Source organism: Hippoglossus hippoglossus, chromosome 12, assembly GCF_009819705.1.
Source record: "Hippoglossus hippoglossus isolate fHipHip1 chromosome 12, fHipHip1.pri, whole genome shotgun sequence".
Lineage (NCBI taxonomy): Eukaryota > Metazoa > Chordata > Actinopteri > Pleuronectiformes > Pleuronectidae > Hippoglossus > Hippoglossus hippoglossus.
In genome coordinates this window covers 7,051,809-7,191,109 of record NC_047162.1, presented here as the reverse complement: position 1 = coordinate 7,191,109, position 139,301 = coordinate 7,051,809, and the positions used below count along the sequence as shown (strand labels likewise).

At 41.7% G+C, this 139,301-nt stretch overlaps 1 protein-coding gene across 1 annotated transcript; it reads left to right on the top strand.

The window, feature by feature from the left end:
* The first annotated feature begins 71,993 nt into the window (after positions 1-71,993).
* On the top strand, positions 71,994-138,897 carry LOC117771558 (netrin-G2). Its single transcript, XM_034602056.1, has 8 exons — positions 71,994-73,277; positions 74,485-75,251; positions 87,621-88,264; positions 110,803-110,975; positions 113,117-113,146; positions 134,925-135,092; positions 136,720-136,854; positions 137,892-138,897. Exons 2-8 carry the CDS (start codon positions 75,030-75,032, stop codon positions 138,113-138,115), a joined length of 1,596 nt encoding a protein of 531 aa, XP_034457947.1. The 5' UTR covers positions 71,994-73,277; positions 74,485-75,029; the 3' UTR covers positions 138,116-138,897.
* Positions 138,898-139,301: the final 404 nt, after the last annotated feature.

Genomic DNA, 139,301 nt, shown 5'->3' with positions numbered 1-139,301 from the left:
AGAGCTGGAGAACGCATTGTATAGGAGAAGGAAAAACACATTCCCGTCTGCATTGCATCAAACATTCATAACCCGACCTGGCATAAGAGTAGAAACTCTTAAAAGGAAAAACATAAAACGCTACTAGAGGGTACACATACTGTTAATGCATGGAGGGGGGAAAAGTGTAACAGCTTTAAAATATTAACCTCTTTATAACGTTTTGATGGTTTAATCGCCAATCAATAGCATTGTGCAGCGGCAGTGGCGGGGTGGGAACAGGATGGTGGTGATGAAAAATGCATGAGGCTGGGGCTGAGGCGGGGGGCCAGAAAATTAAACCCTGCCCGCCACATTTGCTGAGTTGCAGCGGTGGAACTGGGATAAGTTTGAGTCGGGAGGTTTGTGTGTGTGTGTGTGTGTGTGTGTGTGTGTGTGTGTGTGTGTGTGTGTGTGTGTGTGTGTGTGTGTGTAGGGGTGTGGTTTTCCCTGTGGTGTGTTTTGCACCTGAGTGGAAGAAATAAAAAACACTCTGGCATTCTGCAGAACGCTATTGTTTTTCCCCCTGCAAACTTTAAAAGAAAGACAGTTTTGATTTAGCTCCTGTTTCATTTTATTCATCCATCCCATAAACAAATATAAAAATACTCAACAGAACAATACTCATCTATCGCTGAGGAGAGAAGCTGATGGGAGACACTGTCTCCTCTGCTCCACTGATGAGCTGAAACTTGGTCACAGTGCTGAAGGACCCCCGCTGGCAAACAAATGCAAACTGGGACCCTAAAAATCCTGTCTATTTTTAGTATACTTTTTATTCCTGTCTTGTGAGGACCTTGGCTTCCCCGGGTCATGAATGACTAAAGACCTCTGCTGTACAGAATAAATCGCCAAAATCATATTTACAGCTTGTTCCTCATGTGTGGTGTCTTTTAAAAAAATGCAAACTCAGTTAAAAACGAGAATGCAAATCTGTCAATTTAAAAAAGCAGGTTACCTTTATTGTTTTAACATTTAAATGTAATACTGTCCTACCCACGGATGGCTCACACTTATTAAATAACTCCCACACCTTCTCTGGTATGGTATAGTTCATACCATGAGGGCATACCTTTAATGAAAGTCATTATCTGTTATTGAAATAATATGACTTCCCTTTTTAAAAGTGACTCTGGTGGCTATAAGGCCCATTACCTGCAGCCTGTGCTGCCCCATCGTTTCCATTAAACACGTAGACTAGGGCCTCGTCTATAATACTGCAGATATATTTTTTGAAGGGATATTTTCCTCTCTGTTTTTTTTAAATACTGTGTCCACTTCACCTTGTGGAGGAGGCTCAGTGAGCACCTCCAGGTGAAGCAGGGGGAGGGGGCTGGAACAGCTGAGACTAGTTGGCCAATAAAGTCTCCATGGATTTAAAAGGCAGCAGCGGAGCTTCCAGAGGAGAGACACTGGCACACAGAGACACACGAGAGACACACGAGAGACACACGAGAGACAATGCTGAGCTGAGAAGCCGAGGTGCCAGCTGGAAGAGCTGGCAAGTTTAAGTTTAGGTTTGTGGAGATTTATGTTTGTTCCTGCTGTGTGGATTTAATAAAGATGCTGAAAACCGGTTTGTCTCTGGCTGTTGTGGTGAGACCCCAGTGGCAACAACTTAAACAAGCATTTTGGGCCAGTATGTGGCCTATCATCAAATCAAAGATCTATCAATCCATGATCCTACATCAACGATCGATCAAATACCACAGAAGAACGCTTTAGTTCAATTCATATTGTGCGAGGCCGATGCCTGTGAATGTTGGTCATGTGGTGCAGTGATGCTAAATTCAGACGCAAACTTGTAATTAGACCAAGCAGTGCTAACCAAACTGAGAGGAACCAGCCATTTAGTCGCCATTGTTGTTGTTGTTTGGTGCATGCTCATTACATAAAACAAAAGTCAGCATTCACAAAAAAGCTGTGAGTGTCAGGGTTTTTGAAAATCTGCACATTGGTAGGCGTTAGTAAAAAATCTCAATTCTAGTGACTTGTGGACAGGGCAGTCCTGCCTTGTAACCCATGACATGTCTCACTGTTAACCATCTTGTTACTTCCGAGCTGCAGTGCAGAGGCAGGCACGAGGCGCCGGAGAGCTGCTACACCCACATGCCTCTTGCCTCTCTGTCGGGTGCCGTGCCCCACTACGAGGCTGTGATCTCACCTGTCAGAGTGAATTTAGTGGCAGGTGAGCTCAGCCGGTGGCTACCTGCAGACTACAGCCTTGTTTTACGCTCCAGTTGGCTGTCTCCTGCTGAACATGATGCTGGAGAAAAATGGACAATGAACCACCACCCGCCTCTCCGAGTCTCTCCCTCCTCCTCCAGGCAGGATGGAGAAAGCATCCACTGGAGGAGGGTCAACGGTAGTGAGGGGCTGAAGAGAGACACTGGGAGGGATGGGAGAGGAAGAGGGGGGGGCATGTAACACTTTAGCTAGGGTTTCCTAGAAGTGATTTTATAAACTGACGGAACAGTGGGTGGCAAAGTTGCAATCTGACAGTGATGCAATTGTCCCTGCTGGTAATGTGTCTGACCCAGAGCATGCAAAATCTCTCAAAATTAATTCACGATCAACACTCTCAGAAAAGGGGAGAGGGGGGAGGAGCAGCTGAAGCTTCTGTGGCCTTGAACGGTCCATCAGCCAAGCGCATCTCTTTCTCTTTCATCCTGCCTGAAGTAAACTGGGCCCTGGCCTCGACACACACAAAAAACAAAATAGCTTTGTCATTGATCAGAGTACATCCTGGCAAACAGGCATAACAAAAATAGCATGGCCATTGATCTTGAACAGAAGACTGATCAATCTTTATTAGTTCTGAGCAAAAGGCTTGAAACAACAACAGAAAGAACAGCCACAGCAGCACTATGTTGACGAGGCTTCTGGAAAGTCTGATTCAGCGACGATCAAACGGCCTCCTCACATTCGTACTGTACACACTCGCAGCTCAGACAGAGTAGCCCGAGTAACCTCTTCACACACACACACACAGTGGGCCTGCGAGAGCATAGTCAGACGAGCAGACAGAAGCGAGCAGGGAAGTGTTATAGTCAGCAGGAACCGGCTGTGTTGAACAGCAACACCTGGCTTAAAGGATAACACTTCCCCTGATCTCCCTGTATCTACAGGGCCAGGCCAGCTGAATACACCATCTCATAACCACAGAGGGGGGGGGGGGTTACACACTGAAATAACAGCTGGCATCATTTCTCTGAAAGGAGATGGTACTAAAAAAACAGAAAAACAGTACATCAACACTTTCTATGATATAAGGTACCTGCAACAAAGAACTGGGGACCCATCTGCACATGATTACAAGCCGTCTGAATGACCCTTTTTTAAAAATCATGCACATACAGTGTTTACCTCAACATGTTTACTGACCTTAGTGGATATTGTGATACCTTGTACAAACTAGAGATATCAATACAAGCATCGGAAATGCCTCTGAAAAATGCAGAGTAACTACCCAAATCTATGTCCCTATCCAATACAACGTCCATCCATCTATCCATCAATCTATTCATCGTCTTCCTCCTAGCCACACTTTGCAGCTCTTCCTTGGGGATCCCGAGGTGTTCCCAGGCAATCCTTTCAGCAAGTCCTGGGTCTACCATGGGGTCTTCTCCTGGTTGGCCAGTAAACCTCCAACTGAACGTGCCCAGAGGAATTCTGACTAAATGCCTGAACCACCTCAACTGTCCCCTTTCGAAATTAACAAGCAGAGGTTCTACTCCACCGGAGAAAATTCATTCCAGCCACTTGTATTCGCAGCCTTGATCTTTCGGTCACTACACAGAGGTCATGACCAAAGGTAGGATTTAAACATAGATCGATGCTAGATCGAAAGCTTTGCCTTGCGGCTCAGCTCCTTCTTCACCTCAATGGTCTGGTACAATGTTACATTACTGCTGACACAGCACCAACCCACCTGTTAGTCTTGAGCTCTATCTTTAGATCACTTGTGAACAAGACCCCAAGATTCCACGTCATTTAACTTGATTTTAATTTAAGTAGAGATAGCTATAAATCTTTAATTGCCTTTCCTCCAAAACAGCAGTTGCGCTGTCCTGCCCCTGGTAAGTATTTTGTTTAGAGTGGTGAAGAGGAAGTGACTTCCAGGCTCGTAGCATTAGCCAGAGCTAGCTAAAAAGTATTATTTAAAGAAAGAAATTGATGGATAGATTTCTAAATTTGTTTCTTTCCAGTTATGGCATTCAAACTAGATACTAAAATAAGTTCTATGGCATTCATTCATGTATTTGTTTTCAAATTAACCAGGCCATGTAACAGTAATAGTTGATCACAACAGGGCCCTTACAGGTATGTAGAATACAGCTGTTAGAATACATCTTAAGGTTTACATTTTTTGAAATGCACTAGTATCAGATCTACTCAATATCGGTAGATATGCAAAGTCCAGGTATGGGAATCGGGAGGGGAAAAAAAGTCATCAGAACATCTAATGTAAAAACACCCATTAAAACACCACCAGCAGTTTTAGCTGCAGCTATGAGAAGTTTCTATAAGCACTCAGAGGAACTCATGAAATCATGTCTATCTCATTATAGATACAGGAAAACAATTATCTAAAAAAGCTGAAAGGGAGGAAAACCAAAGCAGTCTGGGAAAATGCACGACACCCCGAGGGCGAAGAGAAGAGCCGGGAAGTGACAAAGAGGCGGAGAGAGACAAGAAGAGGGAGGAGGGCGCTGCATTTAGTCTGCTTCCTCTCTAATGTATGGGAAGTTTTGGCGGCAGAAATAAGGGAGTGAGAGGCAGAGAAGGAGGGAAGGAGAGACGACTGGAGAGATAGCGCGAGGGGGAGTTAAGGGGGTAAACAAAAAACGTCTTTGATCGTGGCAGACAGATGTTGAAGAGAAGCTGTCTTTTCTGTGTAAAGACCCACCTGAGCTGGCAGGTAGCCGTGCCCAGATGGCTCTTTGTTCCAAACCCAGCACTAATGAGCGGATAGAGAGACGGATAAAGGAGGGGAGGGACTGTGGCGGGGGCACCGAGGAGGGGTGAGACATTTGAGGGTTGCATGATGGGGTGTTTTTCTGCTGGCACGGATACAGGAGTGTTAGTACTGATGTAGCGATTACATCTCATTTACAAGCCTCCACTGTCCTGTCTGGACAGCAGGCATCAAGCACCTGCGACTTGGAGGTGATGTCATCGACAGCCAATCACTCAGATGTGCAGCAGCGCACCGCAGTTTTGCATATTCATTACGAAATCCCATGCATCAATAGATCAATGGTGATGCATGCTTTCATATGCATACAAACCACAGAGGTGTATACTATACATCAATCACTCTGCAGAATAATCAAATAGCACAGTCCTCCCCCGGGGTCAGTGAAACCTGTGGATGTGGGGAAAGACAGTGACACTGCAGGTGTTATCTGCTTACATACACTTTGATGTGTGAGGGGGTGTGAGCAGAAAATATGTGTAAGTGTGCAGGTAGAAATCAAAGGAGGAGTGTGTGCAGTAGGACCACAAATATGAATCACAGAGATGATTTATTCAGGATGTTTAAGCTGAATGGTTGAAATATTAACTAGAATGAAGGTTAATGATTCTTCAACTATGATTTGCAGTTACTGATGATACCTGTCTTTTTTTTAAAAACACTTAACTCCTCACTTGAACAAAATAAATAGTTTTCTGTCTTTTCATTGTTGAAAACCAGAATATGAGACATTCTCTTTGGAATTCTGAAATGTACTTGAGAATATAGAGACTTGAATCAGCCTCTCTATTTGCATAATTTAAAACACAATATTGCATTAATGACACTGTTAAATGCAGCATCCACCAAGGAGCCAGGTGTGAGTAACCCAGTGGTCAACTGCACCATATTATGTTAAAATCAGCAAATTCTGTAGAGTGCAGGGTTTTATGTTTACTTTTGAATCATGTTGATTTGGCGTATTGAATTTTAAATCAAGAAAGCGTACCATGATGTGCAGTAAACGGAATATGGTGAACTGATGATATGCTGTGCTGTGATCTCATCCTATGTCACTCTATATTTAGGTGAGTGAGTATTTTCTTGTATTTAAAGAGTTATTGAGAAGTTCATAGGCTATCTTCGTGCACCTAACTTCTGTTTATTAAAGTAATGACATACACATCTGAGACCATGGTCTTAAACAAGGTTCATGTCAATGTTACATTGTTTACATTTAATCGAGTGTATTAAAGACTTTTATATGATATACATGTGTCTGACATTAGCATATTGTCATTTCAGCTAATGTTTTTTTTAAAAGTCTGCAGAGTAGTCTTTCCATTTGAACGGAGAAAACAAATGAAGCGTTCACTTTTTGTTGATTTCGGTGCCGCTGTAATATCATTATGGTATTTACTAGCCGCAAAATAAACGTCCTCGTCGTTCGAACTTATGGTTGGAGGTGAAGACTACAAGTGATCCTGATTGACGCTTCTTTTTCTTCCTCTATTGTTTAATGCTGTCTCAACTTCCTGAAACTCTCCGTAAAACAGTTTTAACACTGCAAACAAACCACTCACGCTGTGATGGGCCAGCTTTGTGAAGGTGAGGGAACTTCTCTAACTCTATCTAAAAATATTCCCCAAATTTAAAGGGTTACTGCATCAGGCTCCTCTCTATGGCGGTCACCTCTCCGAGCCTCCTTTCCTTCTGAACATTTGGACACTTTTACCTGTAGACGTGGTCAGATGAGACGTTCTACAACCTGGTTTGTTCCAAGCGAAGTGAACCCTGCACAGTGCACAGTAAGTCAACATTGCACCAAAACTGCAGAAGCACTTTGAATTCAGAAAACTTCCTACAAAATCTGCTAATATGCAAAACTGCAGCTGCGAACTATCCTGATAGAAGTCCTATTCTGACACCCCCTACGGTTTCTTATCCCTTCATCTGCAGTCAGTGGTAGGTATCAAAATATTCCTCCCTGCTGCTCACTAAAAGCTCTGCATGGTCAGAGAATTCTCCCGAGGCCTCTGAATATTTCTTATTTCGAGCAGTTTTGCAAATTAACGTTATGTTTTTTACCGTCATTAAAATGCAAAGACAATTTTGGCCCTTTTTTATCTTTTATCTTTAAGCGTATTGATATGTGTCTTTCAAGCAGTGAACCTAACTATGATAGAAGGGAAGTAGAACTGTTGAGTCAAACTGTATCAAACCACATCACACTGGCACAATCTAATCAAACTGACTTATTGGCTGCTTTTTTTTTTTTAGGTGCATTGAGTTGTTGATAGCGTATTAAGGTGTGTACAGATTCAGAATGAGTCTCGACAGAGAGACAGACAAAGAGTCAGGCAGAGAGACTCCTGATCAATAGCTCCTTAATGGTCATCTTTATGGCTGGACAATTGTCCTTTAGCAGCCTGGCGCTCGCTGCTCCTCTCTCCTGCACTTGGGACGTGGCGGTAGCCGGCCTGCCTCTCTGAAGGACATCCGGAGAGTTTCAAAGGCGATAACAAATCAAACTGTTCCCTGAATCTAATATCAAACAGGCCTAGTGTCAGCATTTATTAGAGAAATCAGATTCTCCCCCTCCTCCACCGCCCCGCCTCCCCCCTTCACTCTCCCACTTGCAGTATTCCAATGCACAGCGGCCCTTTGAAGTCGAAAGAATGCAGGATCGCAAATTACCCAGGAGACGTAGCTGATAGTCTTTGAAGCCCTCCTTTGATAGTGTTGTTTTCTCTGCACCCCCTGCATCTCTTTCCCTCTATCTCTCACTTGCTTTCTCCTTCTCTCCACACACAATGAAGCCTGCAAACATTAATCTGCACAATGGCGAGATTACACACTCATACTATGATACGTACACTCAGTCAGGGCAGTAACCATGACCTGCAGAAATGGACAGGAAGCGTTTTAAAGGAAAAACTTTGGGGAAAAAAACATTTTTGTTGTTTAGATTTATTTTTTTTATTTTACACCACAAGTATCGGACCACTTCCCATTGGGTTTCGCTTTGTTGTTGAAACAGGGATGAGATGGAGAGAAGCCTCTGGTTTAGATCCATTTGCCAGCTTGAGGATCACAGCACTGCTGAAGCTAACACTCTGGGCCTATGGCAGCGTTAGCTCCCTCTTTCCCCAAAGAATGACAGATGGAAAGTCCACGGGCATGATGTAAATTTCCCGTAGCCACAGTCTATTTACAACTTCCTTCAGGATCCTCTGCACAGATGTACATTGTCACAGAGCATTTCTGTTTATTGTGGTCTACTCTCACTGCACCTTCGGGGGAAAAAATGTAAAGGCACGCGTTATGTCTTTGTATGAGACAGCCTGAAAGCTAATGATTGGCTGTATCTCTTTAGGAGAACTGACAACAAGCTCCAATTTGTTAGATGGCTGGAATTTGGTTTAAGGCTGACATATTTTATTTTCAGCAAAGAAAGAAGAAAAAAACGCTTACTACTACAATATGTCTGTGGCCTTGCTGTGCCTTGCTGCTCTGATGTCGGGTTATTGAAACAAAACCAAATAACACAGCTGTTAACATCTCCTGCCTTTAACAGGGAGCCTAAAGCGCTCAGGATTGAATGCTGCACTTTGATTCCACTGTAGCTTTCTGCAAATCTTATTATAAAGTCAGTTAAAGAACGAGCCAACTAGAAAGGCACATACAGGACATCTGCCAAGGCTGATTGGCCACTTAAAGAAAAATTAAGAAAAAGGCCATGTTAAAGAAAGTGAAAAAAAACCTGGATCCGCCAGTTTTTTATTCCCATTCCCTCCAGAAAATGTCATGTAAATCTTATCTGTATTTTGAGTAATCTTGCTGACAGACGGCAATGAAAACATAACCTCCTTGCCAAAGTTAATTAGCTTGACATTTTGCGAGAAGCACTTCTTTGCTTTAAATCAGAAAACTGACACCACTCTCATGTCTGTGCCCTGCAGCATGAGGTGATTAGCTTAGCCTAAAGACTGCAGGGGGACACAAGCTATAGCCTGGTTCTCTCTGAAATTCACCAGCACATCCAACTAGTGTTTTCTATGTAAAAAAAAAAAAAAACTACAAACACAAATATTAATGTAAAAAAAATATATTTTATTCACTATAATTTGTTTTTGGTGAACAGTGGCCTAGTGTAGACTACAGGTTTGGGAACTTGGGACATTGACCAAAGTGAGGAGTCAAAGTACGTGATAATCTTTTTCGAAGATACAGTAGTTTCTGTCATTTTAGGTATAGTCACTACCTGTTCAAATGTAAATTTTTCCAGTAAGTTTGGTTTTAATTAGTTATTTGATACTGAGGCACAGTTGCTTGAGGGTATGTATCGATAGGACCTCGCTACCACACAGATAAATATGCAGGATTGCAGCGTTCATACCTGAACTGGATATTTTAGCTTTGTTTCTGGATAGGGAGGAAGTTGAGAAACATCGCAAATCTTTACACTCTATTATATGACCTCTGCAGCTTCACTAAAGTCTGGAGTTGACTTTACTTTACTTTACTGTTGATAATCAGTAAATCCCTTCAAACTTCAGACTGGAAACCTCACTTTCTTGTTTTCTATGTCTACACACGTCAAGTGGCATGTGGGCGCAGAAAGTAATCAGAGTTGTGTAAAGGCATCTTTGATGGAGCTGGTCTCAGTAACCAAAGTAAAGTAATGCACGATGTGACTATTTCTGTTGAGTAATTAGCTACATTTTTCAATTCGTAATATGTAATGAGCCAGTGATTACATTTATTTCACGTGCCCAACCTGTCAATGATCCTTTGATCTGACATCATGTAACAGGGACACCACTGTGAGGCAACAACGACAAAGCAAACACACACATACGGATGTTTTATCCACAAATTAAGGCACAGAGAGTCGACATCAACAAAAGTGTTGCTCAAAGCGATCGCCATGTTTATAGTGCAAATGAAAACGCCCACAGGTTGCTGGTTTCATGTGCAAAACAGCCCATTATTTCTGCTTGTGCTATTGACAGCTTCCCTCCCATGAGAAACAGTGGGATTACGTCTACTGTCCATCAGCGATATGTTGTAATCCAGTCGATACTTCCAAGGACACTCTGACCATCTATGTTCTAATCTCTGGCCTTTCAGTGGGCACTGCGGCGACTGGACTGTCATGACTCACTAACACACAACATTGACTCATTATGTAAATGCACATCGCGCTGAGGACACTTTTTTACTTGTGATTGATGTGAAGAGTTTTTTTTTTTTTGGGGGTAAAATGTCAAATTTGTTTTAAGTTTCCTCCCTTTTCAAGTCACAAGATCTAAAAGACGAGTAATAGTTCGAAGCACATATAAAACTGATGCCGCACTCCTCCTGTTCTTTACTTTTAATCACAGGGGAGTTCAGTGCATCATCTCCATAATCCAAGTGCAGATCAGTTCCTAAGAGATGATGCAACTGCTCTGAATTCCAGTGTAATGATAGCCCATTGTAGTTGAAATTCTTTCATTAATCTTAAATGGCCACTGCTTCATTAAAGACGTGCTGCTCGAGCACTCCTAAGTGGGCTCTTGTGTTTGACAGGTTCCACAAACTCCGCTGTAGTTTCTGAGTGGTGCTGAAGAACGGGATCGCCTTCCTACGAGCACGACATACACTTGAAGGGCGATAAGTCATGTGGCGACGATGACGGCAACACGGAGATGCACACGACTACGCAAGCATGCCCACTCTGTGTCTCACACTGGTTTGGAGGCACCGTGCACACACCCTCCCTGATGTAGAGCACTAGCTGCATCGCTCTGGTGGTTTGGGAGCCTCACGTCCACTTAGATAATTAACAGTGATCAAGGGTCGTCCTGCCTGTCATAGTTGCCTCATGTTACTGCCTGTTCAAAGGGACTCAAACTCACTGGCCTGAGCTGAAAGGAAAGCTACACACCGGCTCATATTCACATCCAATAAGCCCCAGTGTAAATGTGGGTATGGGTTTCTGAGGTGGGGGCTGTGATGTGACTTATTTAATATGAACAAGAGAAGATCAAGTGCCATCCACCCACATCCACAGAGAGCTTTGAAAGGGACCCGAAATATAAAGCACACTCAAACTGTGCCGTTCATTATAGAATAACTCAGTAAAACCTTATTTGAGATTATGAGCATTTAAGATTTAGATTATTTTGTAAAAAAACTAAACAAAATGAAACTGGATGCATTGCATATACTGTACACACACATGTTTGTAAAGCTATCTTAGTGAGGACACTCATTGGCATAATGCATTCCCTAGCCCCTTACCCTAACCCTAACCCTTAAATCAAGTCTTACCTCTCCAAACAGTCCATTAAAGGGGGGTCCTCACTCCGTGGGTTCTATTATATTAGGACTTTGCATTGACTACCATTCATTGTGGACAGCCTGACCCAAACCTTAACCATTTCATGTCTAACCCTCACCTAACCACTATTCAGATCTTATCTCTAACCTTAACAGGGACCTAGGAAATGATGTTTACACACATTACACACATTATTACAGACTTTATCAACAGATTTAAACGTACATAGGTGCACATGATCCTAGCCACGAATTAAAAACCTCCTGTACCAAAGACTCTGAGAAGCTGGTTATTATGGACGGCTGCTCTCTACCGTAGTGGAAGTGCAACCTGTCAACACCACGGTGGCTTTTAGCACGTCTCTGCTAATTCTCCAGGGGGGAGAAAGCAAACTGGAGAAAGAGAGTGAGGAAGGAAAGAAAGAAACATGTTCCACCACACTGTGAAGCCTACCACCACATCGTCCAGCCCTGCAAAACACCTACGGTTTGAAAGATGATTTATAGGTGGCGCTATAGGTTGGGGCTGGATGATTATAGTGTTGTAAAGTGGGCTGAGCCGCTGCTTCTGGTCGCCCTCAGAGTAACTTTACAACAACTCTCCTGGCGGATGTAACATATCATATAGGTTTATGTTATGACCACCAGTATAAATCGTCTAAAATTCCTTTCTGGGAAATCATGTTTTGTGTGTCACTCTCAGGTGGATGGACCTAAATACCAATGAGGTGTGGCTGCGATTGTAATGGGGAAGAATGAAAAAAAAACTACTGAATAATTGAGACAATAACCATCAGAATAACTGCAGTTAATTGCAGGCTTACACGTGTATTTATCTAGAGCTCTCTCAAAGAAAATCTGATGTCATGAGAGATGTAAAAGGTCAAAATGATAAAATATGTAGATTGGTTGATAGCAATACTATAGTCATTCATACAGACTGACATGATATTCATTAATGTAGCTATTCCCTTCTAAAGCAGACAAAAGTCTTCTCCCCTGGCTGGACCATGAAACGCTGCCTTTCCTGTTGAAAACAATGCCAGGAGCACGGCCGTGTGTCTCTCAAGGCTTCAGCAGTGCAGTAATGCATATTGCAAGCTCATAGAAAAACTGCACGGCACACACAGAGCGCAGCATCTTTTCATCTCCACATTATCAGTGTGAGACTGCTAATGAGAGCTGTTGCATGTGCCATGTAAGCCCATCAGTTTTATCCCCATTGAGCCCAGCGAGCACAAAGCCAGGTCTCTGCTACTATATGGGTCTCTTAAAAGACACGTGTGGGTGTGTGTGTGTGTGTGTGTGTGCGTGTGTGTGTGTAATTAGGGTTGAAGAAGAGGGATGGAGGGGTTAAACTGAACACTATGGAGAACTGCAGCATGTGGGAGAACGGATGAGGGAAGGCTTCTCTCTCTGCACAGTGATGCGTAGAAAACAGAGCCTGGATTCTTTTTCTTTTACCCCTTTCTTTCGCATTTCATCACCCTGGTGCTGTGGGCCGGGGAGGGAGGGGAGGACCCCTCTGTTGGGACAAAAGGAATCTAATCTTAAGGTTGAGGGGGTGGAATTAATAAACAGTGGAAATGGGAGAATAGATGAGGAAAACAAAGAAAGTTAATTGTCTCATGACCTTGTTTGCCTTTATTCACTTATGTAGCGAAAGTGTTTAAAGTCAGACTCTGGGTACTGACTACGTTCAAACCACAGACCCACCTTGGTGTTACTGTGCCAGGGTACAGGAGCCGGGGGGGGCATGTTCTGTATGCTTACTACACAAGCTGCACAGGGCCCTTCAAATTATGCAAGAACCCTAACTCCCCCTCATGTAAGTGAAGTAAGTTACAGTACAGGTTTGATGAGAGAATGAAGAGGAACTAATACTCTAGTCTCGAAAAACAAAATCCCACTAGTGAGATTGAAATGAAGGAACAGCAATCAGGTAACCTGTGGACAGAAACTGTAATGCTAACTTGATGCAGTAGCCCTCTGCAGTCTGCCGGGCTCGCTATCCGAGCTAGAGTTCAATTTTCAATTTGATTTGTATAGCTTTCTATACCAAATCACAACATACATCATCTCAAAGTACTTTACATAGTAAGGTCGAGACCGTACAATATTAGCAGAACCAGACTCCACAGTGTGGGCGCCCATCTGCCTCGACCCGATGAGATGAGGGGAGAGTAATGGGGGAGAGAGGAGAGAGAGACCAGGAACTGTTGAATAAATAATCTAAGTAAGTGATACTTATACATGAAATGTAAAATACTTATACATGAAAAAAACATTTTTTAATGAAACCCGCACCAGTTATTAGTGGTAGTAGTAGTAGTAGTAGTAGTAGTAGTAATACTACTACTATTACTACTACTGCTACTACTACTACTATTACTACTACTACTACTAATAAAAATAATAATAATGGTACCTTGGACAAAAGTTATACATTGCTTTATAATAAAAGCAATAAATGTATTAAATTAAATTCAAATTAAATTCAAAATATAAAATGTTAAAACACGAACAAAAGTTTGAACAGTAAGTTGGGCCCTACTGGAGGATCTCAGGCTCAAGGGGTTAGCAGATCACAGATACAGGCAGGAGCCTGACGTTCAAGGCTCTAACAAGCAGTAAAATCTCAAAATCAATTCTAAAACTCACAGGTAACCAGTGAAGGGCAGGAGGGATCGGTGTAAATGGTCAATTATCTTAGTACCTGGCAGCAGTGTTTTGTATAAATTGCACTCTTGTATGTTTTGCTTTGAAAGATGATGATAATAATGCTGAAAATTAATAAAAGGGTGTTAATAATAACATTAATACTACTAATACTACTACTACTACTACTAATAATAATAGTTGAGTCCTATGCTGGACAGCTCTGCAGTCAGAGATACCTGCAGAACAGGGAGAGTGTTAGCTTCAGGTCTCTGTTCTGTGACTTCGTGCTTGACAAAAAATAAAGTGAAATACAACTGTTCATTACATTTAACAAACACTGACGGCCAGCGGTGTTCATAAACCGCAGCGAGGAAAAGATAAGTGCATCCCACGTGAACATGTGTTCACACGTGCATGCTGCTTGCACAAAATGAAACTTCCCAGCAGACTCCGACCTCTGTGGGGACCAGTCTAGACAATATGAGCATGATGTCACTCCTCATAGCAAAACAAGACAATGATTCACTCTGGTCTCTTATTGAACTTTAGCTACAACTCTGGGCTAAAGTAAAAAAGCAAATGGTCTGATACTATTTATCAAATACTGATTTCCAATTCTGATTCTTGTCGGGGCATATTGTGCAGTACGGATGCACACCCCCTCAGTAAATAACCATCAAGTATTCGGCCAAACCATGAAGTAAGCTTAGACAGTACTGGAGAATGGATTATGGCTCACGAGGTCAGGACAGGTAGGACCCCTCGGCAGAGCTTTTTCTCGAAGCGGCCAGTGGGCTTCTGGCAAAAGCCTTCACAATACTTTGCTATTCCAAGCTGTACATGATATCAAATTTATTTTTAATATGACCATTTGTATAAAAAAAAAAGCCCAAATGGTCTACTTAATCTTCAGGCCTCAGGCTACATCAAGCAGAGTTTGAATGATTCGATATTTTATAAGCTTCTGTCTAGATAAATAATATGACCAGCACCAGTACCTACTCTATGTGTGAAGCTGACTATATCTCATTGTTGTTTGATGTGTTACTGCTTGTTGTATTTTCTCTCAAGACTGCCTCGTACTTCACTTCCTAAATTGTACTCTGAGTTGGGAGAAGACGGGTTTACCTCTGTGGTTTGCACACTCGGTTTGAACTGCACAGCTTCCTGAAAATATCTGCAGCTAAAGTTTTCTTGTATTAATGTTCCTGTTTCTCAGTCGTGTCTGAAAACGAGGCGCCTTCCTTTGGCACATTCTGAATAAATATTCAATCCATCAGATTTCATCTGAATAGAATCAAACTGTCAGAGGGACAGTGAGACATTAACATTAACTGTTATTGTCGACTGTTTGCACAGCACAAATAAAGTTTATTATACAAACTAAACTTCCTAAAGGAATTTGGGTTTGGCGAAAACAAAAAGACAAGAGCGAGTGACATTAAGTTATTACAGTAAAAAAAAAGCCTCTTCTTTCAGCATCTAAAACCTTAACCATTTTAGATAAGACCCCATTTAAAAACACATTCAGGAAAAAAAAAAATGTATTAAACTTTGGGTTCTTTTTAAGCTACAAACTTGATTATCCTATGTTACAGCAGCAGATTTTATTCTGCATCTAACGGTGGATTCACAAAACAATCTAGCAAAGGATGATGTTGAATATTTCTTTCCAGATGAAATCTTAAATATTTTATGGCCAAATGCCTCCAGTCTCCAGAGTAATACCTAAAGGGTAATTCCAGTCATTTTACACATAAATAGCAGCTTACTAATAATAAGGAGAAATACTCAGCATGTGAAAACGGTAAAACAAAGATTTATTTTGCACTGGAGTGCTTCAGTCAAGGCTATTTGGGTTTGACCAAATGTTTTTTTTTTACAGTGTTGTAAAAAGCCTAATGAAAATAGGACATTTAATCTAAACTAAATAGTGTCCATGGCATATGCACTACTTTTTGCAAACAATTCTACAATGTAATGCTTCACATTTGTTTTTACAGATATAAAAATTACCAGTTATGACTATTTGCTCCCAAATCTGTTTCTTGAAAGAACTCAAACTCAGATACAGAACATCAAATCTCTGAAGGCCGATTGCAAATATGCTTTAAAGGGATGTGAAATTTTGGTCAGAGGACTTTCTGTGTGGAGTTTGAATGTCCCCCCCCCCCCCTTTTCAGCGTGGGTTTTTTCCTCTGGGTCGGCTACTACAGTTTCCTCCCACAGTCCAAAGACATACAGATAACTGGAGACTCTAAATTGACCGGTTCTGGGTGAACCCTACCTCTCGCATGATGACAGCTGGAATTGACTCCAGCCCCCCTTGCGACCTTCAAAGAGTAAACGTTACAGATAATGGGATATGAGATAGTTTTGTTCCACTACGACGTACCAACTGTAGTTTTGCTTTATTGTGTCATAAATATGATCCAGATGACACCAAGAATCCCATGTTCCAATCAAAGTTATATGTGGTCTGTTATTGCCTTATATATTTTTATCTTTACTTTACATTGCTGTGTTTGCTTGCACTTTGTTGTGACTGCTTTGTGTAGGATTTGTGTGACTTTTCTAGTTTTTGTATGTGTTGCATTGGATTCTGTTGTGGTTAGAGTGCCAGAGTGTTCAAAACAGACACACCCCTGAGAGGAGAAAGCTATTGGGGGGGGCATGAGCCCTGCGACAGATTCATTAGCTAACAACCACAAACACCTGTGACAGTGGCATCGAACGGGCAGGCGGGACCACAGAGGACGACACTTATACCCGTCCAGGTGAGCGACACATAGTGTGTGCATTAATAATACAGAACCAGTAGCGTTGGGTACTGAAATCCAGTGCCAGTCAGGACCTACGTTAAAGACTTTCTCAGACTTCCCTGTTTTCTCAAAACCTGCTGCAGAATCTGATCATACAGTGATCATTAATGTGTTCAGTGGGTATATTCCACCATCCCATTTTCTACTTCCTACACTAGTCAGTTGTTCATGCTGTTTAACATTGATTATTGGGGTGATCAGAAGCTTTCCAAAGTTCCCGTCATCTGACTGACCTTGCTTTACTTTGTCGGTAACTTGTTATTCTAATAGAGACTGAGGTGTGTGAGGTGTGTGTGTGTGTGTGTGTGTGTGTGTGTGTGTGTGTGTGTGTGTGTGTGTGTGTGTGTGTGTGTGTGTGTGACATTAGTCTCTTAGCATTGGCAACTGACTGCTCGTGCAGCCACGATGGGGTTTGCATGCTAAAAGTAAAACAAAAAAAAAAGTTCCACCAAAGAGAAAGATCACTTTAAGATAAGATATGACACAGGCTATTAAAAGTGTGTGCAGCTCAGTCTGACAAGCTGAAGAGAGATATCCGCAGTACAACAGCTATCACAGGACTGCTGGACTGTGCAACTTGTTCTCAGCAGAGCAGGGGAATTGCAAACCAGGGACTGATATCGAGCCCACTGAAGAAGATGCAGAAGCAGTCATTCATATTTCATAAGCGGAGCCCCCTGTACCCCCCCCCCCCCCCATCCGTCCTCACACACACACACCTTTAACAGTTTCTTATTAAATTCTCAGCTGTCAAAGGCGAAACCCAAATCCTTAACACAAACACACGAACATACCCACATGCAATTATTCTCAAAATCCTGGCTGTGCGGTTACATGCTCACATGGAGAAAAGGCACAAACACGGCCTCTCTGTTCCTGTCCCTCCCCGAGACAGTGCCCACGACTTTAGACTCATTACTTTAGACAATGTTTTTAATGGAGGCTGGATCCTGGAACAACAAGGGTACAGAAGAGACTGAGATGAAGTAAGGGGGGGGGGGGAGAGGTGAGGGTAAACTTGTGTTTCTCAATTCACATCGCGCCCTCACTTAACTCTCCACCACAGACCTGACTCTAGTGAGGAAGTGAAGAAACGAACCGTGTGAAATGAAACATTTAAGCACAACAAGCTGACAGACGGGAGCCAGAAGGCCTCAGACGAAGACACAGCCCCACTCGGAGCTCCAGGTTTGTTTTCTACTCTGCCACCACAAGTGAATCAAACTTCCGGCTGACCAACCGCTGCTGTAACGCCGCAGACATTCGCCACCAGAGAGCGATTGAGCAAGGTAGACGCCTGGGATGTCATAACGACAATATTGCACCAGCAGAGTGCTAAATGACAGTGAGCTCACAGACACAGCGGTGGAAGTGGCGGACATGCGCTGATCAATGAGCGATCAATACGACCCTGCCAGGTAATCACAAACCGCGGTGATTAACAGCAACCAATCAATCGCTATTAACCCCTGCGTGTAGCACTTAAGCAGACAATCAGCGTCGATGTGCGCGATAAATGCCAGAAATTATTGGAGGCTGTTTAACATCCTTCTGTCTCTGTAAATGTCAACGAGCTAAAAGCTTAGATTTGCGATTCACTGTGTTTAACCCAACTCCCATGTCTGGCCCGACTGAGAACACATGATTGGAAAAGATTGGATTTTTACTTGCAGAAGTCTGTCCTTGTTGACCACGCTTCTCTGTCTGACATGTTTGCGTCGGCCTGATCAAAGTAGAAACGAGAGAAAAGACTGAACACTTGAAATAAAATATAAAGGGAGTGAATTTGACAGAAGACGAAACTGAATTTATATGGGGACACTGTCTTCACCCGACTGTTCCTTCCTTTACACCCTCACACTCCCGCACAAACATGTGAGCGCACACTGACACGCACACACACACACACACACACACACACACACACACACACACACACACACACACACACACTCACACTCGAGGGTGTGACACAGCTTCTTGCAACACACCAACCCCATATGGTTTCACATGTAATCCGGCAGAATCGAGGCACTGAGGATGAAATAACGTTTCTTTCGAGGAAAACTTGCCACGGATGAGAGACGTTTGGCTTGAACCTCTAAATCATTTCCTGCAATCACAGTCATCATCGGCTGTTTCCGTCTGTTTCGGCGCTGAAGAACCCAAACTCACTCTGACAGCTGTTGTTAACCTGGCAAAGTGATAAATGAGCGTGTTCAGATGCAAGCAAATCTGTAAAAGGCTGACGTTTATTGCAACTAATGAGGAATGAAAACACTTAATAGAGCTAGTTTGTGGGTGCACTGCTGACTGAGCGCCAGGAGAGGGAGCTGCTAGTGGGGAAGCCGGGGCCTGCAGCATCCAGACTCTGTAAAAAAAATAGGTCAGAGAAGTCTTTTCTCTCCCTCACACCTGACTGTGCCCCACGCTTGCTTCCTCTGCACGTACTTTTAAATCCAGTAACACAATAACACTCTTTGCTTTCTTTTTATTCTCTTTGCCCCACATCACTCCATCACATTTACTTTCCCCAAGCACTTTAGACGTGCCTCTCCCCTCCTCCATGCTCCCTTCCTTCTCCATTTCCCCCCTTCCTCCACCTTCTTGTACTAGTCTCTCCTGCCGGCCCCTCCCGCACTTTATTGCACGGCTCAGCACAACTCCCAAACTTCAGCCATCACACAACTCTGACGAATATTCTACACGACGAAGCACTCGAACTCTCACTTTGCCACACTACACTAACCTTGAGCTTGTGAAGGATGCTTAAGGCAGGATGGATGCATGTGTGTGTGTGTGTGTGTGTGTGTGTGTCTCTCTCTCTCCCCCTGTCTCTCTCTGTGTGCGTTTCATCAAATGCAGATCAATATCACTGCAAGGTCACTTTAAATTTCAATTAATAAGACAGTGAACATCCCAAGAGCCGTCGTCACCCCCTGGGGGGCAAAAACTCAACGTGACCCGGTCCCAGAGCACACGGGTGAAGAAACAACAGAGATATGGATACAAATCATAACTGTATTATTAACTGTATTATTAAGCACAAAGCCTGGTTTGGAGATGGGTTTGTCTAGAATGGATGTCTCACCAACTCCATGTTTTATTAACGGTTGTGGAGCAAGCCAGCAAAAGCATATTGTGTCTTGCGCCACCATCTGTGTGTATTTTTCTTTGCATGTGTCTGCGTACGACCAAATTTGTGTTAATGCGTGCGAGCAGCCACTTCTGTCAGGCACCGCGTTGGGCTCACTCAGGTCAGGTCGGTGCGTGAAACCTGCACCGGTTCAGATCATGAGAATAAAAGTTGGAAGGTAATTTTTTCGCTGTGTTGAATAAAACCAGGAATGTGCCACTTTTTGAACCTACACAAGGGGCTGCATTAAAATATGCATGTTGAGCCACCACTCAGTCTTAATATTTAAACCAGCCTGGAGGTGAGGCCCACTCCAACACAGCCTGACAGACGTGTGTACAAAACTCTGGCTGGCTCCCATATAAACTCGCTTTGCGCGCGCATACGCTCACACACACACGCGTGTAGCCGAGCTGTGCTTAAACAGCGACAAACAGACAAATAAATGCACAAGAAAATAAACACAAGCTGGTTCAGACGGAGCCATAGATAAATCCATAACATGCCCGACCCCAGATGGAGCAAATTCTTTTATTAGCTGCGTCTGAGCCACAGGGGCCGCCGGGAGGTCCGCGGCCGCTGGACTGTGGGGATGTGACTGGCGCTTGTTTGGAGCAGGGTGTGGATGTGGAGTGACGGAGGGAGAGAGAGAGGGAGAGAATGTGACCCACAGAGAACCAGGTGATCCGAGCGTTAATTACCGTCTGCTAATTACGAGAGGGATGCATCATTAAGCAGAGCGAGCCACCGGAGGGCTTGAGGACTCTCTGTATCTCCTGCACTCCTCTTCCCCACTCCGTCTTTTATTCCTGACCCCGATCTTCTGTCCCAATTAGCATTGCCCTGCAACACGCCACCCCCCCCCCCATGCCACCTTCCCTCCAAACTCCCTCCCCCTTCCCCTGTGTGTTTCCATCAACACTGCTGCAGCCGCTGTCTAAACACAGGCAGCACTGGCGGGACGCACCATGGGCTGTGGGCACCACACCTCCTCGAACACACACACACACTCAAACACACACACACACACACACACACACACAGAGCTATTAGAGGAGACAGTGCTAAAGAGGCCGAGTAGACACCTCTGTCTTCTTGCACAATGACTAATGTGGCGTCACAAGCTGTCAACCATGCCTCGCTGAGTCTTCCTTTCCTTTCCATCCTCCCTCCCTCATTGTCTTGGACTCTCTCCTTTCTCACATTTCTATTTGTAACATGATCCGATTCCCTCCCTCTACTATTTGAGTCACAATTTTTTTTGCTACTGAGTGAGAGCAAAGTGTGTGTGTGTGTGTGTGTGTGTTTCAAGGAAACAGCCTCCAACTGTTTCAAGATGAGATGCAGTAAAGGACAGGTTTGGCTGTTACGCAAATCTCCCCTCCAGCCCCTGGTCCCTCTCCTGTCCTCTGCCTCTCATCTTGCTGGAGAGACGTGTTCACTTCCCGGACCCCCTGGGGTTTGAGGTAAGACAGGATCAGCTGCCGAGGGGTCAGCTCTGAACCTTCCGCCAGCCAGACCATCTGGAACCCCACGATCACTCGGTCTGGGCCGCGGCTCCACCGTCGGCAAGGCGGCGAACGAACGTAGGTGGAGAGCGAGAGATGCAGATGAGAGGGACAACCGGCAAGAAGGGAAGGGAGATAATGAAGACGAGGCGGAGAGGAAAGTGAGAGAGAAAGACGGTAATAAATGAGAAATGATGGAGATGAAGGGAAATAAGGGAGGAGAGACTCGCTGTAACAAGACTGAGAGTAGTCTTTGTTGTAACATGAAGGAGATGGTCTTTGCCGAAGCGCTGATGACCAGGTTCACTGCAAATTATTTAGTGTGAATGTTTGTGAGTGTAATTCTATGTAGCACGCCATTTAGGTCTCCATTATTTAGTGCTAATCTTCATATCACCAGGAACAAGTGAGAGGAGCGGCCATATAGCACAGAGCGAGGTGTTAAGAGTGCGTATGTAAAACATTTAACTATAACCTAAACATAACTTCACATAGAAGCATAGGTATCTCTTGGATCATTTAGGATTGTAGAATTATTTGAGGGCCAACCAGTTAAATCTTTTACTTTTGTTCTTGGCAAAGTTTGTATCCTTCTATGTGACATGTGGGAGGCCGCTCAACCTCATCAGCCACTAGGAGATGGAAAGCAAAAAACTCAGATGTCAAACAAAGTCAAAAATATCCATCAACTGTTAATGAATTGATTCTAAATTGACCTAAATAAATGAAGCAATTCATATATCTACAGTTGTCTAATTTTTAAAATGAACCATTATTGAGGCCAGCGGCTGATTTGAAGTCATTCAGTCATTTCCACATTCGTCTTCAGGATTTGTAGCCAAAGTGCAAATTTGTAAAAGCCATTGTAATAAACAATGCAGTACAATAAACAATGGCTCACATTACTCACACAACGGGGAGTAAAGGAGGTGGATCACAGGGACAAACACAGATAATAAGGCTGTCACTTAACTCTGAAACATTTCGCAGCTTCATGGAACATTTCAGCGTCATTGTTTGGGTTTTACAGCCGGCAGGTGTTACTGGAGTGGTTGACTCTCACAGATCTCATCCGCGGTGCAGAAGGTGCAGAAGGTTGTGGGTGTTTTAATATTAAAAAGCTCTGAAACTCTACACTGCCAAACTGTATGTAAAGATGGACGACATGACAACCCTAAAAGTGACGCCAATTCATCTTGATAACCCCCTGGTGGCTGACTGCAGGACAGGTCATAAACCCCTTCCTCCTCCTTGTTAGCACATGGGACATAGAGCAAACTTACATGTTACATATATTTTCCCCAAAGATGGGTTTTCATTGATCACATTTATGTATGTGTAAGTGTTCATTTTTCCCGATATGTTTGTTTTTAGTTAGCTAATGAATGCTATAAAAATGCATTTAAACTTCACCATTGACAGCTGACACTGACTCACGATTGGTAGATCTTATCTATCAACAGGACCTCGATACTGCAGCTCCACTACACATTTATGATTGCACAGACTCAGTCCCCAAATGATGTAAAGCACAAGATGGCGGCACCCGTATCCAGATATTTGGCTTCATTTTTGTACAATGGGAGGAAGTGGCCACTTGTCATCCATCTCTATATAGAGTTTATATACAATGCCTGTAAAGTTAAAAAATAATCAGATATCGCAGATTTAAGTGGGCTGTATTATTTGAGAATATATTTTCAGTATATCTATTGTTAATAATACCGTGATAAAGTGAGGAAGCTGCTCAGATGAACAGTTACGTAACAATGTGAATAGAGAAAATAAGAAACCATTCATGGCTTATGTTACCGTCACTTACTGTCGGCCCCATCGTGTGTCTCTAATCTGACTCCAAACATCCGTAGCCACAGAGCACGTGTTAACTTGTGAATCCTATGTAATGTTGTTATCTTGGCAACCTACCAAGGAGCTGGCTCCCTCACCCGAGTGAAGGTATGTCATGTTAGCAGTGGTGAGGCATGCAAATTATTTATCTGGGACTGACACGGTCAAACAACAGAAAACCCATTAGCTCCCTTCAACAACACACTTCTTTGTGTCACATTCTACAGCAGCACTTCCATTCAAAGCAGGTTCATTTATTCAAATTCTAATCGAACACTGTAAACTACTATTTTACAGTTTGTTTCTTGTTTGTTTGTTTCGTTCTAATATTTTTTTTTGTTTTCTATTTCCTTGAAAAAAATAAAGAAGTTATCATCGAAATGCTAAAATCAAATCATAAATCATCATCAGAACCAAGAAGCTTCCCAGAGAGATAATACATTTTGTGTGTTTGAGGGAGAGAGATTGAAAGCAGCCAAAAATAAATACACTTGTAAACATGATGAAATGCCAAAATGACTTTCTGTTGCTCAAACAATACAACAAAACATAAACAGCATAAATGAGTTGTTGAAAAACAACTTGTGTCCACATTTCACAAGGAAGAGAGAACTAATGAAAGTGGGAAAAGAATAGAAGTAGAAGTAGTAGAAGTAACCAGCATCTGTATCGCGTGTGACTTCTGTCTAAATTGAGCCACATATCTGTTGTCACACAATAGGATATGAACATGATTTACACTGACAACAAAAATATAACACATTATGCACCTACAGGTCATTGCCAGATAACTTTGAAATGCAAAATACATAGTATCACTTTTGTCTGCCAAGTAAATACACAATGTTTGTTTTATTGCTGTAATACTTTAAATCAAACTGAATTACAGAGCTTTAATTTTGAAAAGTTGTGAACTTCTTAATTTTATTTCGATTGCTTAACAGACATATGAAAAAGAGGTTAAGAACAGACATATAACGATGGAACAGTCCAAAAAGTCACATCCAACACTTTTTTTGTGAGTTATATGAGATCGATACCGCACTCATGTCTGTACAGTAAACATGCAGCTGCCAGTAGCTTTGTTAGCTTAGCTTGGGACCGAATAGGAATAGAGAGAAAGAGCAAGCCTTCCCAAAGATAAAAAAATCCAAGCACTGGTATCTCTAAAGCACTTTAATTAACACGGTATATCTTGTTTGTTTAATCAGCACAAAACCCAAGTGTAAAAACGAAAGAAAGTGCCGGGAATTCCCTGCAGAGTTGATGAGACACACAGTGACTGCTGCAATTTATCTATGTTGTTGTTGCCTACATTGTTGCTTTGATTTAGGTTTCTGTCAGCGATTTGTGCTTCTGATGCAGTTTTACAGAGGTGAGCTGTCAATAAATACCAAATAAAAGTTACCCCCTGTGTTTATTGGTGGCAGTCGCACTGTAAGCTTATTGCCGGGGCAGTATAATTACAGTCTAAGTTGTGGCAGATCTTTAACTCGACAAACTGCTCTTTATGTCTTTACCTTCTAATGTTTAATCACCTTATGCACATAAAGTATTTATGTTGCATATACTGTACAATAAAATACCCACACAGCACGGCAAGTTTTACTAAACAATGATGTTAACACATTTATTTTATTGATTCATGAGGATGATGCCAAATTTTCAATGACGGAGCACTTTCAGTAGAGGACAGAACAAACTGGGAGTTGTTTGTGGATCTGAGAGTGAGTGAGGGGATCTGAACAGCCGCGGGGCGCAGGAGCAGCTGACCTGTTTACCTTTTCCTGCCCATAAACATCATGCCTCAATGCCACAGTTTTATATCTGGGTTTTAAACCATGCAGGATGATGCAGATCCATCCTTGTATGAAACATTTTTCTCATGACGTACAGGACGGTGTCGGCAGATGCTATGCTAATGGGTGTTCTGTAAATCACATGCTGATGCATAAATTAGACTGCAGCCCATGTTGATCAGGCTGAATCTGGGCTACACTGGAGCGAGGCGAGGAGTCGGTGTGTTCATACTGCAGAGGCTCCCGTCAGTGCAGGTCAGTCAAGGATGGCTCGATAGCAGGCTTAATATTGCAACAGAGAACATGAATAAAACAAACCTGATACCAACAGTACCACTCCCTCCATCCATTACTTACAACAGCAGGATATCAGAGCAGTCTACTGGCCGGAAAAACCAGACACCCCTACAGCCGAGGCACTCGTTAGTCCCAGCAAGTTGGGATGCACGTCATGTAAACGCAATGACTTGATGTAGATATCTTAAACAGAGCTGTCAATCAGCGGCAGTCCTTGACCCTGGTTGGTTGATGAGGGTCCTCTCGAGGGCCGTGCTACCAAAGCCGTCCCGGGCCGTTTCGACAGTCGGCTGTCACTGTCGCACTCATCAGCAGCGCCTGCACCATTACAACTAATGAACAGCTGGAACATCAGATGAATGGCGTTGACAGATTAACCGTGCTGAGGAGCACATTTCTAAGTAGCCGCAATTACATTCGGATCAACTGTCAAAATAGTCAAAAGAGTCAGGAGAGCGGCGACGAGAGCAATCAGTGATTTATGTGGTTCGTTTTTTGCAGTTGCATACTCTATATCTTTATCCTGTGCTCATATATCTTTGTGCCGTGTGTGGGTAGATGGAGCGAGAGCAGACGCACAGATCCGGTGATGGACAAATGTTGACAGCATGCCGGGCGTCAGTTTCCTCCGTCACTCTGTCTTCATTTCATCTCACTCCTCCGAACACACTGCGTTAAATCAATGTGCATCAAGCCTACTCATGCTAAATGACACACGAACATTATAAATCTGTCTGATTCTAGGAAACCGCTCTCATTTCTGTAATTACAGTGTTCATAAGTGCTCTATAATCATAGTTTATTGAGATGTAAGCAAGTGGCTAAAGAACTGATCTGTAATGTGTGAGCGAGGAGCAGCTTTTAATAAATAGACCCATTGACTGTTTGAGCTCGATTATAACCAACATTACTAACCAGAATCCTCTTATTAAACCATTATGTCACAGTCTCTTCCCCTTACTTGTCCTCTCACCTGACTCACTTCCTTTTAATATGCAACTCCCTCTGTCACCAATGTCCTTGTTGGTGTGTGTATGTGTGTGTGTGTGAGTGAAGTGTCAGCATTTTATCAGGAATCGTTCAGCCGATGGCCTGTCACCCCACCTTAAGGACGCGGTGAGGAGAGGCGAGGCCCACCTTTGCCACGGCTGACATTTTAATTTGTCACTGCTGGCCGTCCTGTTTCCGTCAATAGTACATCAATGCATCAGAACAAACGCCATGGGACACAAGGGGATTTCTGGGTTCGATACTATTGATACACACTTCTGATTAAGGCTTTGCTGCTGCAGCTGCAGAGGTAACTTGCTGGGGTCTATGGTCCTCAAATACGACACAGACAGGTGTGGAGAGGAGAGGAGAGGAGAGGAGAGGAGAGGAGAGGAGAGGAGAGGACAACAGATCTCACAAGAGGAGATAATAGAAAGGTCAAATCTTCAAACATAAATCTCTGTTAGAGCCCAGGCATGTGAGGTCATTAGGAGGCCAGCAAGAGAATTACAACTGTTTCCCAAAGCAATGCTTCATTTTAGCAGAACGTTTTCATATTTCAGCACGCTCCACTCTTTTAAATTCATGGACACTTAACCAGTCTCAGCGCTGTGCATCTGTGATGCCGTGATTCACCTGACGCCATTTAACACACAGTTCAAAAGGGCAAAGTTCAAATAATTTATTCTAATGAGGTAATTATTTCTCTGTCTTTGAGGGGGGAAAAAATGGAATTATTTTTTGCTGCCGAAACAACTGCCTGCAAAACAGAAGCAGTTTGGTTCGTTGAACAGTGATTTTTATAGTTAATGGCAGAATTTAAAGAATTCAAATTCAAGGATCTATTTTGGATGGATGGACAGAAAGTGTCTACTGCAACACTAACGGATCGCTGAGGCACAAAGGTATTTTAGGCTAAATGCTAACATCAGCATGTTAACATGCTCACATAACATTGCAAACATGCTGATGTGCTGATCCTAGTTGAGCACGTCAGCACGCTAACGGTTGAGAATTATCCTTAAACCCAGTTTGGAGAAATGTCATTATCTTGCATATTTGATCAATTGATGGCCAATAATAACCAATAATAAATCGTTTTTAAAGCACAAAACATTTCATAAACCACCAATGTTAACTTCATTGTGATATTCTCGGAAAAATCTAAAAGAATACCCAAGAATAAAGTTATAAGATTCGTCCTTCAGTTACCATAAATGGCTGACCCAAATTTTAGTCCAAAATGGACCAAGTAAAACATCAGCATTACCCTGCATATAAAAAGATATCATTTAATTAATGAATTAGAACATTTTAATTACTGATTAAGTGCTTCAATCATTTAAGTCAAGTGAAAGTCCCATTTAAGTTACAGGTTCCTAAATGTAGAGAGTCAGTGATTTTCTCTGTTTGATATCAATCTACATTAAATATATTTGGGTTTTTACTGTTTTACTGCTGAATAAAGGCTTTGTTCTGAGTGCAGGTTAGTGTCCCAAAACTGAATCTGATCTCCTCCATTCTGATTGGGACACTTCCATATGTGCTCCTAAAGCAGATACAGTTCTGTTTTATTACAATGTAACATCAGTCTGAACCATAGACTGTTTATCAAGATTAACGATGCATCTTCACTTCCTTCTGTTATACAAAAGCAAGGCCAAAATATCCTGGATACAAGCCACGGTATCGAGGTCCCATCGATACATGCTCTCAACCAATCACGATTCAGTCTCAGCTGATTCTCAGCTCTCTGAATCATGTAAATAAAAGCAAACCCTTCTGGAAAAATGAACAAACATATATCAGTGTGATAAGAACTGTCCTGTGTGATTCCCATGTCCCATCCACCAACATGGAGGTGGGTTTATGACCTATAGTGCAGCCAGCCACCAGGTGGCAATCGAGACGATTTGGCTTCACTTTTAGAGTGCAGGGCCATCGTCCATCTTTATATACAGTCAATGGTATGAACAGTAACATTGGAATTCATAGAATTCAGACTTTTATGTCACACTAGATAGATTCCCACAATTCTGTCACACCACAATACGCTCTGGGCTCCACACAAACCTCCACAGCAGCCATTGCTCCACAAAAAGCCATAACAAAAAATTTGGCTCTGTTTCTCCTCATCCTTGTTATCATCTGCTCAGCAATTTGCTGACTTCGACTGCACATCAGCTAATAAATTAAACAGTAAATGCTGACTCCAGTGGCCTCCACGTTAACTTCCGTACAACAGAGTGCTGCGTGTGACGTCTTTGTTTTCCTCTTATGCGCATGAGGGTCAGTTCAGGATAATGACCAGTTCACACTGGAATCAGAAGTCGGCCACGTTTAAAAAATAATGGGAACAGACAAAAAAAAAGACTCTGAGTAGTAAATCTGAACTCAGCAGAGAGGTTTGCAGTGTGAACGCAGCCAATGAGAGGATGTGTAAAAAGTCCTATATTTCTGTATGAACTCTCTTGCTTCTCCCAACATGCAGTCACTCCACTTTACACAGAAGTACAAACACGTACACTCATTTATACACCTTTTCCCTAGCTAGGACGGTCATTAAGCCCTCACAGTGGCGTCCGTCAGCGTGGCTGAGACACCTTTCCCAGACGTCAATAAAGGTTTGGCACACCTTGGCCCACGGTGCCCTCTGAGACCCCGCCACTGTCCTGCACGTGTCAGCAGAAACAGAAGCCACTGTGTCAGGCTGCTGTTCCCTCCGTCGCTGCCTCCCCTACAAAGTGCTCCATCCATCGCTCGCTCCGTCCGGTCCCAGGGGCGGCAGGTCAATCCTAATTGTATGCTAATCAGGGCATTGCGCACGTCTCTCTAACTGCTGACAATCGATGGGTGACATCAAGGTATTGTAGCCAATGCAAAAGAGAGCCTCCGGAGTAAACAAGGGGGACAGGATATGGATGCAGAAATGCCTGTCAGCCTGCCTGACTTTGGCCCCTACTCTGAATAATGTATTCACATAATCTTAACTGATAGATCTTTCACTTTGTGGCCTTATGCATGAAGAGTTTCACCTTCTGTTTACTCGCCTGTTTCAGGATGAACTTGAACTTGACCCATGTTATAAATCCACTACATGAAAAACCAGATTATTTTTGGGAGTCTCTTTCATGATTAGACTCTTATCATCAATAAAAACGACTTTGTCATGATGCAGTATTTGAATGATTGTGCAGTTTCCCATCCACTGCTCCGCTGTAGCGTCGCTCCATCTCCCTCTGTTCTCTCACCTCTTCTCTCTCTTCTCTCAGACCCATTATGACTCTCCTCCATGGTTTTGATAAATCTGTTCAGACTTCCAGTTAAACCAAAACTGGCAGTTCTAAATGAATGAAACATGGATCAGCAGAGATGACACAGAATCTGATCTGAATCTGATGAATAAATCCCTCAATATGGGATGTGGATTTGTAATAAGCCACTCTGTATGGGCGTAAGTGTTTGCGTGCGCATGTAAGTGTCTGTGCATGTGTTATTGCTTACGCGAGAGCATAAAATTGCAAATGTGTTTTTTCGTGTGTCAGTGACAAGAGCACGCACAAGCTCAGCAACTGCAGTGCAAATTTCTTTGGACTGTATTGATGACCTTCAAGCTTTTACAAATCTTAATAACTTTTTGCAAAGACACAACCTGTAATTTGGGGAAAAAGATTAAGAGAAAATACAACAGATAAACCACAGTTTTATCATATCAGTCAGTTACAATAACATCATACTGACTAAAGTAAGGCTACTGTGCTATTCAATAATTGTATCATTGATCAATCTGCCAATTATTTTCTTTGATCAATTGTCGGGAACTATTTCTGTTTGAAAAATTTGATAATTATTCATAAAAGTTTACAATATTTTTCTGTCTGGTTGTTGGAGTGCAAACTTCACTAAAGCTAATAAAGAGCAGGGCGGAGCTGGTTACGTTAACCTGAACCTTACATAGTATATAAGACTGGTTCCCAAATAGTGCTCCAATAGTGCAACTTCGGAACTTTTTAAATTAAATGAAATTAAATGAAATCACCATCTTAAGGAACCTGTAAGGTCGAACCGTAAAAATATTATAGAAAAACACAACAGCATCCACATTAAAGAAATGCTTGGTGACAGTGGAGAGAAAAAACATGAAGAACCCTCCAACATAACCAGACCCAGTGGGGGCAGTCATCTGCCTCGCCTGGTGGGTGAGAGGGGAGAGACATGGGGGAGAGAAAAGAGAGGAACAGGAACTGTTGAATTTAAGACTGGCTGTTAAATGACAATGATAATAGTGATACTTATAAATGCTCTGTGTTGTAAGATTAAAAAATAAAGGATTTTGTGAAGATGGATGATGTGCAAAGTTTGACATGGCTGTTTACGTATGAAACACATAAATTAGTCAGTTATCTGGAGAAAGCCTGGTGGTTAATATCATAGATATAATAGTTCTGTATTCATTTAATTTAGATTTTTCTTTTTCCCAGTATGTATGTATGTATGTATGTATGTATGTATGTATGTATGTATGTATGTATGTGTGTGTGTATGTGTGTATGTATGTATGTATGTATGAAATTATTTATTTGTTATTCAATTTAATTATTTACTTATCTATCTATCTATGTTTTGTACATGTAATACTGAAGGAAGATGTATAATGTGTTTGTAAATACGGGGTGTCTTGTCATCCCGACAAGGGGAGGGCCAAATGCATTGGCGTGACACATAAATAAATAAAAACGTATGTATGAAACAGCAATAAAAGCAGGCCCTAAATGAAGGCACCTAAAATGTTCCATGGCACAGAGAGAGCAGTGAACACTTTGGGTCATAATCTTACAGTTTGCCTTTTAGAAAAGTTTGATGAACCTGTCCTTGAGTCTTTTGTAATATCACCTTGTCCCCAGGTCTCACTCAGAAAGTAACTCAGTGAAGGTGGGTATAATCTTATTCTAACCTACAGGAATGATCGCCAACACTATGAAAGTGAGAGCTGAGCTGTCCAGACACAGTCTTCCAAAGAACATTCTATGTCCTTTCATCAAACTTTGACTCCATTTCCCTACCATCTTTTCCATTCCTCACACATCTCCCATCCCACACGATTAACCTCGCAAATCCCTTCCCATCGCCCCCTCCTCTCTCCTCCTCCTTCCTTGCATCTGTCTTTCCCGTCATGTATCCACCTTCATCTCCCCTGACAAGTCCCATTGTTCTCTACCTCCTCTACTTCCCTTGCTATGTCTCTCTCTCTCTCTCTCTCCCCTCATCCTGTCCCTGAGAGGCCTCCCAATATCGGGGTCAGTGTAATCCAGCCATTGGTAATCTCCAGCTTAATCCTTTCAATCTCTCACGATTAAACACAAAAAGATGTCCGAACAAGAGCTGGAAAATTACGGCCCGTTGCGCAACAGGCTCCGCGGTTGCTTTGGGAGGAGAGTGGAGGGGGGGCGGGGGGAGCGGGAAAAGAAAGACGGGAGAGAAGTGACAAAGCAGAGAAAAGTTTTATCTAGTGGGGTTAATGCCAATATTTGTACACCAGCACATCTGCTCAAACCCGTGTGTAAACACCTTCAACTTCTGCTCGTCTCCCCAGAATTGGAGAGTTTACTGTTTGAGTCTGAGCCTTGTTGGGGCAACAGAAGGTCAGCTGAGGTAATGGGATTGAGTGGGAAGCAGCACGTCTCTATTTCAGCGTCCTCCAGGAGGAGAACAGGGTACTGTGAGGTTAACAATGCAGAGATCTTCACCATCACTCACTAGTCTTTCATATACTGTGTTCAACAACAACAGTTCATACCCATTGGCAGGCAGAATTGCGTGGTTATAACACGGCTATTAAGGAACCAATCCAAAAGCTGATGGTGGAATTATTCATAATATTTTGCAGTTACAGCAAAAAATGTGTCTGTTAATACTTTCAAGATATAATATGTAACAATTCTCCATTAAAATGTCTAAAAACGATTAAACCTACATTATATATGTTGTTGACTTGTGACCTTACATTATCCAAAATGTTTCCAATAATGTACGAGAGAAATCAATTCAATCAGACTACACAGGATGCTCAACTTTGGTCGCCTTTTAACTGCCTCATATCTGCTTTGTCTGTGCTTTAGAGACGTATGCAAACAGCCTATGAGAAACACTTCTAGCCAGTTCGCATTTTTTTCCTTCCACTGTGTATTGGGCACTTTAAATAGATCACGATAATTCATCACCGTTTGCTGTGCGTTCTCTCGCCTGAGCTCGCCCACTATAGCGCTAATGCACGGGGGACCCAAGCAACCCAAGAAGGTTATGGGACAAGAAATAATCGAAAAGACAATGACTCCAAACTAGGTCTTTTGTTCCTCACAAAATACCTAGTTTGGAATACAAACAACTCAGGATAAAACAGAGGAGCCATACATGTAGAAGACAAGAATAAAGATTTCAACTTGGAAAGAACATGAAGTTCGAGAGCTTTTGGTTTTATGAGGCTGGTGCCTTAATGTACTGTGAACAAAAACTTTGTTGTTTTCGCAGCAGAGTTTGTACATTATGTCCTGCCTCAGGAATGCTGCACCGCCCCCTAACCCTCTGCAGGGACCTTCGTGTTGTTGTGAAAGCATCTGGCCGCAGAACCTCCTACTGCGATCTTCATGTATGAAAGGCAAAGATCAGATCATCATGAGACTCTCTTTGTGTCAAGGACCTCTGTGTAGTGAAAACAACAGTTCTAGTTGCACAGACACATCAGAGATCTTGTCTAAACTCAAGCGTCACCCTTGAAGGATAAAACAGGGCCAAACTTTTTGTAGTTGCAAGTACAGATAGAAAAGCTCCCCAAAGTGAGGGCCTGCTGTCATCCGGCAGGTACAAACAAGGTCATAAACCTAAACTGCATGAACACAAACTGTCACACACAGTCAAACTCAGCCACGGTGGTCATGTGTGTGCCGCTGCTGCAGAGATGGCGGTGGGCCAGACCACATGTGTTCTGGAGCTGGGTGAATCTGGACCCTGAAGGCGAAACCCAGGCAACACGATGTGCTCTTGTTAAGAACGCCTGGATTCCCTGCTGACAGGGGCATGGCAGAACCGACCCGACACTGCCACTCTGGATCGATTCCGCAAGGACAAAGCAGCTGCTTTGAGAGAGAGAGAGAGAGATGGAAATGGCCCCCGTGATTGGCCCACTGGTGACTTCCGACCACAGGACTAGCGAGGGAGGTGACCTTGTTTGTCTCTGGATTCCAGCAGCAGCAGCTCTGATCTCTGTGAGCTTTCTGCCTCACACGTACACAAAGGAAGTGAGTGGGATTCTGCTCATTTGTTATAATATACAATCAAATCAAAGAGACACAAAGAGCCATAAGAATTAGAAACAAAACCACAGCAAAGAACTGACGAATGCACTTTTCATTGAATCAAAAGAAATAACATTAAAAGATCTGCTGACTTCAAAACTGCTCAAATAATGTACAGAGCAAAACATGTAATTACCTAAAAAATTCTTTCAAATAAATAAACATGACTTGTGGAGCAGTTATCAAGTAAATCAATTAATAAATATTAAATCAATTAATTAATATTAATATTAAAGATAATATATTGTACAGACATGGGATATTTCTTCCTAAATGGATATGTTGGACACTGGTGGCAGATAGTTGAGTTCTCATATTAATCACTAAGCTTATAGAGCAAAAAATGGTGGGTAGGTCTAGAAAAGTTAATAATTTCTTTGTACTTTACTTTTCTTTCTATTATTTGAATTATTCACTGGGCTTTTGATATGACTGCTGATACTTTAAAACATTTATTTAAACATGTTCTGAATAAATAAAGGATTAAATGAGGCTGTTGTTATTCTGTACTATGAGCAAAAGCCATGATAACACAAAAAACGTCCATGGGCCGGCGATTAAAGGGACACGAATGAGTGACACTGTTCCACTTGGTCTTTATGATGCTGAACATCGGAGCTGTTGTTTGTTTTGAATCATACACACATTGTTCTGTTGTCGTAACGACTCACCTGAGAACCAAATGTGCAGTTATTGGCTGCTGAAATTAGTCCCTGACAAGTGCGCTGGCTTTAGAAATGTTTGCGGAAAATAACAGAGCCTCGCTGTTTTTACATTTTAATATTTAGCCTCATTAAAAACTGTAATAACATGTGGGATAAAATGATTTCAAACAAGCCAGTTGTGATATAACCTCAGGGCTATAGCCGCTGTGCCGCCAGCTTTAATGTAATCTCATATAAAAAAGCTTCTTTCATCAGTCTTTCGTGTGTCTGAGGTTTTCTACCCATATTATTAATATCAATTAGTATCTACAACTGACTTGTTAGTGAACTACGAACTGCAGCTCAATGAAAATGTACAATCCATGCACCTACACATTATTTTAATGTCATCTTTCTAGCTTCTTACCTCTGCTGTCAATAAAATGTCTACAATGTTCAACTCTCATCCAGCGGATTCCTTTTAAAGGATAGCTTCACAATTTACCGATTCACTGGTGACCTTTCCTGGGTGTACCACATCTCTCGCCCAATGTCAGCTCCGACCCCCTGGGTAACAGTGGCTAACGGTTTACGTCCATTATTTTCAATTCCTTATTATGAGTTTTATTTAGTTTGTTTATATTATATAGTTTATATTGACATTCAGGTGAGTTAGCATAAATTAATTGCTCTGTTATAAACCCTTGTGCCTAAGTGAACCAAACAATCTCTCTCTATTTGATCAAATGATATGGTCGTACAGCAAAATACTGAGGAGATTATTTGGAAATAAACGTGAGGACGGCCAATGTTCGATTAAGCGAAGCCGGATAACTGAAACATTTTCTGGGTATGTTGAACTCACTTCACAGTGCAGGCCTCTGTAAATGGACCTGTAAAATGAAGTGTTACTGAAGACTGAAACAGTTAAAATTTGTGATACTATAATTTGCAATCACCTTGGGCTTTGGGCTGTTTAAATGACACGCACTTGACCTATAGAAAATGGTATCCATTAAAGGCTGCTAAAAACAGAAATATTACATTAACATTGTATTCCACGGCTGGTTTTTGGTCGTTTAAATGTCAGTGTGATCCGACCGGGGAGTTCTGGTTTCACTTCAACTCTTGTTTTAGAGACAGGCTAAGGCATTGTTGGTTAAAAATTCAGAGTGTAGGACATTTCCTGCCAAAAAACAACAACATGTCTGTCCATAAACTGTGTCCTTGTTAGTCTGGATAACGCAACTGACTGTGAATAGTTTTCCCAGAGACTGTTTCTTCATAGACAGTAGTTCCAGTGACAACTGTTCACTGTGTAAATGTCCTTGTTACTCTGGGAGCCACAGAGACACTGTTTCTTGGAAGTGACATAGCTGTCTGTTTTTTTTTTAAATGTATTCAATGCTGCAAAGAGAATAACTAGCCCTCTAACACATACATGCACATAAAGAAACACGCAGTGTAGCTGTTAGACTACAGTGCTGGTGTAAAAATCTCATTTGTCTCACCCTCACTGTCACCACACTGACACAAATACACACCAGCCCACGTCCACCTTCTCAGCAAACAAACAAACACTGCCTAATTAGATGGTCGCCGATGATTCTGGGCATTTGTCTCACAGCCCTAATAGGGAAAAGTTATGGCGAGGGGCAGATGACAAACCGTAAGACTTCCGCTTCTCGTCTTTCACACACTTATGAGAATCCGATACCACTGGAGCAGCACTGGCCCTCTTCCCTTCCTCCGCTCAGCACTCCATCCACAGGCATAGGGGAGCAGCAGTATGGGGAGAAGAGGAGGAGTGTGTGCAGCGTCAAGACAAACATAAAGAGATGGAAAAGGGTTAGTTGGTGCAGCAGAGAGCAGAGAAGGGAAAGCGTGGGGAGCCCGGGGGGGTGGCGAGCAGCGTGCAGGAGCGAGGAGGGAGACAAAGTTTTTTTTTTTTTGGGGAGACATGATTTAAAGTGAAATTGATAGAAGTGTTTGAGATGAGAAGATGAGTTTAAAAGAGTGAACGAGAGAGTGGAGGAGAGTCAGAGGAGGAATAGAAAACAGCTGGCTTAGAGGAATGCGGCGGAGAAGGAGAAAAAACCCCTCATGTGAAGACGAACCTGCATAATTCATGTTCTGCTCCTTTTAGAAATAGCAGCTTCATCAGGACAGGGCTGCTTGACTGTAGCAATGCAGCGTGTGTGATCGAGAGAGAGAGAGAGAGAGAGAGAGAGAGAGAGAGAGAGAGAGAGAGAGTGTGTTGCGCTGAAATCTGCTAGTAGTGGCATGTTTGTTAGTTGCGCGCTTCTCTGTGTGCTGTACTTTTCACCATGCGTGTGTATTTTAACGTGCATTTGCGTGTGTGTGTGCGAGCGAGTGTTTAAAGTGGAGCTTTGCGCCTTCACCTTGCTCTGCTCTTCACCCTCACTCTCCCTGACTGCACTCTACAAGGCCATTAGAGCTCCCTGAGGCCCACGGAGGCTGCTCGTCTCTGTGTCTGCTTTCATGTGTCAGTGAGTGTGCTCAAAAGTGTATATGTGTATCCGTGTGTGTGTGTGTCAACCCCGCAAAGGGTGCATGGTAAAGGTGAACCACATGTATGTTTTCTCAAGCCACTATCAATGGATGTATGTGGCCATGCAGACCATGTGTACCTTCATGCTTCTGCTGTCATTATCAGAAAGTGGACAAAGACACGTTTCTGTGTGAGAATCGTTAATGTGTGTGTGTGTGTGTGTGTGTGTGTGTGTGTGTGTGTCTGTGTGTGTGTGTGTGTGTGTATGAGCATACAGTATGAGCCTGTGTGTGAGAAACTACTCCAGCAGCAGTTTGTGTGTGTGCAGCTGCAAACAAGCCTTGGTAGGGTTGCGAAGGGGCTCAGCAGGAAGTGCTGGTCTGATCAAAAGATTCCCGGGTCTCCGAAATACACAACTTGGGCTCTACCACTGTTGACTGCGAGATTAGTATGCCGAGAACAAACATCACCACACAAATAGACGGATAAAACAACATTCTTAAGAAGAGTCGGCGCTCCCACCCACTCTTCTCACAACCAATATGTTAAAATGTGACAGTGTTGTTACAGCCCTTCAAAGAGAGACAAAAGGCAGAAACAGAGGGAGAGAAGAAGAGACACATCTTCTCTGCTAGAGGAACCAGTGCATTAGTCACAATAGTTATCTTAGATTTATTGTACGACGAATATCATCAGTGGAAATATTGGGAGAATATTTTTACGAACAGATAGAATAACATTCAGTAATTTACACAAAAAGCAAGAATAAACACAACTCAATTGTGTAATTACTGCATGAACCCTAGTGTAAATGAACCACTACAAGGAAACTTATAAGGCACTCAGAGAGCACATACCTACACCGAGGCCCAACAGTCCCCATATTTAAATTTAATAGATAAAAAAAATTATTTGGATCTGCACCAATTTGCACACATTCATAACCACCAGTCCCTTAAAAATGCCTGATTTGTTTGACTAAGAAAGTGAAAAAAAAAAAATCCTGCATCCTCCCTCGGATCCGGATCCACACCAACGTTTAATTGGTTGTTTCCTGACACATACTACATCCCTCCAACGTTTGACAGGAAGACAAAAGAGAACCATAACCTCATTGGCGGAGGTAAATATGACAAGTGAGAGGTTCTTCAATGCTTTACTTGACAGAAAGCAAGTGAGAAACTTATGAGCCATTAACCAGAAAGAAACTCAGAGAAGTTTAACAATGTCAAAGAAAGTGAAAAGAAAATCCTGGATCCGCCCATTTATCTGGAGCCACTCTTAAATGAATATGCTTCTTCCTTTGGTCACGCCCTCCACAAAAGGCCATGGATATCGGTTCAGTTTTTTATGTAATCCTGCTAACCAACAAACAAGAAGGGCCCAACAGTCCCCTTATGAAACTACATTTTAAATCACAAGATCCAGAATTTCATTTGGCTCTACATCTACATCAAATTTCGCCATATTTAAATTTTTTCTTTGACAAAAATGTTGAAGATCTCCCAATGTTAAAGACAGTGAAGAAAAAATCCTGGATCTGCCATCTGAATCGTATCAGCTACGAAAGTAAATATGTTGACTGTACCCCACCCTTCCACCAAGTTTCAAGAAAATTTGTTTGGTCGTTTTCGCGTAATTCTGCTGACAGAAACAATTAAAGTAAACAATTACCTCCTTGGCAGAGGTAATTGTTAACTCAACATCCAGTCTGCAGCTGTAATAAGTTGATAATATGAGGATTGTGCTCCATGCTGCTCTGCATCACTTTTCTGAAACGTAAAAGGTTGAAATACTGTTAGAAATGTGTCTTCCTGATTCATTTGAAAGGGAAATACACCTAAATCAAAATCACATCAATAGTAATGAGTACTACTGTGTAAAAAAAACATGGTATAATGTTTTCTGTAGCTCTGGAGGAGCTTCGTCGAGTCATCACTACTGAAGGAAGGGTGATATCATCTCAGTTCGGACATGGAGACGGAAAAAGCTGCTGTCGATTGCATTATGGGGTTTGTGGAATCCAGTGTTTTTAGACATTGATCCAGACTAAAGGGATAAAAATCAAGACACGTTTGGCCTCTAGTGTTTCGATTTGATTCTTTTTTAAAAGAAAATCTGTCCCACAGGTTTATCCTTTTAAAATAAACGCTCTGGCCTTGGTAACGCTGCTTTAGGTGTGTTCTGGTTATGTTCTAGACTCAGTCTTTACAAAACCTTGACAAATTGTACATTTTGAAAGCCTTGATAAGTCTTTATCAGTGCAAAAATATTTCCGGGATCTTCATGTCACTGCAACAGCTGTTGACACAGAACTGGTTCAGACCCGTGGCTATGGCTTTTGTTTTCCACATAAAAGGTGCTAGCGTCTCTTTTGATAATGCAACTCGGAAAAAAGGAGGCAAAAAAAACATTCTGCCTTGTTTGTGCATCTGTAACTTTAGATCCTGTATCTTGTTACCTCGACTGTATATAAAGATGGACAATATGGCAACTTTTCAAAACCAGTGCAGTATGGGTCATAAATCCCACCTGCTCCACGTTATTGCATAAACTAAAAACTAAAAAGTGAAAGTGAACTGACTCGACTAACTGTCTTGGTCGAGCTTGTATATCGACGGGACCTACGGCTCCATCTCTCGATTCACTACTTCACAGACTCTGGCTCCAAATGTGCAAGATGGCAGCATTTGTATCCAGGATATTACAGCTTCCTTTCAGATTGTAGGAGGAAGTGGAGACTTGTCGTCTATCTTAATAAATGGTCTATGTGCTGTATAATCATTCTGACTGGGTGGTTTTAATATTTTCATATCACGGTTATGACTGCTTTCAAATGTGTTGAGGAATGGTCACCACATTTCAGTTGTTTACAAATAGTTAATGGCAAATGGTATTATCTTTATAGAGAATTATTAAATTGATATTTATATATCTCGATTTATTACATCCATTAAAAGTAAAAACCTCTATTTAAAGCATGCCTTATTATAGGGGTTGGGAATGTTCTACCTCTGTGTCATTTGTTGGCCGTGATTTTATCCAGCACACAAGGTAGTACATACATATATATAAAAAAGAGCAAGTAAGATATAAGAACAATTCTAAGAAATACTTTTGTTCTGTGAAAGAAAATAACTTAAAACAGTAGACTGACATGTCCTCCAAGCTGGTCCCATCTGGCTGAATGCCAGAGAGGGTCAAGGTCAGGGGGAATGCAACCCATATGTAGCAGCTACATGTCATTGTGGATGACTGAAAAGAAAAGAAGAGTAGAAGCTGGATGCTGTGCTCTCTAAGAGAAATGAAGTGTTGAAGTGACAGATGAGCCAGTGTGTCGCATGTGCAGGGCCACACTTGTGTAGTGATGGAAGAAGCCAATCTTAACTGGATGAATGCCAAGTACAAACTGTTTTTTGGAAGATGTTAACGCTCTTCAGTGAAATTTTGGCGTTCAACAAGCAGCTTTCAGTAGAAGATATTGTGACAGACATAATGACTAGGGCTGTAACTATACTAGAATTCCACTGGTTCGGTTTGGACCTTCGTTTTACAGCCACAGTTCGGCTGTTTTTTTTTTGTAGGGGTGTAATGGATGTGTCAGAAAAAGCTTCAACTTTAGAGACAAGGCATCTGCCCCTGAGCGGCGACAACACACTTTTGTCGAGGTAAAACAGACGATATTCTCCGACCTCGAGACTCATTGCTCTGAAGAAACTAGTCACTTCTTTGTTGGTTCAGATTACATGGGGTTGTGATTGAATTGGAGTATGATTGGACACACATACGCACACACGCAACAGGCGAAATAAAACCGTGGACGTCTTGACCGCAAATTCGTTTTTGCTTCGAGATTCGTTTTAGTCCTAATAATGACAAATGGGCTGATAGCTTAAGAGGATAAAACCCTATTCAGTGTAAAAGAGCCTTGTTGCTGCTGTGGAGCTGCTAGAGGAAGTAGTCTCTAAATCATCGAAACGAGCCATTGTGGAGTAGATGACTGATATAGCACAAGCTTTTGGAAAAAACACTTGAGGATATTGCAAGAAATTTCCAGTTCTTTACTTGACCAAGGATGAAACAACTGACCAACAAATATCGTCAAACTAGTAATTTGTGTGGCATCTGATCGTTTCACACACTGTACGTACGCCCTGAGGTCTTTTCCATTCTGAGGATGCACTAAGGTTTGTATCTCTGAGACAACAACCTGCTGTGAGCACTTCTTGTCAAAACTGACTTTACCAGACATGCTCAGACTGACCAGCCCATTCCTGGAAAACCAGCTATGAGTAGCATCATCATCATTACCATGTGCCATCAGACGCATTGGCAAAGGTACATGTAAGCAGTTCCAGGCATTACATTAGAGGTTGGTGTGAAATATGTGTTCAATAATTTAGTATGGCCCTTGAAGGGTGTTAGGAAAATTGAAAGGGCCCTTAATATGAAAGCGCTCACCACCCCTGCCTTATTAAAAAGTGTTATCTCTATTTATATATTACATTCCCATTTACTGTGCCATAGCAATCAATCAGGAATTCATAGGTTAAAAAATATGTCCCTTTGCGTTTAAAAGATTTAAAGATTTTTATTTTTAGATTCACATATGTATATTTGAAGAGTTATCAGTCTCTTAAGTCATGTTAAAATGTATTTTGAAGTTCAGATGAAGCAAATATGAGACCCGAGCAGTCTGAACTTTGGAAGACACCAACTGGATTTGACAGATTTAAATTATGACGGGTTCATACCAGCTGTGGCTGAAAGCAGGGATGCATTTTACCACAGTAAAAGGACTGTGGACTTTTTTTCCCCATATCTCTTACACTGAAATCACATTAAAATCAGATCTCATTAGCCATGACCATATCCACCATTACCAAGGTCCGGGTCCCTCTATTTTTACTGAGTGCGTATAATTACATCAATGCTTGTGTGTGACAGGGTGGAGTGATGGATCTTACAGCTACTACAAAATCTTTTTCTTCCAACTCAGTTCATGTAAAAGGTTAAAAATGCATGTTAAAATGAGATAACCCTATAGATCTTTATTGTCATTGCAATATTATCCTCTGGTAACATTTGCATATAAATATGAATTGACCCCTTTGTACCTTCCTCACTGACACAGACAAAAATGAATAAAACGCATCAATCAAAGCCCAGGTTTGGGAAGCAAGAGATGATGAGACTGAGAGAAAAAGCAAGAGAGAAAGTGATGAAGATGAGAAAGGAGCAGCAGATGTCCCCAAGATAGGATTAGCATCATGTCCCTCTGCTGTTCGACTCAAACAAAAACAGACTTGATCACATTCTAAAGTAGGCCTGCTCACCACAGAGATACATTATGTTCCTTCTACAGCTTCAATTTAACAACAACACAAAGCTAGCATAATTAGAGTGGCATAGTGGTATTAATAAGTAAATATATTATTTCGAGATACATTTCCATGAATCCCATTGACGTGATTTTTAAGGTGCAGTTGGAAATATTCCGAAAATTGTCACTATGATTTGATGGAAGTAAATGAGGCATCAACCTCTAACATTGCTAAATCACCACTCAGAGCCTGGAGAAGTGTCAATCACTGGTGGTTATGATCATGCATTTTCAGTCTCTGTGTTGTTTTTTGTGGCCTCCTCTGTAGCTATGGTTACGTGTGAACTGCAGCCTGCTCTGCGGTGCTGGGCTTTGAAAACAGTTTTGGAAATCAGTGGAAAGATGGGGAGAAGCATAGATGTTGTATTCATTCAAATTTGCTCTCGCTCTCCTTCTCTTTTATGTTTGCAAACCTACCGACTGCAGCTTTAAAGCCTTCGTTATCCAACTTTTGCCCTTCAAACTTTTGGCATGCCCCAACCTCCCCGGTAAGCGCTTTTGGAAGATGAGAAAGGTCTGCACACCAGTTGATACTCCCACAAACTTTTAATTTGACCTCCCACGAATGTAATTATTCAAGCACAGGCCCTTTTTCAGACAAAGATGAAAGCAGAGACACACATACCTGCACCAAGACATCACCATGACAGACCAGGTTACAAAGTTTGGTGTGTGCTTTTCTATACTTTCAGGAGCATGGTTTTTGGACCACAGTATTTCTAACACCCTGTGTATGTTCATGTCTTGAGGGCCAATCACTGGTCTCCACGTTGTTTTTGGTGACATAGGGCTTGGAAGTTTCTCACTTTCCAAACAATGTTTGCCCTCCAAACTTTTTTCTTTTGTTTGTTTTTGAAATTTAATAAAACCCTGAATGTCATGAGAGCCAGTATGGAACAGGGGGAATAATAGCTCAATCAAACAACTCTGTCGATGTACATATTTGCATTTCACTATTTTAGAGAAACCTCCTTGATTCCCATACTCACATCAACATCCTGCATGTGTCCCACTGCCTATCCGAAAACGCCATTAAAATATCAGCTTGGTCTCTTTTAAACCACCGCCAGTCAGCACAGCTACGTTCTAAAGCCCACCCCAGGGTTTTAAATATGTATCTTTAAGGTTGTTTTGGTTTCAATGTTGTTCAACAGAGTGACTTGATGAGGAGTGCTTGTCGGTTCCCTTCCTATTACTCTGGATTATGGTTGGCCCGAATGCCTTCATTAGGCTGGACCTTTGAATATTGATCTGAACATGGATTATAGGATATTTACCACTCTTACCCTCTAACCTGTGTAAAATCCCCACATGCTTTCATGCTGCAGTAAGTGCAGTGGGGGTCATGGGAGAACACAGGGAGACCCTCCTCTGGGTGAGTATGCAACGCCCATAAAAATCAACTCAAGTCCGCCACTAAACAAGCAGCTTTTTGATTCTCACTAATTATGAAATGGTTAAACATTCTATGCGTGTTTCCCTCCTGCGCTCGAGTTGAGCCGCCGTACAGCTGCACTCATCCACCAGCCCTCAGATGAGGCTCGTCAATTAGAGCACAGGCCGAAGCGCGGCATGTTAATTCGCGGTAAAATATTCCTCCTCTAGCGCTAATTAGGTGCTAGCTGTGGTTCGAGGAGCACCGTTCGCCAAGCGAGAGCAGTCTGTGCTGCATAGCAGTCCCACGGTATCATTTGGCTGACCAAAGCAGCCGCGATAACAGGGAATTATTTTAATTAACCGGTGCCGCCTTCTGCAGCTAATGAGCCTAGTTAAAACGAACCCAACATCTTGCTGCAGCATGCATGTTTCCGGATCCAGAACCGCAGATCATATACTCAAAAAACAAAATGTGCGGATAAATAAATTACAAGGTGAATAAATAAGAAGAGCACATGCATAGATAAATAAGCATGGTACTTTAAATACAGTGTACACAACTGGCACCGATCTGTACAAGGCACAAGGGTGTCAGGGGAATGTCGCACAGTGGAAGTGCATGTGTGTATTTGTGTGTGAGCAAGTGAGCGATAGTGTGAAGTTTAGAGATGACGTCAATGACATACAGGGAGTGACAGTGTCTTTGGCTCCTGGAGTCACCCAGGATACAGAATGATGAATTTCCCTCGTGAATGTGGGTGAAGGAGACGTTTTTCTTTTTTTTCTTCTCTTCTTCCCTCTCTTCCGACTGAGTCAGAGTGAGAAAAGAGGAAGTTTGAAACTCTGCCCAGTCTTGTGGATGGATCAGCAGAGGAGGGGGACAAAAAAAAAAAGAAGAAACAAGTTGGCCCTCATTGTGGTTATTACTCTTCAGTTGTGCAACAGCGACATTTGCCCCAGTCTGATGCACATTCATCTCTACCTCCGAAGCACCTGCATTCTCAGAACTGCTGGCTACGGATATCGCAGCTTCACCTACAAAAATACCTCAGTCACACTCAGATGACACTTGTTTAATTACCAGGGTGTGCTGCATATGGAAAGGGGGACCGGTTGTAGTACAGTAGGGAGAGATGTTAACAAAGCTGCCAAGCTGGCAAGAGCAGAGACCTGCAGTAATCACACTGTGACAGCGCGTTTCAGTGTGTGTGCATTCGGTGAGGTGGCAGCTCATGTGCAAAAACCTGCGATGCTTTGTAATTCCATATGTCTGGGGATGAGGCCTGGGCATCGAGGAGAGCTGACCCAGGAGACCAGGCAGTGTCACTGGGATGAGGTAATCACCATCAGGGCCCCGAGTGCGGTGAACTAGACTCTGAACTAACAGCTCTGAGACAATCTGCACCACCCGCATGTCCCCCCCACAGGCCAACTGCCGATATCTGGAAATCAGTGACCCCGGCTCGCCACGAAACGCCGCTGTAACTGCGCGGTGGCTCTCATTACCCCGTACGTGGGAGCCGAAACGCTAAATTAGTCAGCGTGGCACATTCATTAGCCCGCTCGAATTTACCTCCTCGAACCTGCTAATCTGCAACACTATACTTCATCTGCACATCACACGTCTTACCATCATCTAAAAGCGAGCGATGCCGGCGGTGGCAGCAGTCAAGGTCATTTGATGAGAGCTGGAGGTGTATGTGATGTGAATTCGCTCACCGGATTGATTCCTCCCGTACGTCCTAATGATCAAACCCTGGCGGATTTAGAGGATAGTCAGACCCCTTAATGAGAGTGTGGAGGATACAAGTGTACAAGGAAATGAGATACTGTAGGTACACACGGTTACAGTAGAGAGGGCCAAATGAGAGGCTGTTTCAGGGTTTGAACTGCAGATCATGTTCGCAGTGAGAGAGGAATAACCCAAATCATCTTATTAATATAAATTTTATAAGCTTGCACTGGGAACTCTTACAGCTCCCTGTTTTTAAGATGCCGCGTGTGTTGCATAAGCATTTTCATTTTAATAGTGTTTGCAGGGAAATCCTAAATACTGGAAGTGATGGGATGAGAAAAAAGAAAAAAAAATGCTACTTTACAACTACTTCAACATCTAAAATAATAATAATAATAAAAGAATAAAGGATGGAGTTTCACAAAGTTCACACAAATGAAAAACACATTCCTCACTTTTTGTTTCATTTCCTAGGTTTTAAAATGTATGTCTTTAGTATTTCTACGGCACCCCAATAAAACCGAGGTGAACACAAGTTCACTTGTGACGCTCCGTGTCATATAAAACACTTCTTAAAAAATCAGCAGCAACATCTTCATCCAGAGAAAATGTCCTGATTAGTCTAATTAATGTATAATTAATTATGTGGCTTCTAACTTCTGTGTTTTCTACCAAAGAAATAGTCCTTAAATGAAAACTGCTACTGCAACTGCATCCCTGTTTGTGCTCCTTGAAAATGAGACTCTCTGTATTTCATAAGAAAAATAAGAGAAAAGTAAAAGATATTTTAGTTTAGGGGGTCTTGGGAACCACTAATCGAGATTATGCACATCACTAATAAAATATTGTTTATTTGTGAGAGGATACCTGCATCAATGGTTATGTTCGTTATTGTGGGCATTCCCTACAGTTTACAGATGGACCCCCATCTCCATATTAGTTGAATTAGATGAACTGATATGAAATGTTTCTCCAGGTTATGCTGCTAAACACACATGTGTTGCAGTGAGGGAGACAAAAGCATTATTTGAATTGAAAACAGTCTTTCTAACTTGAAGGCACAGTGATTTTATCCAACCACCAGCCTTTCACTTCTGCTAAGGAGGTTATGTTTGTTTGCTTTTCTGTCTGTTATTGCAGGATTATGCAACAACTACTAGATGGATGTAAGGAAACTTGGTAAAAGGATGCGCTGTGGGTACATTTCGGTGCAGATCCAGGATTTCTTTTCACTTTCTTTAACATTGCAAGACAGGAAGATTTCATGGATTTTGATGAAAAAACCTGGCATGTTTAGGGACTAATATTTTTGAGTGTGCAATTTGATGTATATGCAAATCAAAATACAGATCTAGTGAATTTAAAAGTGTTTTCATGTGGGGACTGATACTCTCTTTGTACCATTACATGATCTGCTGTGATCTCATGGAGCCCTGTGATGGTTAAGGCAGGCAGGGAAGTCATAAGCTGTTTTCAGACATGAAAATTGGGTCTGGACATTTTCCGGAGTTTGCATTTCACATATGTAGAATGCAGCAGGATTGATGACGTATAAACTCACTATCAGGTGTATCCATGACCTATCTGTCACAGTTGGTGCTTCATATAAACATCATTCAGTCTCCATACAACAATTCTGATCCCTGCATCTGCTGCCGGCCTCCAGACATGTAACTGCCTCCACTTTCACACCCTCCTTCATGTTAGCATTGAGCTGTACATGAATTCAGATTTTATTTTCTTCAACACGTTCATGACATTCAATGAATGTCGTGTATCTCAGGCTCTGTCAGGGATGAGGTTGTGATCTCAGGGACACACTGGCTCCTTCAGATTTGTTCCAGAGCCACAAACAAAAATTGTGTATCACTGCAATAAATGGTTAAAACTCTGACCTGATGGGTGTCCTGGTTGAACCGCTTTTATTAAACATTAAGTAAATGTTCCGTGATATATTTTTTTCATTAAAGGTGCTGTTCAATAGAATTAATAGAGGAGGAAGGAAAGGTAGCAATTAGGGTCGGCTCTGAGATGAGTTAGAAGAAAAGAAACAAAAGTAGACATTCAGAAAAAGTTGTTCAAATTACAGAAAAAGAGAGGGCAAAAAAGAGAGAGAGAGAATGGAGAGGGAAAAAAAGAACAAAGCCAAACAATCTTTAAGCATAAAGAATGGGGGCAGTGAGACGGAGGTCTGTGGTATTTCCTGGGTCTCAGCCCCATAAATCAGACTCCTCTGGATACGCGGACGTGGAGTGGTTTGTTGCCAGAAACTCATTTTGGATTTAAACACGTCTTTGCTCGCTATGATTGAGCAAGTGGACGCGTGTGTGTGACAGTACAACACGGCCTTAATTAGATCCCAAAACAACACCAAGCGGCGCTGGAATTAGTGCCTTTTCACACCGCCACCTTCCAGCCAACAGCCCCCCCCCCCCAAACCCCCACCCCTACGACCAGCTTTATTAAAACCTGGACACGAGGCAGAGTTGAAAAATGAGCTGAACTCAATCTGGGCTTTAGAAGGGACGCGGTGTGGGTGTAGTGTGCCGTGGAGGAGCAGAGGGAAATGACCTATGAAATACAGCCTTGTCTGTAAATACAATACAGCTCTTGTTGCAGACATGTAGGGTTGAGTGTGGGCTGCGCACACACACACGTGCACACACACTTGCACTCACACAATCCCACGCACACACATGCGCATGCCAAGCTTCGGAGCAATTACGTGGTCAGTATTTCATGGCAGAGATGGAAGCTGACAGGGTGCTGTTTAATAACAAAGTCTTCGCCCGAGACAAAAGCCGCCTCAGCGCAGCAACGCTCCGATTCGCCAGATTACAACGGAGCAAACAGTTAGCCCCGCACAAAATAATGAAGGACTCATGAAAATGATACATTTTAAATAAGGTAAATCAACACAATCTCCCGGTGTCTGCAGCCAACTCACACAGTGGGCCTACCAGAAGACAGCGCTCGGAGAAGTAAAGCAAACACTGTGCTGCTTCTTATCAAAGGGCTCCTGCTGCCTCGGACCGGTTTTAATGAGGAATTAGCAGTAACAGATAAACAAACAAATTCTGACTTTACTATTCACTCTCGTCTTGCAGTGCTCCGCCATGATCCTCGTCCTCCCTGCCCATCAAAGCCCTGAGCAGATCTGAGTGATGGGAGCTTTCTTCACTGTGAACTCTTATTGGCTTGATGCACATCGTGTATTTGCTGTGTTCTCCTTGATTTATTTTTTTCTTTGGGGGGGGGGTTACAATACTTTCCTTGTTTGACTGACCAACTTATTAGTTGTGGCTCACGGAGCAGCAGGGAGTATGTGTTGCTTTGCTGGTTCATTAGCAGTAGAGCAGGACTGCAGCTAAAAGGGGAGACCGATGCATAAAGGGACACACACACACACACACACACACACACACACACACACACACACACACACACACACACACACACACACACACACACACACACACACAAACTAAATGAGTGTGGGTGGGTCACCGCTGACTTTTGTCCTGGCCTCGCTCCACAGATGATTAAAGCCAGTGGTGACAGAGAGGGACATGTGCGTGCAAAAGCAGACACAAACATACAAGTGAGCATGCACGCACACACAAAAACACACACACACACATACACACACACCACACACACAAGCGAATAAACTGCTTTTGATCAGCTTTCAGGGGAAAGTTGGTCCACGGAAATGCCTCACAAACACTGACACTGGCAGAACATGTGCTGCTGTCGCTCAGATCACTGGTGCTCTGCAGAGTTCAATTTGAGACAACAGATTAACATATTAAATTGAAACCTGAAGCTAATCTGCTGGCTGTTATTTTTTTTTTCCGCTCTTGTCCTCTCCCCATCTTTCTCTCTCTCATTAGTCGGGCACATCCGCTCTCCTGCAACCCTTAGAGCCAAAGAAAGGAAAAGAGAGCCTGCGGCAAAGTGACCTTCTAGGGATGGAAGGGGGCCAGGGGGAATTCTCTGACACCAATGATCTCCACCAAGTTCAGTCTCAGCTCAGACAAAACTCTGATCTGATGCAGCCATCGGTGATTGGCAGGGGAGATGGAGTGAATTTTAAGCACTGTTCCTGTGCAAGGGGGGATCATTTGACTACAAACTGACACGTCTGGTGATGGCTGTTGGCAAATTAACCCTTGAAGAAATGTCATGACGAGAGATCTGAGGTGAAGAAAGATCTGACGTTTGATTAAAGGTGAAGGATGCACACGGGAGAGGGCGGATCAAAAAACTTGGCTTCCTATAGTTTCTGTGTACAAAATGATGAGATTTACTGACCTCGAGACTCGAGCTCGACGAGAACTGGCCGGTGGCAGCATAATTAAAGATTGCTGTTTGTGTTTTTCCTCGTTCTCACCACTGCAGCTATATCAAATTATGTGACCATAGCGCTCTGTGACACTTGAGAGACCTCCAGCGCCCCAGTATCACCGCTATAGACCCTGTCAGTGTCAGCGCTTCTGCACACAGCATTGCTCAGCACTGTCATATAACCTGCAGTCCACCACTTCTGTTTGTGCAGTCTCACATCTGCGTACCAAAGGTAAATAAATACAGACAGACAGAAATTAAACTCTACCAAGATCTTGCTGAATTAGACTTATATAAAAATGGACGTAGACTCTGGGTCTGAAAAATGAAGCCAATACAGAAGTCCCTGAAAGTTGTATTCCCTCCGATGAGCAACAGAGAGCAACTCCACTGATTTATAAAAGTTTCTATATATTTATAGTATGCATAGGGCCGTGGACACAGTGTGATTGACAGCTCGTACCGTGCAATGGGTGCAGGTTGCAGTGTAGATGGGCGTGCAGTTTCATCAAGTTCTCGGTCAGGCTCACATTACATGGTTATATCTTTTTTCAAAACAGCAAGATGGCGCTGACCAAAATGCCAAACATAAGGTTTCAAAACTGCAAACCAACGGGCGATGTACCGGTGGCCTGCCGAAATGTAACTTTGGCCACTAGGTGTCTCTAAATCAAAACAAAAACAATTTGTGATGACATTGTGAAACGGCGTGGGATCATGGGAGTTCTCTTCACTATACTTTCAATATAGGTGTTGAAAGTCTACCTGACCCGACTTCGGCGCAAATCATTCTAACGGATGACGTAATGTGTTCAAGTTGTATTTACGTTACGCAATGAATAATCGTGATCCATCACCAATACCAACAGTGTGAGGAAAAACAGCCGACTGGCGAGCAGCTTGTTTTTCTTTCGTCATATGGTATTTGTCACGGAGGTTATAGCAGAGACAGGCAAATCCCCAAGTAAAGCACATATGTTATTAAAATGTAACCAAAATGAAACATCCTGTTCCCTTGAACAATATTGGGTATTATTCTGGGTTTGAACATTGTTTCAAAACGTTTCAATAATGTAAGAACCCAAGTCGACAAACTAGATAAATCATCATTGATCATTTTTGGATCTTTTAGACCTTTTTAATGAAGAATTACATTATATATCTAAACCCTACAGATAACATTGATTGACCAGGTTCTCATAGCAACAAGGATATTTCAGTACTTTTGATATTGTTGACTCCTATCTATGCTAAATGTTATTGACATCAGACATCTATTAAAATGCAATTTTAGGCTTCTGTAATTATACAGCAAATAATAATTCAAATGAAACCTGCTCAATGTTAATGTCTCAAATATGCTGCCTCTCTGTAGTGGCACAATTTCAAATTGCATGCAGGTAAAGCCACAAGCCTCCACAATGGAACTATTCTTTTTTGCAGCTCCAGCACCAGATGCTACTACAGCCTCACCGGCCTTGTAAGAAAATAAGGCCAAAACTGAGGGCTGGAAGGTTTCTGAAGGAGCCCGGCAGATTGAATGAGAGGGAGACAGCATTTGTAAATGAATGAAAGTCTCATGGCTCAAATCATTATTGAAGTATTTCACTGGAAAGGGAAAAAAGAATGAATGATTGATGGATATAAAACAGATTATTAATTAATAAGAAAGTAACTGCAGCACAAGTATATAAGTAAAATACTAGGTCAAATAACAAATATTTTGTGATAAGCGTAAAGAATATCAGAATATTGTAAAACAATATAATGTAAAACAAATTATAACATTCAGGCAGGCAGCAGATAAAAACAGAACTGTGAGGGTCCTAACTGAACGTTTGAATGCTTCCTTCCTGCTGGCAGGTATAGATTAATTCTAATGAAGTATCCATTATGAAGCTTGGTGTTATTTTGAAAACAGCAACCAAAATAAATATACAACAAAAACAATAAGTATATGTGTTTCGGATAGCACAAGCCTGTCATGGTGTGTAATCTGTCATGGCTCAGCGACTGTTTCATAGAGTTTCAAAAGCCACACCTGGACCCAGAATCCGTCTGAAGGTGATCGCCTTGGCCTTGCTTTTCTCTTGTACCAGGTTTTCTTATGAAGGAAGGAACATTTTGTTGTTGGAACACAAGAGAGAGACACAGAAGGCAATACAGCATGTCCCCCTTCCTGCTAGCCTGAGCATGTGTATTTAAGAAATAAACAAATAAACAAAAACTGGCCTGAAAATATGATTAATACTAAATATCTGCACTAGAAAACAAGCTGCTAGTCAGCACTAACGTCAACACCTCTCATGTCTTCCCCAGTTCCCCCTTTTTACTTGGCGGGAGAAATCTCTACAGGATTTCTGTGTTCCCCTCTCAGCGTGTTTGGTTTGAATCAAAGTCTCATTTCTTAAAACACACTGCCAGGCTGTGTAAGACAAGCCAAAGATTCAGGCACTGTGACTGGACGTCTGCTGGTCGGGTCCGAGGACCAGTGGTTATGTGAGCCGGCACAGAGTTGACCATCGATCTGAGCAGAGGTCTGTTTAAACAGTTCTGTTCCTGCAGAGTTCTGCCCACAGTGAGGGTCATGTTTGGTGCAGAGGCAGGTCATGTACAGTCCTCTTGTCTGTGAGAGACTCAGCCTGATTATACGCTGTAACATGGGCCCTTATGCATGTGTATGTATCTGTGGTGTGTGTATGTGAGTGTGTGAAGGAGCAGGGGGGAAACCGGATGGGTGAGGGGGTGCAGGGATGTGCTTGATGTCTTTATTCTGTCGTCTCACTAGGGGGGAATAAAGCAGGTGCTTACACGGCTCAGCACTTCCCTGTGACTGTGCCAGCGCCAGGAGCAACCACACATCCAGTGTTAATCACCGTGTTCTCTGCCATTTCACTCACAAGCATGCCCGTGAAAACACACACACACACACACACGCACAATGAAAAGTACAGACACACTCAGGGCACCCCAACTGCCTGCAGGGAAATAGGGGGCTAATCCGACAGTGATCTAGTGACTCTGGAGAGAAACCCTGTGCACAGAAGAATGTCGCTGGCTTAGCAAGCAAGGGGGGGGGGGGATCTCTTTGTGTGTGTGTGTATGTGTGTGTGTGTGTGTGTGTGCCCTAGACTACAATTCAGGATTTTTTTTAACTAAACCAGTTGATTGAGAGAGCTTTCCTCACCGAGAACAAAATTACTCTCCAGAATTTAATCTCACCGCAGTTAAAAAGGTTTTGTTTCCTTTAGGTTATTTTATAGGGTTATGTTATATTAAGACAGAGAGTGGGCATGTATTGTTTTTGATGGTGAAATTAGCCCCAAAAACAAAATAGACTCTCTATCGCATTGATATTCTGTAGGGAATAGAAACCTATTGAGGAACTCTATTGATTTAAGTTCCATGACAAAAATTCCCTTCTCAGGTGGAAGGATCAGGAACATTCAGGGGTGGGACTCATAAAGTGCTGCAGCATTTTCTGCACATTGTTATACATCCAGGATTCTTAGAAACAAGAAACTACAAACACCTTTTGCCTGTAGTTTAATAGTGAGGATTGTCTTCAGAAAGACCAAGTTTTGTTGTCCTTTTTCGGTTTATATTTTGTCATCACACTGTATTGTCACAACTGTTGGACACAACTGTTTCCAGAGCTAAGGACCTGCTGTGGACATGCAGTTGACAATAAGCTGGAAGAAGGTTTATTCCTTGAAGTTTCCTGGACAGTGATAAGCATAGTTATGCTTTGCAGGTAATAGTTAACTCCTATCCTGGTTTTGCTTATAAGTAAGGCAATTTGCTAATCATAAATAAATATAAAAAATGTATATAAAGCACAGTTGAAGTTAATGGGAGTGAAATGTACTTTTGTCACAAACCACAGCACTGGGAACCTTTAAATGTTGATGTAATGATGCTGCTAGATGAAAAATCTGCAGCAAACTACCATGCAATCCATCCATTGATGATCAGAATATTTAAATATTTCAAGACCGAAAAAGAAGAAACATCGTCATGGTGACGTATAGTATGAGGATACGGCCTCTGGAGAACATGGATATCTGTACAAACGTTTGATGGATTTATCCAATAGTTGTTGTAACATTTCCGTCTGGTGGTAGATAGACCAACAGTACCAAAGAGACAAACTGCAAAGCTAAAAATGTCAGCTTGTTCAGCCTCTGCAAGCTATCTAGGGAGGTAGGCATGTAATAACACATATTTTCAACACGGCCATATTCACATTTTCAACACAACACATAGTTCAACACTCCCTCATAAAAAGCAGCCCTGCATGATGTGTGATTTTGCCCATGCTCATTATTTCCTGGTGTGGGTGTGTTTCTGTATTTACTCCAGTCACATGATTACCGGCAAAGAAAACTGTAATAACCACAGAGTCGAAGGAGGGTGGTGGTGGTGGTGTGTGGGGGGGGGGGGGGATCAGGCACAATCAAACAAAATAGAAACAGACAAAGAATATGAATATTAACCACATGCAGAAAAATAAGAAGGTTAGCAAGTGATAAAAAGATGGCAGAAAGGATGAAGCAGAGAGCTGGAGAGAGTTAAAGCGAGCAAACAGTAAAAACTCTCCTGGGAAGGATCTGTTCTTCCCACACATATCGCGTGATGAAGGAGAACAAATGTTCCCAGGCCCACAAGTCACATAACAAAGATCGGACTGTGCCAAAGCTCCATGGATTCCTCTGAGCCTCTACTGTTAGAGCACAATTCCCATAAGACGCCATGAGTACGAGCATAGATCAGTCGCTAAACCTTCAGAAAATATGTCTCCTCTTTCTTAAGTCTAATGCTCACTGGTTTTGGCGGGAGGCTGTTACACACTTACGATGAACTCAAGCCATATTGTGGCTTTGGTTCAGACCAAAATACCTCAACATCTATGGATAGAATACCCTTAAATTTGGCCCATTCATATTCCCCAGAGGATGAATCCTACTGACACTGGTGAAAGGTTTTCCCGAGACCCACCAGCAATAGCATCAATGATTAAAAAAGTCTTATTCTTTAGTATGATTGCAATGGCACTCAAGTTCATGTTCCACTCATGATGAGTTGAAATCAAGTTGGGAATTCTTCAATTGGCATCTAGCACCATCAAGTCTGAAAGTCAGTGAATTCAATACTTTCATTTATGACAATGCAAAAGGAGATGCCCTCCTGGAGACTATCTCCTAATGAATAACTTTTGGAGATGATCGTGCAAGGGGGATAACACGCATCTGGAACCCTGCCTGTCTGCAGAGGATTGTAAAAAACTTTATGGATGTTTTAATGAGTTTCAACGGATGTTGTTTGCTTGGCCCCCTAGTGTAAAGGTTGCAAAAAGTCGAGAGGAGCTGATGTGGGAAAACACAGACGCAAATATGAAAAACAAAACGATACATAAAACAAAACAAAAAGAAAACAAATATCGTAACATGATAAAGCACACACGTAGAAGATGTCAAGAGTGTTACATGTATATATACACACACAATATAAGCATTGAAGGGTATGGATTGCTCATCTGATGCTTTTCATTCTTTTTGTTAGTTTTTCAAAAACACAACAAAAAAAGTCATATTTGAGTAACATTTACATATTAATATAATCTTATTACAGAATCATTCCTAAATGCATTGCTAAGATACACTCACCAAACTATTCATAATATCCATACACTGGTTTATTCATGCAATTATCTAAAAAGACAATTATGTGGCAGCAGTGCAATGCATAAAATCATGCAGATACAGTCAGTCAGTTAATGTTCATATCAAACATCAGACCAGGAGATAACTTTGATCTCAGTGACTTCGCCCGTGGTGTGATTGTTGGTGACAGACAGGCTGCTTTGAGTATTTTTGAAACTGTTCAGATCTCCTGGGATTTTCACACGTAGCAGTCCCTAGAGTTTTTAAATCAGAAAGGTGTGAAAAACAAAAAAACATCCAGTGAGCGACAGTTCTGTGGACGAAACGCTTTATTGACAAGCACGATCAGCGGAGAATGTGTAGACTGGTTGGAACTGACAGAAAGACTCAGGTAGCACGACCACTCTGTAACTGTGGTGAGTAGAAAAGCATCTCCGAATGCACAACACAATGAACCTTGAGGCGGACGAGCTGCAACCTTCAGTCTTTGGCTCCAACAGCAGAAGATCATGTAGGTTTCCACTCCTGTCAACCACTAACAGACATGCGAGGCTCCAGTGGCGGTGGTGTCATTTTGGACCTCATTATAATAATAAATCATGGTTTGATTGCCACAGCCTGTCTTAGTAGTGTTGCCGTGCATCCCTTCATTGCCACAATTTACCAATCTGCTAATGGCTACTTCCAGGATGAGAACACAGCATGTAACAAAGTAAAAGTCAGTTCAAGCACAGCAAAGTCATCTCTGGTTACATGAACACGATAGTTCAGTGTGTTTCAATGGCCTGCCCAGTCACCAGATCCAATACAACACCTTCGGGATGTGATAGAACAGGTTATTCACAGCATGAATGTGCTGCTGAGGAATCTGCAGAAATGAGGTGATGCAAAAGTGTTGCTCTGAATCTCAAAGGAAAGTGTCCAATATCTTGTGGAATCCACAGGAGCAAAAGCGAGAACCTTCATGGTGTTCTTAACAAAGTGTTTGGTAAGTTCATAACTTTGTTATTAAGTTGTTTTAGAGTTATTTTCCAGTTCCTTTTCAGCAGAAAACAGTGACATTAACTAAAGTTTAAACAAATTAATTGCTGATTTTCAGTTTAATGTTAATGAGCAGCCTAATAAATAATTAGTCTTATAATAAACAGATATGGTAACGTGTTATATTCATGATGTGAGTAGATTTTGTTAAAACAGCTGGACTTTAATCTATCATATGTTGTCACCGCTTTGAATTCATGAGGCGTAAGGAGCAGTCTCTAACAGAACTGCCTTTGAAACATTACAGTAACCAACCATATCATGAATACTAATATCCAATGTGCACATTTTTATTACACGCTACACTGTGCTCCAAAGCTAATTTGATTTGATCGGCCATTTGAAAAAAAAAAAAGATAATCCTTTATAGTAATAATCTAAATGTAGAAGGTAAAGGAAAGGAAATATTTATTTAAAAAAATAATCAACTATTTAAAAAACAATATTCAATTTTCTCTCTGCATGTCATCTAGAACTTGGAGTTGCGTATTAATAGATCATTACATTTGCATTTAAGTAACAGATTACACACAATGTGCACAGCAAAGCCAAGGAGAGCAAGTTTCCGCAGAAGTATTTGCATGCACCATTCAGCAGATTTACATGATCTTCTCATTATTGCATTAGTCGCTGGATTCAGACCAGAGTGTGGATACACGCGAGCTCGTGAGAAGATGACAGACCGGATGTGACTTTTTACACTGCACATGTTAGTAATCAGGGGAAACTGGCAACAATTATGTGTGTCAGGGTCAGAGTAACACAAACTCAGTGCAGCTTACATTAACTGTATCGGGCCTGGGTCTGATTCAGACAGAAAAAACTGAGATCCTGTTGGGTTTGGGGAGTTTTCTCTCAGGCTTCGTCGGGTTCGGACAGAATAAAGCTGCCCGAGACGTTCTCCAATCCAGACACAAGAGTCAAAGGTACAGTTGTCAAGTGGAAAGACGGACAGCAGGTACAGAGACAGGGCAGCAGCAACAGGGAAAATATTTGGGGAACTAATTGGAGATGAGGTTGAGATGAGGAGCAGCTGCAAAGGCGAGCGGCAGGTCACAGCCGATCACAGGTGTGAAGGACAGAGGTGTGCACCGAGGGCATCTGGTGGACAGGTGAGGAACAACCCGGACAGACAAATGCAGGCAGCAAAAGCCAGAAGCCACAGAGAGGACATATCAGCTGTGACCACAACACTCATCCTTAAAAAAGAAAACTTTTATTATGGGATCATTAAACTGTACAATACAACAATAACTGAACTCACATGTTGGCAGAGGTCACAAAAAACCCACAGAAGATGAATATCTCTCTATTTTTATAATTTTTTTTCCATTTAGACTGAAAACAGACAAAATATTAACTTTCGAAAAGTGACACTAGCACACTGGGCGGATAACAGCCACCCTAACCTTGCTGACATTTAAAGGCTCATATGCTCGTAACCTTCAAACATGGGGGGTTCAAAAAGCCCAGGGAACTTGAGCACAGAGCGACAGAAGTGACACGACATGGAAATGCTTATCAAATATGCGGTCTCCCTTGACGACCAAAAAACCAAGTCATTTAAATGTGTAGGTGAGACATTATAAGGACAGCATGGAAGTTAGATATAGGAGGAAAAGAAGAGCATCGGGGAGCTGCAGACTGTTTTGGAATATGGAAAGTAAATCCCAGGAAGAAATTTCTTTTTCTTTTTTTTTTTTCACGAAGACCGATTAAAGAAACGCTGAATGAGAGATGGAGAGCGCTGGTGGAACAGATGGTATCCCAGATGGAACATCAGGACTTCAACCTCTAGCTAGTGCGACTTCGCTTATCTTAACTTTTCAAGCACATCTTCTTTACGAACGCTAAATTTCATACATTACAGATGAAGAGACAAAACTGTACTGATATTGACTTTTAAAAATTAGAGAACATTATAAAGAGTTTTTCTCTTCACTTTAACAGTGTGTGCATCCATTCAGAGAAATCAATCTAGTACTTCAGGACAGACCGATTGCGTCACAGTCGCGCGACTACGCTGTGGCATTTTGAAGACTCCTTCAAATGCGGCCGAAGAATGCGGCCTTCTATCCCAGAAAAATGAAGGCTCCAAAGGGTGGATCCGTAACGGCCCAACCTATCCCAGGATTCACTGCGCTTCAATGATAAATCCTTTTTCAAAGAGGTAATCGCGCTGGCAAGTATCACGCTTCAACTCAACCAAACAGCTAATGGTAGGTCATGTTTAAAATACCAAAAGGCATTAAATCTTCCTCGTTGTGTTCAATTTCAGCCGACACCGATCATGAAAAGCCTCTTTGGACCAGGCCGTCTCATTTTGGTTTGGCCTTCACGATCCATGCGGCCCACAAAGACTGCCTGCTCCGTATGCCTGATAGGCCGCGTCCTCTGAAGGAAACTAAACTGAGACACAGCTAAGATGTCTAGATAAAAACAAATCTGATGGGTTCCAGAAAGCCAGTGGGAATGAGGCAGCACTATGACCTCATGGGTATGTGGTTTCACTCTCCTTTTAGTTGTGCAGGTCTCACAACAACCGTATTGATCGCGTTTACATTAATGGGCGTGTGGAGAGTTGCAGAGGACAGGTCTTTGCCTCAGTCCTGGGATCACGCAGATAGAAGAAGGCTAATCTCCGGCCAGACCTCCGCCCACTGCCTGCCTCGTTCCCACCCAGAGTGGACATGAGAGGCACACCTACCAACACCTACCTCCTCTGCCCCATCACCTCAAATAAGTATGCGGTGGGAAAAATAGTCGATACTGGCACCAGTAAGCCTCAAAGTAGACACGGCACAGACTGAACTAATAAAGAAATAGAACGGAAAAAGTCAAGATACACGTGTGGGGAAGCGAACGTGCTGCACATGACATGCATACGTCCTGGACCACACACACACACACACACACATGCATTTTCATTCAGAGAGAAACACTGCACAAGCTCTGACAAGCGATCACCCCGACAGACAGACTGAAGGATGCACCAGGCATGAAGGAAATCTCCCAGTTATGGTGGAGCAGAAAAAATAATTGCATGAGAATCAATGTTCTTTGTCTGGGTCTAATAAGGGAGATATCAGAGAGTGGGAGAAGCGATGCTTTTTAAATCCTGCAAACCTTTGGTCTGCTCTGAAGTCATACCGTGTGCAGCTACTGTAGGGTGCAGGATCTGATGATAATGAACAGCTTTCATCACACGCGGCCACTGGTGGCACTGGGCCCCAGTTGAGCTGCTGTTGATGTATGTTCACACAGACGTTTAAAGGCTTTTGATGCCGGAGGGAAAAAAGGAGGCAAAAGGCCACAAACCATGACAGGGTTGGGCCTAATGAAGTCAAAAACACATCACATGTAACAAAACCTGTATAAAATAAGGGAATCGTGAGTCGCACTGAACATTTCCTCTTGATCTCTGTGGTTTTAATGGGCTTGAATTATGGAACTGTAGTAATAACAACAATTAATTGCGACCTTTACTTTAGAGAAAACAAACACAAATACTTAATATTACTTTGACAATTTGAAAATGTAATAATTCTTTGCCATTTCGGGGCAAGTACTTAATACAAAATTGACACATTATAACATAAAAAAAAGGTTTATCTGTACATCCAACATAAACAGAACTTAATTAGCACATTGACGGTTAGCTCAATGCCTCACTGTGTTCACCAGCTAGTTGCCAGTATACACAGAGCTTTTTATTTAGCTGAAAACAATCATAAGAGCATTAAGAGTAAACCAAACATTCTGAGTCCAAAACCAAGTGCAAAACTAGATGGTCATTTTCTGTGGGTTTGTCACTATGAGCAACAACTTTCACATTAAAGTTGATTTTACAAACTGCTGATACAAAAACATTTGTAGTGCAGCTTTAATAATTTGCATGTATCAAAAATGGTAATGCAGTTTTTTTATACATAAAAATAAAAATAAACAAAAGAGAAAGTGACTTGACTGGTGACACCGTTCATGTTTTCATTAATGGGAGAGACAGAGAAAATGTATGTGGTATTTCTAGACTAGGAATGAATAATGTACTGATAATATGGTACTGGTAATGAACTGAAACAGATGGTCGTAATGGAGTGGAGGAGGAAAAGCCAATAAGAAAACAGAGCAGGGTGGGTTAAAGTAAAATTAGCAAAAAGTCAAACCAGGAATTCAAGCCATGGGCGGCGACAAACTCAGTCAAGTAGGCTCGTGACAGTTTCTCTTTCGGGCTAGAGAGGCGGCTGTCAGGTGAGGTTGAAGCTTTTTAAAGATAATGTTATATTATGATTTCTTATTCCTGTTATTTGTTTGTTTTTTTTATACAAATTTTTACTCTGTTAGGCTTTAAAGTTAACACGACCCAAATTGCAAACCATATGAAGGCGGGTAAGGTGCAGAAAAATAATAATAGGTTTTTGTTTTATCAATGACGGTAATGTTGAGAAAACATATTCTTCTTTGATGGCACATAGCTATATATTATATAATCAGTTATTATATAAGTGTCATATATACTTTTATTGTTATACTGTTATATTGTTTCTTGAGTTAAAGTTTTACTGTCACTTAAAAATTGCACCAAGACAACATATTTGTTTTTTTGACATTTTTGTGTATTCTCTCTTAAATTGTTTCCTTTGTGTGTTACTGGTTGTGTTGTTTTGTTGAATGAAACCATATTATAATGCTTTCACTATAAGCAAGGATAGTATTACAGGATATGATGCAAACACACACACGCACACACACGTAGAAATATAATATAGTATAATATAATATAAATAGATTCCTCGAGCCTCGTATCCATTTCCCCCATATCGCAGAGGCTGACCCATGACCTGTTGGATGTAGACCTTCCAAAGACATAAGCCTCATTACCCAGGCTCCTCTCTGGCAGAGCTGGGTCTTATTTGCCCTCGAGGAAGGACAGAAATAAACAAAGATCACTGCTGATTGAGTGATGGAAACAAAACCCTGCTGCAGTGAAAGGTTACAGTGGACGTCATTCCATTCTGTACCCAATGGCTTTCAATCATAAAAAACTCAAAATGACGCTCACCTGTGACATTGTCTCGATTATGAAAGAAAAGTTACATATTCCATAGGAAAGTTCAGTTGGAAATATTTACTGCTGGTAAGTTGAAATTTACAAAACAGTTGTAGTAGTGTAGCAAAATCTAAACACCCACGTTTTCCAGCAACGACTATGTATCGCATCAGTTTTCTTCCATGTAAACAAAATCCTATTCCCCCAAAAATATGACATATGTTTGAATTGAATTGACAATGATGTCAGCTGCAGGGTTTTTGACTCTAGCACAAAATGAGGAGGTTTGGGTGGAACAGCTGTGTAAGGAAAAAATGTTGTTCATTTCACATCAGTCAACGTTGGTTTCATTACAGCAATCATTCCCAAAGTTAGCCACATGGTTACTACTGTAACAATGACGACAAAGGCCCCCCAACCATAACGATGAAATAACTTTTAGAACCTGATCGATATATTGGTTGGCCAATAATATTGGCCGATAAAAGTCTTTCACAGACACATCGGTATTGTCAATATGGTCCGATATGAAAAGTTTTCTTTTACAGAAAAAACAATGCAGAAAAGATTTGGATAGACGTTTACATTTTAAGTGCAAATTCAGGTTTTATATATTTTGGCTGTATTTGTGTCTTCTTCTCATTGTTCAGGTCAAACTGTAAAATATCAAGCATCATTTATATTTCTTTTCCACAATGGTTTCATAACTACATTTAAGCAATCATTTCCATTTTCTTTTTCAGCCGACATATCGGTAAATGTCAGTGTCAGTGTCAGCATCAGCCTCTAAAAATACCCAGCAATACTACTAATTTTAACCTAAACAATGATCTTGCCCTTCAACCATCTTTTTCAATTATTTTCTGTCGCTAAACCTACATAAGCTTTAACCACAGCAGTGTAACTTCAGAGAAAGTTTTAATGTTTGAAATTGTGATTTGGAAAGACTTTGGAATGAGCTGACAAATCAGAGAGTCATATCTGAAAATGCATGTACAGTATGTGTTGCCCTGGACGGAGAAGAACAATTATGTATTTGGTGATAAATCTGGAGGCCTTGTTTGGTTTTCTGTCTGGATATCAGGAGTTATGTTTTGGTGGTTTCAAGCTCTGGTGAAGAACTGAAGAATCTGTAAAATATAAAATATACTGTAAAACGTAAAACAGGACATCATGAGACCTCTACGAGTGTCTTTCACTCTACAATGTCACCATCAGCGAAATGGATAGGCTCTATACGTAGATAGATGAATGAGCAGCGTTCACGAGCGACGTAGAGGGGTCAGCGGGGCGGAAGAACTTCTAGGTGGGACGAGGGCGAGGTTGTGTGAGCAAATCAATGAGACGAAAAGCTGGTATCGATCCAGCTGGATTTATCTCCACCAATGTCAACAAGGAGCGCCAGCCTGAAGAAGAGACTGAGCCCTGTTTGCCCTCGGAGCAGCAGGATAAATCTCATTCTCTCCTCTACAGCTCATTTAATGAAGGATATAATGGTGTGAGCAGGCTGAACTACTGTTAGCGGAGCGTTGTGGCAAATAGACAGTAAATCTTTCATCCTGCTCCAGACCTGGCTGTAATTTGCTGCTAAGTGAGTGAGATATAAATCTGAAATGTGGCCACGTTAGCACACGGCAAATAATTTGTTCGTCTTCGGTTATTTTGGCTTGTAACATTTAGTATTTCCAATAGCAGTTACATCCATGCTGAATGGAAAACAATATTACAGCAAAATCACTATCATGCTGAGTGATGAATAAAAATAAATGAAACAATAAACAACATAAAAAAGAAGGTCAATAAAAGTCGAAAGCGTTAAATCACATTCTCAACCACGACTTGCTTAGATAAAAAATAAAAGTCTCTACTAAGTCTCATTGTCCTGGTGGCTTATCAAGAAACAACCTAGTTGAGAAACTCTGCTTTAAAAGGGTCACTGCACTACTTTTATGTCAGAGTCAACTTTCTGAACTGAAGATACAATTCATCTTGAGAAAGCAGACAAATAAAATCTTCTGTGGCTCTTGAGAGGCTTTTCAAGTTTAAAAAACAATAAACCTGATAATGTTGCATCATGGGAAATCCACTGTGTATGATTCATGGCTCCTACGTCAGCACTAACAGTCAGGATATCTCTGCCTCTACTGCGTAGAGTTTCTGAATTTTTACCCTCCCTCTTTATTAAATTGCTGGAATACTCCTGTGGGTTAAGGTTGGAAATTGATTTTGTCTTTACTGACATTTTCCTTTGGATTTAACTCAGTGTGTCGATATGGATAATATGTGAACAGTCAATAGAGAAAACCTATAGACAGATACTTTCCACCTGAAGACAAAGTGTGCGATTGGGGAAGTCTGTGTCCCAGTTCCATGTTAGATTCTATGCTCCATCTGAGTCAGCAGTTTTACTAAGAAACACACTTTGAGTCTACTGTTGATGAACACTGTTGGAGTTGGAGAAAATGGAGGAGCTGTTAATACCTGAAAAATAATATAAATAAACTATGGATGGTGGTAAAATAGCTCATATTGCAGGAACAAGTCAAAAGAAATAACTATTAAATCTTTCACACAATTAAATTAAATTCAAAGCATCACTCCTAAGCAGCAGCTTGACTGATGGGAATTGTAGCCGGTTTTGCATAATTTCCAAAATGGATACAAATTTTGATCTTTTTTTGGACACAAACTGCAAAACGTTTAACCATGAATTAAATATATAGAAGTCCTCTGAAACAACATATAGAGGAGTGTTTCCTGAATTACTTCCTCCAATGGTGGACGGGGATAAACTGTTACAGACAAACTGCTAATAAATGGTGAAATATATGCTGTGAATAGTTGTTTAGTTCGAGGGTAAGAGTTATCCAGAATATAATACAGTATGAGACTATACTGCGGCCCACGTTCAACCCATAACAGATAAATCACATAACCTTTACGCCACTGATGCGTCCCAGGAAATTCGCAGTCCAATTGCATGCAGTGTAAATCATCTCATGTGACACCACTTAGCCAATCAGATCTGTGAATTCTCATGAGCCGAAGAGTGAGACGCCCACACATATTATTCTAATTAGAGTACTTATTTGTAATCCCTCCAGTTCAATGTGATTTGACAATCAGTTGTTGACTACACAGACGTTAAATAGCCGATCTGATATTTCAATATATATTTGACTAAATCATAATTAGACCTTAGGACGTTAGGAACCTTTGCTTGAGGACATGTTCTCTACCTGGACCTCTCTGTATTGTAATTGAATACCCCTGGTCTAGGGTTTACATTAAGCTCTAATTCCATTGAATTCCAATCCACTGATCAAAGCACTTTGGATTCCCTTTTGACTTGTTTGAAATTTACTTAAGTCAAATTAATTGAATGATTGAATGTAAGCCATGGTGCTATTTTATGGGAGGAGCGTCTCAACTGTATGTAGTCAGACACACTGTCAGTGAGTGAGTGAAGAAGTAAGTCGCCCAGTAAATGAGTATGAGTATGAGCAATTTAACAAGTGGTTGAATGAGTGAGAGATGGTGGAGAGTCAGTGAGTACATGACCGGATTTGAGTTTTGAAGCGAACATTATCTACTGAAGCCCCCAAAACTCTACACGGAGTAAATTTAAAACCTGCAATATGTTCCTACAAACACTACACTACAGGATATATGAAATATCAAGAGATGTCCTCAGAGACTCCTTGTAGACGAGAGGATATCAGTACAATAACAAACAGTTAAAGCCACTTTAAGAAGACTGTTCACATATGTAAACCAAACCCTCACTCCAAGAGCTATTGACTATAGTCTCACGAGAGAGAGGGGGGGAGAGGGTGAGTCAGTGAACGGGGGATTCTCACTCATTCCGCCGCTAGTCCAGAACGCTGGGGACAGCGAGCGCTGCTTTACACTTGAGAATGAGAAAGTGAATGACTAATTGATTTATCCATTGAGTAAGAGGGTGAGTGAGAGGTTGGCTTTGTTACCGTAACCTCAGTGGTGATAGACACTTTGCAGTGTTGAAGACTGGAGAGAAGTGTGTGTGTGTGTGTATGTGTGTGTGTGTGTGTGTGTGTGTGTGTGAAAGGCACCTCCAGTGCTTCGCATCGATCACTCGATCACACGGGGACGGCGAGGAGGTTCAGTCATGCAGCAGCCAACAAGCAGAAAAGAGGCCAGTAAACACCTGTGTACACACACACACACACACACACACACACACACACACACACACTCACCTTCCACACCCCACTCAACACTGCACATACTCATAAAATAGTCTAAACAATGCCTCTTTTGTATGATCAATCCCTCACACACACACACACACCCACACACAAAACACACACACAGCACAGCAGATTAGTGTCTCTGCAGCTGGCCCAGAGTGGGACAGGACACCGACGGCGCCCTCCGCAGATGCTGTTAAGACTCATCCATCCTTACCAAGTGACTCAAGTGTGATGTGGAGGGATGAGCCCTCGGGTGCTTTTGCTGCTCATTACAGCCTCTTTTGGATCGACAAACACAAAAAGAACAGAACTACAACAGAGAGGTGGGGGATATAAAGGAAAAATGTTTGTGGTGTTAATATTTTTCTTCATCCTTGGTAAAAAAAATAAAAGAGGTATGGTAAAAGGGTTTGTGGGAAGGAGGTGAAATGTCCCCGTGCTTCAGGGTCACTCCAAGGTTATTTCTGGTTCCCTGGTGGGCGAACACCTGATGGAAGTGAAAAGAGCATCACTCCCAAGGTAGGACCACTAACTAGGAGTTGCTAGGAGACCATGATTGGTATGTGTGTGTATACGCTTATGTGTGTGTGTGTGTGTCTATTCATTGTCTGGAGGACCCATCTGGTTGTTTAAAGAACAACATGTGTTCATAGTGACAGGTGTTCTGCTGTCTGAGGCTTTATGGACCAAAAATAGACCAAAATAAAAGCAAGAGATGTTGGAAATGAAGTCAACAATCAAAACTTCTTCTTTAAGAATATACTTTTGAAAATAATAACATGAAACAATTTCAAATATTTAAGCACACATTAAGGTTTGAATGTTTGTTCATCAGATGAACTCGAAAAAAATAACAAATAAAGTCGTAAGTTTATGAAAAGGAAGTTGTAAGTTTATGAGAAATAGTCTCTCAAATATGTTTCCTATTTTCTTGTAAAATAATGAGATTGGTGATCAATATTTTGGATCCAGAAGGAGAAGCTCCTTGCTTCTTATTTCCTAAACAAATGTTTTCTCTTTTTTCTTGTAATATTAAGAAATTATTATGGAAATCTCTGAATATTTAATATACCCCGCTGTACTTGTGAAATTGGGGCATATTTGAGAAAAACAAACAAGAAAGTAATTTAAATGAGTATAACACCAATTAACACAGAATTCCTATAATATTGTCAGACTCATAATGGAAAGTTGAATAAAAAGGATCAAAGTCAAGGCAGGAGGCATTTTTTCTTGTCAAAACCGGGCTATGGTCAGAGATTCAGGTGCGCTATGATAAAATAAAAAATGGCTGATCTAAGCTTGACCCGTTGCAGCAGAGATGAGGAGCAGACAACAGAGGTCTGCTCACATCACTTCTCTCTGAAGCTAGAGGTTTTGATTTAGTCAAGAGTTGGATGTATGTGTTGTATGAGATCAGCTACATCCAGGTAATGTGAAATGTTTTGTGCTCTGTCCCGTCACTGAATAAAAGGCCAATGCTATGAGTTAACATTTGTTCATTCATACAGAGCAGAGTTTTGCAGTGTAGGCTTCTTACTGTACCAAGATTACTGACCCTCTTTCTTTAACTTCCTTAATGGTGTAGTTGCACTCAACACAATCCGCAAGCATCCAAAAACACAAGCAATTAATCATATAATTGTTGTCCCCATATTGTATCTCCATTGATGCCGTAGCACAGACGTGTAGTTGTATTTTTAAGGAATCGCATTTCAGGAACAACAAAGCTCATATAGTGCAACCTCAAATCTTTTACACACAACAGCTGTATAGGTATGACGTAGCCCCTTAAGTAAGATCCAGTGTAACTCCGCAACCCAGTTTTCACTTTTTAAACTTGAAGTCTTATGTCAGTGACATCCCAGGAGGAAATTTATCAGACTTCATGCAGCTCCCTCTGGAGCCACAAAAGGATTTTATAAAACTTCTTTTTTCACAGACACAGCCGTGCTCCCTGAGACGTGTAAACAGATTTTGATGTTTATATCTGTTGGAATTACCCTGTAAATATGTCCATCACAGTGGATATACATTAAGGTCCTTTGAGCTAATGGCAGCCTCTGCGTTCAGTATTTGTGAAAGTCTTCTGAAAGCTAAAGGATATGGATGAAAAAGATGGAATGCAGCAGTGACACCGTAAATTGTGTGGGGGGGCAGTGTAGCCAAAAGTTCAAGCAATGACAATTTTTTTTTAACAGAGGGCAAAACTTTTTGAGGAGAGACTTTGCCAGTTTGACCACAACCTTTTACAACGTGGCCGATTTATGCCTCCTTCTTAAGAGGTACATTATCATAATCTCCTCCCCCGTTGCCATGTTTGTTGTTGTCAGAAACTCTGGACTCTGCACTGCCCTCTAGTGGATGTGGAAGCATGTGTGCGGTGCTTCTCTTTTCGTACGTAAGCACAGAATAAATGAGTCAGGTGTTTTTAGAGACATCAGCCTGTGTGTGGGTGTGTGTGTGTGTTAGTGTGTGTCTGCTATTACAGCCTGGTCATGTCGTCAGAGCACGTCACCATGGATAGATGTGAATTACATCTGATCATGCACAAACTTGTCTGGGGCGTTTCCAAAGTTCCCAACTGATTTATGCGGGAGCGTGACTCCCACACAGGTTGACTTTTGCATCATCCTTTTGGCAAATAGAGAGACAGAGTGAGGAGGAGAGAGGGGAGGATGAGGCCTGTCCTGAATCTTGTCCAAACTCTGCGGGGCTGCCACGATGAAGGGTATCTTTTTTATCAAGGTCTGCCAGCGAGGCTACTCTGACAGTTCTAGCCTCTGCAAAAATACAAACACAAAGAGAGTGAAAGGGAGGCAGACTATAGAGGAAGATGGAGTCTCAAGAGGAACAGAACAAAAAAATAGTCGTTGATTTTTGTCACTTACTGACACTCATTTTACACAACTTTTCAGATTCAGTGAGCTCTCCCCGGGAGGTCGAGTGATTCAAAGAGCAAGTTTCTATATAAACTGTTAAATATATTACAGAAATTATATAATATTCATATGTAACCAATTCAGAACGATGTAATTTTTTCAAAAGCACAATGACTAATTTTACACTGCCACCGAACTCAGCATGGTCAAATCACTAACACTGTTGCAAGAAATGAGTACAGCACTGGCCTGTGGTGCCACACACTGTAGTGAATACAACTCTATTTAGACAGGCTGTTCTATCGTTATTGATGCTCTTATTTATGGAGACATAATTGAATTCCAAAATATAATATCACTCATTCATCATGTTGAGGGTTGACATTTCTATCGAGTTATCGATGCACATTCAGGTGAATTCGGTAAAGTGTAAAATCATGTGCAAAATCATGTTTGATGTCAAAATTGTGTAGTTGGCTTAATACGATCTTGAGACACAGAACAGTATATGACAGAGGCTGCACAAAATAAAGTCTGTCTCCCTGCCTACACATGTAATCCTCACCCATTTGTGAAATAAATGTTTGGAGCTGAATCACTCCAAGTCACGTTTTGAGCGCCGCACACACTCTCATGACCAGCGCTGAGTCGGTGAGGATTTAAATCTGCCGTAAATCGCTCGTACTGAACAAGTGAGAGGAAGACGAGAGCACAGGAGAGTTTGATGTAGAAAGTGAAATCTGAAAATCAAATACTAAAGGTGAACTATACACTGGTTATTTTAGAAATGTTCTCAACCTCTGACAAAAGCAGTGTCGTTTGTTTTATCTTTGCCTCAGATGCCATGTGACACATTAGCAGGCCCATCCCCCCCCCCTCTGTTCCAGTGCAGTGTCGATTAAAGGCCTGTGTTATTCTATATCAAAGCCTGTTATAGCAGTGAATGCTGTATTTGTGATGCTCTATTGATCCCTGAGGGGGGAATTTGTCTTTCAGTCTGGCCCCACTCATGGTGGTGTGGAAACAAGGGGGGTCCTCTCGTCTCAGAGGCCTCTGCAGTACAAAAAGGGTTAAGAAGAGTCATCTCAAAGATGCGAAAAGGGAGGGAAGGCCCTGCAAGGACAAACTATCGATCCTCTCCTGGGTGCACCGCCACTGTTTCATACAGAGGTTCATAATTTCCTCTGAATCAAACATCTCTCTCTCTGCCCCACTTGTCTTTTGGCCTCTTTGTTCTTCTGTTGCCATAAAACCATACGAGAGGTGTGAATCATCTGAGCCAAGATGGTTGTCATTCACCTCTGAAGTGTGAATTACAGAGTCCCCACTCAGTGTGAGCTGATTATAGACATCTGTTCACGTGTTGGTGGTACAAGGGTGTTAGTCACTTCAGTGGTTTCCAAAAATAGGTGTGTGTGCGTGTGTGCGTGTGTGCGTGTGTGTGTGTGTGTGTGTGTGTGTGTGTGTGTGTGTGTGTGTGTGTGTTTGTGTGTCTTGGGGGGTTCAGGGTTCTTGAGGACTTGGAAGCAGATCCATAGCACCATTAATTAATCTCTCACCTCACATAAGCAACCAAGAGGTGAATCGGTTCGTAGACTGACGGAAAAATTAACAGGAAACTGATGCTTTGTTGAAGTCACGTTTCAAATAAAAACGCAAATTGTCTTAAATCATAATTAATTTAATATCTTTGGGTTTTGGGCTGTTGGTCAAGACAAAAGAAAGATAATTTATTTCAAACGTGGGGGGAGGGGAGGGGGGGGGGGGTGTTACACCCTAATTGAAAGGAAAGCGTGACAGATAGAAGAGGGAGCAAAGGGTCGCAAATCGAAATTGAACCTGCATCCACTGCAGAGGACTCACTCCTCAGTACATGGGGCACCTGCTCAACCAGGTGAGCAACTAGCTGCCCCTCAAAACAAGACAGTAAATTAAACAGTGATTTATTAATTGAAAAAACATTTTAAATAATTGTAAATTTTAGACCTAAAGTTGCCATGGAGACAGAGGTTGTGATGAGTATCAATCAATAATCTAAATAACTCACTAAAGTAACAAAAAGTTCCCTTTTGACCACTTCTCATAGTTTGTAACGACTTCACAGTATTTTTTTCTTCAACATTAAGGCCCAAATAAGTAAAATTATCATGGAATTAATGAGTAAAAAAATGTATTAAATAGTAGATACAACGATTTAATATTGCATTTGCAAAGTTAGGCTACTCACAAGAGACAATAAAGACTAAGTTGACAGCAGATTGTAAATCAGTGCCAAACTCTGTTTGAAAGCTTGAGGCCTGTTTCATCACTGACTGATTGGTGGGGTCGGGTTAGGTAAGTGCGCTTAATTGCATCTAACCACACCCCAAATGTGAGGTTGTGGTGCACTGACACATTGTGGGGTGGTCAAAACTTTTAGGCTAAGGCAGCAAGATTAGACCCCGAACCACAAGAGGTCAGCAAAAACTGTTCAGACTTTTCTGTTAAAGAAAATGAAGAAAGCTCTGTCCACAGCAACAGGAAATATTATGCCACATATATTATTAAGTGGTACTCAGTTCCTGTTGTTAAACTGACAGTATGGGTTAAATTGATGAAGCCACTTTTAATTTTGTTTTGCGATATTACTCTGTTAGCCTCCTGATAGCTAACAATTGCCTTGTCATCCCAAGCCATAATTGATTGGATACATTTTGTAACCACCTCGCCTTCAAGATGAGTTATATTAAAGGCGAAGGATGAAAAGATACATTTCAAAAAAAGAAAATTTTAGCATGCAACAAGAGATAAATGAATATTTGACACAAGCACATAGGATTGGAACTTCAAAACGTACTTTTCATTTCATCATGTTTTTAAAGATTATATATATATAAAAACAGCCTTGCGTACCAGAAGATGACTTTTCTTCTTTCCTGTAATGTACCTGGTGATCCCTTGACAGATCCTCCACCCCCAGGCAGGGAAGCACTGGATAACATGCATAATTTTGTTATGTTCTATATTTAACCATTCAAATTTTAGCAACAGAAACATGGTAAAACTGACTAAATATGGGGGAGTTTAACGTGAGGAGGAGCATGACCAGACTTGCAACCCTCGTTTTCCCTAAGAATATTGATTTGAGCAAGTTCTAAAATAATTCACCTACGTGCACATGTTGCAATATTTCCTGCGGTGCTGTAAACTGACCTGCTGCAGTTGATGCTGTCGCTAGTCACCTCAGGATGGAGACAGATTGGAGACAAAGAAAGTAGCGCTTTTTAGTTTTTGCAACAATCATATTTTTAGGATAACCGGTAATCATCTTGCGACCCTCCTCCTGACCTCTAGTTTGGGAGCGACTGATTTATGTGGCGACCTCTGTATGGGGAGTTAAAGATTCAGGACCATGGCAAGCACCACTCCGCTGCAGCATTACACAGCACTGCACTGACCCTGAGTAAGTGTGAACTATAGGCTATAATTAAACGGAAAGTTCAGATCCACTGATAATCCTGCATTATAATCCTACAGAAAATTACATAGAGTTTGCATATTCTTAAAAGGCCGAGGAAACCGTGCAGAAAAATATAAATACCCCCAAAATACATGTGTTATCTAATGTTAGAAAACATGTCGAGGTGATTCTATAGAAGGTAAATAAAGTAAAGTAGGATATTACATGACAAACACACAACAAATCCCAATACAGTATTACAGGAATGTGTGTTTTAATATAAAGTCGGTGTCCCAGAAAACCCCGCGAACAGCATGTTATTTTCTATGTCATTTATTTAATTACACATCTGGACATATTAAGGTCGAGAATGTAATAACACCGGGTCCCAGCTTTTTTTTTTTTTATCCCTTGCTGGTCCTTTAAAAGCCGAGCGGGCTGCAGAGCGGACCTGGCAGGGAACAGTTTGGAGCCGGAGCCGGAGCCGGAGCAGGGAAGTTGCACCGCCCCGGTCCAGGCAGGCAGCGGGACATGGAGCAGATAAAAGCTCAGATAGTGATTGAAAGTGATGGTAAAAGGATTTAGCCTCGGCATTAACAGGGAGAGAGGGAGGGAGAGAGGGTGAGAGGGAGAGAGGGAAAGAGATAGGGAGGGAGGGAGGGAGAGAGAGAGAGAGAGAGAGAGAGAGAGAGAGAGGAGGAGGGAGGAGGGAGGAGGAGGAGGAGAAGAAGGGAGGGTGATATTTTCCATAAAGCTTCTTTATTCCCTCTTTCTTTCTGCCCTTGAGCATCCCGGGTAAACCCGAGCTGGTAAAGTCGGGACAGTAGGAGGAGAGAGGGGGCAGAGGAGGGCGGGCACACGCGTTTTCCTCAAAGTCAATATTTGATACTTTTCCTACTCCTGGACGCTGGATTTCACTCCTCTTCCTCACCCGCCGCTTCGAGATCTAGGACACCGATCTGCGCAGCCATCCACGCTGCGATAGAGAGAAAAAAAAGAAGAAGAACAAGAAGAAAGAGAGAAAAGTATCCGGCAGAAAAACAAGAAGCAGCGAGCCTGGGCAGGGAGGCAGATACCGGGAGTAACAGTGAGGACCGCGAAGGGGGAACGAGTATTTACTGGACCAGTCGGAGAGAGGATCTTTCTGAGCAGAGAGAGGGAGAGAGAGGGAGAGAGAGAGAGAGAGGGAGGGAGGACGTGCACGGAGGCTCCATCGCCACACAAAGTGCTGAGCTGCCTCACGGATGCATGTGAGAAGTAAGTGCTTTATCTGATGTGATAAAAAACACCATGAGTGTGTGCTGAAGCTCCCTAAAGTTACAGGCGCAGTATCCGGAGCAGCAGCGTGATCAGGGCACTTTCAGCTGTATTTACACAGTTTCACATTAATGTGTGAATATATAATACATATTCTGTGAGTGATGCTGCGCGGTGGGATGCACTATACTGGGGGTGGGAGGGGGGGGAGACACCCCTACAAGAATGTCAGTGCCGGGGAACAGCTTTTGGCGACTTTACTTTGACAGTCCGCGCATGCAGGGTGGATGGCGTGGGACAGGTTGCGCAAGGACCTGGCTTCAGGGGATGACAGCCGGATTGTGATCAATGGATCCACGCGGCACAAAAATGTCACCCATATTTATTCATGTATTAATATATTCAGTTGAAATCGAATTATAATCTCAAAGTGAATAAATCTGGCGAGAACACATTTCCACTGCAGTTTTTTTAATTTTTTTTTGCTTAAAGTTTGTTATTAAATGAATGACAGTGTGCTGAAGTGAAACCGGACTTTAATTTGAATTCTTGAAACATTAATTATTTTATGCACACAATCGCATTTTAAGTGAATGGCTGTTAAACGTCTCTTCGGGGAGCCCATTTCTTCCTGTGCAATTATTATAAACACATCTGGAGCCTCCATCTCCAGCAACGTCAGAGCTACAGGAGCTGTTACAACTCCTGCACACACACACACACACACACCGGCAAAAAGCACGTGTTTTTACGCACAAGGTTATCCACACGGCGCTGCGCTTTTAGTGCGTTTTTTAAAGTGCAACTCTGAACTTTAAATGTAAAAAAATCACATCGCAGGTTTGATGTTGGCTTTAACTGAACGTGTCGTCTCTAAAGCCAACTGTCACACAGTCCCTTTTAAGTTCTGCGTGTGGTTAATGTGACGTTAACAAGCGCAATTTAGGCAACTGCATCACAGTGAAAGAGTTAGGAAAGCGACCCACCCATGCGCATGTATATTTGAAAGACTGGCATTCAACTTTTATTTATGCAAAAAGGGGGGAAACACCATGCAGGATCAAATTAATCTCAAATTGAGCTGTGAAAAAATATGACGGGTAAATTCTTCCATTTACAAGATGATTAAGGATCATGTGATGAATGCATGATGGTTCATTACGCGTCGCACTAACTCCCTGCTTCCCTTACATTTGTCCCCGTTTAGCCCCAGGACAATAACAGGAGCTCGGCCAGCCTAAAGCGTCCAATGGATATACATGAAGGAGCAGCGACCTCTCCTTCCTCCTGCCCGACCAGCACCGGCACCGTTTGCCCGCAGGACACCGCTCTCTGAGCCATGGATCAGCGCTGACGTCTCCCGCACAACTCCCTGCAACACTATGGTTAAAGCGTATGCCAAGATTAATCTCTGTAACATTATCCGCCTCTCCATCCACCGCCCATCCTCCACGGGAAGTCAGTCGTCAAATCAACAAAGTGTCCCTCTCTGGAGGCCGTCGATATTTATGAAGAGACACTGAGTGAAAGTTGCCGATACAGTGTCCCCCTGTCATTTAGGGAATTTATTAGTCTGGAGGCGAGTTGTGTCGATTTACCTGCGCCTCTCCATTCACACTGCAGCAGTATGGTGGTATAGGGATGTCCACCATTTCCTGATAATCACCACTCCATGCGCGTCACCTCTCCCCTGAGCTCCGTGGCCCCCTCACCCTGCGCCGGACCCCGCTCCAAGCGACCCCCCAGCCTGCCATGCTCCTCCAGGCCGCGTTGCTGCTGCTGCTGCTGCACTGCTTGGCCTCCACTCGTGGCCAGTACGATCTGTGCAAGTCCCTGGTGAGCACGGATGAGGGCTCAGTGTGGGAGCAATACGCGTGCCAGCCGAAATCCATGACCATGAAAGACTACATGCGCATCAAGGTGGATCCGCCCGGAATCACGTGTGGAAACCCGCCGGAGAGGTTCTGCACTCTGGTGAGTTCATGTCGGGTCTAAAACACCATTTATACTTTTATTATTAACTTTAAAAAATAGACAAACATGTTTGAAAGTGTAAAGAGTTGTAAACATGCTCCACACCTGCAGAGAACTTTTATTAAAATGCAGTTAAATTAGTTAAAGAGTGTAAACAGTAGAAACATAATAGGGTTTATTTTGGGGTTATGATCACAGCGTTATATTGTGACAATGTGAAAAGTAATGACACACAGATAAGATGGTCTAATTAAAGCCGGAGCAGGATTCACACTATAAAAGCTATAGGGATCTGAAAGGGATGGAGGAAGTGTAATGACTTGGCAGGGTCCTCGCCCCCTCAGAGAGGTCTGGAGGTGTTGTTTACATTAGCATGGACTTGGCATCCACGGGATCCGGTTTGATTTGCGCTTCTGGAGGACCTCACATTTCCTCTGGTAAAATGCATATAGCGGGACCTTTTTACTTCCAAGGACAGTGAAGGGTGAGCTGCAGGAAAACTCATTAAAATGTCTGGTACAGCAATATTTAACACACTTTAGCCTGCAGGCTAGTGCCCATCCCAGCTAATGTAGGTGTGATAATTTGAAAGAAGGGTTATAAAATCATTGTAATCCTAAAAAGACTGCAATTAAGTTTCACGCTGCCTCTCCTGCGGAAAGTTGTGTGTGTGACAGACAGGAAGTTCCTTCTCCCGACAGCCGCCCCGTCGACTCCCTGAGTTGGCCAGTACCAAAGGTGCTAGACCCACCTCAAGAGCCCTGAGTTAACATTTTACAAAAAGTGTTTCTAGAGTGTTAAGGCCTGTCTACATCACGTTATGTAATCAAGTCTGGATGGTAATTAGCTGTTTGCGCTGTGTGCCTGGAGATTTGTTACCTTCAGTCAGACTTTACAAACAACCCTCCGCCCGTGTCTCCCTCCCTTCCTCTTAACTGAGACTAATAAAAGTACTTGGGGTCACCTGACAGGAGCAGGAAAGGATATTGTGCTCCTTGGATACCTAATGGTTAATGATTTGTTTAATGTAGAGGTAGCGGAAACCACTGTCGTCTTGAGAAAGCTTCTCCGATGACTCCTCTTGAGAGGGGAGACGGACGGAGGCGAGGGAAAGAGAGAAGGGGGGTGGGTGGGTGAGTGAAGAGAGATGCTCGCTGCCATAACGTATTGACGTCTGCCCCCTAATGGCCCCGGCCTGGAAACTTCTATAACTATGTTTCTGAGTGAGCAATGATGAAATATTGATGGGCTCCTTAATGGTTCCTTCCTCACAAGGGTTGGCCAGCGTCGCTCCATCCCATGGATCCAGGGTGAGAGAGAGAGAGAGAGAGAGAGAGAGAGAGAGAGAGAGAGAGAGAGAGAGAGAGAGAGAGAGAGAGAGAGATATGGAGGGTGGGACAGGAAGGAGTCTAGTCTTAGTCAGCACTTTTTCGTCGGACGGGGTCTTTATAGAGGAAAGTTTAGGTTCTTCTCAGGTCATCTGTGGCTGCGGGGATTGAACCAGGCACCCTGCTGCACAGGGGATTTAGAAAGGGAAGAAGCTGTGAGATGAAAGTTTACTTAAGAAGCGACGGATGTCTGACTCAAAGTCCTTTATAATGAGAAAGCAGAGTAGGAGTCTCATTTAAAACTTCTTTAAGGTCCTTTCTCTACATGTAACAATCTGTGTTTCTAGATGTATCTAAGAGGAAATCTGCTGTTTGGGTTAAGAATCGCAGATCATCTACTGTATTATCTTCCTCTGAGCGTTAATCCATGTGTGCACACTTCAGCGGGGAATCAAGGCCATTGCGTCTCCTCTAACTCTTTCTTTTGGACACACGAGCCGGGTGGTGGCTGAGGGTTATTGGTATACAGATCATTTATTTTCAGGCAAGCAGGACTTTTTTCCCCCCTCTTCCTCTTGCCCCCGGATTTGGCAGCTTTACAGAAAAGCCGGTTTCTTATCTAATTGGTGTACATTTACATTCACTCACTCATTCAGCAATCCCACAAGTGAAGGGAAAGTCAGGGCACCGAAAAAAAGACTGCATCACCCAGTGCGCAGAGCTGCTCATCCTTAATAAGACTTGAGACATACTGCGGAAGATGCAAAATACCCCCCCCCCCCCCCCCTTCGCTCCCCTATGAGTGCTACAGTGCGTTCCTAAAAACTATGGAAGAATTTACTTTTGGGGGTTTTGACGTTGAGGCATACTGTAGCTTCCCCTGCTTACATTGGTTTACAGTTGTTTTTTGGTCTCTTCATCCCCACATGGATGCATTTTTTTTCTTTCTATTTATCACTCTTGTTCGCCTGGAATGCAGCATCGTGTCTCCACAGCCAAACAGGCCAGCATGTTGGCTTCTTTCAACATGACGGGCTTCCAGCATTTCGACAAAGATGCTACTGTCACTAGTGCTGTGCATGGAGCTTCAATAGTTTCTTTGTAGTTTCTCCTTATGATAGCTACTATGCAGCTTGCAGTTGAGGATGATGGAGTAAGGAGGGTTGAGGGGGGTGAGGCGGTCCGTTGCAGAGGGGGATAGCTAATGATGAAGGAGAGGTGAGGAAGATCCAAGCTTACCTAAGCAGAAAGATGAAAATCAGACCACAGTTCCACAGTAGTACACACTGTGTCGATATAAAAATGCTGCATTCAGAAAAGGCTGCACTGTTGTTTGCTATTTCATTTTTTTGTTTTTGAACCGAAACCTTCAATCAACAGTCTCCCTTGGGAGCGAGAACAGAGAGCAGCCGAATGCAAATGGGGGTGAGCATGTGTGTACAGGAATGTACAGTGTGCGGTGGCATGAACGGGGACCAGAAGGGGTGTGTGAAGCATGTGCACAGCGCACAGTAGTATGTCCAAGAAAGACAACTCAAACAAAACAAACACACCTTCCTGTTCCACAACACATTTTCCCATTTTAGAAGGTAGAAATCAGCCAGCTCTAAAAATAGACATGAGAAGAGAGAGAAGCCGCGCAGCAGCGGAAGGGGAGCATGCAGGAAGGGGAGGAAGATGGCAGCTGGTAGCGTGGATCAGTGCTTCCCAGACTGGGCCTATGGCCATACCTCATACTCCCCAGCTTGCACAGTGTAGTCCTGCCACATCCAACTAGCTTGCCCTGCTCAGCAGTGGGCCATCAAGGCCAGGCGAAAAGGGGCCACCCACACCCAGCAGTGGGTCATCCCTGATGCACCTCCCCGGGGTAAAAGAGGAGCCCAGGTGGCCAGTGTCCTAATAATACACCACTGGAGGTGAATCTGGTCACAGCACGAGCAGGTCTGATGGTGTAGGGCACAATTAACGAAGGGGACGGGGAGACAGAAACAGACAGCAAGAGTAAGGAGAGTGACAGAGAGAGTGACTGGCGAACAAGGGAGGTGGGGGAGGGTGTAATGATGTAATGGCATGGCTTGCTTCCCCATTAGGACACAGTTGAAAGTGATCAGAGAGTGTTTAGATGTGTTGGCAAAATGAGAGGGTAGTTATAAGTGAGATTTATCTCTGACTCAGGTGATACTAAGAGGGATTGGCTGCAGGAGCTTAGACAGCCCGAGGTGAACTCTTGTCTCAACAGTCAGGATCTCAGGACTGATGGCTGTTTGGCGACAACAGATCATATGTATACCGAAGCAACAGAGCCAGTATTTGTGTGTGGTCGTGGGTTTGCAACAGCGTAGGAGATAGACTGGCTCCATTACTTTGGCAACCTGGATGCATTAACAAAATTTGTGTCCCTTTTAACTAATCCTCATGACAAAATTCTGCTCAACACCTCTGTTGCAGAGATTTGGGAAAGGAAGACAAGGTCAAGTAGCCGCCTATAGCTTTCCAAAAGAAAACAGAATCCATCTCAAAGAGAAACAGAAAGTAGTCCCATGGCACTGCCTGTAGTTTGAGATTATTTCAGTTGAAGTGTTTAGAAAGCTGAGACTCGTGCTCTGGCACGATTTCAATGCTACACTATGTCCAGAACGATGTGTCAGGGCAAGGGGCATGATTCTCTCAAAGTACTCTCCAAAATACTTTTCTGCAAAGATTTCCATGGGAATACTTTCTGTGTTTACTTTCAGTCAGACTCAAAAGCAAATGTTTGAGATGATCTCTGTTAATTTAAAGTTTGTCGGAAATAGAGGACCTGTGCTCCTGCCCCCAACTGACATTCCTGCCAAAGTCTACATTACCCAAAAGAACCTCTAGAATGGAAACGGTGGGTAGAATGCATCACTTACAGGGAACATAACACATAAGTTAACCTTAAACATCTACTACACTTTTAAACACTTCAGAAACTCAATTAAAGAGAAAATGCACTGATTTTACACATCAGATTCTGTTTCTGGACTGCATATGACACAAAACTTGTATAGAGCTCTTTAACGCTGGACTCACATGTACGTGTTGTGTACCCTTGATGGTGGGTGTGCCTGACGCTGGCATCATCATCATGAGGACATCCTCAGGACACACAACATAGCTGGTTTTCATGCTAACATGCCATGCTAGCTGTCAATGCAATGCTAAAGAGAAGCTCACAGGAAATAAAATCCACAACTAGATGAACACACATCAGGTTAAGCAGCGTCTTTTGCCTCTTTATTAAAATGATTTGAATGGTTGATGATGTCACATGAGTCTGTGATGGTTACGTAAATTTAAAAAAACTTAAAAGCTGTTAAAAAAGGTTTGCTTATAGGATCTCTGTAGCCCATCCTTCATCACTATAAGCTACACTTATCACTAGTATCACAACATTGGAATTTCTGATTGAAGTGTTGATGGCCGAGTTACATCATGGGTAATGTAGGCAACAATAAATTTTAAAAAAAGGACAATCTCACTGACTCCCTTGTATGTAATAGGAGTGCAATGCCAAATCAGTAAATCACTCTTTAAGAAACAGAGAAAGAATAAAATAATATAAAGATCTCTGACGCACATTGCTTATCTCTCTCTTAAAGATGAAACTCAATTTACAGTTTGTCTGTCTTTCTTTTTCTTTATCTTCTCCACTGTGATTGGTTTGGATTTAATAACAGACATCAATAAAAGATAATAGCTTTTACCTGAATTCACCCCATCAGTCCACTTTAAAGGAAACAGTAACTCTGATATTTCGTATCGTACAGCGTACTGTATCTGGTGTAAATGTTACCTGAATTTTAAGATGAGTTCCAAATGTAACTTGTCCTGGTCTGACTGCGGAGATCTGAGCAGGACAACCCCCCGTTTCTGCTTTAAAGCAGCATGATTCTGTCCTCCTCTCTTCCTCCAGCAACATCATACATGATCACAGCAAACATTTACTTTTGCTTGCATGAACGCACACATAACAAAAAAACACCTACCCACACAAACACACACACCTAAGTCACATTTACAGTCGCCAACTGCTGTTTAGCACAGAGCAAGATATTTCACAGCAAGCGAAAAATTCAGTGTGTGAGGTAATTAAAATTAAAAGGCAGCTTTATGATTATAATCACACACACACACACACACACACACACACACACACACACACACACACACACACACACACACACACACACACACACACACACACGCGCCATCTTCACCGGATAACAAGAACCTCCAGTATGATGGAAAAACAGTCCAACAAAATAAAAGATTAACGTTATAAGTGAAAAAGCAATATCCCTTCCTCTTCTCCCTCTGTGGCCTTTTTAATGGTAAGGTCATTTCATTTGATGTTTCTCCAAAACAAAATAAATTGTGTTCTCTGAGTGTGTGTCCCTACCTTTATTCCCCTTGCTAGCAATATAACTTAGAAACTTATATAAGTGGAGGAAGAAATAAAGAGGAGAGAGAGGCCAAGACGGCGACTGGATTTTTTTTGGTTGGACGGACGGAAATGGTCATAAAAGCGAGGTGGGAAAGAGGAGAGGACGGGCAGAGCGGTTTTTCTCATGCTTTATTCCTGCCTAAATGCATAACGGCAGCTTTATACTTCCATAGGCAACCAGTAATGTTTTGTTATTGCCGGTGTGTTCAAAAACAGTGCAGTGCATTACTTCTTAAGTAATGTTTCTGTAAGATAAATTGTCGGGTCAGAGAGCTCACTCATTTTTTAGTCACAGCTTCACAATCAAAAGCGCCACGGAGGTAACTCAGAGATGAATCAGTGCTCGCAGCCGTAGCGCGAGGCCAACACGAGCACTTGAGAAGTTATTAATGGGTGTTTAAAATCGTATTGTTGTCCCGCGAGTGACAACAAGGAAGTAACTCATGTGCAGGGGGCATGATGGCGGCCGTTGTCGTGGAGACAGGATCCCAGCGAGGATAATTGCTGGAGGGGCTTAGCAGTGCAGGCCACCTGCCGCAGCAGTTGGCCCGGGATCTGTGTGTGTATGTGAGAGTGAGAGTGTGTGTATCCTGGAATAGATATACTGGACCGGGGCAGAGCGGTGGCAGGAGGACAGAGCAGGATAAGGAGGACAGAGCACACAAAGGGCTTAAACATAACCTTACGCGTAAGTCTCTCATGAGGGATAAAAATCCTCCAGCCTATATAACTATACAGTACATATCACCTCTATTGTAGCTAATCCTAAAGGGCTCGGGGAGGTCAGAGCAGATTTTGTCCCGACAAAGAGACAAGAACTATAAAAAAAACAACTATATTGATCCTTGATCCTTGTCTAGTTTTTGAATTCCTTTGAACATAAACACACAAATTCTTTCTCAAAATAATATTGGTAAGGCAGATTCCTGTAAATATCGTTAATGTGCCGTGATGCTGCAAACTTGTCATTATCAACCTTAGCAGTGCTAATCAAACAGAGACATTTTTGTTGTTGTTTCTGGCGCATGCGCATAAACCAAAGCAACAATCAAAATGCACAAAGTAAGCTGTGCACATGGATAACTGACGTTTTTTATTTTTTTATCTGCACTTTGGAAGGTGTCATTTTAGTGACTTTTGAAGGAAAGAAAAAGGTTTGTTATTTTGCTAAATACCTGTCTCAGTGTGGACGGCTTCAAACACACAAACACGCTTCCGGGAGCTATGCAGACTTTCCACTGTATCTGGAACAGTGTGCCAGTGAGATCATTTTAAATAGGATTTACAGGTTGAGGTTCATCCCAAGAACAACAGCGTACTAATCCACTCCTGTTTGTGTTTGTGTGTCTGGCCGGAGGTCAGGGGATGTCAGGACGTAGGGCAACAGAACCAGCGTGAGCTCTACTGTACGGCGCAGCTTTCAAATAAACAACATAAATAATAAATAATAACTATAACAAGTAACTAATTCTAATTATCCTTCTTGAATGCACTTCCTTATGAGCATTGTAGATTACAACCCTAAGTGGGTTTGTGCTGTCAGTGATCTCTATCTGAGGCAGAGCAAGGGAGATAATTGCGTTATCAGATAGAAGACAATGATGCTATGCCATTCCAGTGAGGAGTGAGACAGATTATCTGCAGTCTTTGGTAGAAAGATACCGTTGTTCCACTGCTGTGTCTTCACATGCATTTCAGACCTGCACGGTGTCTCCTGTGCCGTACAGCTTCCCTCAGCAAAGACTCAGTGTTTGCTTATGTTCGGAGTTTTCTTTTCCCCACTGCGCGTTGTCACCATAAATCAGATGATTTATAATCTCAGCCTTGCAGGATTGTAACTTTTGCTTTTGTTATTAGACCACTAGAGTGGGTTTGAGTGACTGCTCACTTTCCCTTGGTACAGTCCAATGACTCGATTCAAACGGCAGCGCTGTCGGCAGATGCAGCTTTTTGGCAACGGCAAAAGTGAGCGTCTCTGAAGAAGCGGTGACACATGATCGGAGCTCACACGGGCGCATCGATATGATGCAGTGTTGCTTTTACGTCAGAGCTCAGTTCATGAAGAAGGAAGTGATACTCGACCCTAAATCTCTTGTGTTGAACAATCAGCCTCTGCCGGCTTGAACGGTGGCTGTGGGAAGTTTGGTCACTGTGAATTCATGTTACTTATCGGATTCCAGTGGGAAGTATTTAAACATTCAAGGGACATTTTTCAAACCTCTTAATGACCCATTTCTCCATCTGTATGCGCAATATGTTACAAACGCTCATATCTCCATGCAAAATATGGCTAAATACACCATCTTCCATCCCAGTCCTAATGCATGAGCTCATTAGCAGGCATGTGTTGGTTTGCACATGTTGAAAAGCCCACCGCCTGCTGACTACATCAACCGGTTTCCATCAAGCACAGAACTACAAACTATTTACAGCCATCTTTAAAGCCAACAGGGGGTGAGTGTTTGATACTGGGTGGACTATCACTTAAAAGTCTTAATGATCTAATTCTGCTGAGCTGAACTAAAGCAGCTGCAACATTACAATACATTGCATTAATGTTGAGTAATGTATTTTATCTTTGTAGCTTGTATCGTAGTGATAAAAAAGTGGGCAAGCTAAATTCTTGCATCACTCATTTCTGTGAGCATGACGCTGCAAAAAACATTTATTTATTTATTACTACAATTTAGATCAATAACGTACCACTACCTATACATTAACACAAAATGTTGTGATATTATTATTTATTATTCAATGTCTGTAAGATGTGAGCACACACTCTCCAGGGTTTTCAAATGGTCATTCAATAATATGACAGTTGGTGATGAACAAATATGCCTCATTGAGAGTTTGGTAGCATGCTTTACTTTTACTGCATCGTAACTCTCTCAATGTGTACTGAGCAATGTTGACCTCAACTCTACAGTTGTACTAACAGGGATTTTGCTGCTGAGCCTTATTTACAAGAAACCAAACGTCTTTTCAGCTCCAATCGTATTTAATTCCTATTTGTTCAATTGTAACTCTGTCACATATGTTTTTGCAGAGTAATGAGTCATTCAGTCTACTAAACAATACGACAGATGTAAAGTAAATCACTGACTAAGTTTGCATATATGCTGACTATTGACCTTATACTGGATAAGACATCATTAAGATTATGATGTTTACACGAGTTCCTAATAGAATATTCCATTCCCTTTCCCATCTGTTCACATCAACATTATGTCCTACTACTTGTTTACACTCTAACCCCGGACATGCGTTGTCAAGCTGCCGTACGTCGATGTTGCAAAATGCTGTAAAACTCTAATTGGACGTTATAAGGTCATTAAAGACGTATACATGTCTACATAATGTGACTACGGTCGAAATACTCCACGTGTCTTAACTTGATTATTGCGTATTCCAAGTCTGACCTTATTCAGGTTAAAGTCATCAGAAATTGCTGTTTACATGGCAGTGTCTTATTCTTACTGCTGTCCTAATGTCGGAATATTGATGTCCATGTAAATGCGTCCATTGTCTTTCATTGGCCAGTCGCTCTCTGAGCATACACGTGATTAATCATGTCATTTGAGAGGTGATCTGAACGGGTACGCACACATAAATGAAGCATATTGTATAGCATTTATAAACATTTTCTAATAAAGAAAAAGATGAACCTGTAGAAACACAAATTGCAGACAAACTACTGTTCATTCCTTTGTCACATGCTGGCAGGACGTTAGAGCAAATATCTCATGTCACTGAGGCAAAGATATGAGTCATTATTTCTGCCTGTTTTGCCTCATACCCTCTTTGGTCCTTTGTTCCAAAATATTTAAATATCTTAAAATTCCTAAAAAATATTCTGTAGTGGCTGTTGTCAACAAAATTACCATTACACTACCTAAGAGTATTTCAAGACCAGCTGGTCACATTCTTAAACACTGCAGTTAGAAGTAGTGTAACACAAATGGCAAAAAAAATAATAAGAGGAACAAAACAAAGAAGAAAGGGGAAGAAGAAGAAGAGGAGGGAGAGGAGGTGGAGGTGCAAGAAAAAAGGCAAGATATTTATACTCTGCACTCCATCAAGAGCTTGTTAAGCAGAATGCAGTAAAATTCAGAAAGACTATTGGATTCTCAATAAATGAAATAAGAAGGATTAACATCAGCTATAAAATGTAATCAGTTATTGCAAGTGTGGAAAACAGGAGAGGAGGTTGGAAACACAATCGAGTAAAAATCCTACAGACATCAGCAGGCAATTCTCGAGCTATATAAAATCAATGTAATGTTTTCAGAGTAGTTTGTTTTTAAATATTCAACATATCAAGAAATAACAGCGTTGTGTAATTGAAACGATGGAGATGACAGCTCTGAGAGTTGTATTTTTGAGAAGTACCACAACAGTAAAATATAATGAAAGAAGCCAGTGGCTGCGAATGAGAAGGTGAATACTTGTGAAGATAATAAATTATGACCCCTCTGCTACAATGAATTACTGTGGGTAAATACTGGAGAAAATAGTAACACCCTTACCAGACTAATTAGTACATCCTGGGGTGATGATGAGCCTCCTGCATGTGATACAATCTAAACAATGTTAGAGCTGATTAAGCACCAGGAGAGATGACTGTGTGGATCTCTGGGATTTCTCTGTGTAAATATTTGACTTCTGTGGTGATGTGGATGTCAGACAGCTGGCTTACGACACTAAGCTACATCAATTTGACTGAAATGGCTGCAAAGGTCTCAACATGAAGAGCCATGGGAAACTGTGGAAATAGGATTTCTGGGATATGGAAATAAAAAAACGTATTTCTCCTAGAAATTACTACTTCTAAATACAGCTAATTTTCACCAGCAAACATGTTTTGAAGGGAATGTAATGTGGACAGGATTTCATTCTCCAGTAGTGGATGAAGTATTCAGACCCCTTATTTACTACAATGTAAAAATACTAATTAAAGGTTAAGGTTTTGAATTTAAAATTAGAGCAAGACTGACATCAGTGGGTCGATAAAAGTCAGACGATATGAGCCTTTCGCATACATATCAGGATCTGTGTTTATGTTTGCCAATACATTTTTTATTTTACAGAATAAACTATGCTTGCTATGCTGATTATTCTCATTTTTTGGTTTGTACAAAAATAATCAGAAGTCAGTGTCCAAAATGACACGTTCACTTTGCTTGCATAATAATATTATATATATAACCAAAAACACAATCTTTCCCTAACCTTAGACCAAACCTAGCTGCAGCTGGGGGGTCCGCATCCATCCCTCATCGCTGGCTTATCTGGTGCTTTGTACACTGAGCCAAACACCTCAATTCATTCACTCAAAAAACACAGACTCTGAACATTATCTGGCAATTGAGTATGTTTCTCACCACCACACAATTGGACAAAATAGTAATATATTCAAATAATTTCTTGGAGATAAGGTTAGAGGTACAGGACCTGACATTTTCATTGACATGCAAAGGTGGGAATCTGAAATAACAGACCGAATATGTCTTTTTGGAAGAAAAGGACAATGTGAGGCGTGAGATTCTCCGAACAGAGAGTGAAAGGCATCTCTTGGTGCAGGTGGAGCGAGGCCTCTAGCTCCCTGTGAGCCGTGAGAATAATCCCGTTGACTTCTGAGATGTGCAGAGAGGCCGTGGCTCGAAAGTCTTGGCATCACTAAAAGAGAGGGATCGATTCTCTGGAGTTAAAAGTGCAGCAACACTCTGCTGTCTATGCAAAGACAGTGATGATGCATGATCCTCTTGACCTTCACACTTCCTGTTGTGTTGTTTGGCAAGTTTCCTCCTGAGCTCTCTGTCCCTCGGTGCCCTTGTCCAGGAGTTGAAGGAACTTCTAATTCAGATACACAACGTCATTCATGAAAACAATATGGATATTTTTTGGGGGATAATCAGGCAGCAGAAAAAGAGCGTACCTTTTGAATCAAAGGATTACATGGAGGTGAACATCCCTACTAAACCTCAAACGAGATTTGTATCAGAAATTGTATTTCCTTAATTCAATATACTTTTCTTCTGCAAGACAAGTGGTAATTTGATGCACCATCAAAACATGTTATAAACTGGAATAATGAGGACATTAATGTGGTTTGCAGTTCATATTATTGGATTAAATAAAATTACCTTTACCTAACTAACAACAAGAAACCCCTAGGCAAGTTAATATTATGGCTTTGGAGTGTTTCTTGTTTCTGGGGCTCTGGGCTACGGTATAATGGAAGTGCCTTGGGTAGTCTGCGGTGTGCTCTGTGCCTAAATGTTACCTAAAGGCAACAGGACACAAACAAAATGCACCAAGTGAATGGGGAACCTGGGAGTTGAGACCCAAGCCAAACTTTGCCCACTGGCCTCTTAGCGGGTTAGTTTGTCCCTGAGTCTGTGACGTGTTAAGATATACGCTGTACATTATATACTCTGAGTTTCATTTGGAAACCTAAAAATATACCTTTTCATGTTTTTTGGTCTTTTCATTATTATGTATTGGTTACCATCATTGGATTCATCCTCAAACCCTGACAAATATCTCACTGCTCTGTGTCCATGTCTCTTTTAGGAGAATCCATACCTGTGCAGTGATGAGTGTGATGCCTCCAACCCAGATTTGGCTCATCCTCCTCAGCTGATGCAGGATCGTGAACGCAACGGCTTAATCACCTACTGGCAGACAGTCACATGGAGAAGCCACCCAGAGCCCCTGCTGGCTAACATCACTATGGCCTGGAACAAAACTCTGGAGCTCACAGACGACATACTGATCACCTTTGAGTACGGCCGTCCTACTATCATGACACTAGATAAGTCCATGGACCATGGACGCTCCTGGCAGCCCTACCAGTTCTTTGCTGACGACTGCCTGGATGCCTTCAACATGCCACCCAAACATGTGCGTGACCTCTCGCACGCCAACATCACACGGGTCATCTGTACTGAGCAGTACTCGCGCTGGGTCGGTTCCAAGAACGACAAGAATGTCAAGTTTGAGGTGCGGGCACGCTTTGCTGTGTTTGCCGGACTTCGGCTACAAAACATGGACAGTCTGTACACTCGCATGGAGAGTATGAAGGGATTGAAGGACTTCTTCACCTTCACCAACCTTAGGTTGAGGCTTCTCAGGCCTGCCCTCGGAGGCACCTATGTCCAGAGAGACAACCTGCTCAAGTACTTCTATGCCATCTCAAACATCGAGGTACCTGCCAGGTGAGGGTCAAAGCTGACTTGACACCAGATGCACATTTATAGATATCTTGATACATGTTCATGCCTTTAAAAGGAAACATATGATGCTTTTTTTGCTTTTCCTCTCAAGTTTTCTATGTATGTGAAAGGTCCGCAAAGTAAAAAAAAAAAGTCCACACTAGAGGGAGCTCCTCTCCCCCACAGAATACACTGCTCCTTAAGCTACGGAAACTTCTCGCCAATAGTCCGGCTGACATTACTGCATCACAATGGCAACATTTGCATAATGCAAACCTAGCGGCTAGTCTGGCTTGCCCCCTATCAAAGTCGGCCAACATTTCCTGCTCTGACAAAGGTTGACCAATCACAAGAGAGTGGGCCAGCTGTCCAGTCTGAGCAGACTGGTCTATATCAAGAGGAAGGGGTTAAAGAAACAGGCGCTAAAACCAAGCTTAGTCAAAGGCTTAAAAGAGGAGCTGCAGCGACGGACATTATGAAGTGATGCATTAAAGCATGTAAACCTTTTCAAGTAATAACCCAAATTAAAAGTATGAACCTGAATATATGTATAATATGTCTCCGTTAATAAAGGACATAATTCAAAATGGAACAATGCTAAATAATCTACAAGAAGGGTTTTATATGAATTTCAAAATAATTACCAAAGTAATTATTAATACCACCTGATTTACACTTAGATGAATATCCAAGATGAGTATTGGAAAAAATACTGAAGAAATGCTGACAATACACGAGCTGTATTATTCAGTCAAATGATAATAATACATCGGTTAAATCAACCTTGGTTTACTCTTAAAAACAAGACATCACCCTTCAGTCTCGGTAAATGTGGATCATTCCATTCTGAAAAGTTTGTTTTAGTGCAGAAGTAAAAAGGATTTTCACAGAGACTATTTCAGAAGGCTAGACACAGCCATGGGTACGTAATAAAAATATGTCCTGGATCGCAGCTCCAGTGATCCTTGATAGTCCAATTCTCTACACACACTTTACTCATTTCTAAAGTGAATTTTAAATTGCTAATCATTAAAATCTAATAACATAAATATATGCAAACAATTATATAAATAAACAATTATGTGTATTCTGTCGATGTTGCTGCACCTCGACAGCAGATCAGTAACATGAGCTATTTTTATAAGATTCTATCTTCTATCTTCTTGCCTGCATATGGTTGAATTTCACTTCTGCCTTTTATTGCACTTAAACATGACAGATAAAGCCACCTGGTGATGAACATACCCGCTGGTCTGACATTGATTCACACACACACACACACACACACACACACACACACACACACACACACACAGACACCCACACACACACACACACACTCTCGCAACTCGCCACTGTGATCTGAGGGCGTTTAAAATGACCCTCTCTCTCGCAGCATGGATCCTAGTCTGCCTTTCTCCGGCCTGTGAGGACAATGATTAATGACAGAAACATACGGCCTCGGTGGTCTTAACGTAAACCGCCATCCACACTCTTGCCAGGGGAGCCAGGAACCCTTACATGGCAACTTTGTGACAGTGAAGGATGCTCGGCCCGTCACGCGCCTGCTTAGCATCAACAAGCCATCTCTCCTACCTTTCAGAATTATTATTCCAATCAATACGGCAGGCTGACATTTGAATGGTATTTAACATTCTTGTTGGGATGGCCTGGAATAGGAGGAAGGAGGAGAAATGTGTGCATGCGTGCGTGTGTGTGCGTGAGAGAGAGAAAGAGAGAAAGAAAGGGCGGGTGAGAAGGGGAAAGTGAAAATGAGCGACTGTTTGAGCGGAGCGTTCAGCCGATGTGGGCGTTGTGTATGTGTGTGTGGAGTCAGGGTATGGGGGATGTTTGATGAAGTCCTGAGTGGATGCTGACACAGCACACACACACACACACGCACGCACGCACGCACGCACACGCAAGCCCTCTGGCACTGGGGAAAGGGCCTGCAGGTATTGATCACAGCTACTTTTCAGGCTGAGCACAGCATCAGAAGCACCTTTTATACAGAGATCCTGCTATATTGCCATTAAGAGGACTTGTTGTTAGTTAGTTCAGTTCATACTGACTGAACCAAACAAGTCGGCATATTGCCACCCAATTGATTTTAGTAAGCACGCCTGCATTCCAGAATCAGAAGCGTGACTTGTAACACAACGGCGTTTGTCACGCCATGCCGGCTCTCCTTTTTACTCAGATATTAATTCGACTCTGTTACCGCATCCGCTGCTGCAAAAAAGCCCCCCATTTCATGTTCATATCATTTATTCAGAGCAGAGAGAACAAAAGTGCATTCCCGCCACATCAGAACCTCCACCAACACCACAAAATGATCATCCATCCCTGATTTGAAATATATTTGTGCTTATGTCTTTGTATAGTCGTCCACAATTGCGGCAAATCTACGATTTTATCAAGCGATATTAGATCCCTGCTGTGTTGCTTTGCTTGAAAAACACCCTCTGCACCCCCTGCAGGGCTGGTGGCAGCTGGTGATAGTGTCAATATGTGCTAGATCTGGTAACAGAAGACCCATATTTAGCTCTGAGATGACTGAGGCCAGTCCATCTTCCGCCCCGGCCACCCTCACCTCCCGTAACATAATCACTAATCAATAAGTTATTCTGGGCAGCCAGCAGGAGTATTAGGTGATAGTGATGGGGGGTCCTCAACAGTACAGTACAATCAGGAGTGTCTGATGCTTACGGCTCGGAAATTGATTTTGGGGAGCGAGATGATTAGTCAATGTTCCCTGGACAAAAGGCTAAGCTATTTCATCTCATCTCATCTGGCCTTAGTAACATATTGGGATTTCCAATGCTTAAAATTTGAATAATGAATATTCCACTCTGCTGGTGCTCCAGCGGGGACAGCGCACTGAAATGGGTTTTATATGATCAAGACCGAGTGGCAGTGTACTGCAGGTCACCAAGGTAATGAGATATGCTGGTGTTATCGATGGAGAGAGGGTTGTAGTCACTTCCTGGTCATATTGTATGTCCCCAGACCTCTAGCTCTGGCTCTCCAGCTGAACCCAGTTAAAACTAATTATTATTAGTTAACTATACTTAATAACCTGAGCCCAGACAGAGACACAAGAGCAAGCCCTTTTTCCCATAATCGAATGTAAGATGTTAACTTTTGTGGGACTATCTCTTTAAACTGACGCTGCAGTGTCAGAGTGACTGGCGGGGCTCTAATAAGCTGGCGCAGGTATGCGGGAAGCCAGGTACTCAGGCCTAAATGCTGCTTTATCAATAAATACGTAACCTGATCAGGCCATTAAGTGCAAACGCAGGCAAGCTAGCTCTGACGGGAGGCAGGTTGTAAATTTAGATTTGTGGACGTGATGAAAACACTCAGCAAACTGGGTCTTGAAGTTTGGGATAGAGGGCGGCCAGAGGTGGAGCAAGGATTCAGAAGTGGGAAGGTCAAGAAGGGGGAGAGGAGGAAATGTCAAATTGTAAAGAGTCAATAGAATATCATCATATGATTCAGCATCACTCACTTTGTATTGCAAAGTTTCACCAAGGTTAACTGTAATGAGCTACAGTACCGAGTACAATATACACTCCAAGCCAAGGTGTTTTCGGTTCTAAAAAGCCTCAGGCCTTATGCTCATTTTACAGGCGATATTCAACTCTTAGATGGGGCCATTTCCATATCACTGATGTGCCATGTGAAAGTCATCTCCAGCCATCAAAGATAAAGTAGCAAAGCCTCAACTCTATCATCATTTACATCACTGAAATCATATTCACCAGGAAGCTTCTCTCATAAGCGCAGCTCTCAAATTCTACCCCATCCATTGGACCTCTATCTCTCCATCCCTTTTTCCTGTGTCCCCATCTGTCAGGCAACCTGCTGGACTGTGGTGTGGATTGTGTGGGGCCATGGCTCGCTTGTAGTATGGATTAGATGTGGGGTCACGGTGGAGGCCTTTTTAATGAAATAAGCAGCAGGTTGTACGGTGGGTCTTTATAATGGAATAAAGGAAAGGCTGTAAGCTCAGGAAGAGCCAACTAAGTGGATTAGGGCAAAGATGGAGGGGAGGAGATGGAGCAGGATGAGGAGAAGTCTGCATCGTTTTTCTCTCCTCGCTGGTAATCGCTGCAGTGTCGAGTCCTCTTTTCCCCAGACTTCTTAATTTGATTTGATTGGCTGATGGGGGAAGAATGACATTTAAGAGAAGTCAAATATGCAGTATCTTATTCCCCAGTCAGCTGAGTGAGGGGTGAAAAAAAAGGTCAGCACATATACAACATTATATCACTGTTGAAAAAAAATCGACTATACAAATGATAATTTTGAAAAGTCGTTTTGCATATAGGTTTCTGCTTATATGGAATAATTTCCACGCAAACTTTGGAGAAATAATATATATTAATAATAATTATTTGCTGCTATTTAGCTAATTGTTGTTATATTTCTTGAGGGATGAAGAAATAACAAATATAATTTGAAATCATATACAATATTTATTGGAAATAGTAACAAAACTATGAGTTTATAGTTTTGCTTGCAGGTCTGTGACGCTGTGCTTAGGCACAGTGATGGTTTGACTTCGATGCTAACATCAGCATGCTAACATGCTCACAATGCCAATGCTAATATATAATAAGCCTGGGAACAACATGAGATTTTCAGGTATTCAGACATAAACCAAAGTATTTGACACGTTGAACTTTTTGGTCTGATGACATTTAGAGGAAAATTTATATCAGCATAGTTAAAATTCATCCTGAGGGCAACATATAAATCTAACACAAATTTCACGTTTATCCGCCCAACACTTCACTCCAAACCACAAATGTCATCGTCATGGTTGCGCTAGAGGTAAAGTCACAGGAATGCTCAAGTCAATAGGATTCATCCTCTGGGAAAAGAGTATGTCTGTACCAAATTTTGTGCTAAATCATCAATTACGTTAAAACAAAACAATGTAGTGATTTAGTTCAGATGCCACTAAAACATAATTACATCTAATAGGCCTGGGCTTGTCTATAAGCTCTTGCTCCTACCAACAACTAATTATTTTCCAGTAGTGAAAATTAGTTAAGAGCAGACCTGGCAGAAAACAAGCTACATGAATGCTAATGATATTCAGAGGGTTTTTATATGGTCATGTTGTTTCATGTCTGCTTGACTCATTTATCCGTGTGTGTGTGTGTGTGTGTGTGTGTGTGTGTGTGTGTGTGTGTGTGTGTGTGTGTGTGTGTGTGTCTCTCAGTGCCATCCTGGCCCCCCGCTGACAGAGCTAATGTGCTGAGAGGTTTAAGCTCTCTGTCGTCTCACAGTCTGGAACAGACAGACACAGAAAACTCTGCCGGTGTTTATTAACATGTTGCAGCTAGCAGAGATAGGATGGAGTCAGTTTTTATGATCTCTTCCATGTTTCTGTAGGTTTTCTGTTTGTGGTTATATCATGAAAGCAACACAAGCAGCAGCAGTTCTTTGTAGTCCTCCATCAAATAGCAACATTTCTGCTGCAAATATTATTTAATATCAACTTTTCAAAAAAGCAGTTGATTTATTTTATGAGAAAATTTATGCGAAAAGCCAAGATAAATAAAAGATACATATTTCAAAGGAATCAATCTCTTTAGCCCAAAAAGTGTATATAAAGATGGACAACCCACTTTCCAGAAATTAAGATAGTAATACAAACGCAGCCATCAAACGCATTTGGAGTCAAAGTCTGTGCAGTCGCAATCGGAGGATGAAGCTGCGGTAGCAAGGTTCCGTAGATACACGTGCTTGACCATGGTCAATCATGACCTATCACCTCATTTTTATAGCATCAAATAACTAATTAAAAGAACAAACACTTGAGCAAACATCAATGTGGTAAGAACTACCTAAAAAGACAGAAACCATCTTTGAGAAAAATGTATTTGATGTGTTACTCGCTTTTTAAGTGTGGTCAATGTCCCTCCACTTACACGGAGGATTTATGACCTTTCTGCAGGATGTGGCCAACGAGGCACCTTTGCATCACTTATGGGGAGCAGTCATGTCGTCCATCTTCATAAACAGCCTATACTTTATGTGTGAATGCAAATTTGTTCTTTCTTTTTTGTATTTCAAGTGATAATTTACATTTTGGACTCTAATACTTAATATACATCTATCAACACTGGCCATGTGGCTTCATTTCATTTAAATGTGCCCAATATTTAGAAATCTAAACATAGTTTAAACCTAAAAAGTTTGGAAATGGATTTTGAGAATATGACGTTGTAGTGACCTTGGAATTACGTGGTCAGTTCTGGGTGACGACACAACAACAAATAGACTTAAGACCAATTTACAGATCTAATTGTACTCTGATCTGATCCTCGTGCTCTCTGCGTCTTTTCACACCTTGTGTTTTTCCTCAGAGATAGAATGTCCACAGAAAGATTGCATGTCAGTGTAGGGAGTAAATGGGGTGAAAGAATAGCTTAATGGGTAGTATGGGTTATACTTACTAAAACTTAGAAGCAAAGTAACCTGGCAGCTGTGATCTTTTAGCAAATACTTTTATTAAAAATGTATTAAAATATGACAAACCCCTGCTATGACTTGACCCACATCAACCAGGATAGTTGAATCCAATTTCAGCATTGCTAAATCATTAAAGGGGAAGTCCAATCATTTGACACACTGTCCCAGTGCTGTAACTTCCTGCCTGTATCATCGCCTGTTGGTCAGTGTTGTGGCGTCTGGTAAGCTTTTAAACGATTAAGCTATTAATTCACCTGGACTTCCTGGATTGCATTTCATTGTCTCACCGGAAACCTTAAACAACACACCACCACGGTTTTCAGTCTGAATCCTCTGTGGGTGACGTAGGTGCAAGGCTTTGACAGGAAAGATGAACCGATATCTCCGGTCCTGCTTAATCGTGTCTCACCGTTAAACGTCTTTTAACAGAACATGCAAAAAGAAGAAAATCCACCTCAACAGCTGAAACATAAAGCTAAACACTGATGGCCACACAAAATGAAACTGAAACACAATCATTCAAACTTGAAAATAACAAATCTTCAATAACCCTGATCAGCAATTACAGTTGATTAATTAGACCCTGAATGGCTTACATTGGCTTAATCTAACCGTTACAAAGGTTTATCGTTGTAGCAGAAGCATGAATGAGGATGACAGGGCAGATGGTGGAAAACCTCCGCGGCCTCGAGGCTTGTCCGTCTTCTCCACTGGAGAACGAGGAAGAACAGATGCCTCTCCTCTGCTCCACTTTTTTTAGAACCTTCAGTCGTTTTGTGTATTGATTATTCCTGTATGGGGTGACTTTGACTTTGGAAGCTGTCACCGCTATTTTTGAATTACACCAAAGTTTTCTTTTGTGTCCTTCGCAGAGTGAAGGTGAGATGATGGGAGGTATAAGCCTGGATCAGGGGGAGAGGGAGAGAAGGAAAAGAGGGAGGCAGATGATGGATTAACTCCTAGTTTCATGGGACTAGCAGTGGTGTGTGATTCTGTGATGAATGATGTGAGGTGCGATGCTCTGTAAATATTATGCTCCAGTTCACGTGGCCACCGCTGCGCAGAGTAACACGTATTCTCCATATTTTCCAGCCACGGTTGAAAACTTCCTCCTGTCTATTCTGTTTCATGAGGAAAACTACTTTGCACTTGAACGCTGTCACCGTTTCCCCCCCCTCATGAATGAAATATACAACCCATGCTTGATGTGTGATGAGAAAAACATAGATGCAATGGCTCCTGTGTTGTCATGTCGCATGGGCCCTCCCACCCCGCTCAGACTCCTCCCCTCTGAGTTATCTCCCTCCGAGGCAGCCGAGGCTCAGAAACAGATCACTTTTTAAATCATTCATGAGCACTCCCCAGAAAAGAAGGCCATGCAGAAAGCTGAGGGACCGCAATGAGGAATGTGTGATTGTTCCTCTCATATGCGATGATTTATGACACAATGGTTGTAACTGATTTGATAATCACAGTTTATTTCCCTTCAGAAGGGAGGAAAGTTAACGTCAGCGATTTCGCCTGTTTTCCTTTCATTCCCGTTCTTTTGTTTCACACGAACGCCTTTTTTTTCCTCCCATCCCCACCCTCTTCAATAGATTTTTCTTTTCTTCCTGCACTTTCCCACCCCTCATCTTACTCGTCCCATAAATATCCTTTTAAATTCGCAAATACAATAAAGAATTCTCCCCACTCGCGCCTGCACTGTGCCTTACCCAGCATCTGGTGAGAGGGGAATCTCTTGATACCGCAAGCGTGCTTTAAAGCTGAAAAGCATGCTGGGAATTGTAAGTGGGAGAACATGAGGTAGAGGGAGGGTGTCCTTGGAAAGATGGTTTGTTCTCAGTCAGGCACATCAATTAGCATAGCATTATTACAGGCATGGTGTGTTCAAAAGCACACCGGTGTCTTTACTGCGGCACTGTCATTACGAGCATGTAGTTGGGCACAGATAAACAACTCATCAGGTGGAGAGTGAATGAGAGAAAGAGAGACTGAGTCCATGTGTTTGTCGATTAGAAACACACCGTCTCACACTGTGATCAGTCAGTTTTTGATGTCACAGACTTTTACTCTAACTGCAGTGTCGTCCTGTAATGGGTGATGGAGAGATCTGCTAGTTTGGTGAAACTTTTCAATTTAACCTTCACTTGTGCTACGGAACAAGTAAGGAACCAATCTGGAAGTCCGAAGCCCCCTCATGATGTGATGGGCCAGGGTTTGAACTTCTCCATCTTTGTTTCATTCTTGACACAACTACAGTGTATTTCAGCCACTTCCTATATGAATGTTAGAAACCATTTCCAGAAGAGAAAATGGCGGCCGTCTTTTCACTCTTCCAGAATGTCTCAAAACTCAAACAAATCAGATGTTTGATGTGGTTGAACGACACCTTGTACGAACCATAGACCATGTATTTAAAGATGGACAGCTACCCAAAGTGAACACAAAGTGTCTTGATCGCCACCTGTTGTCTGTCAGCAGTATAGGTCATAAGCCCCACCTACTCCATGTCAACAGATGGGACATAGACTAAACTAAAACTTCAAAGTACATGTCAAATTATTTTATTGTTATTTTAGGTACAGTAGTTCTAATCACATTGATGTTTGTTTGGGTGTTCATTGTTCCAAAAGGTTTGGTTTTATTTAGTTATTTGATGCTATAAAAAACGTGTTAAAAGTCATGATTGACAGCTGAGACTGACTCGCAAATTGGTGAGGCGTCTGTATCTCGATACTGCGGCTCCGTCCCCTGATTGCTAACGTGCAGACTCTTTATCCAAATGACGTCGTCAGCATAAGATGGTTGCATTTGTATCCGGGACATTTTGGCTTCATTTCTGGTTAGTGAGATGACACAGAAATATGTTGTCCATCTATAAAAACTAGACTGTATTTTAATCACTTTCTAGATGAACGACACTCGAAACACTCTCCAGGAGAGACTGTTTAGAAATGCCATCTTTTCACAGCTGGTGTTTTACTCCATCTTCCAGTATTGCTGATTAAAACAATGACAAACAAATTAGATTTTGATGTTGTGAAGCTCTGTAAGAACTGGTTCGACCCTTACAACAATTTGATGGTCATTTTTTACATCATGCTGACATTTTATAGACCAAATGATTAATTGATTAATCAAAAAAATAATTGCCAGTTGGATTTTCAATCATGGGGTCAGTTTCACGCTGCATCTCAATGAGTCCATTGGGTTAAAGTCATACAAGGTTCACCACACTTGAAGGAGATAAAGATGTATGCATATAGTATTACAACAGTCCTTATGTATTTTAACTGGAGTGAATGAACATGATGGATCATTAAATGAATGAATTGCAGTCCTGCCCTTAGCCCTCCTTGACACACGTTTAAAGACGTGTTTAAAGACCTGAGCTTTACTAAATCTATTCAGTTTATAAAAATGTTGAGCTCCATCAATTTCAGCAGCTACATATTAAAGCACTGTCCACACTAATACAGATATTTTCCAAAAATCCCAAATGAACTTTTTCCTCTGTGTTTGGTCTCGTCCACATGCAAACAGTGTTTTAAGAAAGTAAAACAGAGATTTTGACAAAAGCCTAAAGTGCAGAAACGATGACGCCACAGTGAATGCCCACTGTTGCTTTGTGTAATGAGCTAGCGCCAGAAACAACACTGGCCACTATATACCAGGTTCTCTGCATTTGGTCATCACTTCTCTGTCTAATTACAAGTTTGCAGCTAAATGTATTATTACTGCACCACATTAGCAGTATTCAAGCCTTATATTACTTGGATCACAGTGTTCCTCTCTGGTATTTAATGGATCTTTGATAGAGACTTCATCGCTACCTCTTGGCCCAGCATGCTTGTTTGAGCACTTGTCGTTTTTGTGTTCTCGTCTAGATGGAGATAAGACGAAGGCCGAATGGACGGAGATTTAACAGAGGAGACAATTATCACTCAGAAAATTATCTGCAGTTGTGGAGAAGAGGCCTAAGAGGTCTTTTCATTAATGGCAAAATAATGCTGGCTATTTGTTATACAAGAGGATCCTTATGAGTCCAGATATGAATTTAATCGATAGAGATTATTAAGCAAAATATCATAATTACTGAATAAGCGGAGCAGTTTCAGTTGCAGCTCAGAGCACTGGTAAACACTGTCCTTTCTGTTTTTTTAACAAAGACCCCCAAGTTTAAGTCCTTGTACTAATTGTCTTGTTAACTGTGCGGGTGTGTTTTGAGGCTCCTCCTCCCCCTCTTCTCCTCTGTTCCTGTATCCTCACCTCTTCCTCTCCTCTCCTCCTCTGGCCCGGGGCCGGGGTAGCTCTCTTCTCGCTATGACTAATGATGTTCTTTCAGTCTCAAGGTTTTAGCAGGATAATTATATTAACCCTTGTCCTCTGGCTGATCCCAGCTCAGCTCCTCTTCCCCAGGCATCCTCCCCTTCACGGTCTCACTGGAATTAGATGCACACACACACACACACACAAACGTGTATACAGGAACTCACATTATAGATGTACACCAATGTGTGTTATGTATAAGCATGGGTGTCTATGTCTGTAGGTGTGTGGGCCTGTGCATGAGCAAGTTTTGGTGACTTTTAGGAGACTTTTCCTGAACAAGTTTATCCTCGCAATGAGAGGACATGCAGCTAAGAGAATGGGATCACATTAAATTGTGTTTGTGTGAAAAATGAAGGTGCATGGGTGAAGATGGGTGAAGGCCCGCGGGTGCGGCTTTGCAAATGTGTTGCCGTGTTAATTTATGATAGCATGTATTCACACATTGGAGGTTCAGAAGTGCGTTGTGTCTCTGAAGTTCATATGGCGGACATATTGTCTCAGGGAGAAGGGGTGTATTTGGTTCTGCGCACAACAAAAGTTTTTAATTTTAATACACACACACACACACACACACACACACACACACCCCACTATGGCCTCGGGGGGTGTGAAGACTCTGTGGGGGGGCCTCATAGCAGGAAGAACCTCCCACCAAACCCCATGACGTTCCAGAGTTTCTGTCTCTTCATCACTTTTTCATTCCTCCCTTCACCTCCCGTCTTCTTTCACATCTTAACAAAGAGGATGTATAATAAATAACCCCCCCCCACACACACACACACACACACACACACACACACACACACATCTTAACTAAGAGGATGTATAATAACACCCCCCCCTTCACATCTTAACTAAGACGACGTATAATAACCCCCCCCCTCAACTTGCACCCAATTTCCTCTCTCCCTAGGTGTTAGTCTGCACTGTAGTGTTCATTAAAACACATTGAGCAGCGGTAAGCACTCTGCGGGGAGGTTCCGCTCTAATATCCAGCACAGTTACACAGTGATCTCAGGACCGTCGGGGCTTTAGATGGAGAGAGGCCAGAAACTCTTTAGCAGGAAGGAGCCATAAGATGCCGTGACATGGCTGCATCCGTAAGAACGCCGTCAGCTGTTCTGCGTTTTCATGCTGCATCATACTGCATGAATATTACAATGCTGGCGTGCAGAGTCTTAAATTACCACCCGCCAGGTGTCAAATGCCGGTAAAATATGTCTTGTGTAGATGAATTAATAAGGGTCAGTCATCACAGTGGTCAGTGATGTTTGACAGTGCATCTATTTATGGGCGATAATATTCAGCATATGTTATTATATGTTTTTTTAGACGGATAAAGGCACATTTTTTTGCAGTTCCAAAGGCAAACAAGAGATAAAAACCTTTTATATGCAAATACATAGATTTAATTTTGTATTGTTGCATATGTCTGCATTGTATTTAATTAAGAAAAGAACATTTTCAGATTATCAGTAATAAATCAGAGATTTATATATTTGTTTATGCACTGACTTATTTTTTATGTTGTAGTTTCCAGCAGCTATAACTTGTAGATACAGATGTAGATAAGTGATAGATCGCAGGTGAGTTTGTGCCGAAACAAACTATATATTTGGGGCTCAGAACTTACACAAAGGCAAATATAAATCTACATCCAAAATGTATTAAAATTGACTCATCAAGTTAAGTCTAATTAAAGTAACAGATCCATTAGTTTAAAGTGTTATTAGAGCGGTTTATATTACAGATTTTATAAATTATAAAGTTATCAGGAAAGGTTAAACTTTTGTTGAAATGATCTCCAAGTAGAAATATAAAGTAAAATTGTATTGCCAGAGTGCAGTGTTTTTTGCTGCACGGTGCTTAATTTGTTATTTATATTTTGACAATGAATGAGCCAGCTGTGTTTTTCATGCAGTGCTAAACATGATCCTTATGATATTACACTTAATTGATAACATTACAAGACAATTACACACAGGCCAAAAAACTAACAATGACAAGGATATGTTATTATATTTTATTTCATATAAAAGGCAATGTTTTTGCAACCTTATTTTCAAACAGATAAAGGCACAAAAAAGTCTCAACTGTCTATAGTCCTGTGATGCTCACACAAGATGGAATCGTCCACACGTTGTCACTGTCAGTCGACGTACAAAGGATTATTTAAAAGTAAATCAGATGCACAATAAACCACAAATAAATCAACATAGAGCTACTTAGTTGCAGCTGATTTGTTTACTAATATAAACAGTAATATAATCAGTAATTAAAGGGACAGCAAATATTAAGAAGTCACACGATCTCAGCTAAATAAATACAGGGAACCATATCCCGAAGATGCTTAAAAACAAGACTTACAACTGGTTAGGTGAACGAGAAAGTTATTTACAAATCGTGTCTCATGCTCATACACAGAGTATCACTGGAAACAGCCAGGGTGACAAAATCCTTTGAAAGCTGCATATTAATCACCCCTGCAGTTTGAAAGGCCAGCAAAAACTGAAAATTTCACACAGCTGGCATGTAACCCACACCTGAACTGTTCCAGTATATAGATCTCTCTCTCTCTCTCTCTCATACACTCACACACACACAGTTTCTGCTGCACTCATGAGAACTGTCCTCTGAGGTCTGGACTGGAGAACAGGATGTGCCCAGGCTCTGATATTTAGTTATTTAGTCCTGTGCATACAGTACATACTTCAGAGAGCAGGTAGCCTAAAGTGGGCCCGACTATGTCTGCTGCTCTTAACACGACCCGATCCGACCAATCAGAGGGCTGCTCTTAGCTCTGAACGTCAGCACGCAATAGCCGGTGTCCTGTGTAAATAATTTACTCATACGCTTAGTCTCACACAGACTCTCTCTCTCTCTCTCTCCCGTTCTCTGTCTTTCTATCTCTAAATCCATCTCTCCATCTCATGCATGATCCCAAAACTAAAAGAAACAGTATTTAACACAGAGCAAACTGTGCTAATATAATGAATCATCCCACATGCACACCAGGGAGATCACACATCCACATGCACTGCATAGTAAAAACACACGCACACACTTTCTCTCTCTCACACACGCACACAACAAACACATGGTGTGGATTTCAAAGACGATCAAGGTCATTACTGCGCTTTGAATAATTTAAGATTTCTTTTTGGTGGACATTTAACAAAAAATTCACAGTATATATTTAGTGAGTGCATGTATTTGTGTGTGTATGTGTGTGTGCGTGTGATTGTGTGCTTGTGAGTGTGTGCATGTTACCAGTGTACGGACGACGGTTGATCTATGAGCCGTGCAGTTTAAAGTTGTTCTATTAGTGTAAAGTACAGTTTTACTGTCACTGCATAAATTTCAATCCAGAGGTGCAGTTAAATCAAAGCAGTTAAGTGTTAAACTTTGCATGTTAAAAGCAGTTGACAGTGAAAACCATGGTTACTGGAGGAGAGGGGAAACCTCCTGCACCGCTGCACTTGTCTGGGAGCCACATGACATGTAGCATGGCCACACATTTTAAACAACATCAATCTAATTTGTCCGTGGAAGGACAAGCACTTAAGACCAGTGTTTCCCATAGAATTGATTCAGTCTGTGGCGGCCGTGCAGGAACTGCACTTATATGTAGTTCGCTCTCACCTGCAAAAGAGGCCGAGTGACCGGTACACAGAATAGAGACTGAAAGAGAAGTTCTAGCGTGTGAGAGAACTGCAGAGAATGCCCCTCACAGCTAAGCACAGAGCTGCAGCAGAAACCATGAGGTTTCACGGTCCGCGTAGATGTTAAAAACTTTATGTGCGACAGCATGTGCGTGCAAGAGGGAGAGACCACGCGAGCATGACACAAAAGCACTGCAGACAGTTCTACAAGGAAGCAACGGAGGAAAAACACTATCGATGAGATTTCTTACAATTTAATTTATCCAATCCGTGACTAAAAACCATGATTATATCCGATCCTTGACTTTTGAGATCCATTGCACCGCTAGTGTATTTTAGATAAGATTGGAGAGCTCAAACACGCAGTCCCTCAGGCCTGTCCTCTCCTCCTTTAGATGCTCCAGTAATGTTTCCTTCCTGATGTGGATCTTGGGAGGGGCCCGAAAAAAAAGGAAAACTGGGAGATTTAAAATATTTGAGGGCTTTTAGCATTAACAACTATCATTAAATATGACAGATGAGTTTGGGTGGAGTGATCAGTTAAAAAAAAAGAAAATGTCATCATTACTGTTATTAATGTGAGAGTGAACTATCGGGGGCATGAAAAAGAAGCACAGTGTAATTCCTACTCACCACATGATTGCATGGGAGGTCAGTTATAGATTACCTGTTTAGTCTAGAGGGAGAGAGAGGGAGCGCACATGTGAGAGGGAGGATGGATGGTGGGTAGAAAAAAAAGAGAAGGTGAGGTGGGCTCGTGAGGAGAGGAGAGGGAACGTTTGAAGAGACTCTTGCTGCTCCGCTGCTACGGGAGGTTGCACTCGAGGAAAATCGATCCTCTCCCTTCAGAGAAAGAAATTTATGAAGCTGGAACATAAACGCAGTCATGTCCAATTAGCTGCTCTGAATTTACGAGGCGAGGCGAGGAGAGGAAGTGGGAGGGGATGTGGTGATAAAGACTTCAGCAGAAGCCAATAAGGCGTGCTGCTGATCAATGATCCCGGCATCACGCAACTCCCACTCCTCGCTTGGTCACTGCGCACCGTTATGCTTCCACAGAAAATAGTTCAATCGCCTAGTTAAAGTTACATCTTCTCCTTCTCCCTCATGGAAAACAAAGAATCTATGAATATGCGAATATATTTCATTTGAAAGTTTAGAGAGAAGACACAGGATTTCACCAACTTCATTAAAAAGTCCATTCTCAGTTTTAATGTGCTGGAGGCTCCGAGTTTCCACATCACACTTATGTAAGTTGAACACTTAGACTTTCAAAGTAGTTGCAACATCACAAAAACCCTGCTCATATTGAATGCGTGTTTAAATTTAGATTTAAGGTGAGCACAGGGAAATCCCCTTCAGCAGATGAATTTTAACACACCACCGAGTGTCGCACACTATACGAACAGTACTTTGAAAAAGCACTTCAAGAGGGCATGCTTTCAAAAATAAAAAATAAATAGATTTTATTTTTCAATAGAAAAAATTACATCATTAATTCTCCTCAGAACATTCGCACAGGTAGGTTGTTCCAGTTTATCTGCCTCAGTGTTTTCTGTCTACATATGATCCCAGACTGACTCCTGTGGGACTCTTGTGTTTGGAGATAGTTCTTTACGACTCTGGCTGTATATGTTTGAGGGGTGAATATGAATCTAAACATCTGAGGTGGCTACAACTTTTGCTGAGCACTGCACGTTAAACAGTTAACAGAACAGAGTAAAGTCTACATATGATATCATTAAGCAAAATATGTTTTTTTAAATGGACAGACAACAAATTACAATGGAAGACATTATTAAATGTTTTAAATCAAGTCTTCAATCAAAAAATCATATATTACAGAATTCACAAATACAAGGCTAACTGTAGGGTTATTGTATTGTATTATAGTTTCCTGTCCATCTCCAACTTTATCATCCCCGTGTCCAACAAGTTCTGTTTCTATTCAACCAATTTCTATACTAATTTAAATTTGAAAAGGGCAAATCTGTTAAACCATGCAACACGAGATCTCATGCATGGCAGCAAATTCAGTATTATTAAATGTTGTATAATAATGATTAGGCTCCTGCAGGTTAGGTTCAGGATGGCTTTTGTTGAAAGCCAGTTTGTGGAAACCTCACAGGGAGGGCTCTGTATGCAAACACCCATCTCTGGTGTCAAACTCCATGGACATCGCACACTCTACAATCCACCTCAGCCACCTCTCTATGTTTTTCTGTAAACATGGTCCAAGCAGCAATTAAGTTGTTCAACACTCATTGGGAAAATGAATGAGTTTTAAATCAAAGTAATTTCTAGGGGGCAGGGTAGATTTTATTCATCCCCAGCATGTGCACGCGGACCTGCATATCATCAGTCAGTCCTGGTTTGGGTGTTTTCTTTCTCTCTCTGACAAAAGCGCTGACACTCATTACCCATTAGGCTCTCACTCTAACTGTGACTTGTTTAGACTGGTTGTGTTCTTTGTGGTACCAAGAGAGCAAGTTGCTGTGAGGACCAAACGGGCCTTCTCAGTGATGGCTGATCGAACGCAGAGTGGGAAGAGGAGAGAGAGCTCCTCCTGGGTCAGAGCTGCATTGATGCATTCTGTCATCCCAGGTTAGAGCACGTCAGCGCAGACCCTCCTCCTGCTCCTCCTCCGAGCCTCACCACCGTAGTCAGCGAGGCAGCCAGACTGTCAGGGCTTTGACACAGCTGCCCTACTCCCTGCTGCACTGACTGCTCAGCCCCCCCACACTCTCCATGCCCCGCTATCTTCTCCTCCACCCGCTCCTCTCAAACACATGTCCACAACCCAATTTACGCAGCACACTCCTCGGTGAGCACTGGTGCAACGGGCAGTAGCTAAAGAGGTAAAAGGGGTAAAAGCTGCACAGATAAACAGAACGGGGAAAAACAGAGAGATGGAGAGATGGAGAGAGGAAGAGCAAAGGCAAAGATCGGAGGACTGGAACGGTTACACTAGATAGAATTTGGGAGCAAACCGAAAAAAAAATACAGGGGGAGGAGAGTGCAAAAGAGAAAATAAGAGAGAGGGAGTGATAGCTGTGTCCCCGGAGAGGAATAGAGGCATAGGCGTCGACTACCGTATAGAGACAGATAAAGCCCCATTAACTGCTGCTTCCAGCTGCTTTCTCAGGCTCTGCCACCACATGACTCCCCCTTGATGTTTGTTTATCTTTCTTCTTATTTATTCCCCTAATTGCTGCATCGCTGCTGTCTAAAACAGGCAATCGTGCTATCATTAAAGACACACTGCCGACATGACTTCACAGAGACAGGCTGCAGGGAGAACGGACAGACAGAGACACATAGTCGGCCGAGCCTCGACACCGAAACAGATATTTTATCTGCCGTTTAGATAATTGCCACGGGTCATTAGATCCAAAAGATGGCGAGAGCTTACAGACGTGTAGCTAACACATGTATGATGTTACTGTACAAGATCTTACATGTACCAGCAGTTTTTTCAAACACTTACTTTTATACCCAATGGATTTGTCTCATCTTTTGGAGGAAACTGGAATATTTTAGTGGCAACATCTTTTCTGTAAACACAAAATGACGTCTTGCTTCACTCAGAAGTCGTAAAAAGGTGTTCGTAGTGAAAGTTAAAAACCATGTTTATGAGTAAGTATAGAAAAACGGAAGGTGTTTCTGGTGAGGTTGACAAAGACCGCACTAGTTCTCCAACCTTGATCAAATGCTTGAGTTACTTAAACATTATCATAAAATCTTGCTTTATTTACTATAAGTGGATATTTTATCACAAGAAAAAGGAAGAATAAATAAAACACTGTCACTTAATGTTTTGAGCACTATTTTCCATGGGCAGTTTGCAAATGAAGCATGAGTTCTTTGAAAACTGTTGCTCATTTAGAAATAATCCTACCTTCCAAGAGACAGTGATGCTAAACTAAATCATTATTGGAGTAATGTTTTCCTCCGAACAGTATTTTAGAGGAAATGATAAACACTAATTGAACTTTTGCAATTCAGCTGGTGATTCACATCTGATCAGGAATGATTCATTAATAAATGATTAGTAAGCAGAATTCATCATAAGTGACAGAGATCAAAGTAAAGATTATGGCAGGGGCAAGGGTTAGAACTATCGCCTCACAGCAAGATGGTTCTTGGTTTGAATCCTGGTTGGGTCAGGGCCTTTCTGTGTGGAGTTTGCCTGTTCTCCCTGTGACTGCAGGAGTTTTGGTATTAGGTTATTAGAGACTTTACATTGTCCGTAGTTGTGAACGGTTGTTAGTCTCTGGAACTGCGCTACGCTGACGACCTTTCGTCCAACGTCTGATGGGATTGGCTCCAGCCAGTTTAACAGTCCTGTCTCGATTAACAATCTACTGTAAAGTCAATAATTAAAATAATAAGCCTTTGGTTTGTGTGGCTATGCTGTAAATTGTTGTTTACTGCCCGTAGCAGTCGACACAATGTCGCTTCCAGCAGAACTCTGGCACCTGTATCATGAAAACACACCTGCTGTTACCACAGGTGTTGCCAGTTCTGTAACCAGTGGTCAGGATTATATCTTTAAAAAGAGTTTTCTTGTAAACATATAATTTCGTTTGCATTCAGTGTTTTTCACGTAAACAGATTCTGTGTTTCTCTCAGGTATGACAAATGTGCTGAAGGCATGTCCTTCCTCATCAGTCATCTTTTCCTTTATTGTTGAAACACACATTGTTTACATCCATCTTAATTAGCCAGCAGTCTTAATCCTCACCGCGTTTGCTGCCACATAGCTGCCTGTCTTGGCACATTATCGCCACCTGTCTGTCAGTGGATCACTGTGAAATCATCGGGGAAACATGTTCCATGTCATTTGCACCCACTCATAAAAAAACATTTACGGTAACAGTCTGATAAACACAAGTATTGACCCATAATTACAGCAGCTAAATAAAACACACCTTGTGTGTGTGGTTTCTGATGCAGACTGGAATGTATTTGTATCCCTTATTTTCTTCCCTTTTCTGAGACTCTCTCTCTCGTGCTCTTCTTTGTCTCGCCCTTCTTTGCTCACCTTCTCTCATTTCATCCCTCTCGCTCTCTCCCTCTAAGTAAACAGACAGGGCTGTGATGGATCCAGCTGTCCCGTCTTAACTTCCTTCAGCTCAGAGCTGCTACTCCCACTTTGATGACTCTGCAGTGAATGCAGACATCTTGCACATTAACATATGATTGTGCCCATGTATTATTTGTGTGTGGTGGGACTGAGGAGAGGGATCGGGGAAAATCCCAGTGCAAGCTGTCACCCGAAAGAGAGAGAGCAAAAGAGGCATAGCACTTGAAAAGTCAGTGTCACATCAGTCATGTGGAAGGAGTGCAAGGCCAGAAAGTAGTCTTGGTCTTTGTGGGCTGTTCTGTGTGGCGGGAGTCGGAAAAAGCAGGTCAAGAGGATAAAGTGTCTGCAAAGATTCGACCGGCAAGACGGTGCAACTCAAAACTAATGATTAAAGTAGCCGAGGATTTAGTTAATATTAGCTCATTGATATTTCACTGTGGTGACTTTGAGATGCATCTAGACATGCAGGCTTTAATGTCAGGGTATCTCAGATAATTGACAAGAGGAAGGCCATTTCCTCTGCTAAGCTGCAGCCATTAGGCCTGCAAGACGCAAACTGCACTATACCTAGACAATCACTCTGTTCTTCAGTATTGATTTTAAACTACAACTTCTAGTCGCACTCAGCGGCGCTTCCACTTTTAAGATGAGACAGATAAGATTTATCACTGAAGATGCAGGAGATGAGAAGCAGTGATATGTTCAGCGCTGTCAGTCACTCAGCGCAGGCATTAGTCACCGGGCCTCTGCTTCCCTGATCTGTTGTCTGTCATCGGCGCTCTCAGAGAAATGCATCACAATCACACCGAAGCAGGAAAACATGCACGCTCACACACCTGTCTCATTTCGCACACACTCGCTCCCGCGAACGCACGCAGTTTTTTCTCCATGAAAAAGAGATGTTCAATTTCCCTCCTTGCTAAGTGGACAGCTCGTGTCCTTCAGGAAGAATGCAGGAAACAAGGCCTTGCCGGTATATGCATTCTCCCTGGCACATCCTGTCAGCTCGTCTGTGTGATCAGAGAGAAACGTGGGTAATTTATAGGACTGAGAGCAACAGTGTGATATCACACACAACTCACCGTGATCAACCGTCTCCATTTTTGTCCTGTGAAGATTACCGGGTGTTTCTTACTTCCAGCCATTGTTATTCTGTATGTAAAGTAAATGCTGTGAAAGTAGGGTTGCCGCTGACAGGCTGACAGCATAAACCAAAATAAAATTTAAAAAAGAGAAAAACTGATGAGAAAGCACAGATTAGTGTGAGGAAGGAAGATTGAAGCAGTCATCTCTCCAGAATACAGGGGCCATTCTTTGAATATTTGATGCAGACGGATAGCTGTTCACTCCAGTGGAACAAACTGGATTGGAGTCCAGTCGCTCATCTGGAAAAGGCTGTAATTTAAAGTCGTGGCTGCCGAGTGTCCTTAAGATCCTCATTTCCTTCCCGGCAGAACTCCAACCTCTGGATCAGCGCACCTGGGCCCTGCCCCCGTGTACTCAGATAGGTTTATGCATGCGAGGGAGCTAATACATAAACACACACTCAAAGGCACTTCATCTTCACAGGCAGTAATTGTAAACTAAAGTGGTAGCATTGGGTAGATAGCGAGTAAATGCGTTACCAAGAATCATGGACCCACAATATTTTTAGAGCGTGTGTTCATTTCTGTTTTTAGCAAACACCCTGCTGAGTGCTCTCCAGAATTATTTAGAAAGTGGAAACACAGATAGCAAAATTTGCATGTCCCTTATTTTCAAATGGATGAAAACTAAATAAAATATTAAACCAAAAAGATAAAAATGTACTTGTTGTGTAAGGATCATAAAACCCTGAAAATATAATGATAAAGCAACCAAGCAGCAACTAATGATTTGTTTTGTTATCAATTTATAGGTTGATTAATAGTTTCTATAAATGTATAAATTTAAAGTAATGGTGAAAGAAAATAATACAATTTCCTGGAGCTGAGGGTTTTATTCACTCACAGTCCAGAACCCAAATATATTTACTTTTCTATCATAGATGATGAAGAAACGCAGAAAACATCATCTTTGAAATAATCTTTGAATAGATTTTTAACATATATGATTTCTGCCAAACGACTGATCAGGTAATCAACAGCTTCAAATCTACATTTAGTCGATCAATTCTGTTGTCTATTTTCACATTTTGTAAAAACAGTTTGATTCATTGCTGTTACTCTACTCAGCCAGACTGTAAAGAGTAAAGCTTCCATCATCAAATGCCACGGAATCAGATGGACTGGCAACTGAACAAACTCCACACATCAAAGTAGAAATGGATGCTGAAGCTTTGCCAGGGACTTCAGAGAGAAATACGTTGGAGCCAAAGCAGACACTTAACACTGTAAACTTAACATTGTAACTGTGATATTTTGCTCAATATAAATGTGTTTCTAAGTGTGTTTCAACTCTCATGCATTATACAGCCATAACACTAATGCAATACTACATAAACGCAGATAAAGTACACTCACACGGGTACAAAGAAATCTACTGTCTACATTTTCTTTTAGTTATACATATGTAATTTACAGTTTCCGCTCAGTGAACAAAAATTACGTTCAATGCACTTTTTTCGTTATTATAAAATCTATAATCTTAATCTCGTTTTACATCTATTACCATCATGCAATTTACTCACAAGATGTATGATCCCTGTCTGAGTGTCAGACCTTCAATAGTCAATACTTGCAGTTGTTCTGACTCCCACCAGTCGGTTTGAGGCCTTTCGTATGAGAGGGGAAACATCTCAAAAACCTCTGGAAAGCCAAGTTACCTCAATGAAACACCTTCTGGATGACAGAGAATCTTCACTGATCTATTTGCTTTTGTCTTGTATAACAATTGCTCCTATATCGTGCATCTTTATGTGGGAAATGTGGGACACACCCACGTTTTTGTCACCTCACATGTGTTACCTTTCTTTTCTCCTCTGTTTTAAGGTGTAAGTGTAACCTCCATGCCTCCCTGTGCCTGCTGCAAGAAGGGAACCTCCAGTGCCAGTGTGAACACAACACCACAGGCCAGGACTGCCAGCGCTGCAAGAAGGGCTTCAAAGCCAAGTCCTGGAAGGCCGGTTCCTACCTGCCGGTGCCCAACGGAACCCCCAACACCTGTACGTACCCAGAATATATTCATCTGCTCCTACTGTGTTCATCCAACTCCTCAATCTGACTCACACACGGAAATACTGCTAAATCCTTTTCGACACATTCACTATGGGCTGCTTTACCTTTAAGTACAACATGTCTTTCAAACCAAAGACATGCTCTACACATTACAGATTTGAGGATGATTTATTCCACATGTCAAGGAAAAGTTTGACATTTTGAAAAACACTTTCTTGTTGATAAAGAGAAGTTTATAATACCACTCACATGTTTGTACGGTTGAAGCTCCAGCAAGCAGCTGGGTCGCTGAGCTTATCGCACAAAGACTGGGGACAGTGGAAAAGAGCTAGCCTGCTTTAGTTGCAATACAATCAAATTTGCCAGTGAACACCTCTACTGCTCCCTTCCAAATCTCAGTTCTTCCTGAGATTTCTGCTGCTTGTCTGGCAACTGCTTCGAGCCAAGAAATGAGAAACGATCTAGTAGATAATCCCACGGAAAACAGCAATTTGTGGTGCCTACGCTTTTATACAAATGAAACAAATGTGATATAATGCGTTAATTTATGAGCTTTATAGATGCTAGTGGGCAGGTTATCTCACTGTAAGAAAATCTAATGGTAACTTTAGAGCAACAGTGTCCATTTCCCCTAGTTTTCAGTCCTTGTGCTAAGCTAATCTTAACAGTTGCTCACATGGGAGTGGTATCAATCTTTTAACAAGTTTACGTAATCTATTGTTCATATAAAAATATTAATTAGTCCAGCCTCAAGAATGTGATAGGACATTATCAGCTGATGAAATCTGCAGAGTGATACATTGGTCGGGCTTTAGTTTGGACCCATTAGTCTTATTCTATTAGAGTATCTTGTTATTCAATGTTGGATCAGCAATAGCTCCAGTACCACAGTTCTGTGCTGATTGGAAGCTATAGAGTAAAGACTGGTCTAAATCATACTTTAGCTCCCTGCATGGGCAGTAAACTGGTCTGAGGGAGACACGTGACTCTGACAAGAGAAAAACTGTGATGGCCGTGAACAGTGGCATCATGATGAGCCAATGGGAACAACTTATTCTCACAGTGACAATGTTATTCATTTAATTATTCATATTCTCTTTAATCTATTATTCTACTCTAGTTTTTGTAAGTGTGACGAACTGAGTCTCTCTTGTGACTACAATAAAATTGTTTTTATTGATTTATTTAAAATCAGCGGTGACATCATATTTTTGTTTGGGATTTCTCATCACATTGAGGTCTGTAAAACGGTCCTGGAAAGGGACAGAGAAGAAAAGACAGGAGACGGTGATCTGTCTGTGTTGTCGTCACCTCACCAGTGCAGAGAGCAGATCAGACTTCTGTAACAGCGGGGGAGTGCGTGGGGGGGAAATCCTCTTGGAGAGTGAAGCCAGCTACAGTAGCTAGCTATGATAAAATAATAATCTAGGGCAGCCACTCCCTAGTTTTTCTCCTTTAAAAAAAAGGAGACATACACTCAGACACACACACAGGCAGATATGCACACTAACGCACACCTGTACCTGCACACTCACTGCAGAGAATGGCTCTATTGTCAGCCCTTTCTTTTTTCATCGTGCTGTTGTTTCAAGCCCACTTCTAATGGCACTGACACACACCTTCAGAGCCCATCACCACCCTTTTAAAGTCCTGAATCCCATTAGTGGAATTTAAAAATTAAAATGTTTGCAACTTTCTCGGTTGAAATATTCCACAAAATGGCCATGGCTCATGAAACAGTTTGGTCTCTGCAGATTGCATTATGCATGCCAAGCTAAGCTAACTATAAATACAATCGGGGAAAAATATGCAAGACAGGCAAAAAGTTTTGATTCAGGCGCCTCAGAGTGGTAGCTGGCGCTCTCTTAAAACATACATATATGATGAGGACCTCCAAATGTGCGGGTTTGGTAAGAAGTTACAGGTTAAATAAGAGGCGGTGCACACCCAGTAATTACTCCAGCACATTGGCAGGTGGTCTACAACAAGCCAATATTTTTGCAGAACAGCTCTTAAGCTCTCTCTGCCACCTCAGTCTGATGAATGAGACAGAGTCAAGTCTTTAGGCAAATTGAATGCATAAATAAACAAGTTCTCATCTCCTCTTCCTTTTCCTATTCTCTTTCAGGTACGATTGCTGGCTCCCCCTCCGGTTCTAGTAAGTAATAATGCAAAGCGAAGCAGAAGAGGTGGTATTCCACTCTCTCTCTCTCTCTATCTTGTCTCTCTCCCCTTTGTTGCATTTGTTTTTGAACTTTACGTTTTAACCCCTACCGCGCCTCCTGTGCGTCTCCTAAACTCCCCCTCTCTGCTGTGATGTTCAGCTGACTCTCTAGTCAGTCATTTTTCTTTTCCTCAGTCTGTTCTCGCAGCGCTACAGCTTGGGCCCTGTGTTCTTCATTATTAATAGGCCTCTCCGTCGCCATGTCCTTTCATCACAGCACATCACACTAACCTGCGCAGGAGGAATTCTTCCACAGTTGTGCTTTTCCTTATTGAGACTAAGGACAGTGGTGTTGATGGATTAAAGAAAAGGCGGATGAGAGACGGTTGGGTGGTGGACGGAGCGGCAAAGATGCAGAAAGAGAGAGGAATGAGAGAGAGAAGGATGTGGGCATATGTTAGTGTGGTGTAATGCAGTGTGATTCCGGGTGAAGAGCTCGGGGAGGCAGGAATAAAAGGGAATTTGATTAGGGATTCTCTCTGTGGAGAGGCTCTCAGCCTCCGAGCTGTTAGACAGAAACGATCGGCAAAGTGGCAACATCAACCCTGACAGCACTGGGCTTTTCTCCACATGGCCCACCAGTAAAAGGCTGATGCATGGACAGACTCAGCAATTGGACTGCACTGCAGAGTTCTGCTTTTAAAAGGTCTCCTCTCACAATTAAATACAATTGTGCAGTTGTCTGTAAAAGATAGTGGGTCGGTTTATCCAAGAAGGATTTTGCTAATGGAATGATAATTCTTGTAGTTGTAGTTGTTTGTGTTTCAGGTTACTACAGATTTAGTGTCTGTTTTTTGATACAGATTTCTACCTGTGTTGTTAAATATAAACTTCATGTTAGATATTTACTGTTCCTGAAGATGAGGCAGAGGGTGAAGCTGAAGGTGAAACACAGGATGGGGCTGAAGGTGAACCAGAGAGCACCACCAGCATCTCAGAAGGTGAACGGCTCCAAGCTGTTTCCCATGAGCCCTTTGGAGCCCCTCAGGAAGGTGCGGAAAAGTAGCTTAGCAAGAGGTAGAATGCATCAAATTAGATTTGCTTCATACCGTACCAGATTTTTTACCCTACTGCAGTAGAATTATGACCCAGTAGGGCTGGGCGATAAAAGGACCTCGATCACAGAGAATTACCAGAACATTGATGATAAACTGTTGGAACGATTTGGAAGTGGTTTAGATTTCTGAAGCTGGATAAACAGCAGAGAGACAACTGCACGATATCTTCATTTGCCAAAACAAAACCTTTTCCACTATTCGAAAAGGTAACAACATCTTACAGAGCACCAAAAGAGACAAAGTCTACCCGAGATCAACCAGCCAGCTCAATAACAGGACTCTTATGGTGGATGAGCATTCATTAAAATCCCTGCAGCTAATCTAAAAGATTAGAACAAACCAAGTGTGTGACCTGTCTGCCTTTTCAGTTACTACTCCCATAAGATAAAAATGTATATTTTAGTGAATTGAGTTATTACATATTAATAACGTGAATATAACTCCTAGCTTGAAATTAAAAGGTACCCTGCAGTTTTCGTGAAAAAATTATGTTTTACTCCTTCCTCATTAAGGATGTTTAAAATATAAATGGCTATAATATAATTATTAATTTAATATGAAGAACAATTTTGTAATACAATCGTTCTTGTATCACCCAGCCCTATTTGACAACTGTAGTTACTTTGTAGATAAAGATTTTACACACTGCAGAAATACAAAGTCATTTTTGTCTATTAGTAGTCTGGTCTAGTTCAATAAAATGTTGGTTTTCTGGTGAGGAGTTAGAGAGACAACTTATACCACTCTCATGTCCATTAAATATAAGCTTTGCCGAACACCCAGCAGCTGTTGAAAAAAGATTAGAACAAACCAAGTGTGTTAAGCAGTTTTGTTACAATTGGACAGAGAGTTGGGCCAACTTCCCATCGCTGTACTAAGCTAAGCTAATCAGCATCTGGCTGGAGCCTTATATTTAATGGACAGACATGTAAGTGGTATAAATCCTACTTTTGGAAAGAAAGCCAATAAGCATATGTCCTCATATTTCCCTCTATTCATTTAAACTAGTTTGCTTAAATAGGTTGGAATAATCAAACTAGACTTGAGTTAACGAGACTGAGACTTGACTGAGACTGTTTTGTGTTTTTATGTGCAATGCAAGACATAACCTTGTGCGTAAAGTGTGTGTGTGTGTGTGTGTGAGAAATATATATAATCATTTATCATAAAGTATGAAAACTCTATATGAAAAGAGGCCATTATAGCTCTGTATTTTTATAAAAAATACGAAGTCTTATGGTGATGAATATATTGTAAATTGCAGGACTTTTCCTCTGCTGAAGTGTTTTTGCAGTCCGGTATTTCACCCAAATAAGTAGTGAAAAACTTTTTTTTACCACAACTGAACGGATGATACAGTGACACTGAACTGGACACTTGAAAATTCGAATGCGTGCGCCTGTGCTCATTGACGCTGACAGCCAGTGCGTTTTTTGTCTGTGTATACATCATACATAATTCATCCAGCAACTTACTGGAGGTCTTCTGACGTACATGGGCTGTTTCCTTGGCCGTACATGTCTCTGATGGTAAAGTCAGATGTGGGCTGTCCCGTCTTGAGAGTGTGGGCATCAAACTATATGAACATTCAGACTTTATTTGTTCTGACTGACTGACTTTAATGCAGCCTGGGATGGATGTGAACAGATTCTGTCAGCTGCTTGAATGTACAGTAAAGTGGTCCTCAAACCCCAGAATGCTAAATTTAAACCTGCCATCTTGGTAGGCAGCGAACCTCATGTTCCACCACAAAAGCACTTAAGACGTGGGAGGATTTCGGCAACGCTGTGATGTCGTCAAACTTTTTTTTCTCCTGAAGGAAATCCATTAAGGGCGTTTGCTGAACAGCACAGCACTTTTGTCATTTGGCTGACATCAGTAGGGAAAGTCAAAGAATTCACTGATTAGCTGTGATTTAGGAGGGGCTGAAAGAAGCTTTAATGCTGTATAAACATCTCCTCCTTAAGCTTTTTAAAGTCTGTTGTGAAGAACACAAACGTTACAGAACATCACATTTACATTTATGTTTCTTTGCAGATATAATATGATCATTTAAGTATTATCTTACACCCATTATAGAGCTAGATCAATCAGATTTCTTCTGTTGGGTGCTTAATCTTTCGATTTTCAAATTACCACCAAATCATGAAACAGAAAAATCATGTGAGACCCATAGGTCAACATTTAAAACAAGACATTTGTGCAACAAAAGATGATCTGAGTGCAGACACACAGTTCTGGGGAGGCGCATAGCAGCGGCGATTTGAGGAGGGGCAGGGTTTTGAGGAAGATATTACACAATTTGAATGCAAAATGAAAAAGTAATGCTCTCAAAATGAAAGACCACGCTCTTGTATAAGGATAAGAAAGAAATGCCATAGATCATACTCATGTAGCTGTATTTGTGCCTCTTTTATCTCAAATTTAGGGTATTTTGCTTGAACCTGACCCTGATGTGAGCAAACCCTTGTTATCTGTGTACGTGTGTATGTGTAAATTTGTGGTCGGCATATGGTGCAGTTCAGTGAAATCCATAAATCATCCTCATCCCCTTCTTTTCCTCCCGGGGATCTGAGGTCTTAGGTTCCATTCTCACAGAGTGGCTGCCACTACTGTTTGTACATGCACACACTGTCTCACACACGCACACGCACACACGCACACGCACACACACACACACACACACACACACATTCTTATGCTTAGTGGACACTCATTGGCATAATGCTTTCCCTAGCCCCTTACCCTAACCCCAAACCAAGTCTTAACCCTTAAACAGTCCATTGAAAAAGTGGGGACCGGTCAAAATGTCCTCACTTTCCCAAAATGTCCTCGCTCTATATGGTCTATGCTTAAAATGGTCCTAAAGTATAAGTACAAGTACACACACACACACACTTCCGTGAGTGCAGTGCAAACCCAGCTCCCAATGACATTTAAGTAGACTCTAGCTAACAATTCAAACTGGGCCAAAGCAATAACAAATGGAGTGCCGCTCAGTTGCAATCTTCTGTCCAAACCCGAATGAGCCCAAGAGCAAACTTACAGAGTTCGACCTGAACTCAACAGGCATTCTGCATTTTGTGTAAAACACGCGCCCCGAGCCCCATTTTCTCCCCAATTACAGGCACGGGCAGGGTGATTCGAACCTGAATATCATTTCAAAGTTTGTCTTTGAACCCAGCACGGCCGGGGTCAGGTTTCCACACTTTAATAAGAAATGCCATAGGTGTTTTTATAGCAGCAGAAAAGCAGCGATCCACTGTTGCGAGAACACAGGTTTTGCACAGACGTGCTTAAAGTATTTGAGCCCTGTAATCAACTTTTTTAAAATGTACTTTATTCTCTAAACTGCTTTCAAAGATGCATTTGAAGTTTTAAATATTACAGCAGCACATGTAAAGAGGGTGTTGACTTCATCAGTGAACTGTGTACAAGAGTGTTAAAGCAGCCTGGGATTAGATTTTTCTATTTTTCATCCACATTAGGTTGGTTATATAAAATCATAATTTTCAGCAGCTTTTCCAGGAACACAAAATGCAAATCTCAGCTTAGAGTTTTTTACTGTGTAATTTCACACTAAATATCAATGATAAGATTTTTGACTGCGGTCTGTGTCGCCCAAGCAGATGCAACTGGATAAACATCACAACATCGTACAGGTTGGACTTCATGTCATAGTAATCGCAATGCTTTGTCATGTCCCTGCCCCAGTTAAATCAGTGAGCATGCTCAGATGAGGATTAGCGATCTGTTGGCGAGAGAGTCTGATCCACAGAGTCTGCCGCCCATTGGTCAGCTGGACAGATGGGCGTTTGGCGAGTAGGGGGAGGGGAGGTCAGAGGAACCAAATCCTAAAACCCGGTCATCTGCCTATCCAGCCGCCGTGACCCCACATGACCCCGCTTCATCTTTTCATCCAAAATCAGATCCCAGAGCTGCAGAAGCGCTGAAGACACACAGGGTCACACACTCACGCACACACAGACACTGATAAGCGTATGCAAACTCACATGCACTAATGATGTACTTGCACTACATCGACCACAATCTTATCCATGCACCACCTTCATCTCACTCCCGTCTGTGGAAATGCTTGCATTTTGATGAAGCTTGGACTTGGCCTTAGACTGAGAGTGATTGGATCATGTCTGGAAAATCATGTGACATATTAATAACATCCATGCTATCACTCAGCCCGCCGTCATTAGGTTGATCTGGAAAACTGGTTAACCGGTCCTGAATCTCAATGCCTTCATTAGTGTGGATCTAAATCAATGTCACACGCTCTGGTAATAAATGATGAGTATGCTCAGACTGACAGGTAGAATTAAATATTATTGTTATAATGTCTCTGGCTATATTATTCAAGCAACAAATTATCTCATATGCAAATGCATTTTGGTGGAAGACATTTTAAAATGGGTCTGAGCGGAGAGTGCGCATTAACTGAAACTGTATGCCCGCTTGAGTGAGTGTGTGTGTGTGTGTGTGTGTGTGTGTGTGTGTGTGTGTGTGTGTGCCTGTGTGTGTGCCAGAGAGTGTGTCATGAGACAGTGAGTCCATCTGTACAGACAGACAGGCAAATGTTAGAGGATTACGTAATGAGCTTACACTGATGATGCATTGCGTGAGAGAGTGATGGCGCTGTTGCATGGCTGAAAATGACACTAAGACCTTGCCCTCTGCATATTTTATTATTTTACAGTCTGAGTCCAATGCTTTCAGCGGCTCGGTTAGTGGACACTCACATGTCAGATCTCTAAATCCTCACCATCATTTTGATCTAAGTGAACACTTAGAGACTTAAACTAGGTAGTATGGGACAGTAATGTGATTTAGACATGACAGAGGGCCATAGGACACTGATTGTTAGAAGTATGTCAACTTTACTGCTTATATTGATGATGTAGAGCTTTAAAAAGTAATTATACTTGTGCCCCAAACCCCTGCATAGCATGAGATTAAAGTAAAATCCCACTTTTCGATGTCTGGTCAAAGCTTTCTCCATCACTGCTAAAATATATATATAACTTACAAAGCAGGTGGAAAACCCACTGTTGTTTAGGGAACAGAATTATTTGTTGACACTTGTTTGGATGTGGAGTGAGCTCGATGATACTCGTTCTGTCAGAAAGTGTTTTTGTTGCGGCTGTGGTGTGATAATGCAGCATGTAGTCTGTCTTGTTACATCATATTTTATAGGTAAGAATTGTGGATCTGGAAATCCTAATTTTCATTTACTGTAGACATTTCCCGGCAGTGAAATATCAAAATTAACTGGACACCATACATTTATTCATGGTGCAACACATTGTGGGGTGCAGCTAAAAGGCTGACTGTGCAGCATTACAATTGTGTATTTTCTCTCGTTAACTAAATGTTGAATAAAAATGTGGCCACCAAACCGTTCTAGATTTATATTAGTGAAAACACTGTGATGCTTAGTAAGGACATCAGAACAGCGTAAACAGGGAACATTTGTTTAATGTATTCATATTATGTCGTGGATTTATTATACCAGTGCACACTGTGAAATTTATAGATGAGTAATTGTTGTGAAGGTGCAAGAAGCACATTAACATTATTTGTCAGTGTTCATCTCATCTCTCAGATTTAGACATGTAAAAATGTACGTGCAAGTATCCATGCACAATATTGTGAGTGTAAAACAGTAATACACAATGACAAACACTGTGCGATTCCTTCTCACAACCATATTAACAATACTCACACCTTTAACAGTCGCAATGTTTTACAGAAGAAAACACCCAACATTTTTCCAGCAGTGAAAGGGTTGTGGAACAGCTTTTTGAGTTTAGCCTATCTCAGCAGTGTGAAATCACACTTTCATTTTGTGTTCTCACTTCTGTGTGTATGAAAGTGCATACTTGTGTGTGTGTATGTGTACATTTGAAGGGGGAAAAAAATAAAAGGAAACTAGGCTTTCTTTGGATAAACAATCTGAGGCAGCATCTCTTATGCTAATTTCTAAGCCCGCTCATTCCTCATTGCATTTACATTCTCTGTCCTCATACTGATGCAACAGACACCGGAGCACCGGTGGCAGAAAGCAGAGATACAGGGTGCTCAGCCCTGCTAGAGACATTGTGTTACCCACCAGCCCTTTGTCTGAGCCTTCACTGGCACCCATGGGAGAACCTGACACACTTCTTGTTGCAACAGAGTTTCTCCCTCCTTCGGCAGCCACTCCATCAGAGGAGCACAGAGTTTTCTTGACACCAGAAGAGTTCACACCTTCAGAAACAATCCCCAAACACTCGCATCTGTCTCACCCTGTCCCAAAGGAGTCTGCACATCATGCAGTTTTTTGTTAATCGTCGCCATCATCCAATCACAGCAGAGCTCATCCTCCATCCCCAGACTCACACAAGTCGAGTCAAAACTGAGGGAAAACACTCCCATGGGGAGAGAGGTGGTACTGCACACCCACAGCTTTAGCTGACAGTACATATAGAGTGTAGCCCCCAGAAAATAGAATAATCTCATTTAGAATCAGGAGATCATTTTCATTTCCAGCCAGCGTGATGGTTTTTATGGTGTTGAACTCTTCTGAAATGGACAATTTTCAGGAGGTTTGAGTCGCTAACATGCTCTTGTATACAAGCTATAATCATTTTACGCTGCCCGGCATCATATTGCATGTCAGAAACACTTTTTCAATTGATATAGTGACTGTGAAATCTTGTTAATGTGGGTGAGTGAGAGAGAGAGAGGCAGTTTGAGGCTGCAGAGAGAAACCAGAGGGTGTGTGAGCACTGGCAATGGAGGGTTTGTGAACGTCTGAGTTCAGTTGACATAGTCTTTCCATCAGTCAGAGACAATGAGGGGATTGTGTAGCAGCAGAGAGATGAAAAGATATGAAGAGGTAACACGAGAGACAGAATCAGGACTAAGCCCAAAACATTCTCCAGAATTTAACTTCTAATGCAAACTGCGGCACATTACAAAACTACGTTGTTCGGGGGCAGCATTAATATATCAAGTGTCAGGATATAAATAAAATGATTGCATGTTGTTTGAGGTCATTTTCTGCTGGTTTAGGCGCGGTGCCAACCTGCCAGCGAGGGAGCAGATAAAGAGCTCCATCACTGTCAAGGTTTACTAAGCCCAACAGACTCTCACACACACCCTTCCTTCAGTCAGTGTAGAGCCACGGGAACCCCGAATGCTCAGGTTTCCAGAGTCTGATGTCAGACGGTTCGGGCTGAGCTGACTGAGATTAATGCCAAGAACAGTTCGAATCACTCCTGCCCCCGAGGCAGCATGGATTACTGAGATTAAATGCATTTATGTTCACTGCTGTGCTACATCAGCCTTTGAAACAACTGTTATTCAGAATCCTGCTTTCCCACTAGAGCTTTTTCAGCCAGCGTGTGTATACACGTGTGTCGGTGTGTGTGTGTGCAGCCATGACAGATGTGTGAGAGTGTGGGTCTAGTGGGGCGGGGGTAGACGAGAGTAGAGGTGGGTAGGGGTTACTTTGATGAGATATAATGATGGCATGATGCCAGTTGTGTGAAATGGTCCAGGGTGCTGTGAGAACAGCTGCTGGCATCCTGTCTCACTGGAGCCCCAGGGAGGGGGAGGGATGAAGGGGAGAGAGTGGGCGGGAGATAGCCTGAAGGGGGACGCTCCGCAGGGGATCAGGATGCTTGCAGGATGCCCCTCTCTGAAGATGAGCAACTGTAGAAGTACATCGCCTGTGCAAAAATACCTCAAGGGGAAACACAGATGGAATCATGCAGCACTGTAGTCTCTAGCGATCTGGTAATCATTCGTCCCTCAATGACGTGCATGGTGTGGTCGCTTTGTGCGATTGGTTATCTGTATCTTTACTCTCCCTGCGAGGAGGCTTGTGGTATTTCGATTTGTTGCAGTAAAGGTAAAAGGTAGAGGAGGCTTAATACATAAACTGAACCAGTTTCACATCTCTTCTTCTTCCACTCGTGCACACTGTTGCTCTAAAAAAACGATGCAAAGGATCCTGGGAATGACATAAAGCCCTCTGGGAAAGTGGAGCATACAAAGAAAAGGGGAAAGGACGGAGAAAAAGCTGAGCAGGAGATAATTAAAAATGTAGTAAAAGCAGTATATGTGCGTGCAGTTGTTTCTAGTTCTGATACGAGATTTTTTTCTATGAGTGTATCACCAGGAGAAACATTAAATCTCCACGTGAAGACATACACCCTTGAGCAGAGGTTACTGTATCATAATTCTGTATCATAATGTCTATAGCATCCAGTGAATATTAAAATTTGGGGTAAATAGAAAACCAAAAATTAAGTTGCAGACAGATCCCCTTTGTCTATTACGAATGGGAACAAAGAAAAAAGCTCAAGCAAAAAAAAGTCAGAAAATTCCATGACATTCAGATAAAAGGAAGTGCATGTCATTTCTTTCACACCCAGAGTGAAAGTGATGAAGGAGTTTCTCATGCCTCCTTTTACTCTCACAGCTTTTTCCCAAGCCCGGGGCTGATGCCCCTGATGGAGCAATCCACATATCTGACAGAGAGAGTGAGAGAGAGAAAGTAAGAGGAAAGGAAAACAAGTTCTCAGGGAAGACGGGAGGAGAGAAGAATGGCAGACGATATCAGTAATCTTTACCCACCGACTGCAGTATCAGCCTCACTATTAGGGGGCCTATTGTTCAGGTTGCTGAGGGAAGAGCACGTAAAATATCTCTTACGATATCTGTTCTTGTTTTGTTAATGATGACTGTGGTGTGATAGCGGTCCAACACGCCTGAGTAATATACTCACGAGACTCATGGCCACAAAAGAATAACGTCATCTTTGCAGACGGAGACAGGAAGGAGGAGAAAACTAGACAGAATGACGTGTTTCTTTCATCAAGTTCCTGTAGACTTATATACTGTAGTTTACTTATGGTGCTTGACAGCTTGAAGTGAAAATCCTAAAAATTGAAAAGAGACAGAAATGTATCTGTCAGTTGAACTCTGAGACATTGTTTGAAGCTGAAGAGCAAGAAATAAAATTAAAAAAAACACATAATAGGTAAGAAGAGAGAATTTTAAATGATCACGAGATGTTTTCTCTTCCTCCATCAATGATGATGGTGGTGTTTCAGTCTCCCACATGTCTGAGGAGCAAGTACATGAGACACATGGTCACAAAACAACATCCTCATCTGTGCACGGGCAAGAAATGAAGGAGTGGGAGGAGGAGAAAAGAAAAGCTGAGCGCAAAGGTATCTCATGTGGTTGTTATCTTAATCAAATTTATCTTGTTTATTTGCTTGTTATGTCAAAGACAATTATGGTTTTTTCAGTCTCCCGCAAATTTGAGCGACACATACACAGGACTCATGGCCACAGAACTACACACTCATCTGAGCACGATGAGAAAAGAGCGGAGGTGAAAGAAGCTGAAAGAAAAGGTATCTCTTTAGTATATAGTGTACTGGTGGTTGTAGCTAACACTAGTTAATGGTAGTTGTAGGAATATATGAAGTAGTTAAAACTTCAACTTGAAGCAAAAAATGAGTTCCAGAAGACAAAAAACTCTCTCCTCCATAACTCTTTCACACAAAATTTGTGAAAATTATTAGAAACTTTGCTGTCTTTCCAGTGTGGCATCTTGCATGATACCAAGAAAAAACAAAATTTGCAGTTGCGAGTTGTTTTCAAGATGTAAAAGACAATATCCATTATGGCTATTTACGTGCCAAAGTGCAGAAGTTCAATGCACGTCATAGTGCCCTGCAGGAAAAAGATGCAGCAAGAGCATCTAGACTCCCAAAGTAAAGAAGAAGAAATTAGCGAGTTCATATGGGTGTCAGTAACAGCGCCTATAAGATGCTTATTTGCTATTTAATGATATTTGTGGTGTTTCAGTCTCCCACAAGTCTGAAGGATATGTACATGAGACATATGGTCACAAAAGAACCTCATCTCACCATGGGGAGGAAAAGGAGGAAGAGGAGAAAGAAACAAAAGCTGAAAAGAAAGGTATATTCTCTATATGTAGTCAAGGCAAAGTTTTCCTTGATTTACATACTAGGGTTTACTGTAGTTCTCTAAATCAGTGGTTCCCAAAGCAGGGGTTCAGACCCCCTGGGGCAGTTACTCATGATGATATACAGAAATATAAGAAAACTTGCCATAAAAAGCCCTTTAGCTAAAAAAAAACAAAACTGCAAATAAAACAATATGGCATCAGTCTTCCAATTTCCTTTGTCCTCGCATGACCCCTAAGGTGATTATGACAGATTAGCGAGAGCATCACTTCCAGCAGGTCAATTTACAGCACCACAGGAGACATTTCGACATGTGCACGTAGGAGATTTTTTTTGCAAACTAGCTCAAATTAAAAATCCTTTGTATGCGTCGACCACCTCCAGGGATAATGGGGGTCGCAAGTCTCTGTCACGGTTATTTTGAGAGTGTAAAAAGTTGGGAACCCCTGCTCTGAATAAACAATAGATAAACTTCCCTGACAAGCACAATTTGGAAACCAGGAACAGAAGAAATGCATAAAAACATGTCCGGTGTTATAAGTTATTAACGATTGTGGTGTCTCAGTCCCCCACATGTTTGAAGGACACCCGCATGAGACTCATGTCCGTAAAACAACAACCTTGTCTGAGCATGGAGAGACAAGGGGGGAGGAGGGGGAGCATGCAGGGAGCAAAGCTGAGAGAAAAGGTACCATTGTGTTCTGTAGTTGTGACTGTAGCCAACTGTAGTTAGCCTGTAGTGGACCAAATAGCCTGAAAATGTAAAAGACATGAAATTGATCTTAATTTGTGTTCGTTAAGTCAATGACGGTTATGGTGAGTCAGTCTCCCACAAGTCTGAGGGACATGTCCACGAGACTCATGGTCACAAAACGACAACCTCATTTGATCACAGACAGGACGACCACCACAAAGAAAGAAAAGCTGAAAGGACAGGTATTCTGTTGTGTGTGTGTAGTGGCAGTAATGCTATTGTAGTTTATATCTCAAATTTAACTTTTAATAAAAGTAAAAAATATATTTTTGAGTTGTTTAGGACTGCTAAGACGGCATAGAAAATGTATTTGATAAAATGTTGAATCGTATGTCAATGACGATTTTGCTGATTAAGACCCCCACATGTCTGAGGGACATGTAAACGAGAGACATGGCTACAAAATGAAAACCTCATCTAAACACGGGGAGGACGACCAGCACAAAGAAAGACAGACTGAAAGCACAGGTATCCTGTTTTGTATGTAGTAGGAGTAGAGTGCTCTTGTAGTTTAATATTATAACAAAATAACTTGGTGTGCTGTAATTAATTTGGTCGAGAATGACGGAAGGGGAGGAGAAGGAAAATATAGAAGAAATACATTTTAAAACTTTTTGTCTGAGATGTTTAGGGCTTTGAAATTTGAAATGTATTTTTTGGGGGGGTATTTTTTAGGGAGGCTAAGACAGTAAAGAAAATGTATTTCATAATATTTTTCTCTGATTCTTATATCAATGACGATTTTGGTGAGTCAGACCCCCACAAATCTGAGGAACACATACATGAGGGTCATGGCCACAAAACAACCTCGTCTGTTCACGAAGAAGACAACCACCACAAAGAAAGAGAAACCAAAAGGACAGGTATCCTGTTTTAGTAGTAGTGCGCTTGTAGTTTTAGGAAGAAAGGAAGTCATTGATAATGACTGAAGAGAAGGGGGCTGAAAATAGAGAAGAAACAAGTTTTTAAACAATATATTTATATGTAGAAAATGTATTTAACTCAGTGTTTTTGATGGTATCAGACCCCCACAAATCTGAGGAACACGTACACGAGAGTCATGGCCACAAACCAACCTCATCTGCTCACAGAGAGGACCACCACCACCCAGAAAGAAAAACTGAGAGGACAGGTATCCTGTTTTGTATGTAGTGGTAGTAGTGCTCACGTGGTTATATATTTAGAAAATAACTTAAATAATTTATTCCATAAAATGTTTTTCATTGTTATGTCAATGACGTGTCAGACCCCCGCAAATCAGAGGGACATGAGACTCATGGGCACAAAATAACCTCATCTGATCATGGAGAGAGAAGAGAGGAGGAGGGGCATGAAGAAAGAAAAGGTAGTTGGTTTATACTGTAGTGTTGGCTGTAGTTTACCTGTTGTTTATTAGTGGTCCACTAAAAATCAGTAGAAATGTAGTTAAAGTTCTGCATATGATTTCAATCACGGTGTTTCAGTTCCACATCAACCTGAGGAACACGGACACGAGAGTCATGGCCACAAAGTCTCATCTGAGCACGGTGAGGACGACCACCCCAAAGAAAGAAAACCTGAAAGGACAGGTATTATAGGCCTTATAGTAGTAGTGCTCTTTTTTAGTTTGAGAAAGGAACTTGGGGGAAAGGGACAAGGCAGAGAAAGAAAGAAAAGCTGAAAAGACAGGTATTGGTTTTAGAATAGAGGAGGCTTCTGGATTTACATAATGTAAATAACAGTAATTGTGCTGCAGTAAATAAGCAGCGGATCAACTGTTCCCACGAGGAAAACTTAAGCAATTCAGTATGTAAAATGGGCCTGAAAACAGCAAAGTGTTTATGCTCGTTATGTCAGCGACAATATTGTTGTTTCAGCAGCGCCCCACATGTTTGAAGGACACATACGTACGGCTCATGGCCACAAAACCTCATCCGAAACAGAGGACGAGAATAAAAGACACACTGAAAGGAAAGGTATCTTTATTTCTTTTTTTTTTATGTAGTGGAGAAGTCGACTTGTGGTGCAATAGATGTGCAGCTGATAAACTTGCAGTTTACAGTCAAAGCAGCACAAAATAAAATTTACCTCAGCAGGTTTTTTTATGTTTAAGACAATCATGGTGTGTCCGTCTCCCACAAGTCAGAGGGACATGTGCATGAGACTCATGGCCACAAAACTACAACCTCATCCGAGCACGGAGAGAAAAGGCATGAAGAGGCACATGAAGGTATCTCTCTCACGTGTAGTGGTATAGCAATGTACTTATAGATTCAATAGAGTTTACCTACTGTATAGTGGGGTTGTCATCTTTATAAAAATTTGAAATCATTTAAACATTCATTTAATATGTTATAATTAACAAGAACACATGCCACACAGCCGAATCCTAGACTACCTTGTAGATTTGAGGCTGTTCTTTGGATAAATAGCTACATCAACGAGTTATATTGGCATATTAGAGTAAAAAATAGTCCCTGTACATTAAAAACATCAGATATTCATCTGAACCTTTCTCTTCATCCAAAAATGGAGACATATTGTTGATATATATTTTCTAGGTTGCTGAGAAAAAAGCTAAATACATTTACTTCATGTTTCTGCTTGTTGAGTTCACGACAATTGTGGTGTTTCAGTTTCCCATAAGTCTGATGGACATGTACATGAGTCTCATGGCCACAAAGGTTCATCTGAGCACGGAGAGACAAGGCACGAGGAGGCACCTAAAGAAAGTAGGTGAAAATAAAGGTATCTCTTTTACGTGTAGTGGTAGAAACATCCCTGTAGATTTAATACAGAACTTGAGTTTGTCTACAGAAGAAGGGCTGTAATTAAATTAAACATGAATTTAATATGTTTAAATCAACTCAAAACAAAACCCTCATAGCATAATTCTGGACTCCATTGTTGAATTGATTCTGTTCTGTAGATAAACTTCCACAACATGTTACATTTGGCACATAACAATGAAAAATAGTCCCCTGCAGATTAAGATCCGGATATTTATCTGGGTTTGTCTCTTTATCCCAAAATGGAGACCCATTGTTCATATACATTTTTTAGGTTGCTGAGAAAATACCAAAAAACGTTTACTTCATGTTTTTGGTAACAAAGTTCATGACAATTGTGGTATTTCAGTTTCCCTAAAAGAAGGACATGTTGACATGACTGAGGGACATGGACATGAGACTCATGGCCATAAAAGTTCATCTGAGCACGAAGAGACAAGGCACAAGGAGGCACATAAAGAAAGTAGGTGAAAGCAAAGGTATCTCTTTTACACGTAGTGGTAGAAACTTCCAGAATGAGTTAGATTTTGGCACAAGTAAAAATGGTCCCCTGTAACTCTGTGGTGTTTCAGTCTCCCACACGTCTGAGGGACATGTACATGAGACTCATGGCCACAAAAGCTCATCTGAGCACGAGGAGGCACATACAGTAAGACAAGGTGAATGGGAGGGTATTTCTTCTAGTTGCAATGTAGTGTATCTGTAGTAATAGAAGTATGCAGTAGATAAACTTTCAGTTTGCGCTACAATTGGCAGGTTTTGATTAAAAAGGGCTCATGACAACTTAAAACAAAGTACTATGTGAATATGTGCTGGTATGTGACTGAAAACTGTGATATGTTAGTCCCCCACAAGTCTGAGGAGCACGCGCATGAGACGCATGGCCACAAAACAACCTCATCTGAGCACGGGGAGGAAAGAAAAGGTGAACGCAAAGTTATCTTCACAATGACCTTGCAAATGTAGATGTTGAAGTTTGCGATGCAGTCCCAAGCTTTTGCCATAAGTTGTACTTCCCAGCTCATAGAAAAAATAGGCATCTAATAAAGCTGTAGTAGTTATAGTTCAATCTTATAGTACCGTAGTGTCGTAGCATTATTGTTTATTTTGCTTAGGGAACAGCATACAGATTGTGTCTTCATGATAATCGTGGTGTTTCAGTCTCCCACAAGTCTGAGGGACACGCACATGTGACTAACATTATCCCACAATGGAGAGAAACATGAAGACACAAATGGTATCTCTTTCATGTGTAGTGACAAATGGCCATCTGGAAATTAACAACAGCAGATTGATTTTTGAATTGTGATTTTTATGTTGATGATCATTTCTGTGTCAGTCCACCACAAGCCTGAGGAGCATATACTTGAGACTCATGGCCACAAAACAACAACCTCACATGTGCACGTGGAGGATCACACAGGTATCTCTTTATGTGCAGTGGTTCTTGTAATTTTATATAGTGTAGTTTACGTAGGGTCCTCGAAAACTAAAACGTGAGAGCAGGAGAAATATGTCTACATTTCTGCTCATTATGTGAATGTTTCAGTCGCCCACAAGTCTGAGGAGCATGGACATGAGACTCATGGCCACAAAACAACATCACATGTGCATGGGGAGGAGCATGGAGACAGAAATGCTGAAAGGAAAGGTATCTATTTCATATGAAGTGGTTGCAATGTTGGAGTGATTATATATAATGTAGTTTACTAGCAAGGATGTAAACATAAATACATTTCTACTACACTTTTACCTCACTGTATTGAGAAAGAAAGGTGACCTAAAAAGATTAAACACAGGAACAGGAGAAATATTTTTCGCTCATTATATGAATGTTTCAGTCCTGCACAAGTTTGAGGATCATGCACACGAGACTCATGGCCACAAAACAACAGCACATGTGCACGGGGAGGAGCATGGAGAAAGAAAAGCAGAAATAAAAGGTATCTATTTTAAATGTAGTGGTAGCAATGCTCTTGTTATTATATATACCATAGTTCACTAGCAAGGATGTAAATATGTAGTACACTGTTCTGAGAAAAAATGGGTCCCAAAAACAAAAACGTGGTAGCAGCAGAAATATATCAACGTTTTTGCTCATAACATTAATGTTGTTTCAGAGGAACATGTGCATGAGACTCATGGACACAAAACCACATCACCTTTGCATGGGGAGGAGCATGGAGAAAGAAAAGGTATCTATTTCATATGTAGTGGTAGCAATGTCCTTGTAATTATAAAAACTGTAGTTTCGGAAAGGTGAAAATATGTAGTAGATACATTTATTACAAATTAACCTCACTATAATGCAGATTTCAACAAGTTAAATTTAAGATTTATTAAGACAATAATGAATTCAATTTAAGACCTATGCAAAAGATGAAGGAAGACCAGTCATACTTCCCCATAATTTAAGATAAGGTGAAGTAGCCTCGTAGAGATTAACCCTCTGATATGCCACGTTACCTCATAAACTACAAGCAGAGACGATAGGTATCGTATTCTTTCCAGAGTACTGCAATCAATTCTGATTGCCATGTTTGTAGACTCGGTTCCATGTTGGTCTTGTTTGTAGATTAATTGCAGTGTATTAATGTCCATCATTAAGAAAGAACTACAACACTCAGACATTACAAACTATGCATACTGCCAAACCATTTCTCTTTTTTTTTTTAAATGTAAAGCCTGATGGAAGTTAAATGAACATTAACATAATTGAAACCTATTTATAATTAGACTTATTTAAGACCAAGCAAATAATATTTTAACATTTCAGAGAGGGAAAACATGGGAGTGGCAGAAATGTATCTAGATCGTTGCTCATTACATTAATGTTGTTTCAGTCTCCCAGAAGTCTGAGGAGCATGTACATGAGACTCACGGCCACAAAACGACCTCACATGTGCACGGGGAGGAGCCCAGTGAAAAGAAAGGTATCTGTTTTGGACATAGTGGTAGCAAAGTAAATGTTGACCTCACTGTACTGAGAAATAATGAGCCTCCGTTAACTAAAACGTTGGAGCAGAAGAAATCCGTCTAATTAAAAAAATTGTTATTTTGATGACATTTGTGGTGTTTCAGTCTCCCACAAGTCTGACGATCACGCACATGGTCACAAAACAACCTCATCTGAGCACAGGGAAGAGAAGCCCAAAGAAAGAAAAGGTAGCAGTTTTATATGTAGTGGGGGAATCGTTTTCCTGTAGATTAACACATTATAAATTCATGTATCTGTTCAACAATATAGTTGTTACATTTAGAATATATATTGAATAAAAGAGTTTTATTTTTTTTTAATCAGACATGAATGTAGCTTAAGTTCACACAGAAAAAAGAGAGACATTTTACCTCTGCCAAGAATTTTATGTTTTCACCTGTTTGTTTGTAAATTGTTTGTCAGCAAGATTACAAAAACTACTAAAAGGATTAACATAAAACTTGGTGATAGAATGTGGTATGGGTCAGTGATCAAAAAACCAATACATTTTGCTGCGGATCCAGGAATGTATTTTCACTTTCTCCTAAATTGCAAGATAGGGCATTTTTTGACATTTTCCCAGATTTCTCAGGGAAGAATTTGTGGATCTTGATTACAAAAATCCTGTAGTCCTAGAGTACTGATATCTACTAGTATGTGCAATGTGATGCAGCTAGATTGAGTTTAACAGGAATACTGGGCCTTGTGAGTCGTATACGCTCTACTGAGTGCCACTCTAGTTTTATTATGTTGTTTAGATTGTTTCCTCATATGAGTAACAGTCCCTCACAAGACGTTCATGAGACTCATGGCCACAAAGCAACAACCTCACATGGGCAGGGAGAAAAAAGAGAAGGTATCTCTTCTGTAAGTAGTTGAGTGGTGGTAATCTTGTCCTAAAATCTGCCTCATGTTTTTGCTCATTATGTCAATGATTGTGCCGTTTCAGTCTCCCACAATTTTGGGGAACACGCACATGAAACACATGGCCACAAAACAACAACCTCATCTGAGCACGGGGAGAAAAGGGAGGAGGAGGAGCTTTCACAGAGAAAGGCTCATAAAAGAGGTATCTCTTCTACTTGTAGTGGTAGTAACATGTATATTAAATCATAGATGTAGAGCAGTAGATATGCAGGAGATAAACCTTCACCACGCGTTAAACTTTTGACACTTCACAGTGAAAGATGGAAACTGGAAATAACAAAAGTCTCTAAATCTATTTCTTCAACTACATGATAACCTGTCAGTCAGCGTAAGCTACGAGGCTAAATCTTTATTTGGTTCCAAAAGTGGTGTCGTATTTTTAACTGAGACAGTGACTGACACTGAAGGGCAAGAAATAAAACGCAGAAAGGAGGATGAAGGGGGGGAAATGGGGACACTAGAAAAGAAAGATTGATTTGACATTGAAGATGCTCTTGAGATGTACCTATATATATCTACACTGTTCAGAACAGTGAGAACATTGTTCAATTTTCAGTTTTAAATACTCTTTATCTGATTAGCTGTTTATAAATAGTATACAAATATTGCACTTTATGACACTTCGGTGATAATTTTGTAAACACACTTAGATTATATTAGAAGATGTGAACTGGATCTATATTAGGAAAGGTTTTGCCCAACATTTGAATATCTTGTCAGTCGTCTTTGTAATATTTAGCAGTCTGAGATAATCCTACATTGATTTAGAAGATTTTGTAGTACAGCTCATCATTTAGAAACTGGGTAAAGAGAGAGTGTGAAGACAGAGAGAGAAGGAACAAGAGAAGAGGTAGAATTTGAACATTTAACTGGGATTCAATCATTAATCTCATCTGTTCTTGTAATTTGAATAATTTGAGCCGACTGCTGAGTAATTTTCTTCGTTGAATGTTCCCCGTATCATCAGCGTGGAATAAAATCTTACAATTTATCATAATTTTGTATTTTGTTTTATGTATTCATTGATTTGTGGGGGGGATTTGAGACAAATCATACCAAATGTTTTCAATTTGGGGTTTAAACATTCTCTCTGCAGTCGATGAATATTTTTCAACAGATGAAGTCTGTCCGTCTGAGTGAAGGTTTAGCGCTGTATATGACTGGCACGGTGAATGATGCACAGACGACTCTTACACAAAGATTCCTTCATCCCTCAAGGGCTTCTGAAACTCTTGATCTCAGGAGAGCCCCAGGCCAGACAGTTGTTTGGGATCATATACCATGATTTCAAAGGTAAGAGACCAACATGAGCAGCATGTGGTCTGTAGATCCAGAGGCGAGACTTGGGCTTGGTTAGATCCTCAGATCACTGGATTTTTAAGTCCTTTAGTTTGACTGGAGCGTTGTTGCAGTTTTTCATGGATAAAACCTGTGGAAAAATTCCTTTCATTGCATGTTTCATGTCTTTTTTTTATTTTGCTCATTTTTCTCTATGCATCTGTGACTCCCTCTTGGTTGTGTCGGCTTAATGTGTGTGATCAAGGTGAGTATTTAGACTGGAAGTTCATATTGAAGCATAAAACAACAGCCCACCCTGACATTTCTGTGTATTGATTTTACACAGGATGCTTGTTAGCAAACTATACCATTATTCTTTCGACCTCACAGACTGATGCAGGCTGCTCTCTCTCTCTCTCTCTCTCTCTACCGCTTTAACTGTCTCTGACTGTTAACAATTCACAATTGATGAATACCAATAAAGCAGCATCTTGACTCGTAACATTAATTTGTGGAACAATGTCCCATTGCCTCTCTAGTCTGTGGAGTAATTTGCCATTTATATTTAATTAGGCAGTTCTTCCCCCACTGCTCGCACGGTTCCCTCAGTGCTGAGTGAGGCATTTTATGGTGCTCCTCTCGCTGGCTTCCTTTAAACCAGCTCATTAATATTTCAGCTGGCATCATCAACCAAACAATAATAAAATAATAATGTGACGGCTGATTAAACAGCTAAACTCCGACTTTTTAATGTGCATTTAAATGTGTATTTGCATAAACATGCCTGGTAAACGCCTCTTTAGAGGACAGTGATGCCTTGCAGCACACGACTGCAGCCAACTTCTAAAGCTTAATAAAACCTTAATTAGGTACCAGCCTCAGCCAAGATAATCGCAGCGAGAATGTAGAGCAACAACCCTCCACCTCTCGCTGCACCCCTCTGCACAAAGCAGATCCTCTGGTAAATGACATTAGGGGTTTCATTTCTCTCTCTGAGGAAAAATTATACAAAAGGTCTTAGTTTTTTTTTTTTTTAGCTTTGCTTTCAGGGTGTGAAATTGGGAAGACGTCTTCATTTAACAAGCGTTCAAGCATGTACAGTAAAACTTGCAATCAAATCCTCGCAGATAATTCATGAATTACAAAGAGAAAATTTAATTAACGTGCCCTGATTGCGCAGCGCGTTATGAAAGAGAATTTAAGTCTTTGTAAATGCAGAACAAACAGCAAAAAGAGAGGAGGGTAAGGTTCTCTCGCAGGTTAATCGGGGTAAGAGAGATTTCATGGAGCCAGGTGCAGGGTGAAAAAAAAAAATCGAACTGTGCAGCTGTACTGTATCACTCAACTCAAACTCCCTCGGTTATGATTGTGTATCTAATAAGCTACTCATCTGGTAATGCAATTACATTCCCAGACAAAATGAACATGCCTCTACTGCACCTGCACACAAACAAGCATGTACACACACACACACACACACACACACACACACACACACACACACACACACACACACACACACACACACACACACACACACACACACACACACACACACACACACACACACACACAGGATAGTGGAATTCCCATCAGTAATCAGTGCAGCACAGTGAAGCAGACTCAGCAAACCTGTGAGTGTAGTAATGGAGAGGGAGTGGTTTGTCTTTATTGAACCAATATAAAGTCAGAATGACGAGTCATAAAACACACAGAGTCATTCATTTGTTCACTGACAGTTCAAACTAAACCTTTCAGACATACAGTATCTGTTAGTGCAGGTCATTTATCATTTCCTGCCGTCACTGAAAACTCCTATGAGAACGCAGCGGCTAGAAGGAATGCAACCCTCTACACGTTTTCTAACATTTAAAACTTTGAGATTAACATAAAAATGTAGAACTGTCCTCCCTAAAGAAAAGGGTTTGAATCTGTCTCTTTTGTTTCAGACTGTGAGTGCTACGGCCACTCCAACCGCTGCAGCTACATCGACTACCTGAACATCGTCACGTGCGTCAGCTGCAAACACAACACCAGGGGCCAGAACTGCCAACACTGCAGACTGGGATACTTCCGCAACGCCTCTGCTGAACTGGACGATGAGAGCGTCTGCATCGGTCAGTCCACAGGGAGACAGTGAGAGTGTGTCGAGGATAATGATGGGCGTGTCAGCGTAGACAATTGAAATTTGAACCTATGGTTCTCTATGGGGAAACATATTTTTGTGTTCATTGTAAATTGTGTTGCTCTGTACTCCTGCACAAGGACTTGAAATTCAACAATCTCATGCCTGGCCTAAAGCAGCACCAAGCGCACTGTTGATACGCTCCTTACTCACTACCTTATTAAGGGCACGTCCTAGTAAGAGGTCATCTGTTTGTATAGCTGTGGAGTGAAAATCTGGTGTTGATTTGGATCCATCTGCAGATGAACTGCAGGGGGTTGGAGGGTAAACTCGCCATGCCTGGGGAGCACATAGGGCCAGGCTTTGGAGTCAGCACAAATAAGGGCCCATTAGCTCTTCTGCCAGCACACTGGCAAACTGAGCATGGCACACCATCATCTCTCAAAGCAAGAAACCACTCACTCTCCAACACACACACACACACACACACACACTGTACACAGAGCTTCACATCATCCACACACAGTCACTCTGAGTGGCTCACTTACAAACCCAGTATTAATGCCCGTGACCCACAAACACACAGATAACCTCTGGCTGGGATTGTGTAATCTGGGTGTCTCAGTCCGTTTCAATTTTATGAATATTTTACGAATTTAAAAAAAGTTAATGTGATCTTGGATACAGATGAGCTATCAGCGTACCTCGCGTCATGATGAGACATTTTGGTTCATCACCAGTCAACTGACAAATGCAGTGCAGTTCTGCCATTTTTTTTCTCCATCTCTGATGTGCTACCAACTATCACTGATGTGGATATCAGGCAGCTTCTATAAATATATGTATTTGTAATGACAATAATGTGCCAACATCAGAGAGACACAGAGAATTTAGTTTTTTTCTACCTAATCCAAAGAGAAGCTCGATATCATCTTGTGTTTAAGAGTTGAACACTTGAGGGTAAAATCTCTGTCAGACTGACGGGACATGAATCTCACAACACATTTAGCATTTTAGCACAACTAAGAGATGTTCAACATTTTATTGATGTCAGTTGTTAGGGAGGATTAAGCGCGTTTCTGAGGGCAAATGTGATTTTGTGACGTTTGATTGGGTATTTGAATCCACAGAATTAAGTTCAAGCATAATTTATTTTAACAAAAAGACCCTCAGCTGTTCAAATACCACAATGATCCCCAAATTCATTTTATCTGCTTCTGAAATATCAGACAATTAAAATAACTATTTTTTTATTGGAATAGATTCACAAACATCTGAGATACTTTCTGACAAAGGGCAGTTTCATTCTTCTGTTCTGAAACCTATGTCAGTGAACTTGTTGAGACTGTTCTAAAAAGTTAAGTCTGAATCCCGGCAGCATGATGGTACATCTCTGCTCTTTAAAGAAACTCCTTACATGGACAGTACTGTAGATCGGAAGCACCTCAATACCAAAGACAAGCATGTGGTGTGAATACAAATAGCTAAATTTGTTTAACTATTAAGATCAAATCCCCAAAAACTCTTACGATCAAATTCCGCAAAAATTACAAATTACAAGAGGTGGGAATCAGTCCAGCAGGTATCAGGTATGACTCCCTCTATTGTTTTTCCTTCAGAGTGTAACTGCAACCAGATGGGTTCTGTTCATGACCGGTGTAACAGTACAGGCTTCTGCCAGTGTAAAGATGGCGCCACAGGGGCCAAGTGTGACGACTGTCAGCCGGGCTACTACTGGAAACAAGGCTGTCACTGTGAGTATGATTCTGATATTTTTTTGTCTAAAAACTTCAGGGTTTAAGAAATGTTGTGCTTTTCCAGGTGAACCCATGTTTCCCTTACTCCTGAGGGAATAGATCATGTAGCTCATTAGCAGCATCACCTGCTCCTTTAATGGATGACCCTGTCACACCTTAACCCCATTACAGGGATTCCTCGTCCCCCACCATCAACCATGAAGTCAGGGGCCTCAGTCACAAATATAGCCTCCCCACACACACACATTAAACCTCCACAGGCATGCATTTCCAATGTGGATTTATTCATTATAATATGGGACACACTGTAGTATATAGAAACACAGTATGTCTCGGGTTTGACATCTTACCCCGAATACTCCAATTCAGCAAAGCCAATTATCTCTAGTGTAATAAGAAATGTTATCTCATGTAATTATTTCTTGTCATGGAAGCCTGATCCTCTATTTTCCCGAAGAACATTTTTAGGTCAAGTATCTTGCGCAGTACAACTACCCCTGTGCTTTTCCTAATGCCTTTTATGGCATTTTAATGATGCTATTTGTTCCTCCAATCATTACTTAACACATCACGCATGCACTGTATTTTCTGTCGGGTCTAAGACGATGATTTTAACGTGACCCTGAGAAAGTGCAGGCTCAAGAAAAACAGACTGAAAAGAGCCTGCAAAAACAAAAAAGGCAGGTGTTACCTGTTGTTTTCCCTGAGGCAAAGACTGGAGAATTTATCATGCCTTTTTCCTTCCTCCTGCTTTCTTTTCTACTTTGTTCTTTCTGCCCTGGATTCCTCTCCTGCCCCTGTATCACTGCTTCCCATCATGACTTTTTCCCATCCTCCCCCATCTGTCTTTCACTTTGCCACACATTTTTCTTTCGTCTCTGTGCTCTTTACTCCCCCAATATCCTTTTACCACCTGTCACTTTGCTGCGCCCTCTTTATTCCTAACTTTTCGCTCATTCTCCTCACCTCTGCACTTCCGCTGCACTGCTCCCCCCCCTCTGCTGCTCTCTGCCTTCCTTCATCTCCGCTCACAGCTAACATTTGCGATGACGAGATGCTCCTGTGCCAGAACGGAGGAACTTGCCACCAGAACCAGAAGTGCATCTGTCCTCCAGAGTTTAAGGGGCTACTGTGCCAACAGCCCCGCTGCGAGGCGGGCAAAGACTGCAACGCTGCCTCTTCGCTGCACCTCTCTACGGCCAACCTGCTGCTCTGCACTCTGCTAGCCCACCTGCTGGCCACGTTAACCCCCCACTGAGACACGAAAACCCCCCCCTCAGACCAAGGAGTGTGTTTATATGTGTGTGTCCGTGAGGCGAGCGGAGACCCCGAGTAGGTAGGGCCGTCTGAGTCATGGACCCGGTGAACACACACTGCAGCACACGCGAAAGAGCACACACTCACACAACACTTTATATCTCCAGTCACACACACACACACACATACACACACCTCACATGACTGTTATGCTACCAAGTGTGTGCTCAGGTGTGAGAAGAAGGACAAACAGAAAGAAAAGGGGGAGCGACCTCAGAAAAAAAGAGATGCAGACGAAGGGGGAAAAAATTCATACCAACCACTGTTCCCTTTATTCCTGAGCTGGAGCAATGTGCATCAAACCAAAAAGCATAAACGAAACACTTAAATCACCACTGTTTCACTACAAAGGGAATGGCTGTTGTAACCACAAGGACCTTTTTTTTTTTTTTTTTTTCTTTCTTGTTTTTCTTGGTTGAGTTAGGAATGTCACATGTATTAGACTGATGGCCAAAGTGTGTGTGGTCAGACTCGGACGAGACACATGGACACGATGGACGGGTCGGGAGGCGGGCTGTGCATTTGATTCTGCTGCTGAGGCCTACATAGTATATTAACCAGGTTTCATTTCTTCTCGAAAGAAGAGACTTGATTTTACATTTATTCTACTTCTGCTGCATTTCTTTTTTTTTTTATTATATCGTCAGTCATTGTATCTAATGTGCCCACTAACAGTCGCTGAGATTATACATATTATATAATATCCAGGGGGTTACAAATTATTTAAAAAATCTTTAGTCACTATTATGGTTGTTATAGGAATGAGTGATTGTTGCCACACTTAGAGAGATTTTATCTTCACACAGTATTCAGGAAGCAGAGTTTAAGAGAATTTAACTTATCAGAAGTTTAAAAAGAGAGAAAAGATATCAACCACGTATCAATATTATATGACATTATTTGACTATTTTTTGTAGAAATTATTTTTGTTTGGAGTTATAAAAATAAATGATAAAAAATGGCATTTACAACTATTCCAAATGAGCATTTTATTACACTGAGTGTAAACCTTGCAGTAAATATGACTGTTATTTGCCTTCTTGCTTGTACTTTTTTCCATTCAATCAAGTGTTCATGACTACATGCTGTAAACAGTTCTTTTTCCAGTGGGGTGAAAAAAAGAGAAA

Bases quoted from the DNA above. Each gene is read 5' to 3' on its own strand.
- LOC117771558 (XM_034602056.1), top strand. From the start codon at position 75,030: ATGCTCCTCCAGGCCGCGTTGCTGCTGCTGCTGCTGCACTGCTTGGCC. The intron at 88,265-110,802 runs GTGAGGGTCAAA...CTCTGTTTTAAG, and splicing joins AACATCGAGGTACCTGCCAG to GTGTAAGTGTAACCTCCATG. The intron at 136,855-137,891 runs GTGAGTATGATT...CTCCGCTCACAG, and splicing joins CTGGAAACAAGGCTGTCACT to CTAACATTTGCGATGACGAG.